Here is a 144,179-nt window from a genome sequence, read left to right on the forward strand (position 1 = left end):
GTGTGTATGTCTGCCGAGCTTGGCGCACACAGCTCCACCTAGTCGCTGCTGTGATTGGTCAGTCGCACAGGTGGCAACCCACACCACTCAGCTAGCGCGCAAAGTGTAGACTTGTGTGTGTGTTCGTGTATACCTATATTTGAGTATGTGTGTGTTTGTGTTGTATAAGCAAGCTAAACAGTTGTAACTGTTGCCTGCTGTGCGCAAGCCACCCTCGCCTGTTCGAAGCCATTTACATAACGGTATGCATGCATATATGTATGTATGTGTATTTGTTTGTATGGGTGTGTGTGAGGCAATGAAAATTCCTTTGCATCGCCGCGTGGCTCTGTATAAGAAGCCCACACAGCTTTTCACCACACTAGTGCTGCGCTCTTCTTCAACTTGCGCTAGAACGGGTGCTGTATAGCTGGTGTGGTGAATTTGGCGCTCATGCTTGGCTATCACGGCAGGCATGTGTGGCCAAAAAGGATACTGAGGCTAGTTCTTCGTGCGTAGTCCTGCTGTGTGGTGTAAACGGTCCAAGCGGAGCTCTCAACGTGTTAGTCAGTGTTCAGAAAAAAAGATTATATATAAAATTAAAAAAAAAAATTATTAATTAAATTAAAAATAGTTGAAGAAAGTGTTGCATAATAATCGACAATAAGTGTTTAATTAAATTATAAGCGAAAAAAATATCAAAAAAAAGCTTAGCAGCGAGGTCCTCGAAAATTTTCACTTTCACAGCTCGCTTTCATTATATACCATTATATATTACATACGTATATATATACATACATGCACACAAGAAAGTTTATTGGAATACTGCTGGCTTCCAATGTGCGCTGCTGACTTTCCAGCGCACTTTTTTTTAGTCATATGCAGTTATTTCGCTGCAGCAACGCAGTCTGCGTGCGAGTGGGAGCGCTACACATACATCAGTTGTATGTATGTATGTATATAAGTCATCAGAATCCAATAATTTCTAACCCACGCTAGTACAACCTTGCACCCACTCGTTCAACTATCCCCTTCACTCGCTCGCATTCGCATCACACTCACTCTCCTCGTCGCTTGCAATCAGCGCGCAACTAGCTCAAATCTCAGCTTTGCAACACTGTCTCTACATGCTAGGCGAATACCTAGTCAAATATGTATTTGATAAGCTGCCGCGATCTTCCACGTCCACTGCCTTGGCAATTGCTGCAGCTAACAATTGCAACGCTCGCAGTCTTCCGTTAGAGCTCCAAACGTTTTGCTCGCGCAGCTAAACGCTCGGTTCGCGAGATGTCGCCACGGCTGCTGAGCAACTTTTAAGTTCCTTAACACTTTTATAGAAATTTTTAGTTCATTTATTTTTTGCGTTTAAGTTTTCATAACTTCTTCGTGTGGTATTGTGCTGAGAGGAAAATGTTCGGTTCGAAAGAAATTTAATTTTAATAATCCGCAAATAATTTTCGCAGCGAAATCCGTTAGAAACTCCGACGCCAAAGCAACTTATCAGTAATTGTATCGATGTACCTTGTTTGTGATAAATTTTAAGTGTATTTTTTTGTCTAACATAAAATATTCAATCCTTGTGGCATATAACTCTGCAGATGCACATGAGACTGCCGGAACTATATGACGGAATGGATTAAATAGAACTGAAGTGTGAGTATTAAAAACAAAATATAAGAATAAAATTAAAAATAAGAAATTAAAATAACAGACTCATAAAGGTCAAAGCTTTTGGAGACTACATTGTCATTAATTGTGACATGTGCCTTGATCTTGGGCTATTAATTGAGATCGTAACTGTTTTAGGGTCGCAATTGATCAGCTGAGGGACCTTTGCTTTTTCTTCATTAAATGCAGAATAAATTTATATAACGGGGTAGTTTTTATAGCGTTAGATATGTACTTGTGCCGACGGAATGTAATGTTCACTTGGATTGAAAATAATTTAATGTTTTATTAGATTTATCTCTTAGAAAAATAATTCAGCAAAATTTTATTTAATCTTCACGAAAATCTATAATTTAAATTTTGATTTCGACTTCTAAGGTTTTGCGTTAAAAAGACGTCTTCTATTATAATTTTTATTCACTTGCAACATGTTGCTACAGAGTATACTAGCTTTTTCACCTAAAGTTGTTTGTATCACACAAAACAATCGAGACAGATATATAGATATATATACATATATATATATATACTTATATATATATATATAAAAGTGAGAACGAGTTCGAAGATAGACGTATTCGGACCACAGCCATGCCCACAAAACGCCATTAACCGAAAACTTAACATACAAAGTGCGATAACTAAGTACTAAATTTAGATATAAAACTGTAATTTGGCACAGAGGATCGCAGTAGCAAGGAATTCTTGTGGGCTGAGAATTAAAAAAATGGGCCCAGCCCTGCCCTCTAAGAAGTTTACTGTACACATCTCCTAACCACTAAACCACTCTAAGCCACTTCAGGTAGAATATCCAAATTCGTTGATGACAAATCCCTTAAGTACTCAACCTACACTGTAAAAATAGATGAATTTAGGTGATAACTCGCACACTCCCCATATAACAGCTCCGTTAAAAATACTAAAAGCGCGATAAATCAATAAATAAATACTTCAAAGGCATTCAACTTTACAGCTGGGATGATACAAGAGATCTCTATTGGAGCCGCGGTGAAAAATGGACGAGGTTGGAAAACCCTCCACATTTCGGTAAAAGCCATATTTTGAACCTACTTGACCGATATTGACCATATATATAATGTTATCTTGACATTCCTAAGTACCAGTGCGCAAACAAGCAAATTAGACTACAATCACGCTTACTTCCCATATAACCCAATTTTAAGATCCATCTGTTTCATTCACTTTCCATTACAGAAATTAAGCACCTATAAATACATATATCGGGAGAAAACTTTGCTCGAATAACACGTTGAAAGTAGACCAACTTATGACCAAAAAATGTCCAAAAAACTATTCAAGTCCCCAGATATCGAATATATGGATCAAAGTTCTTATAGCGAAATTTTTATCGAAAATATCGATTAATCTGTGATATATATATATTATAGATTCTTTTCTAATAATAGTAAGCCTGTATATCAAATCGATTAGTATTCCTGTCTTGACAAAATTTCTTTGAGAAATCAAATAACGGGAGATCCTTTTCAATATCCTTCATATGTCAAATAAAAGCAACAGTAATCCACATACACGAAAACCAGCTCGGTCAAACATCTGGAAATAATGTAGGCGCTAATTTTTTAGTTAGTTCCATCTCTATATTCAAAGAGTCTTCCAACAGGTACTAAGTTGCGCCATAGTGACATTAATTAGGTAGGATAAATTTCCATAGAAGGCATTGCATTTTAAAATGAAACTGAAGCTTGCTCTAAAGAGCTTAAAATCACCGCTTTCTCAGATCTTCCAAGCCGAAGTAAATTTTTACTCTAAATTAAATTGAAGGCTTTTGTAGTAGAAGTTAGACCCAGGAGTCTACAAAAATTTCATTTAGCCTAAAAAATTCCTACGTCCTCCTTGTTAATATACATACATTAAATTAAAGGCGTCGTGATATTTGACAGACCCAGGAGGCTAGATAACACTACAAATCAACAAATCTAAAGGAAAAGGAAGAGGTCTCAGGGATATTTGAGCTGTGCTGATTAGGAATTTGAGTTGAACAATTTTTCATCACTTACAGCTATTTTCATCATTTTAGTAAATGGTGGTGGTTTGACCCCTACACCCATTGACTACAACATAAAAAATACTACGTTTTAGGAAATTTTTACTATCATTTTCATGTTCAGCAAATAAAAATGGCAAGAAATAGGCTCTAGCATCACGGTGGCAAAATGACGGTAAGGCAACGCCCACGAAAAGCACAAAATGTCCAATACAGTGTTTGAAAATGGCGCTTTGAACGATATTGACCCCGCCGTAACATATCAATCCTTTTTCAACCAAAATCTTTTCCTGAAACTACTACTTAAAATTGAGAGATGGAGACTGGATACAGTATCAACAAATAGTCGTATAAAGCTACAGATAATGGCTATATCTATCCATTGATATTTTATTTTTGATTGTGCCATAAGCGTTTTTTTTCGATAGTCTGGCTGATTTTCAGATAAAAATTTCGCTTTTATATTTGTATTTTTTCTTCTTAGGTAAATACCTTCCTTAATCTCGGTTGATGGGTTTTCTAGAAGATATTCAGATTTTATCTTTAGTTTCTCTTCCGAAAAGAAAATTTAGAAATTTTTCGAAAAATAAGAAATATCTTTAAGCATTAGGTATAGTTAGGAGATCGATCCTAAAAAGGATCTTAGTTGGACAGCTTAGAGTGCCAATCCTCTTAAAAATTTGATTATAAAATCCCTTAAAAATCGACAAAACACTTTGAGCTTGCCACAAATTTCTTGAAATGGCTGATATCTTCTGAAACGCCGAAGGTAAGATTATAGAGATGTTTCAGTGTCTAGATGTTTCCACCTCACTCTCCTCTTTACAACGTTGACAACTAGCGCTCGTCAAGATTTTAAACCTTACCGTATGAATGTCTATTGTCCAGTCAAAGCTCCCAATCCGATGTGAGAGGGGCAAGGGTGCCTCCGCTGTGAATCTATAGACGTTAGGCGGCAAAAAAAAAACTTGTGGTTCTGGTTTATAAGAGAACTTTGAAATCTACATTACATAACTATCCTCCATTCTCATACATACATTTTCATGACTAATTTTAACGCTATAAAATGTAATCATGTATAGAGAAAATTTATTTATTAAATGATCGCAAACAAATGTTTAGCTCCAAAAAGTATGCTTTATGAATCGTTTAAACATTCCTATGAAATATAAATATTTTTATACTCTCGCAACAAAGTTGCTAAGGAGAGTATTATAGTTTTGTTCACATAACGGTTGTTTGTAAGTCCTAAAACTAAAAGAGTCTGATATAGGGTTATATATACCAAAGTGATCAGGGTGACGAGTAGAGTTGAAATCCGGATGTCTGTCTGTCCGTCCGTCTGTCCGTCCGTCCGTGCAAGCTGTAACTTGAGTAAAAATTGAGATATCATGATGAAACTTGATACACGTATTCCTTGGTTCCATAAGAAGGTTAAGTTCGAAGATGGGCAAAATCGGCCTACTGCCACGCCCACAAAATGGCGGAAACCGAAAACCTATAAAGTGTCATAACTAAGCCATAAATAAAGATATTAAAGTGAAATTTGACACAAAGGATCGCATTAGGGAGGGGCATATTTGGACGTAATGTTTTTGGAAAAGTGGGCGTGGCCCCGCCCCCTACTAAGTTTTTTGTATATATCTCGGAAACTACTATAGCTATGTCAACCAAACTCTACAGAGTCGTTTCCTTCAGGTATTTCCATATACAGTTCAAAAATGGAAGAAATCGGATAATAACCACGCCCACCTCCAATACAAAGGTTATGTTGAAAATCACTAAAAGTGCGTTAACCGACTAACAAAAAACGTCAGAAACACTAAATTTTACGGAAGAAGTGGCAGAAGGAAGCTGCACCCAGGCTTTTTCTAAAAATTGAAAATGGGCGTGGCCTCGCCCACTTATGGACCAAAAACCATATCTCGGGAACTACTAGACCGATTTCAATGAAATTCGGTATGTGACATTTTCTTAACACCTTGATGACATGTACAAAATATGGGTGAAATCGGTTAAGAATCACGCCTTTTTTCAATATAACGCTATTTTGAATTCCATCTGATGCCTTCTCTGTATAATACGAGTATATACATTAGGAACGAATGATGATAGCGGAATAAAACTTTACACAAATACGGTATTTGAAAAATATGTAAATGACGGATAATGAAATCTCGATTATCACTTTATCGTGCGAGAGTATAAAATGTTCGGTGACACCCGAACTTAGCCCTTCCTTACTTGTTGATTATATAATAAGTGTTTTTTTTTTTTGCGATAGTCTGGTTGATTTTCAGATAAAAATTTCGCTTTTATATTTGTATTTTTTCTTCTTAGGTAAATACCTTCCTTAATCTCAGTTGGGTTTTCTAGAAGATATTAAGATTTTATCTTTAGTTTCTCTTCCGAAAAGAAAATTTAGAAATTTTTCGAAAAATAAGAAATATCTTTAAGCATTAGGTATAGTTAGGAGATCGATCCTAAAAATGATCTTAGTTAGACAGCTCAGAGTGCCAATCCTCTTAAAAATTTGACAAATTTGTTGAAATGGCTGATATCTTCTGTAACGCCGAAGGTAAGATTATAGAGATGTTTCAGTGTCTAGATGTTTCCATCTCACTCTCCTCTATACAACGTTGACAACTAGCGCTCGTCAAGATTTTAAACCTTACCGTATGAATGTCTATTGTCCAGTAAAAACTCCCAATCCGATGTGAGAGGGGCAAGGGTGCCTCCGCTGTGAATCTATAGACGTTAGGCGGCAAAAAAAAACTTGTGGTTCTGGTTTATAAGAGAACTTTGAAATCTACATTACATAACTATCCTCCATTCTCATACATACATTTTCATGACTAATTTTAACGCTATAAAATGTAATCATGTATAGAGAAAATTTATTTATTAAATGATCGCAAACAAATGTTCAGCTCCAAAAAGTATGCTTTATGAATCGTTTAAACATTCTTATGAAATATCAATATTTTTTAATAGCATTTTTGTACAGTAAAAATTTCTTTTGTAATATATTTGGCTTTCTCACCAATATTTCGCTCCTAAAACTATGCAGCAATGCACAATTTTGCACAACTCATCATTTTTTCGGTGCGCAAAGAGAAATTTATTAAAATAATCCGCTTATGAAACATAAGAGACGAGCGTAAGTAGTTAGAGGGGAGGGAGCGAAGCAAATAAATTGCACAGAACAAACTTTACCATTTGCTTATCAGCAAATGAACACGCTTCAGTGAAATGCGAAATTCATTCCGATTATTTTTCTCTCTGATTTCTTTGTAGAAATGGAAAATGACCCCAAAACGGCAACTGATGTTATTACTGCTGTCTCTGCTGCTGGTACAAAAACAAATAGCCCGACAACACACAAGCTGAGCAACAACAACAGCAAGCCAACACACAACTACCAATGGAATGAAATTATGAATTTCCACAAATGTAATAAAATCCAATAATAAAATATATACACACATAGTATATTTATAGCTACACATGTGTGGGTGCGTGCCGATGTGTGCCAAAAACGAATTGTGCTCGTAAACAGCGAATTAAAGTGAAAACTGGGCGTAGAAACGCGTTGCAAACGAAAAGTGTAGCATAACTTTAGGCGCATAAATGAATTGCCGTGAAATTAACGCGCGCAGCAGATAAGCGTATTAGTGTGTGTAAAGGTGATGAAAAAATAAGTGTGGTAACGGTGAACGCGCAGTATTGCTTAGCGGTGAATGTGAGAAGTACGGGCGGAGGCTGTGGACCACCCATGAAGCGGTAATCAACTTTCCGTGAAATATACCGGCGACCAACCACGAGTGTGCAAAAACAATAAGTTAGCATTACAAATAACAACAACACCGAAAGTAAGCAGTCAAAGTTAAAACAACAACAACAACACCAGCAACATGAAGGGCTTAGCAGCATTTAAGGAGAAAGCAACGGGCGCTTTCAGTGGGTAAGTTGGCTACTGCAGAATATGTTCTACAGAAAATAGCAACAAAAGCAACAACATGAAAAGAACATTCACACAAAGTTCGAAATTTAATTTAACGGACCACTGACTGGACAGATTCGGCAGACCACGGTCATATTGTTGGGTGGTTGGAATATGACTGAACGGCAATCAAATTGTATTCTTGTTGTTGTTGCCGTTGTAGTCAAATCAGTGGCGGCACTTGAGCTGGCGGAAAATGAAATCATTTGTTACGGTTTATTACTGCATCGAATTCCAGCCATATTTCATTTTCTTTGTGGGCCCCCTGAAAGACTTTAAAGCTTGATAGCGGGAGAGAGACTCGAAATAGAGCGGTAACTTTTAAAACAAGCGTGATAATGATAATTTTAATTTGTTATGGTGAGCTTCATAGTCCATAAAGTAAATAAGATTTTGCAATCTTCAAAAATGTTACGATAAATTCATAGAATATGTGCAAAAAGAGGTATAAAGAAAAATTTTCGACAAATTTTTTTCGTAAAATGTGAAAAAGATTTTTACCGAAAAATTCAACAACTAGTTTGCTTGAAATGTTCAGGAATGATGGCTACAAAGTCATTAAAAACTTTGTAAATGGTTTAAGGGAGTATTCTTTGTCAAGAACTCAAATGTTCGAAAGGCAGTGAAGGTCGTGAAGTCGTCGAAATTTGCCTCAACTTGTCCATTTACCTCTGTTTATGATGATAACATCGAAAAAGTTGGAGAAAAAGTGCTTGAAGATCATCGTGTTGGCATCAAAAAGATAGCAAAAGAACTCAACATCTCTTATGGATAGACTCAATAAGTTTTGGTTAATGTACCTACTGCTAGACTCTGAATCTTTTGCAAAAACGATGTGGAATTGTCGAAACTGGAAAAATCAAATTTCCGGCTCTTGAAGTGGTACTAAACCTGCCACCTATAGACCTCTTCACTGAAAATTGCGCAGTAAAATCGGCGGGACGACAATTGGGGGAATTTACATGTAGGATCTTCGGGCATAGCTCAATGGGTAATGGAGGTTGGACATGACCCCACTTTTCAACTGGGAAAGAAGGTTCAAAGTAAGCACAAGAAAAGATGGTTGTATTTCAAGCTGCGGTTTTTGCTATTGCGAAAGTCGCGGAGCTGGCCTCTAATGCACCTGCAGACAATTCCATCAAGCAGCAATCAAAGCAGTAACCTCGTATCGCATATCGGCCAGAAGTGTTTTTTAGGCAGGGCAGCAGTGGAAAGTGTTGCCAGAAGTAAGCAACTTGACTTTTACTGGATGCCAGGCCACAAAGGCATCGAGGGTAATGAAATAGTGGACGAGATTGCCAAGAATGGTGTACGGCTAACATCCGAAAACGTCATCAACATTGGGAAACCCATGCATTGTCTATACGACGATCTCGACAGAAGCATGGTAAAGAAAATCAAAATCCTTTTGACGCTCGATTGAAGAGACTGTAGGAAAATGATCGGAACATTAACTGGTCGCTGTCTGGTGGCGGCACACGTCCGGGACTAGGGCTGACAGATGGAAAAGACTGCAGGAAATGTCAAAGCAGGATACCAGGGAAGCAATGGAGCATCTTTTGAACACTTGTCCCGCATTGGCAAACCTACGATTTAAGCATCTGGGGTCCCCACTGTCCAGGATACACTGGAGGAGGTATCGATAGTGAGGCTGCAGGTCTGGCCAAGCGCAGGCATCGAATGTCCGGGTACTTGCGTGGATTATTGCCCACCAGTTTAACCTAACTCTATGTGTATACGAGCTCCCTGAAATTTCGGTCATCCTCCATAATCAATCCGGTACAGGAAAAATGCACATCGCATCAAAAGGTCTAAGGATTAGGACTGTACTTTGTTTGATATGTATAGCTTATTATTTTCAATTGATTTTTCATCTCCTTAAGAAGCTGCCCATTTTTTTGGAACCTCGGATATCGGACCAGTATGGTACACTGGCGTCATACGACTAAACGTTTGTAGAAAATGTTTTTTATTTGTGAAGGGTATTGGAGCTTAATTTTTTTTCGTGTTTTTGTCTTAAATATGTTATTCTACAACATTTTGATAATTTTTACAATGACAAAAAATTGAAGCCTTTTTCATGTGATTTCTTAAATTTTTTTTAGAAGAAGGAAAGATTCGACCATAAGTCGTACAAATAAACTGAAATTTTCAATTTCCTGAGAGCTTTTTATCTTCGGAAACACTGTGTCCAAGAAGACTTATATAGAAAGATATTAGGTAATATTAGATAATAGACTCCAATACAAATACTTTCTTAAATTGTTGAAATTTAATGTTGAAAGTATTTGTATTGCGAAATTGGCTTCAATTTAACCTAGATAATTCAATAGTGCCTCAGTTAGCATTTAATTGGCAAATTTTTTTGCAATCTCTCTTCATTCAACTTTGAAATACTGTCTAAAACTAAATTGAGTATATTAGAACGCTATATTTAACTGGATCAAATACCTAATATTCCCTGGCTAATTGACTAGGTCCTCGGATCACACTAAGCATGATGGATAAAATACTTTCCCCTTCAGCATCATTTGTTATCCGATATAGATCAGCCCGAAATATAGTGGTTGTTTAAGACGATCTCAAATGCTGGATTAAAGAAATTTCAGATTCAAAAACCATGTCATCTAAACTTACACTAAATATCAAATGCCTCAAACAAGTATTTTCAAACTAAACAAATATTTAGATGCTTAGAAAACTCTTAAAGGTCCTGTCCACCTGTCACGACAACAAAGGTTTGAACTCTACGAACAACTATGTAAGGCAGATCTTTTAGTGAAGAAAAGAGGGTCCATTAAATGCATAAGAAAACTAAAAATGCGTGTGTGTCTGTGTCGCCGGAAAGTTGTAAAATTATTGACATACCAATAACAACTCAAACCCAGCTGATAACTCAGAGAAGTCAACGAAGGACAAGCCGATGACACAAGCAAAAATTGAGAGTGGTTTGCGTCACAAACAGAAAACTGAAGAAAAAAGTGAGAAGAAAAGAAAAGAATCGTGTATTGTGAACGTAGAAATTCCAAGCGTATGACATTGAACGCGCTGGCATGCCGAGTATGACACGCGGTGCGCACCATTCAGTAAAATATAGATGGGTGCGTCGCCAGGAGGCGTTGACGTCTCGCACTTGTGGAGCCGGAATTCCGGACACGTTCCATGCACGTGCAACCAGGATGAAGCCGAGAAGAAAGTGCACGCGCTCAACGGAAATTTTTATGAAGTGCGAGCTTTATGAGCTCTCAACTCCATTTGCTAGGTAACAGAAGCTGTGTAGGTGTTATGGGTATGTGATTTCGGCAAATGGCGTGGGATGCAGTAGGAATGCCATGTAATTTAGAGTAGCGAGCGATATTTTTAGCTCATTCAGGAGTGATTGAGTAATTTGAGATGTCATTTAGGACATATGAAGGATTACATTAAATTTATTGAATGAGTTTTATCATTGAAGCGGTGTTTCTGCAGTATATGGAGAGTAGTGCATATGTTGAAAATAAGACAAGAAAGTTGTACGTTTGTTTATTGTCTTAGTAGTGCTTTATGTGCTCTATGATTCATAATATGCAACTTATTATAGTATAATAATAAGGACTATTCATATACGTAAGCTTTGCATGTCAAAAAGAAACTAGTTTAGCTATCGATTCAAAATCAGAATTCAAGCCAACCAAGTATAATCTTCATTGAAAGAACGACAGCAGAAGAAGTACTGATTCCGATTAACTGATTAATGGCGATATTTTGGTATTTGGTAACCCCTGTAGCTTTCTGACTAGAGCTTCAGCAATATTCATAAATTTCGATCTTGGTTTAGTCATATCTTCTTTGACTTGGTTGGCGGTTTAACGGCTTGCATTTCATTTTTACATGCTTTGGGCTTTTGTTGCAGAATAATAGGCATATTTCACATTAGGGCTGTTAGTACTAGAATTTATCCCACCATTGTTTGAGTCTTAGCCAAGATTTTAGCCCATGATCACTCAGCCTTACAGGGTTTGTCCGGAAAGTAATAAGACTGAGTCGATTTCCAAGCAGTGAAGGCGTCACGGAAGGCATTCTCTGGAATAGCCTTGAGAGCCGAGGTACATGCTGTTTGGATCCCCTTTGTCGTCTCAATAAACTCGGCCTTTTCAGGCAAGGAAACCAAAAAGGGCCGGATTGGGGCATATCTGGGCTGTAGGGTGGCTTCTTCTGAGTCTCTTGAGGACTTCCACGTAAAACTTAGCGTTGACGGGTTGTGCAGGAGGAACAAATTCATGGTGGACGATGGATGGCAAAAAAGACAATGACATCGTTTTAACTGGATTTGCTCATGCTTCCCTTTTTTGTGTGAGGAGACGCCGGCGTGTGCCACTCGGAAGATTGCCTCTTTGTCTCTGGCTCACACTCAAAGATCCATGACTCTGTCTCATGTCATGCCTCCGTCGCAGATTTACCGAGTTTCACACAGAATTTAATCGCGTACATCTGCCCTAACGAACGCTGCATTTACGGCTTGCACCACTCTTAGAAACACGTCGCGCGAAAATTTTTGTCCTGACTCTCCAGATGCTCGGAGGCATCTGACCAGCCGCTTGTTCGTTAGCTAAGAACGCCCCCTTACGTTCTACTCTAGGCCAGAATAGGCTTCAGGGGATGTGGTTTACAAAAGTACGAAATTCTTGTAGAATTCTTCGTAGGAAAAAGTTACCACTGGAATCGCAGATTTTGAAAGTCTTGCTTACTGCTTATATGAGCCGATTTAACTCTTGAATGTTGTCTCTTCTATATATAACCTTTGGACTTATAGAAAACTATGTTTATGCAGAAAGTTAATCATAGTTTGCGGAATTATTCCCTTTTCCTTCATCCATCTGAAATATGTACCTTCGAGAATTATTTATAACTTCACTTTAATTATTAAACTTCGAGCTAAATGGCGTAATTGCGGCCGTTAACATTACTAAGCGCTGTAAATTAGTATTGAAATGAATAAAAGTGTGCTGAAAGCAGGAAAAGTAGAAGGTATGGGGTATCGCCACATCCACTCCTCCAGCCACTTGATGGCAAACAAAGAAAATGTAATTGAAAAGCGTGCAAAGCGTGAAAATTTTATTCAGATCAAATACAGAGAAGGCGAAAGTTAGTTAGAAGCGAGCGTTTCTACAACGCCACGCTGACAGCCGCCACTTAAGGAGGTCGGATGCCTCAAGAAGACGCGCACAAGTGTCTGTCAAACAAGGCCATTGTTCCAGCACAGCGCTGCTTGGCAGAGAATATCATAGCATAGCACAACAAAATGGATATACCCAATGCGTGAAGACTTTTCCGCGCACAGGAATACTTATTACATTTGTGCTGAGCGTGTGTGAGTGGGCGCGTCTGCGAGAAGTGCGTTGGCTCGCGCGCCTAAAAGCGCACAACAAATCGACATGCACTGAATGCGAAATTTGAATTGGAAGAAGAAAGAGTATATATATATACATATATACATAGAAATCGCATCACAATAAACCGCTATTCGATTCATTTAAATGTTTTTGATATGTCGCTTTGTTGTTTTTGTTGTTGACACTTGCTTTCCATTTCACTTTCATTTACTTGGCTTAGTCTCTGACTTCAAACCCACACACACTACACTCGCGTCTTGGTGACGCACAAAGTGTTTTCCGTTTTCTTCCGCACTCATTCGCTGTTCTCTTCTTCTGCTTCCTCATCTCTTTGTCATCGTTTTAATTTTTGTTGTACTTTTACAAGTGCCTTGCTGGCAACGTATTGGCAATTGATAGCCGCAGAAATTTTACGCCAAGCTTTATGTCATATTCATCGCCACCCAGCGTACCCCACTTGCCCCGCGCCCACTCCACTTGTTGGCATTGTAATTGAAATTGCTTTGCTCATGCACAATGCCACTACACAACACTTTCATCTTAATGGTTTCTTAATGTGCGTCTTTATATTCATATCCATGGCATGGCGCATTGTGTCTCCAACACGACTGTAGTCAGCGTTGGCAGTAGGCCTAGTTGGAGGAGGCCACAGTGTCTGATATGTGTTATAGGGTTTGCATACATATACACAACAAAACGTTTGCCAATAAATATTTGATATCGGCCTTTGATTAGTCACTAAGGCTCTTTTTTTTAAGGTTTTTGCTTAATTTTTATAGTGAAATCAAAAATTCAGAGCTTGTATGGCAGCTATACTATATAGTGATCCGATCTAAACAATTCTTACAGATATTGTAGTGTTGTCTTGTAAAATAATCTATATAAAATTTTGTGCAGACACCTCGTCAAATAAAAAAGTTTCTCATACAAGGACTTGTTTCCGATCTCTCAGTTTATATGACAGCTATATGCTATTCTCATCCGATATCGACCATTTTCACAAATGAGCAGCTTCTTAATGAGGAAATAAGGTGTGCAAATTTTCAGATCGATATCTCAAAAACTGAGGTACTAGTTCTCATATAGATATAAGCCTCTCTCAGTATTAGGTCGTTCACCAAGTAACTTCGTTATTTTAGAGTGAATTAAACAAGATTTTTCATTGTATAAACCAATTTATGAACTATTATATTATTTTTTTTATCTAATACCTTTTGCCATCTTTCGTATAAGATTTTGATTCCATGCTCCTAAAACCATGATCCATGCGGGTAAAAAATTTATCCATCTGGTTTTCGACGTTTGAGGTGAAGGTTCTTCCATCAAAAAAAAAAAAAAAATACAAAGCCCGGAATAAGTCATAGTCTGAAGGTCTGGAGAATATGGTGCGTGTGGTAGCAAATTCCATTCAAGCTTTTCGCGTGTCATCAAACTTGTATGAGCTTTCGCATTATCCATGTGGAACCCTACATCTTTTCTATTGATTAATTTTGGCCTCTTCTGTTGAGCACATCGCTCAATTTGTTTAGATGACCACAATATACTTCTGAATTAATTGTAGTATTGTCAGGGAAAAGCTCAAAATAAACGATCCCTTTGAAAACCCACCAAACAGACAATACTACTGTGGGCAAAAAATAGTAAGACTTTTAAACTTCAATTTCGCGTGAAAACCCATTCATCGAAATATTTTTTTCAAGGTTGGTTGTCACATCAAAATAATCACTAGTGCTTAGTATACGCTGGTTTTCTGAAGTACACAAAGTGCGTTCGACAATATTTGCGATGAGTGAAATTATTCAACAAAGAAGTTCCATTAAATTTTGTGTGCGGAATCAAATTTCTGTTGCCGAAACGTTCAGAATATTAAATTACAAATTTTTTAAAGCGGGTCGAGAACGCGTTGACGACGAACCACCTCCAGGACGGCCATCAACATCAACTGATGATCAGTACGTCAATAAAATAGTCAATAAAATAAAGAAATTGGTGATTGAGAATCGACGATTAAAAGAGGTATTACTGGCATTGTTGGAATATCGAAAGGTTCAGTGAAAACCATTTGAAAGATCATTTGGGCCTAAGAAAAGTAAAATCACGATTGGTTCCGAAATCACTCAATTTTTTCGAAAACAGCGTTGCGTTAACGTCTGTGAAACAATACTTTTCGACTATCAGGATGTCATGAAATGTATTATTACTGGCGATGTGTCTTGGATCTATGCTTACGATCCGGGAACAGACAATCAATCGGCCGAATATCGTGGGAAAGGTGAGCCGAGGCCGAAAAATATATGCCAAAGGAGATCAAAAGTCAAGGTTCGAAATTAATCCACGACGCTTCATGTGCTTGTCGGGCGGGGTTAGACAAATTTAATCTTTCAGTAATCTCTTGAGTTGTTATTCGACGTTTCGCATCGAGCAACAATTTTTTTTTATTCACATCGGTTTCAAGAGTCCTTCCAGGATGTACAGCAACCTAAAGATCGAAATTGCGGGAACGAAATTTTGCAAACCTATTTAGGCGTTGGTGTTTGGTCGACACATCTTCTACGTATATAACATAATTTTCGCCTTGTTTAAACTATTAGTTTATCTTTTTCGATAGTAGAACAGTGAATATGCCAAAAATGCTAATTTTGAGCTTCCATCTTCGACCAAGCACCAAACAAAAATTATCACAAAATATTTAAGACATTTTTTACAAACATATATTCCAGTGTTGAAGTGGAAGTTGGCTGCGAAACAGTTCAATAAGATCAGCTGTCGTCAGCAAATGAAATTACTTAGTCAACGACCGAATATTTAACTATGTAAATTTCCTTAAGTCAAGTTTTTGCTACGAAATTCAAACAGTGGAATATTCGCTGCCGCATCACTCACCAAAAGCTCGATATAACTAAATTGTAATATAAGAGTATATGGTTTATAGATATCGAAACAAAACAAAAAAAAACTCCACAGAAACTCCACAACAATCCAAACCCAGTCTGCTTGATGCAGCAGCAGCCAGCGCCACAAATCCAGTCACGTCACTGCCGCCACAGACAAACCCTCGCTGCAAGCGCTAAAAACTCCAAAATACTGTGGCGCCACTACTTTTAATCTATTGGACGCCTAAAAGTCTGCAAAATTTTTACTGTAACGACAAGGATATCAGCGCCATAATAAACCAAGCAGAATATGCGCGCATAACACGACAATCAAGCAGAGATATTTAGCGGAGATACAAAATAAAATTGGCGTCAGACTAACTGGCTGACATTAAAGGGCAACTAAATCATCACACACGCACACATAGACATAAAAATATACATTATATCTATAGTGATTGAGAAAAAGCGAATAAGAAGAGAAATATACATATATTTATAACTATTTTGTGCGTCTGGGTGTGTGTGTTAGGGAAAAGAAATGTATTGCTGTCAAGACTTGGCAAACGAACTACTTCGAAATACGAAAACAAGGACATTAACAAGCTAGCTGGCGAGAGAGTCACCAATTGTCTGTGTGAGTGTGAGTGCGTGTGCCAGAAAAAATGGCAAATATTTGAATTATGAGACAACTGGCATATATTTGCAAGGGGACAAACGGATAAAGAAGGAAATAAGAAAGCATCAGCAGAGTTCGGGCGACCAGTGGCTTGTAAGTGGGTTGATTAGTGGCTAAAGCACGACATTGCTGGTCATTTGTGTGTTTATGTGTGTGTTTGTGTATTTCTAACTTTTACTGCGGCTTGACAGTGAAATGTGTGCCAATATTACTCTTCATATTCCACTGATGTGGCGAAGAGCTGTACTGGACTGAATAACTTGCATAGTTTAAGGCGCTGAGAGTATAAAAAAGGAAAATATTTGAAAAAAAAAGAAAATCTTTTCTTTTTGTTTTTTTTTTGATTTTTTTGTTTTGTTGCAACTAAGCACATTCTTCCAGGCAATTAGTAAGGCCTGTTTATTTGTCAAGCCGCTGAAGAATCTAAGCAAGGTATGCAATTTGTTGTTTTTTACACATTTTTGCTGTGAAAAATCTCGACCCTAGCAACTCAGCTTGGCTGCTGCGCTGCAGTGGGGCAGCAGTTTATACCTTTAACGCATAAATACCCAAATAATTGGCGGTAAGTCGTTGGAAAAGTACAAAAGCCAATTGAAGCACTTCAAATGGCGGCGAAAACAAGATTATTTGCGTTGTTGTTATGGCAACGATCTTTTGTGTTGTTAATTGATTTTGCCAGCGTTGGCTTTGAACTGAGAGAGCAGTGTATAAACAGGAGTATACTTATGTATATAGGCAAGAAAAAAGAAATTAGGATTATTTTCTTTTCTACCGAAAAGTGAGTCAAAAAGCTGCATAAGGCTTTTGATCGAAGCTTTTAGGAAAACGCTCTGAAAATTTCAGGCCGAAATCAGCAGGAAACATTTTTTTCTTAATTTCTTAAAATCGTCCTTTTTTAGGCTGTAACACAAGGTAAGGCACTTAAAGACAAAAAGAAAGAAAAATTGAGAGCAGTAAAAGCATTACCCTCTGTTGGTCAAAAACTTTGGAGTACGTGGTTGTTGACTTAGCTAAGCAATGACAAGTACTTTCCATACATTTTGGCACTAGTTTTTCAAAACTGCATATCTTCAAAATATTTTAAATAGTAAAAATGAAAGGAATATTCAGTAATAACAACTTCTTTTCAGCTATCTTTGTACCGCAGACTTCCTTTTCATCACTTTAATCCACTTTTTTTGTTTTCTCCATTTCGAAAAGTTTTACTTTTGCTTTTTAATTGCTGCCGAATATATGTATATCACTATTTTTGGTTCATTGGATACACTTATTTAAAGAGATCGAGCGACAGTTATCTTCAAGAACTATATACTGGATTTATGTAGGTCTATAGGTAGTTTCTAAGGAAGTTTTTGGTATCTTTCTTCCTAATGTGGGACCTTATGCATTATATAGGTAGTTTCTAAAGAAACTATTGATATCCTTCTCCCCAATGTGTTCAAATATTTTCGGAAAAGGTTTAACAGAAACGCATCCCACCTTAACCCCACAATACAACGCGAAGACACAAAAAAGGTTTACAATTGCAAACAACAAAACCATGAAAACAAAAACAGCAACAACAACAATCGGCGTAACTATTGATACGCACTTAATAAAATTGAATTTTATTTCAATTGGACACGTATGACTCAGCTTTCGCCGCAAAATACATACAAACGAGCGAGCTAAGAGTAGAAAAACAACAACGCCACCCTTGCGGCAAACGACCCCAGCAAACTAGAGTTTGTATCATTGCAACAAATTCACACTCTCGCACTTATTTGCCGGTTGTTGGCTGCTGTCAGCTCCTCTGGGAGTTCGGTTTGCTTTGCCTTCGCGTTGAAGCGACGTTGTGGCAAGTTGTTGCTGTTGTTGTCCTTTGTTGGGGTGGCAACACTCGTATTTACCGCTGATTGCCGGTATCACACATTTCAACGGTAAATCCTAGTGCCGCCGTGCGGTGTGCCTTCGTGTGGCATGTGGTATAAGTATGGGAGTGAGTTTGTGTGTCTGTGTGTGTTTGTCATGCTTTTTCTATGCACGCCTTCGCATTTCTCAGATTTTATTGCTCAATTATGTTGAAAGCTTCCAATCAACAGGTATTTTTGTGGCTTCACGGTGCATGCCATGACCACTTGGCCATTAAGATGTAATTTATATGACCCCCGGGAATGGTCAGCATTTGTTGTCATGCGAATGTCATAATCAAGGTATCTTATAAATTTCAAAAAACAAAAAAATCAGGAAAGACACTGTGCAATAAATATTATTGCATTTCACTGATTTTTATCTTTAATAAAAATTGTTTGAAGAGGCGAACTGTGCTTAGGTGATGCAGAGCCCACATTTTTATAAAAATATATAAATAAATGAATTTATAAGCAAATAACTAAATCTCACTCACCCCATCATTTAATGTACTCTCTTCTCTCTTCCAGCATCAAACCGAATATTGAAAAATTTGAGATCTCCAAAAACTATCATGGCGGCTATGGCGGTTACGAGGAAATGGAGGACGGCGATAAGATCGGCGACGGTCCAGGCGGCGGCATACCATATGATGATGATAGACCCGATTCGCCAGCCTCTTTCGAGGAGATCGAACGCCCGCCATTACGTAAAATCGACAAGTACTGCAAAGCCGAGTGTCCTTGCTTGCCGGCGCGTTACACGATTGCCGTGATGGCTTGTGTGGGCTTTATGATATCGTTTGGCATGCGTTGCAATATGTCGGCGGCAAAGCTGAAAGGAGAACAAAATCATGTGAGTGTTTTGAAGAAGTGACGAGAAAAATATTTTTATAAAAAAAAGTATTTTATGTGTTAAAAATTACATAAAATATAAAATATACTATTTTGTATGAAATATTTCTTAAATATTATATAAAAAAAGAACATTATTTTGTAAAAAGGATATTTCGGTTATTTGGACTGTTTTCGAGTACTCCAAATCATTATTTAGTAAGCAGTGGGAGGAAATCCTCTTAGCTATATCTTCCATGCGGTTGCTGATTTGGCAACTGGCGGGCGCCTTTTATACTTCGCTTTCTGGTAACTTTACGCCATTGGCAGAGGGAGATTGCTAATGAGTTACCTTCCGGCAGGTATAAAACGCTAGAGATAGAGATTGCCTGAAAAAAAACTTAACTTGGAGGAAAAAGGTGAAAAAAGCGGGCTAGAAAAACAACCCAAATGTAGATGGGAGAAGTGGCTGCTGTCACCGGCGGGAACAGTAAGTCTACTTCCACTGCTACTGTCAAACTTGCTTTATAACTCAGAGGTTCAATGAAGACTCGGTCCCCGAAACCGTTAACAGGAACGAAAAGAAAACCTTGCTACGCTCTCCGGGGAATATCAAAGATGTTTTTTGGGTTATAAGGACTACGGCCAACAATGAGGGTTTGAAGCCAAAAGTTACTTACAAAGCGCCGGTCATAAAGGCCATAAAGGACTTAACTGAAGTCCAACCGAACGAGGGAGATCGAGGTAATGTTGGCTTGGGCTAAAGGACAAATGGAGAAAGGCCGAGTATATTACGCACCGCGACCGCAATTCCCGCTGAAGCATCCAAAATTCGTGAAATGTATAGAGAAAAAAATTTCGACCAAAAGGCAGCTTTTCGCTCAAAGCGTAACAGAGTGGCCGACTAAACGGCCGGTGCGAAATGACGAAGCTGTGAAGCTAAATGTCACGGTTGAACCAGGATATACCCTCAACCTCCAGAGTGGCAATAAAGACCAGCGAGATAGCCTAGAAGTACTTAAACGTGGCGCTCATTGACCGCCGCAGCCTCCTAAAACCGATTGCAAGTAGTGAACCTGAAGATGCTAGATGCGCTATTCGCGAAAATGAACAGAGATGAACTTTTGATGGTGCGGCTTGGCTGATTGGAGTCAAAATTCTTAAAATTTGTCCTCACCGCTATGGGCAAAGGAAGTAAAATGCATTCTGGGAGGTGGTCGTCCTGAAAATAGTCGACAGAGCAGTAGAAAATTCATAATTAGACTTAAGCGGTTACATGGGCTTACGGGTTTCAAAAAATCGAAATTTCTTATGGTCTTATTAAACTATACAATACCTCTAGAATATTATCTTAAATTTTAGAGTTGATCCGAGTAATAGTTTCGGAGATACAGTCTTGAGAACTTGTGCACTAGAGGCTAGCTAGGCTGAGTGGGCCGTATTTAAACGCGTTCTTCTCGAAACTGTGTTTTTGATGTCGGTTGATAAGATTAACACAGGTCTTTGACTTTCAATTCTTAAATGCAACAAAATATTATATTAAGGCTATTTTTTACCCATAAAACCCCTTAATTCGAACCCTAAAAATTTTAAAGTTAAAAAAGAAAAAAAAGCACATAAATTTTGAAATTTCTATTCGTAGAATGAGGAGTAAAATTACAATTAAAATACACGAGCATAAATTTGTGCATAAGCATTAGGGTGACACACTTTTCAAATCCTAGAAATATACGAACGTATATATACAGACGGACGGACGGACGAACAGACAGACAGACGGACATGGCTAAAGCGACGCAGCTCAACATACTGATCATTTATATATATACTTTATAGGGTCTCCGACACTGGATTAATAAAAAATACATCTGAGGCAGTTTCATTTTCCTACTAGAAACCGTGAAGTAGAAATTTGAATCATTAACGGTTCAAAAGTTATGGTACTTTTAATGAAAACAAATTTTTTAGGTGTTATTTATATGGGAAGCTTTGAATGCACTTCGATATCTCTTAAAATTAAGCTAAAAATTGGGCCTTGGGATATTTTTTCTCTGTACAAAGGCTCCTTTTAAACCATACATTCGAGATTCGGATTTTTTTATGGCGCACCCTAATATGCGTATTAAATATAATATATCGCAAATATATGATGCCAAATATCTGCTACAATTAATGATATGACTATTCACTGCAAGGCAGCTGAAATTTAACTAATTTGCGAGAGCATAAATATGTACGACTGGCGAGTGAAATATCTGTCAATTAATTTTTCACATTTGCGAAAAATGCCGAAGGCCAAAGTCACGTTTCAAATTTCGTTGTGTTGGCTTTCAATACATACACACATGTATCTAGATATAAATATGTATGTGCATATATTTGTATCAGTCTTCACTTGCCACTGCCAACTTAAAATTTCTTACGCCAGCAACTGCCTCTCGTCGCCCATTTCACGAGCGTAAGCTCATAATTCACAACTCCTATTTTTATTTTTCGTTTGTTGTACTCGCTCTGCATTCTCCTCTCCGCGCATTTAAATATTCTTTTATTTATAACATGCTTGGTATGTTTTGTAAATGTTTTAGAGATTTCCCTTTTCAATGGTTATGGGCATAATTCCATCACGCTCGTTAATAATGCCTTCAGGGCGCTTTGGCGAGCAAGTATTCGGGCTTTCGACTGTTGGCGCCAACTTTTGCGTCAACAACAGGATGTTTTCTGCGCTTATTTTCCGTTACCCCCTACCGAACAACCCTGTCTCTGCTCAAATGGGTATCTCGGCTTTGTGGCTTTTGTTGCTATGCACTTAGCTATCGAGATTCCGCATCATTTGTTGCAAAATAGCAAAATATGCATTGTGGTTATATTACTACACAAAAGTGCATGTGTGTGTGTATGAATTTTCCATTTCAATGCGGCGCACTTGAATGCTTTTTGTGCAACTGCAACAATTGTTGTTGCGAGTCCCATTATTGCAGCTGCTAATGGATGCATTTATATTTGGTCGATGCAGGGTTGCCGGTGAGCACGAGTGGTATAACGTGATTGAGAAGAGGTTTAAAAATGGGTAGTGAAAAGTGGTAGAGATGTAGGTTCTTTGAAAGAATTGAGTAAGGTTTTTATGTAACGTCAACTTCTTGAAGAGGCAGTCTCAAATCTGCTTCCTCTCTTCTACTCATTGAAGAGATGTACTTAAATATCTGGTGCGCTTCGAATATCCTACTTTTTGGAGTTATACGTCGTTACAGGGTTTCAAAAGACATGATCCCGGTAAATATGTATTTAGAAACCTCACCTCTAGTCTAGTCTTAACCAATCGTGTACTCTTTATTAAAAAAATCAACTATTGTGAACACATTTAAAAATATCCTTTCACTTTACCAATGAAATCTCTAAGTTTGGTGAATCAGAGGAAACCTTATGAGCTTATCGAGCCTAAAAGTCACTTGAAATATCCTTCGGAAACCATCGGTAAATCCTTTATGAAAAGCTCAGCACTATATTTCTCCAGTCTGTATTTTTTAATTTGATCTACGGTGATAACTTGACCTAACTTCTGGTTTGCAAATTTGATGGGATTACCTTCGTTCTAGAAGACCGAAAATCATGAAAACCTGAATGAAAGCCTTAATCAACCTTTTGTTATATATTGGCGTGGAATTCCTCGCCGTGAATCGCACGTTTTATAGACCCTCTAACCTTTAAACAGCTACAGTTTCAGCTTCGGGGTCTCTGATCCGAGGCAGCTATTTCCTTTTCATTGGAGACATTTATTACGCAACGTATAAGCCTGGGGACAGATGGTTCGTCTTCTGACTTCTGCTCGCCTTCAAGTGGATTTTCTTTGGCTACCCAGAGGCTACTTGGTCTAAGACGGGAAGTCATTAACTGCCTGAGCCATATGTAAGAGAAAATTTTTTTGTCCCCTCTCCCAAGTGGCATTCAAAGAACTTTCCGCACTTGCCTTCTAGAAGTGTTTCGGTTGACATAAGAACAGTAAGGCATATATCGCTTATTTAGGCTTCAGTACAAGACCCTATGTCGCTTATTATCGGGAAAATGTGTTTAGTAAAAACTCTTTTAGTTGTCTGCTCAAGAAAAAAAATGGTAAAAACAAAGTTAATTGTAAAACCTAACCTCTTATCTTCTTTGTAATGATTCAGCGCCGAAATTTTAAGGGCAAGACAGTAATCGTAAATTTCTTCTATATTCCAGAGGGTTCAGAAAACAGAAAACAAGAAGCATATTTTCCAAGTTGATTAAGCGTTTTTTGATATAATTTGCACTGATATCGGAAACCAAAGTCTATAGTAATTTTTTTCCATTTCCATGTCTTTTCTTTTTAGTGACTAGAAGGTGGAAATTTTTACTTAAAAGTTGAGTTAAGACTTATTACATATATGTTTGATATGTCCGGGTCTATTATGGATAAGTAGGAACTTAACCAGCTACAGTATCCAGTACGAGGCTGCAGAAGGTTCACTCTCGATTGATCAGAGTGCTGACTTTTTGAGCTCCTATGGACCGTAGAGGTCCTCTGTTGGCCACTCTAGTCTAATGGCGGCGCAGTGCGCGTACTAGGTGCAAATTGCACAGCCGTAGAGGCTAAGGCCACAGTAGTGCGTTGGCAGCATGGGGCCACGTAATTCGTTGTCCACTCCCTGTCTGTCTTAAGGCTTGAGCAGGTCTTCAGATGGCTCCCATTGCACGTATTACAACTAACCGAGGTGGAGTTTGAATGAAGTCTTTTGGAGCAGACGCAGCAGAGAATTCCTTCGGGCCCCAGTTGGACTCACTGCTAGCAAGAGTCAGGAGGATACCGAGCAACACTGCTGCAAGGCATTACTCCAGTGATGAAAATCTTATACTAAAACTTACCGATCTAAACGGGGCTAGATCTCCGAGAGCCCTTGGCCGGATAAAAAAAAATAGAAACAGCTGTTGTGGGAATCGCAGACCCTCTTTGGATCGTCTATACTGGCCAATACAGCACTTTTTCGAAAACCTAACGGAAAATTTTCGGGGTTGAAATCAACGAATGAGAATTTTTTCGAAGAGATTCAAAGTTTCTAAATTTAGGGTTTTTCTTAGATTATCTTTCATCTACCATTGTGCATATACTTAGGTATTTTCATACATATTTACGTAATTTCTTACTAAAACCCACAATATATTAGTACTAAAATAAATAACACCCTGCAAATAAATATTCCTTTCATTTCTTTTCAGACAAAATTCATGAATTGGAGCGTCGCTGTGGAGAGTCATGTGGATTCATCATTCTTTTGGGGCTATTTGGTCACACAAATACCGGGTGGTTTCATAGCATCGAGATTTCCGGCTAATAAAATCTTCGGCTTATCAATTGTATGTTCGGCAACATTGCATTTGTTGGTGCCAGTGGTGATGGCCGTGTGTCATGGTTATGTATTGATAGGTGTACGTGTAACGCAAGGTCTGTTTGAGGTGAGTGGGAGTTAGCAAAAAAAAAAAAAAAAAAACGAACATTCAAATCGGGCTGTGTTTATGAAAGCAAATTCGAGAGACAGTTATAATCGTATAAAACACATACAAACATATGTATACAGAAAGCAATATTTGTCACACAAGTATCAACGAAGTAACGGGAAATGAAATGTGGCATTTTGTACGAAATTCGATTTGCGCTAAGCAGATCAAAGCCACTTGAATTCTACTGAATTTCACTGAATTTGCGAATTTGCCTGCGCACAGCTCATCAGGCGCATGATTTGCAGGCATTCAAAATAAGATTGAATCAAATAAAAGTATAGCAATTGTATATTTATTTAAGTTTACATATGTATATGTGTATGTGTGTGTAACTAACTACACACACGCTCGCATTTAAGCTCTCTTTTCATAATATTAATATGAATGTTTTGTTGGCTGGCGCAATGAAAACATGATGTAATCTGCTTTTAGGCGCTGAGGGTTGCTACTGCCAAATCCTTTCGCCATCTTTTGATGAGCAAATCGTTATTTTCTGCCTTTTATTGCGTTTTATTTATTTTTTCTACGAAGCTACGGCAAAAAGAATCCCGCATTTCCTGTTTCCTGCGATTTATTTCTGCAAACTATAGTAGAAGTTAACAAAAACAACAATAATAGAATATTAAAAATATGCTATACTTATTTCTATGAGTCCTTGGTGACAATGCAACTTTTTTGCTTATAAATTCTGAAAATTTCTATTTCTACCCAACCTTTTTTGCATTTCCTTTGTCCACTTTTGCCCCATACAGGGTGTCACCTATCCGGCTTGTCATGGTATCTGGCGATTTTGGGCGCCACCCATGGAGCGTTCACGTCTGGCCACATTAGCATTCAGCGGCTCGTATGCGGGCGTTGTGGTGGGTCTGCCATTGTCCGGTTTGCTCGCCGACGCGATTGGCTATCAGGCGCCCTTCTATGCTTACGGCATGTTCGGCATAACATGGTAAGCAGTACAAGATACCGAATACTTTAAATATATTGTATACAATAATTCAATAATTTCCTTAGGTACCTCTTTTGGTTGTGGCTCTGCTTTGAGAATCCCCGCAAACATCCTGCCATCAGCATACCGGAATTGAAGTACATCGAGAAATCGCTGGGCGAGACCTCTATGCAGCCCTCAATGCCGTCGTTGAGCACCACACCGTGGCGTGAGATGGTGCGCTCGATGCCCGTCTATGCCATTATTGTGGCGAACTTCTGTCGTTCGTGGAACTTTTATCTGCTCGTGCTCTTCCAGTCGTCCTTCCTCAAGCATAAGTTCGGTTTTAAGGTGGAGGAGGCCGGTTTCATCGGTTCGCTGCCACATTTGATTATGACCACGATTGTGCCATTCGGTGGCATGTTGGCCGATCATCTGCGTAAGAATGGCATTATGTCGACCACGAATGTACGAAAACTGTTCAATTGTGGCGGTTTCGGCATGGAGGGTCTGTTCTTTCTCTTCGTCGCGCACTCGGATACGGCGGTGAGTATGATTAGACGCGGTTTTATACAATTCTAGTATGACGAATTAAATACGTGCCATTAAATTCTTGTGCTTTAGACCGGCGCCATGTTTGCTCTGACTTGCGGTGTTGCCTTCAGTGGGTTCGCCATTTCCGGCTATAATGTAAATCATCTGGATATTGCTCCGCGTTATGCCAGTATTTTGATGGGTCTCTCGAACGGTATTGGTACCTTGGCTGGTATAATTGTGCCCTACGTGTTGGATGGCTTGATCCGTCGACATGTAAGTAGCGAAGTTTTGAAGAAAAAATATTCTCCGAGAATGAAAAAAAGTGAAGAAAAAAATTGGTGATAAGACAAATAGCATGTCATCTTTATCCAAGTACTTAGCGAGCGATCTCTCTTGACCCAAACTTACATTCCATTGGTAGGTAAGATTAAGAGGTCGGTCCTGAGAGAGATCTCACTTGGTACTTTAATACTTCTATATACAAGATCATAAGTCCCTTGCAAACCGACAAAGTCTGTCACAAATTTGTTAGGTCGCTAATGCCTATTTCGGCTATGTCTTCTGGTTCACCGACGATAAGACTACCGATATAGGTTTACCAAGATCCATGGCAGTTGGATCATCCGCTGCAGTTGCGGCGCTATAATGCCATCACTGCCCGTGAACTTTAAATGTTTGAACGAGTTTGGCGTCTAGGTGAGGTGGCGCTCATCCAGAATGTCCAGGAAGACTTTATAGCACAAATGGAGGTCTCCTTGTGGCCCTTCTTCAGCCGAGTAATTGAAGGGAAAGTGAGAGTATTCAGGTGTAGCATCAACGACTCCTCACTGCTCAGGGACCATCCAATATCAGCTTTCTATGCACACCTCAATGGAGTACGTTTTTCGCCAGAATGTGCCTAAGCCCTGAGGACTCATCGCAAGCATCTACACTTTCGCAGAAGGCTTTCCACGAGGTTCTCTTGGGTTTCTTCAATTCGAATTTGTGAATATCTAGTCCTGCTTTATACAACGTTTTCACTGAAAATATCTTTTCTTGGATATCAAAAACATGTCTTAAAGAATTTTTATCACTTGAAGTGGGCTCGAAAGTAGTATAAATGTTCGGCTCAGTTATCTGTTTCCTCTGTATTAACTTAATAGGAGTGTTATTTTTATTATTATATTTAAAATTTGATTAACTTCCAAATTTATAATCAAAAACGAATTTTATTTTTAAATCCTTGTCTTTCCGCTTTAGCCCTACGACTGTTGGACCACCGTCTTCACACTTGCCGCATGCGTTCATTTAATCGGCTGCACCTTCTACGGCATCTTCGCTTCCGGCGAACTGCAACCCTGGGCCGAGCCACCGCACGAAGAGAAACAGGTGTGGGCGCCACCAATGGGCGCCATTGCTGAAGATCCCAGCCAAGGCGGTTACACCAAGGAGACATCCTTTGTAAGTTTGAAAGCGAACGCTTTATGGAGTTATGATTTCATTGCAGCAGAATTGTGTAAACACAAATTGACATGCAATCGTGGCATTATAAATAGAAGATATTATATAAAATGCATTTACGAATCATAATTTTTATTATGTTATAAAATTGAGGGGAAGGGATAGAGAGCGACAGGAGGGTACAAAGTGCTTTTTGTCACAAAAAAAGCTTCATTAAAGCTCACTCATACCTTTTCCTCATACGAAATTGCTTTTTAATGCATTGCAATTATATTTATTTTCAACTCTTCTAACAAAAATTGCTTTTTCACAGGGCGTCACACCGCAATACACCGAACAGAGTCAAATGCAACAACCGAATGCCATCAATTATGGTGCGACCGGTCACGTGGCCAATAATCCCTTCGCCGCCATGTCGGGTGGCACTATACCCGAGGAGAGCGTTATGCCCGAGCAGACAGCTGATGCCAGCGCATATGGCGCTTATGATTACTCACAACAACAACAACAAATGCCAAGTTATGATCCACAATACCCACAACATTTGTCATACCCACAACAAGCACAGCAACCAAATTACCAACAACCCTATCAAACACAGTAGGCTGAGCGGGCGCGGTTGGCAAGTAAAAATAAAAATTAGTTAAAAATTGAGCAAAATTCAAAATGCAAAAATATTCGAAATTCAGAATGCAAAAATATTCGAAATTCAAAAAGTAAAAATATTCGAAATTCAGAAAGCAAAAATATTCGAAATTCAAAAAGCAACAAATATTATCACAAACTGAAACAATGAAAAGTGGCTAATATAGGAAATACTCTAAGGAATAGCGCAAATATCCCACAAATATCTTCGAAAATCAAAAAATAGCTTTCAATTTGTTTTTGTTGTACATGCTGCATGTAGTATGTACATATGTATGTTTGTAACTATTTCTGGATTTAGTTCAAAACACTTACAAATTACTGGAACCAAAGTACGAATCAAAGCAAAAATTATATATAAAATGCCATACAGCTATAATTATTACAACAACAAGCAGCACAATAATTAAAGTATTAACTATAACAACTACAAAAGTGCTAACAATAAGTATGCTTATATGAAATTTGAGTTTATTGATAGATAAAGGGTCATCAACGCATGCAAATTTAAAAAAAATATTTATTAAAAATAAATTAAAATATTATTAAAATTTTTTTTTTAATGCACCGAATGAACTTAGGCACGAAACTCAAGTAATTAATTTATTAAAAAACAATACGAAATCTTAAAAAGAATTTACAAATTATATGCACCTATTTTTTTATTTTTTTTTGTTACCAAATTTCAGTTTTTCAAAAAATTTATATTTATAAATTATTTTTATAAAAAAATAATATTATTATTATAAAAACAATTACTAAATTTTTTTATTTTCTATACATTTTATTTTTTTCCGTTGATTTATTTTATTTTTAATCGAAAAAACACAGTTATACTTGAATGAAATATAAATTATTTTAATAAGAAATATTTGTTTTTTAAATCGAAAAAATACAGTTATACATAAACAAAATAAATTTGTATAACTTTTTTTTTGCTTAAAGTATTTTAGGTTTTTTTTATTAAAAAAATATTTTTGTATAAAAAATAATATTAAAAAAATATATTTTATATTTAACATAATTTTTACTAAAATAAAATTGTTTCATATTAAAAAAGCCAAGATTTATGAGTAATACATATGTTTATTTACAAAATTTTTTTTTGGTCAGAATTTAAAATTTTTTAATGTTATTTTTTTTTTTTAAACACAAAAACAAAATATTGATGTTTTCTATATTTTTTATAAAAAATAATATTAAAATATTTTTTATTTTTATTTTTAAATTTTATTGATAAAGAAACAATAAAATTGATTGTTTTGAATAGTTTTTTGTCCTAATTTTTTTATCGAAAATATACAGTTGTATTTCAAAAGGAAAATTAATTTTAATAATTATTTTTTTAGTTGCTTTTTTTATTAAAAACTTTATTTTTTATTATTTTATTTATTGCAAAAATACATTTCCATTTCCAAAAAAAAAATTTGTTTCAATTATTTTGCGTTTCATTACTATTTCGGTACACTGTATCACTCTTACAAACAAAATATTATTTGAAACCAAATTAAATGCAACACTGAACCGAATACTCAACAGCACAATGAACTAAAAATAAATATATCTTCTGTATATAATATATACCGTTATAATTTTAACTTATTAAACGAAAGTGAACTATATTGATGTTTTCTATTATTACCGTTAATGATATTCTCATTGTAGACAAATACAACAAATACGCAAGAAATGTATAGAAATTATAAAAAAACTTACAAATTTGAAAAAATGTAAGTTAGAAATGTTAAATGAAAGCTAAACTGTTATTGTTATGATATAAATTCATATATTTAACTTGTTATATTAATGGTAAATAAAGCGTAGACAAATATTTATGTAAATGCAAGTATAGTGTAAAATATTGTAAAAATAAATTACATTTTAAAATTAATTTTTTAAATGTGTGTATTTTAAGTGTTAACATAGTTTTAGATTTTACTTATATTTGTATATGCATGTATGTAAAAAAACGTTTCTAGTGTTGATAGATTCAATTTTTTTATTTTTATTTAAATTAAATGGTTTTTATAATGAATAAATATTTTTTATTGTGAAGAAAATATTATTTATAAAAAGAATTACTAATGAACATAAAAGTAATTTTATAAAATATTTTTTATAGTTTTTTTGAACATAAAAATTAATTTTAAAACTGTAAAATATATTTTCAAATATTTATTTACTACATAAAATATTTTTAAAATTATTTTTATAATCATTAGTAATATTTTTATTGTTAATTTTTTTTTTAATTATTATTTTTAATTTAAAATTTATGTATATTTTTATTAAGAACATTTTTTATTTTAACTAACATTTGTAAAAAACTTTTTTCTAGTGTTCATAAACTACTTTTTGTTATCAAAAATTATATTTTTTATTTAACATAATTTTTAATAAAACAAATGGTTTAATACTATCAAACAAAATTTTGTGATGGTCAGAATTTGAAATTTAAATGTAGAATAAAATTTAATTAAACTTTTTTAAATACTCAATCAAATTTTTTTTCATTTCAAAAATATTGTTTTATTAAAATGTAAATTAACAAAAACTAACTACTTTGTTATTTATATTATGTATGCTCTATATTTATCATAGTTTTTACTAAACCAAACATTAAAATGTTAATAAAAAATATTTTAAAAGCATTTAATTTTTCAGGGTTTGCTAGAAATAGTTAATTTTGATAAATTTATGTTTATAAATATAAATATATACATATATATATATTTTTTTTTTCCTGTTATTTTAGTTAAAAGTAAATCCAAGATTTTATTCAAAATTTTTTGTTTTTTTGAAATGGTTTTTAAACTTTGAACCTAATTTGTTTCCAAAATCGGCAATTACATCCTCTAAATATGCAAACAGTTGCTCAGAAACATAAATTTTTCGATAGTAAATGTTGCCAGACACATGTTGACAGCATGCACAGCTCTGAAACATTTATAATTTTAGTAATCAGTGCCTAAAAACTACACGGCTTTCTAATAAATAGTCACAAAATTTGACACTATCGCAAACAAATGTTGCGCAGCAAATGTTGCGAAACAAAAGTTGCAGAATTATATTCAAAGTTGACGGAGAGTCGAAAACATTTTCATAGAGTGTTGAAAAACAGATTTTTCTACCACACTAACCGCCATACTACTTTCTATACAATTTCATGTTGTAAAGTATTTCAGTTCAAACGTAGCTGGCAACAATGTTGCGCAACAGTTGGATAAGCTTAACACGTTGAAATTTAAAGTTTCAGATAGCGCAATGTGCTATTTTCATAGAAATTAAAACCTGTTTGGAATGATAATGTCTTTCAAGTTCAAATTAAAGCTGCTTTAGGTATGTTCTTAAACATAAGAGACTGGCAATAATGTTGCAGCACATAATATAGGCGCTGTAATTTCTAGTTTTGGAAATACAGTGAAAATCCTCATAACCGGAGACGCATCGTCGTTTTTTTGTCTGGCTAAGGGAGCTATCCATATTTTGGGGCGTGGCATAAACGTGCAACTTGGCAATATATTTCTATTGAACTAATAAATGTGCGCCAATGTCAGCCAGGAGTGAATCAATGCCAATTATCTCATTAGTTTCCGTTGAATCACCGCGTACCAGACGGCAGCAGCACAAGACAGTTGGTTTGCTCTCAATATTTACCTATTGTTCTCAAAAAAAATTATTTCAAAACACCAGAAATTAATAATCATTTAGAAGAGCGGGAACAATAAATTCTATACAATTTCCTTGACAAATTTTATGAAATCTTTCAAATATTTCCAAAATAATGTCCAGTCATTGAAACATATTTATGCCCGGTTATAGCAATTGCTTTTGTATGAAAGTAATAATGAAAACGTTGTGTTCATGAAGTTTGTCCAGCTATGAGAGATGCTTAGTTATGGTAGATGTCCGGCTATGAGGAATGTACGTAATGGGAAATTTCACTATGTAAACATTATGACTTATATTATAACAAATTTTGTAGATTTTTTTTTTGTTCTATTTAAATATTTTTTTCCCTTTTTTAAAAAATATTTTTTTTGTTTTTTTTTCGTTTTTTTTTTTTTTTTTTATTTTTTCCTCTTTAAAATAATATTTTTTCTATTTCTTTTTTTAATACCATTTCTTCCTATATTCTTTTTATATTAAATAAATTTTTCTTGTGGTAAAATATCTCTACGTATAGCTACTATTGCAAATACATAATAAATAAACAAAAAAAAAAAACGAAACACAATTTTGTATGAAATGTGAACATTTTCAAACTAAAAGAGTCAATTCTTATTCAAGTAATTTGTACAGCGCAGAAAACTAAAAAATAAGTTACATATAACTATATATAAAACTAAACTACAAAATTAAGTCCATATAACTATATAAAAATTAACAAATTAATTATTATTAAATAATTAAGCTATATTAAACTTTCATGTAAATAAAAATATGTCTAGAAATAGTTAGTGCACTATAAACAAACATATTTGTGTGAAATTATATTCTGAGAGAAAAAAAATAGTAGCAAAATGTTTAGAAATCAGCGCAGAGCTTGCAACGAAGTAAAGCTTCACAGCTTGCTAAGCTTTCGCGGAGCTTTTAATGCACATAAATGCCCACACTGTTAGTAACTTAGCATAGTTTAGCAAGGACACTGCACATAATAAATATAGGCTCATATAATTAAGTAATTTATTAATTTAAAAACAAATAATTATTTAGAAAAAATGCGTTCGTATGTATATACGAAAATTATAGCATGATAGAGTAATATTTAGTATATTATATGTTATTAAGAAAGCTTAATAAACTGCTTGTGAAAGCGACAATAATTCCACAATAGCTATAATCAAAATATATTATTAAAATATATTATTAAAAAATAATAATAATTAGCATAGTTTGAAAATAAAAAATTGTATTAAATTTGAAAGCGGAAATATTCAAGAATTTATTATGATAATAATATGTGTATTGTATATAAATGGATATTTAGCATAACAGTTTATTATATGTACCGTTTTTTCTGCTTCTTAGCAAATTTGTTTTACTTACAAATTCTCGTCGGGACATGTGTAATGCAACATTAGCTTAATGTAGATAAACTTCAATAGAAAATATTGTAAAAAAACTGAAGTAGAAAAACATAATTAAAACTAAATTAAGTTTAAATTAAGCAAAACAAGTAAACAGACAGCAACCTAATTGAGTCAATTAATAAATTAACAAACTTAATATGTAAAAATAACGAACAAAAAATTGCTAATTCACTCAATTAGGCAGCTGTCTGCAAAATACATAACTAATTTAGTGAAAATGTCATTGGATGAGTGTATAAAAATGAGCGTAAAAGTGGTGGCGTGGAGAGCGATGCTCGCTGTAGACAAGCGTTTCAATTTGGGAGGCACTCACTCTCAAGGCTGTGTTGACAATAAATACGAGTAGTTTGTTAGTTTGATGGTGTGGTAGGTAACTAGTGTGGTAGATAAGTGTGTGAACGAGTAAAAATAAGTAGTGTTAGTGTGTGAGAGACTTATAAATATATATAATTATGGTTTATTAGTGAAATTAATTGTAATTAATTATTATGTAAACAGTTATACTTTCAATTAATAAATTGTAATGGAAATGTAATGATTTTAAATAAAATAAATGTTGAAGTTGTATTATTTGTTAACAAAAAAGTATTAAAAATGTATAACAATTGAAATTAAAAGATATAAAAAATAATTATATGCAGTTAAATGTGTAAATATGTACGGAGTCAGTAAGAAATGATCATTAAATGCTTTTGTGAATACTTTTAAGTACAGAACTACTGTAAATAAAAATACATACGCACATAAACTTATGAAAAAATCCACATTAAGTGTTTTATGACATAATTGAGTTGAAAATTTACACAATTTAAAATAAAAAAAATATACTGCAATAAAAATATATATGTTTAAAAATTTTTTAAAATATATATTTCAGTTCTTCAAGGTAATAAATTTGATTTAAGCAGCAAAATTTCAACTGAAAAATTATACATAAAACTGAAAATTTATTTTTTAAAAAATATTATAATTTGCATTTTAGTTTTTCAAAGAATTAGTATGAATATCTTAAAAAACTCTATAAAACTTTTTTAAACTAAAAATTTATTGTTGAAAAAATATTATAATTCATATACATATTAGTTTTATTTTTCAAAAATTATAAAAATTTCCATAATTTTTTTTTTAACTAAAAACTTATTTTGTTTAAATACTATAATTCTTATATAGAATTTCTCGAAAGAAGAAATTTAAATATCATAAAAATTCTATAAGTTTTTTTAAACTAAAAATTTATTTTTTAAAAAATGCTATAAACTGTAATATTATGAAGATCTCCATAATTTTTTTTTAATAAAAATTAATTTTTTTTTAAATACTATAATTCTTATATAGTATTATTCGAAGGAAAAAACTTAAATATGATAAAAATTCTTTAATATTTTTTTTACTAAAAATTTATTTTTTAAAAAATATTATAATTTATAGCATTATGTAGCTATATTTTTCAAATATTATTAACATTTCCGTTTTTTTTAACTAAAAGTATATTTTTTTTAATATTATTATTTTTATATTAGTTATATTTTTCGAAAAAAAGCTATATATGATAAAAAGTTATAAAAAACTTTATTACTTTTAAACTAAAAATATATATATTTTTTTTAATATTATAATTCTTATATTAGTTATATTTTTCGAAGAAAGAACATTTAAATATTATAAAGAATCATAAAGTTTTGTAGTAAATCTAAATTTATTATTTAAAAAGTTAAGTTTTATAATTATATTTTTTGAAGGAAATATGTATATATTATGCAAATATCCACAATTTTTGTCTATATAACAAAAAATGTAATTTAAAAATAATGAAAATTAATTTATTTAAAAAAAAAATAAAAAGTTTTTCTTTTTAAATATTCAAAAACTTATTTTTTCAAAATATTTTATAATTAATTTATTGTAAATATTTATGCAGCAAGTGCATCAGTCGCACGGCATTACAAATATAGTATTAACAGCACGTTTCCGAATCTTTATTTGTGCACTATAAAATATAAATGAAAAATTGTAAGTGAAATATAAAAATATAGCACAAAAATTAATTGTTAATATTATGAAGTAATTAAATTAATTATTTAAAATTTACTGTAAAAACTATACACCACCACACAGGCTTCCTGCAATAATAGTTAGTAAAAACGAGAATTGAAATGCTTAAATGTTTCGAAAAATTATAAGAAAATGTAAAATATTTAAAAAATATACAAAAAATATACGGCATGAGTAGGAATATTATAAGATGTGCTATGATTAACACACATAAATTAAATATACATAAATGAAGAGCAACAAGCTAGAAGTGCGGCTACAAAAAGCAGAACTTCAAGAAGGCGATGAAATATTTAAAAAAATTATTTAAAAATATATATTAGTTTGTTAAAACCCTCAATAAATTTTTACACCAGTGGGCTAAAACGTCAGGAAACAAAATCTCTTTGTGAAATAAAAATTATTTTTTAAGCGCCTACAAATATGCAGCGGCCGAAAATGTAACGAAGTTATAAAATAATTTCAATTATTGCAATAAGCCAAACATTTTCTCATTTGAAAGCCTAAAAATATACCTTTGTACAATTTTTTACAATTCGCTCCTAAAAGTAGGCAACATATGGCTGAAAACTTCAATTACTTTTCTTCAGTGGCGTTACATGGCACTTAGCAGCCCTAATACCTTCTCAAAATATATTTTTTATTCCTACAGACAACATATGCTTATCAAAATGTATGGAAAATAATATTCTGCATATAAAAACCTTACTAATATTTAATTTCCAACAAATACAAAGCAAAAATATCAGAAACCTCTAAAACCTTCATCAATTAGCAGGCCTTTAAAATCGCATATTGCATATGAATTCAAATCAACATTTATAAACAAACTACTTAAGTATGTATGTACATATGTATGTAACTGTTTACCACTTGCCATGTGCGTTTTATTGTGCAATAAAAGTGTATTTTGTCACTATGCTAATCAAGCTAAATTTATTCTATGCACCTTTGGGCACCTTTGAATATGTATGCTTGTATATATTGGCGTGTGTCACTAATTAAATTTATTGTTGTTGTTTTTTCTACTCATTACGACGCAATTATATGTGTTCAAGTTATGTGCTCGTAGTTAAATGTATATTTCTGCAATTAGTAAGTAGCCAAATTTGAAGAAAAAATTATACTTTTTTGCAACTAAACTATTTATATGTACTATATATGTGTGCGTGTATATATGTTACTCACATTATAATTTAATAAAAATTTAAAGAAGGCAAATAAGCGGCTCATTACTTAAAATCATGCATATATACTTTGAATGTATGCGAATTCCCTTTCCGGCAAGTACCCGCCCATTTAAGTCAGAGCAAATCAAAGAAAAACAAGTGGAAACCCCCAAAAGAACATCAATACTAGCATATAGCATAGAAAGGTGTTGAGATATATTAATAAAATCTTAACTATACAAATTTATATATAAAAAACTGAAATTAGCGAAAATTGAAAAAATATTATCTAAATATATTGCCACTTTTACAAAGTGATCGAAGCTGTTTAAGTAAAAAAAAATCTTGAAAGCTAACCACATATTTATACGCTTTTCTAGTGCTTTAAATATTATTAATACGAAGACATATTTTAATCTTAATATTATTTTTAAATTTTTTACACGAATTTTCCTATTTAAATTATGATAAAAAATAATACACAAGCATAAGCATATTTTCACATTTAAGAAATATATGTGACGAAAACTGAAGTATAGTTTCAGGCATATCTGAGCATATAGTGGAGAAATATTCTGCTTTCAAAACTATGAGCCTATCCTCCACCTGCCTTTATTTTAATTTTTTTGTCCTACATTTTTGTGAGTTCAAAATCTTACACTTCACTTGAACATAGAAAAACTGTATAGCACACTTTTAGGCACAACTTTTCTCTAGTTATACTCAATTAAGAGAAGCACACTTTTAGGCATAACATGCCCCATTTTCTAGCAGACTTTTTGGTTCCTCACACTCTTTTTTTTGTTAATTTTGATCTCTTCTTCCCTTTCAGACATACTGAACAATGCTTAATGCAAAATAAGCACCATAACTAAATTAAATTGATACATTCCACCTACTTTAAGCGTACAACACAAAATTTAATTTCTTCAAAAACATATGCACTCAAATTGCAAACAAGCAAGCACAGTTTTAGGCGCCAAGCAATGCACAACGTATTTGTATTTGAATTTCACAAACAAATTAACTAATTTGAATGCCGATTGAATGTAAAATATTATTATTATTAGCACTCATATATGTAAATATCTATTTTACTAATATAACAAGCACAAAAATTTTTTAGGCATATATTTAGGCGCACATTTTGCACAAACGGCACAAAATACTATTTAGAAGCACAAAGCACAGTTTTAGGCGCCTATGCACATGTATTAACCGCTACTAATGTTAAATTTCAAAGCACCAAAATATTTGACGTATACCTTTAGGCGCACATTTTCCACAAACAGCACGAAATAATATTTTGCAGCACGAAGCACAGTTTTAGGCGCCAAACTAACACCTAAGCACTTGTATTAAACGCTACTAATATTGAAATTCAAAGCACAAAAATTTTTGAGGTATACCTTTAGGCGCATTAACGGCACAAAATAATATTTAGCAGCACAAAGCACAGATTTAGGCGCCATATGCACATTAAGTACATGTATTAAACGCTACTAATATTGAACTTATATTCTAACTTGCTTTCACTAACAATTCTGACCTTTTGTTCTAACTTACTTTCACTTTGCACATAGCACATTGCACTAGCCGTTTCTGTAAGAATTTAAGCTATACAAATAAGTACTTTATTTAATTAAAGCTTTATTTTAATTTTTTTATCGTTTTTCTTCTCTGACTAAGTAATTTTTTATACCTCTCCGTTTTTCGATGCATAGTTTTAGGTGCTTTCATTTTCTCCTACATTTTTTTCCAGCACATTTTCTATTTTGAGGCACATTCGTTTTATCCTGCACTTAGTATGACTAATTTTTGTGAAAAATAAATTATTTCGGAGACCTCAAGCACCATGCACATATTATTTCAAGCACACTTTTAGGCGCATAATAACTCAAATAGCAAATGCACTTCTAGAAATTAATATATGAGCGCTCTTAAAGACTATGGCACCACACATTGCACAACATGCACATAAAAAATCAATGCACTCGCGCACTTTCTTGTTTTCACGTATACCCATGGCTGTATGCATAGTGAAGCAAAGGACAAAGCACTGCTGATTGCATCAAATGGATTTAACATAAGCAAAGTTTAAATAATACTTAAGAAACTGATTCAGCTCCCAAACAGCTTACAATGCTTCAACATAAGAGACATTGGACACCTGGAGAGGAAAAAATCGGACTTTTTACCAAATCGAATGAGTTGCTGGCTAAGGCTTAATTTGATTATCACTCGGGCGTACAATGGGCCTAATGATGGCTTGAGTATGATGGCCTATGGTCTCATGAACCTTCCTTTTTAGCCAACAACAAATTCGACTGAAAATTCATTGGGTTTCCTTTTTACCAAAATCGCTGCTTTGCGCTTTGCTTGACTATGTGCTTGGCCTAATGCACAGTGTATTACTCTAAAAGTACTCAAATCATAATTGTTTGAATTTCAATTATTGTAAATTATATTTTTTTCCTAGTTAAACGAATTTAATTGGAAAAAAATTTTATTTAATTTAAGTTAAAATTTTATATTTTTTTTATTAGGCAGCAGTTGATCTCATTGTAAAAGTGGTTATTTGGAACGACTTAATAAAATAATTATAAATCAGAAGAACATCAATTTATTAAACTTAACAAAATTAAAAAAAGTATTTATAAAAAATATTCAAAAGATATTTAAAAAAATTAAATTAAACTTAAAAAATTAAGCCTACAAAATTAATTTTTGTAAAATAAAAGCTCTGTAACAAATAATCGACTGAACACTCTAATTAATTATAGAATAATGTTAAATGAAATGTATTAGCTAAAATTAAAACCAAAAAAATTAATATGCAGCTTAAAAATTATAAATTATTTGAACTTAAAAAATATCATATATATACCAACAAAATATATAAAAAAAAAATAAATTTGATTTATAACATCTTAAGACATATATGAAAGAAAGAAATTACGAAAAGCTTAACCAGAAAATTAACCAAATAATTAACTTAAAGTTCACTAAGCACATCAAAATTATGCAATAATAACAACATAACTGAAACATATAAGCTAACTGTAAACACAAATCACATGGTATACTGGTTTGCAGCTAAATTAAAATATAGAAATCTCAGCGAGTTCTCGAAAACATTATTGAATGTGTATTTTATGTGTATTTTCTTGCTCCCAGCCACACACGAACAAAATATTTATAGTTATTAATTTCAATTGCTAATATTATAAAAGTACATAATACTTGCATATAATCAGCAAAAGCGTAAGAAACCTTAATATATATATAAATATAATACATACATATATATAATTGACTTGAAAGCACAAAGCAAAATCCAAAAAATAATTAAATTGAAGTAAAATATTAAAGTAATTGCAGTCTGTAAAAACAATAGATCATCATTGTAAATGCATATGAAAGTTCCAATAGCAGTGAATAATGTATTTCCAACAAATGTATGCATTACTTATATAGTCTACAACTCACATACAAAGAAGTATATATAAAAAAGTAATAAACTATGAAATTAAAAGAATAAAGAGAAATGTTTGAAAGGAAAACAAAAATATAATGGATCTTTTTAATTTTTGGGGGGAACAGAAAATGTATTTTATATTTTGTGGGATTTTACAACTAAAAACTAATGCCATGGTCACACTCAAACAAAAAAATCCTTAATTAATATAATTCATATAAATTTTCCAAGAAAATTTCAAGAAATTTCGAACTTATTCCCATTTAAAGGAGGGTGCTTAGTAATGTACAAATGCATAAAAATAATAAATAAATTAAATAAATAAATTGGCAAAAATTTTTTTTTTCATCTTGAAACTCTAACCCCTCCCTTAAGTCGAAGCTAATCAAAGAAAAATATGTGGAAATCCCCAAAAGGACATTCTTGTTAGCATATAGAAAAAAAGGTGTTGAGAAATATTAATAAAATCGTAACTATATAAATTTATAGATAAATCTGAAAAAGTTAAGTAAATTTCGAATTTTCTTTTCATCTTTATTCATCTCTAGAATATTGTTAAGTTGATACGAGTAATTGTTTTGGAGATACAGCCTTGAAAAAATGGCGCTCGATATCAGATTTAACAGGTCAATTGAAAAGTCCCCCCCACCATAGTAAAACACATTTTTTTGTCAAAATTTGTTTTTCGTATTCAACATAGTGCCTTTCACTGAGCGACTTCCAATGTGTCCATACCATTTTTGTAGTACGATTTGCGCTTTGCTTCCGAATTGGCCACAGTTTCGACGGTCACTATCTCATTCGACGAAAATTTCATCCCAGCAAGCATTCTTTTGAGTTCTATGAACAGGCGATAGTCGCTGAGGGCCAGATCTGTAGAATACGGTGGATGCGAAAGTAATTCGAAGCCCAAATCATGGAATTTGCCATCATTTCACTTGTGACACGAAGCATTATCTTGATGAAACAGCACTTTCTTTTTTTCTTTAAATGCGGCAATTTTGTGGTGACTTCGTTCTTCAAACGGTCTAATAGCGCTATGTAATAATCGAGCGCTATTTTTAGTATTTACAGTAACTTTAAATATTCAGCTCGGCCGAAAAAATGGAATTAAATGGCAATGCCAATGATGTTGCAAGATCCTTATGTGATCTATCGTTAGATTGAGACAACTATAGCAATTAGTGGGACTAGCATACATTCAATATTACGTGAACATTTGAACATTTGAAAAATTATTTACGTTGACTCTCCGCACAATTTGTCAATCGCGCGAAAAAAGGCTCGTGTCAATGGTTCAAGAGAATTGTTAAAATGTTTATGACATCGTGGTAGTTGATTGATTGTCGAATGGCTTATTTTTATTCACGTACGTCAAATAATTAATTATGTAAGAGTTCAATGTTTTTTGACATCTGAAGTGGCGATTGATTCGTTTAGAACGCATGTTTAGGAGTCACCTTAATCAGGCTGGCAAAAGTGCTTCGAGAGTTGGCTCAAGCGCATGCAAAGTGTTTAGATCTTAATGGAGCATATTTTGAACCAGAAAAATTTTCAATTGCAATAAATTTGTTTTTATTCTATGAAACCAAAATATAAAACTTAATCTTCGCAAAGATCCATACCAGCTACACATTTATGCTATGAAAGAATATATTATTTTATTAAGAGGAAAACGGAAAATATAGTAGGGTATTATTTTCGAAAAAAATATTAATAATTACTTATTTTAAATATATTAAAACAAAAATTTAGCTTTTCGAATTTTATTGTTATATTACATATCAAATATACAGCACTTTCTATATAACACTAAGAGAGAACACTTTGTACAAACATTTCAAGCTAAAATATAATAACCATAAAAAAACCAATAAAAATCTTTTATAAAAACAAACAAAAATGTTTTATAAAAAATAAAAAAATGTAATAAAATTTTTTTAATTTTTTTAAAACCAAAAAAAAATTTTTATAAAATTTTTTATAAAATAATTTTTTTTTCTTTAATAAAATAATTTTTATAAAAATTTTTTTTCTTTAGTTTTTTATAAAAAAAATATTTTATAAACAATTTTTATAAAATAAAAAAAGTTTTTATGAAATTTTTTTTGTTTTCATAAAAAATTTTTAAAATATTTTTTTTTTGTTTTTATAAAAGATTTTAATGGCCCTATATATAGAAAATTATTGTTAGGTAAGTAAATGGCTTTTTATATAACAAATTTTTAAATATAAACTAGTCTAAATAATATTATTATAAATTACTAAAAAATATTTAAAATAAAACGTGCTTTAATTTGATCATGGAAATATGTTTTAGTATTTCTCAAAATCTTTTCTAAAATATAAAAAAAATTATAAACAAATGTGTGGTATTTTAATTTGTTTATAAACATTTCTGAAAATTTAAATTTCAAACTAATTTTGATGCTAAATAAAAAAAATAATGATTGTTTTTCCTTCAAAACAATACTTTATGCAAAATGAGAAAAAAATTTCAAAAATAATTTTTAGCAATTTTTTTCACTATTTTTTATTTTGTTACTTTAAAAATATTGATTTTCGTTACAAATTCAAAACCAAAACACTTTTTATATTTCATTTCCACCCTAATTCATATATACATAATTCCATTTCTACACTCTTAAACCTTTAAAATTAAAACTGTTTGAAATTTACAATATTTAACATAAATACATTAACTGGTACACAGTGAGAAAATACCCAATTCTATAACTAAAATCACAAGTACGCACTACTTTTATACAAGGAAGTTATAAATTCTAACTAAATGATTTATCATATTTTATATATACATATGTATGATTTTAGGTAGTTGGGATTATCTGCGCACGCCTTGATACTCGCCATTGTTTGCGGAGCGTCCTTTTCCCGGAAAGCCACGCGCATAGGGTGGTTTGGCATTTGTGGTCACGTAGTAATTTCCTCGAGCTCTGCAAAAGTATTGGAAATATAGAATCATCTGTGGTGACTGCGTAAACCTTATAGCATATTATTTCACTGGTTGCACTAACTGAATCATACTGAAAAGCAGATGGGGGTTTTGAGTTGAGACTCAAGGTTTTACTGACACGAAACGGAATGACTATCTTGGTATTGACATCGGCAGGAAGTTATGTTAGATAGATGAACCGAAAGGGGGTTGCTTTATGCAAAGCTAGGCTATTAATGTCGTATGATATTGATAGGGAACTTTCTGTACTGTGATTTCGGGGTAAAAGTATCCCATCTGCAAAGCGAATAGGGTGGAAATAAGAACTTGAGATTGCTTGTTTTTATAATAGAGTAATTCCGTCAAATATTATAAGAACGAGTAAAAATGGTTTAAAAACTTATATTCAAAATTTACTTCGAAGATCTCTCAAGTAAGTGTAAAACTCGAGACTTCGAGAGGCTGTAAACTATTCACGGATCACTCGATCGAATTTGGAGGATATACTTTACCTGGTGCGACCATCTACTTATTGCTTGGAGACATATTTAGAAAACATGAAGAGACAGACATTTTCAAAGACTATTAACAAAGTTGGTGTGAGTTCAAATAGAATTAAGGAAGCAATGTTAAGGGAAACCTTTCACAAAATCTGACGAAAAACTTCGTTCCACCTCAAACTCGACATATTACACTGTACAGCTTTCCAAAAACTTTTCCCTTCTGATTTTTTCTCAGCTTGCAATTTAAAATGCTCACAACCATTCTTCTTATTTGTGTCTACTTTTTACTTACTCATGCGAGACATGTTCGCCCATCAGCACATAATCCGAATCCTTGGGCTCACACCAACCTATCAGATAGGTGAAGAGATTCGGACAAGGACCCGCATAGAAACCACGCGTCGAGGTTATGGATTCGATGAAGTACGGTGTCACCTTCGTATGATCGCAGGCTAAGGTTTCTGCACAAAATCAAAAAACAAATCGACAAATAAATAATAATAAGCTCCAAACAAGAAAAAAGCACTGAAACCTACGAAAGAGCGTCGCTGAACCCACACACGCCGGCTGACGCGTGCCGCCGTTCACATAAAAGTCCGCATGACCACTCGAATGCCACTGACCCAAAATGCCGGCGCCAGTATGCAGCACATCGACAAAATGCGCATCGCTCGAGTCCAAGTCGCGTGAGTTGTTCGTGCCCGCGTAAAAGAAAATGGTCGGATCCAAGGCGGTAATGCGACCCAACTTACCTTCGTTCGGCTTCAGATAGTTCGCAATGAGTCCGGCAATATGTGCGCCCACGCTATAACCGATAAAGTGTAGATCATCAGGCCGCACACCACGCGGATGACGCGCCAAATACTTGACCAACTGTGAGATGCACAAGCTGCCAAAACGTGGCGCCCATTCCATTTGGCTGAGACACGGCTCCTTCACCGCTTCGGCATAATCTACAATAATGATATTGTAATCGCCGACGGTAAAGTAGGCCTCGCGCAGATCCGGACTGGGACTATTATTGCGTCCGCCGCCAAAGCCATGTATGATGATTTTGGTGGGATGCCGCGGATTGAAGTGCGTGTAGTAGAGCGCATTGTCGTCCAGCACATCGATGAATTCGGGATTCTGCTGTGTGCGTCGTGTGTAGAGGTAGAATTGTATCTTCGGATGTGGGCAACGATATGGCTTCTCCAGGCACGAATCGGTCACGTACACTTGATTCGTGTCGTTCTTACGTTGTGCGACTGCAAAGATGAAGCCAAACGGGTTTAATGCTTTGTACTCGTATGTGGTTAGTATGAAATCGATGATGATGATGATGATGTGTGTGTGTGTTTTGTGAAAATATGAGTTATTATTTGAGAAAATTGCACACTTTTCCGTTATCTGAACACTTTCACATGTTACGCAAATAAATGGAAAACCTTTTTATCTTCAAATCGTAAAAAAATATGTTTTCTTTGTGATAATTTGTGCGTGTATTGAATTACATTTGTTGCATTTGCAAATCATAACAATTAATTGCGTGTCTTCATAAGCCGTTAACTCGTTTGATTCGTGTGGCGCCAAATTCCCAAACAACAATTTATGCAGTTACTTTTGTTATTGTTGCCGTTGCCTTGAAGAAAATTTGGCGGAAGTAGTGGATTCACACTTGCCAAACGGCATTGCAACGAGACGATAATGCATGCAACATGCCACTCGCAGCATGCCACAGCAAATTAATGCGAGTCAAGTGTTAGTGCTGTAAGCTTTGTCATTGTTAAACCGGTTACTTTTGACCGAAATTTACCGTTGTTTATTCAGTTCAATATGCGGAAGCGCTGCCTTCGTTTATTCGAAAGTGGAATTGCGCTGGCACAAGTTTAATATTTACGATTTTTTTGCTTGATTGCAAAAATTTAGCTTAACTTTTTTGAATAGAGGTGTGTTTCTTGGCTATTCGTTTTTAGAAAATACATGCACCATTTTAGAGCCTTAAACATAGAGAAATGCTCATTCTTAAATAATGTATAGAATGTCGAGAGTTTTATAGCTTAGGATAAGGCGGTTAAATAAAGAGAGAGGTTTGTTCTTTACAGCTGACTTTAACGAATAGAAAGAGCTTGAATGTTTTCGTAGTAGGAAGCACACCCAGCGAGAAACTTCGATTTTTTTGTTTGGATTTTGATATCTCAAATAATTTTTGAGGAGTTGCAACTTGAAAAAGAGTAGCCGTTCATTTTAGTCAGCTTCATTATTTTATTTTGAAACGCCTTTTTCTGAAAACTGCATTTTTCAAGTTTGCTGAGTGATTACTCATCAGACATATGATCAGATAACTGAAAATTTTTCAAGAATATTCTGTATATAAAATGACCTGCCAAGTTTTTGATTTGGTTAAACAGCAAAATACATCAAAAACATAATTTGAATTTAATAATCTTCCACGTTTTTTTAAAACATTTTGTCAATTTTTGGTTATTTTTCGACCGTAAGCCATTGTACACCCCCAGAGGTGATCTGGCGACTGATGCATATTAAAATTATGGAGGAAACACTTTTCCACCCTGATAAATGACAGAGAAAGCATAACACCTGGAGATGGAGAACCCAATATACCCAGATATTGTGTCAATTCCACAGCTCAAAAGCTACAGAGCAACCTGTTGGTGGGGAGTTATACTTTTGAAAGTTATTGTTACCTCAAATCTGTTTCATTTTAAGCCAATTTCATATCTCTATATAAGATAAGATAGATAATGGCAAAAAGGTACTTTAAACTCTAACAATTTGGTTCAATACTATTTTCTACCAAGGATTCAAGGATGAATCCGAACGCAAGATTTTTGGAAGATATAGCAAATCTTTTCTTGCGTGAACATCACTTCATTTAAAAGACAATTTAATAAGACTTAGACTATAAGTCAGCACCTAAGCCATTAAAAAAAACTTACTTACGAGGATCAGTAATGGTTTTTTTTAATAATTAAAGATTTCAGGAACCCTGAAATACTTGGAGTTTATCTGAATACGTTTTTTCTGCAAGTTTTGTTATATTTTTATATTTATATTCTCGACTTAATCATGGATGCCATCGGAATTTGACAAGTAGAAAAGTAGTATGTGACAAGATCAACTTTACGATAACGGCATTCTAAGGTCAAAACCATGAGCAGTCTAAATTTAGTGAATGTCTGTCGGCTCATAAGTGCCCATTGTTTCAAAAAAGTAGTGTAGGGCCTTGGCATCAACCGCATTGACTTCATAGGCACTACATTTTATCAAACCAATTTCCATAAAAATATTACAAGTGTCAGTGCTGAGAAGCGCTAATGTAAATCGTAATACAAACAACACCAACAACATATAGTAACAAATTACATCATCATCTTCACCTCATTGTGCCTCAAACAACATATTAATCACCGACATCTAACTTTTTTTTTGCGCAGGTCGAGCAACTTGAACTCTGCGCAGGTTATCTAATCACATAGAAATGCAACGCTTCCTTAAACAAAAAGTTGACAAATAGCAAAAAAGTAAAAATAAATGAACTAATGAAAATGCAATTCACAGTCCAACGAGCAACACAGTCATCGCCATTGGTGAAGTTGACAGTGACCAACGGCCCGCATACATACATATGTACATATGCTGCATCTATGAGGCTTATATAAGAATACCAAAAACAAAAAGTCATAAAAAAAGCCATTAAACAAAGCAACGCTACAATAAATGCAAACTGAAGCTCATGGCAACACTAGCGAACAACAACAACGTGATGAGCGTGCTTAATGGGCAATTGAAAAGTAATGACAACAACATGCATGCTCATACAGGTAAATAAATATTTATGTACATAGATATGTATGCATAACTGTATGTATGTTTGTATGGGTGTATTACATGCGGACAGCCGAAAAATTGCCATAGACAACTCACTAAGCCAAACTGGCGGTCACCATTAAATAGTTATCCGCCACCTACAGTCACCAACGGTAGCAATGTGTTGCATTTGAGAGTTGCACCGTGGGCTATTTGCATAAATTGGTTAAGTGGAATGAATGTAAGGTTAGGTTTGGTTTGATGGCTTGTCCAAAGACATTAAATGGACTACGAAATGCAGTCCTTTATGAAGCCAAAAAAATAGTACTCCAGTAATTCGAACTTATTAGTCAGTAAAATACCTTGGGGTCGATAAAAATCATTTAATTTCTATTCCTAGCAATTCGGTAGAATATGTGGTGGGACAATCAAGAAGAAAGTGCTGAGATGTTTTCACCTCGTCTTCTTCCATACAGCTTCTGCAGTTTGCGGTCTAGTAAGATTTCAACCTTATGGCCTGAACGCCGAAGGAGCAATGGCCTGTTAGGACCCCCAGAACTAAGGAGAGGCTAGCCTTATTGAAGGAAAGAACTGACTTGATCTCTGCGCTAATTGACACATGGTAGCGTGGCACTATCCAAGTTGCCGCGAAGCCCAGCTTTTAAGCACCAACCCGTTCCCATTCTATTGAGAGCGGAGCTAGGGTAGTTTTTCTGACTGATTAATCAGTTTACAGTTGTCTGTGATTCCGCCACGGCCTGGAACCCATATGAGTCTTAAAAAAAAATGACCCAGCTCTGGACGCACTTTTAGATTCTCTAGCAATTTTCTCGACCAAACGCCTTCCGGCGACATCTATGGGCAATAAGTGCCTTAGTTATAGTGGACCTTAGAGAACTACACTCCTGATGAACGCTGCTCGTTGAACGCTCTCCACCTCCTTGTGTAGTCTTTTCTAGGGCCCAAACATCCCATACATCATAATGAGCTTGACTATGGGGTCGTAGAGAAAGAATACTACTTGCGGTGATTAATCAATTGCCAATGGATGCTCTGCAACTGTGCAGGGCAACTGATGCCTTTTTGGTAGAGTGAGTCGATTAAAGGTAGGCCACATATTTTGCAAAGGAGGCGACAACATGACCTATTCAGCGTAGCCGCTGTCTCTTAATTAGCTGAATTATGTCAATTACTATGTGTGTCTTGTACAGCTCATCGTTTCATCGAATGCTCTTGAAAACTCGTAATATCGACTCATCATATGTTGTCATCGTCACTTGGAAGTGGCTAGAAACGACTCTTTTATATATGGCTCAAGGAGCTCACGACTTCCGGTCTTAGACCAAGTATCCTCTGGGTAGCCAAAAACATCAGTTTGAAGGCGAGCTAAAGTGAGAAGGCGAAACATACCCTCCCCAGCGTTGTGCGCTGGGTTAGGGACCTGCCACGTGAAAAATACTACCAATGAAAAGAAAGAAACAGCCTCCGATAAGTGACCTCTTTCTTAACGACTAAGCATCTAACACAATTTACAAATTTTAAAACTTTTTTGCAATCTCGCCCCACTGTCCATCACCCGGCGAGACGTTGAAATTCCACGTGAGTGAGCAGCAAAAATTAGCACAGCAGCCAAAAGCGGCTGCAATTGCACGCACACACACACAAAAACAAACGCAAAAGCACAAAATACTGGCAACAACAATATTTCGTGTCTCATACAGTTACCAACTAACGGCTTTCGTGGTTACTGCCGCTCCGCAATGCTTCCACCTACCAATGGTGCTGTTGTTGTTGGTATTACAACGTTGCGTTTCGCTCGTAACTGGCATTTCTGCTCGGCTACACTCTGCGGTAACGATGCGATGTTGCAAGAAGCCGGCTGATCCGACGCGGCGCACGCGAATGAAACGTTTGTTGGCTCATTTTGCGCTGCAACTCTTGTGTTTTTTTTTCTATATTTTGTATTACGTTTTATTATACCCTGAACAGGGTATATTAAGTTTGTCACGAAGTTTGTAACACCCATAAGGAATCGTCGGAGACCCTATAAAGTATATATATAAATGATTAGTATGTCGAGCTGAGTCGACTTAGCCATGTCCGTCTGTCTGTCCGTCTGTCCGTCTGTCTGTCTGTATATATACGAACTAGTCCCTCAGTTTTTAAGATATCGTTTTGAAATTGTGTAAACGTCATTTTCTCTTCAAGAAGCTGCTCATTTATCGGAACGGCCGATATCAGACCACTATAACATATAGCTGCCATACAAACTGAACGATCGGAATCAAGTTCTTGTATAGACAACTTTCACATTTGACAAGATATATTCACGAAATTTGGTATATGTTATTTTTTAAGGCAACAATGTAATCTCCAGAAAACTTGTTTAGAACGGATTACTATAGCATATACATACATAGCTTCCATACAAACTGAACATATAGTTACTATAACAAATGCAACTGTAAAGGGTATATTAGATTCGGTACAGCCGAAGTTAACGTTTTTTCTTGTTTTTGTTTTGATTATGTTGTTTGGCTTTTGGTTTGCTATACTCGAATTGTTGGTGTTGCAGTTGAAGTAACCGGTACCTGCTGGCGTCTTCAACAGTTCAATGCATTTATGTTTGTATGTATGCATGTAGTTTGTGTGTGTGTGTGGTGACAGCTTGAGTGGCATTTGTAGGTGTGTAAGTGTATGCTACTGTTGTTACATATGCGCAGTGCACAAATTGTCTGATTTTCTTATAAAATATTTTTGTGGGGTTTTTACACATATATTGTGTGTATATGTATTTGCATGCAAATATGTGTGTGTGATTTATTTGCATCCAACGAAAGTCAATGCTGTTGTCGTAAGTTTTTTTTTTATTTTTTCAGCCGCTGTCAGGTTTTGCTTGTCTCCTTTGTTTTTGTTTTTGTTTTTATTCACTACTATTTACTTTTGCCAATTTCATTACCATTTCTTTCGCATTTTTTCGCTCATTTACTTTTACAACACTTTTTATTGCACTCGCATTTGCTTTGAAACCAAAAGTGCATATATTAAGCACCATATATGTACATTTGTATATATAAATATACATATCTACATGTGTGCACAATTTAAGCCTTCATGTAGGTATGTAAGCGATCTTGTCTTCCGAGCGCATTTTCGGTTTTTGGTAAATCACTAATGTTGAAATGTAACATAACAGTTACATAACAGTAATAGTGACCCACAGATTTAGTTCAGCGTTGCAATTTGGCAACTAGGAATTCGTTGTTATTTCATAGTTGGCATTTCCTGGTAGGAGAAATAAACATATAAGCGGCATACCTCGTGTGAAATTCAATATACCATTGTTTTTCATATTTCGATAGTTTATATCATTAAAAAAAGGGAGATCCCATAATCTACACCAACTACCGTGATATAAGCCTCCTCAACATTACAAACAGGGTCTATGGAGCGCACTATGTGAAAGACTGATTCCTACCGTCAACAAACTGATTTGACCTTATCTGTATGGTTTTAGACCTCGAAAATCTACAATCGACTAGCCAAATCTTGGAAAAGACCTGCGAAAGGAAGATCGGCACACATCACCTCTTCGTCGATTTTAAAGTCGCCTTCAACAGTATGAAAGGAACTACCTGGTTGCCTCTATGTCTTAACTTGGTATCCCCGTCATCACACTGTTCACTATTGACACTCACAACTTCGAAGTCGTAGATAAATTCTTACATACTTAAATAAATTTAACAATAATTAATATATGTATTTATAGCACCCTTCACAAGTAAAAAAGTTTCCATACAAGAGCTTGACTTTGAGCCGCCAGTTTGTGTGACAGCTATTTACATGCCATAGTGGTCCGATCTGTTCAATTTGTTCAGAGATTTTAGCGTTGCTACTCACAGCAGCATCTTCTTTGCTCATATGCCTTCGGTAGAATCGCTGAAGAAGAGGATCAGTGAGCTTTTTCACGAATGGATCGAAGCTCCATGGAAGGTTGGAGAAGAAGTCTGCTGTCGGGAGCTCTCTATCAACTCTTGCTTTAGACTGCCAGAGGACTGTAGCGTATTTCAAGCAGAAGTGTCAGCTATCAAGGCAGCAGCAGATGTAATTTTCCAAAGTGCGGTATCCTTGAGCCGCTGACAGTGATTTCAAAGCTACTCAAAAAGAACATGACCTAACAATGTTATTGTTAATGTGCTTCTTCTATATTAAACTTGACTGGGTACTTGGCCATAGCGGAATCGTCGGAAACCGTAAAGCAAAGCTTCCAAAAAATGGCACCCAGACGCAAAATCCATGAAGATGAGAACGAATAGGAGTTCCCGTGTCTTTATGCATTTGGCGGCTGGAACTATGGCCTCAGCAATGGTCAGTAACCAGCTCTTGTAGAGTTGCGAAAGCCCTCTGGCTCAAACTGGAAAGAAAAAGGCTCATGTCGCAGTAACGTTAGAACACTGTGCAACGCGGAGAGGATAATAATTTCGACGCAATCTTTCAAAGTTGAAATGAGGAAGGTGAGTTGGAAACATCTAAGCACTTTCTTTTCCACTGCCCAGCTGACGCCAGACTAAGATTGAAGCATCGCTGTTGTCAAACTTTTTTCGAACCCGCCGAATTGCCTCGAGTTGATATTAGCTGCCTCAATAAATTTGTGGCAATCTCTAGGCGTTATACCGATATGCGACGCCCTTTTTAATACATCCGTAGGAGTTCTGGGTATTTACGTAACCTAACTGGAAATTAACCTCGTCTGAAGATATTTCGTCAAAGGTTCTCCACATAAGAACTTGATTTAGATCGTTCAGTTTGTATGGCAGCTAAATGCTATAGTGGCCTGATCGGCGGCTCCGACAAATGAGCAGCTTCTTGGAGAGAAGTGGACGTAAGCTAAATTTCAGATCGATATCTCAAAAACCGATGCACTGGTTTGCGTATATACAGACAGACAGATGTGGCTTACTCAGCTTAGCTCGACATGCTGTTCATTTATATATATTTTATTCATTTATTTATATGTATGTATTTTAAATTCCTTATGAGTGTTACAAACTTCGTGCCAAAGTTAATATAGAATGTTCTAGGTATGAAGAACTATACGCTCGCTTTGGGATAAAGTTTGGCACTTCAATAGTGAACCCTACAAGTTTTTGAACCACTTTGACTGAACTTTGGCGGATTAAAATCTGACTGTGCTGGTGATAGCAAGGGCAGAGAGAGCCTGCATTTACATAGTAGAGGCATTAGGCAGAAAGCTGCTTGGTTCAGAGCGCAGAGAGACAAAGGCGGTTTGTATTTGCAAAGGATAGATCAGGCAGAAAGTCTGCTTTGTTCGGCCAATAGTTTTTTCAGAATTCAGGGCGCATCTGTTTTGCACTGAAGCTTATAACTTCTAGCTCATTTCTTCTTTGAGGCGCCTCCTGGAGAGTTTTGTTTGCGGCGGTCTCCAAAACTCAGCGCTGTTGGTTGTAAAATTAATTTTTTTATAAATTTACATTGATTGTTTAAACTTTTTTAAGAAAGATATTTCATGTAACACACAACTCTTACATACATAGATTTATTAAAAACAGCCACGTTGTGCAATAGATAAAGATGCAACTTTGTCATCTCTGACTGCCCAACCGACCATAAAATTGCCTATGCGCTTAAAATGCGGGAAAATGCACACACACACACAGACATGTGCATTTCTATTTCATTAAATATTGCGCAATTCGTTGAAATTGCAACAATTTCCATGTTGCGATTTTCAAAAAACCACTCTTGCAACATTTTTCAACTGACAGACGTAATACATACAAACGCACAAATTATGAACTGTTATGTCACGACGATATGTCACATGTGTATGTCTGTCTGTTCGCATGTTTGTACCTACTAATTGCATTTGTTAACTCCATGTCTCACTCGATTGCAGTTCGATTATGACAAAGTACCTCAAGCGTACATTGATTTCCTTCTTGCTTGTAAGGCTGGACTGTAAGGCTAAAAAGTCGATGAAGTGAAAAGAAAAACAACTAAAAAAAAGTTAGCTCATAAACGCAACTTGCAGGAAATTTGATGTGAAATACTTGCAATTACTCGAGGCTTATTAATATGAAATCAATTGTGACTCGCTTGAAAAAGATTGTATGTAATTATTTATGTAACGAGTTAGGCGATTGTTATTATTAGCTGACCGAGTTTTTAAGTTTCCTGCGCACATTTTTGTTGTCATAATTGCATGTTGCAAGAAGTGCTTTTTTGTAGTTATTAATTCAAGTTGCAAGAAGCGCTTTAAGAAACGTTTTCATTGGGTTTTATTTGGAATTTATTAGTAGGAAAACTCGCTCAAGCAGTTGAGCGCAAATTGGCTGAGCAAACCATTTTTCGATATACATATATTCATAAGTAAGGAAGTACTGAGTGTAGATGTAGCCGAACATTTTATACTTTCGTGAATTAAAGAGATATATGATAGTCGAAAAAGTCTTTTCGTATTTTGTCAACAGTTGCCGTTGCAGTCGTATATCTCCAAAGCTACCAATCACATTGTGTCAAACCATATAGTGTTGGAAAGGTGAGATCTTAAGCATCATTTAACCAAAAAAAATTATGCAAAAATTAGTAAAAATAATGAAGAAATTCGCTATGTTTTGAACTATTGGTATAAAAAAGGTAAGAATGCTACGCAAGCCACGAATGAAATTTTAAATGGTTCACTCGCTTCCGTTCTGGAAATTTCGATATGAAAGATGCACCTCGCTCTAGTCGACCTATCGTTGAAAAAGTCTATGAAATTATAGAAAAGATTGACCAGGACCGTCACATGAGCAGCCATGACAACGCTAAGAAATTTAACATTCATCATTAAGCGGTTTCAACCATTTAAAATAAGCTGTCTACAAAAAGGAGCTTGATGTTTGGGTACCACATGAAATGTCTGTGAAAAATTTAATGGACCGAATTAACATCTGCGACTCTTTGCTGAAATGAGATGAGATCGAACCATTTCTGAAGCGAATGGTAACAGGAGACGAAAAATGGATCAAATACGACAATAATGTGCGAAAAAGATCATGGTCCAAGCATGGCGAGGTTCAACAAATGGCCCCAAAGCCAAATTTTTTTATTAGTCGAATTTTTTTTCTAGGTCGGTATGACTGTCAGTGACATTTGTGCCAAATGTCCCATCAAATGATTGGCTTTCTGAAGTACATAAAGAGCATTCGGCGATTTCGGCGAATTATTCAACAAAAAAGTTCAATTAAATTTTGTGAACGGAATCAAATTTCTGGTGCCAAAATGTTCAAAATGTTGGAAAAGGCCTTAAACGAGAATTGTTTGTCGCGAGCAAGTATTTTCAGTTGGTACAAATTACTCAAAGAGAGTCGAGAACGCGTTGACGATGAACCACGTCCAGAACGGCCATCAACTGATGATCAAAATGACGAAAAACAAAAGAAATGAAGCATAAGAATCGATGATTAAAAGTCAGAGATCTTACTGGCATATTGGAATATCGGAGGGATTAGTGAAAACCATTTTCGGCCTAAAAAAAGTGAAAACACGACTGGTTCCAAAATCACTCAATTTAAAAGAAAAAAACCAGCGTCATCGATTGCATTTGAGATCAGTAGTACATAGTCTTACAATTTCTTGCTCATACTAGTATGTAACTATTTCTGGAAAAGAAAACAGAAATTTCATTAAACTTTTAAATTGAGGAACTGTTCCGTTAATTGCCTTCCTTCATAAAATAATTTAAGCGGATGTTACAAGTAGCGTGATTTTTTCGTATTTCCACAACACATTCATAAATATTTATGTGAGTTTACGCCCACTAAAACCAGCTAAAGCTAAGCCAACCGATAAAAAAAATATTTTGTAACAACAAAACACAGTTTTCACAATTTTTTCTATGCAATCAACACACATTTATGCAGGCATGCATTTGTTGGGCATACAAAGCCGCGTTCAAGCGCTTGCTAACCACAACAATTTTATTAAAAAATTCATTTGGTACAACGAGTACAAGCGATTAGTGCAAGTGAAGGCATATTTCGGATATTTGGTTCAATAAACCAAAGCAACCGGACACGCGCTATGCTTGGAGTTATTAATATGCCTCGCAAGTGTTGGTTCGATTTCTACGCTTCAGTTGGTGATAAAATGCGGAAAATCGAAAAAGAGAACAACAACAAAATGTAAAAAAAAAAATGCAAAAAAAATTTAAAGTAAACGGTAATGATTAGGCGAAGTTATTTTTTTTAACCCTCTGATGCACGTAAAAAATTTACTCCCTTTAATATCATCATTTTCTGGCATGGAGACTGGCCGATTATTGAATTTTAATAGACTGCAATCTTCTAGTGGAAATGTAATATTTCAAAGCAACTAAAAAAAAAATGTTTAACCAATTAATAATCATGGCAACCCTATTGCAACTTTTGTCACTGTGTGAGAACATCCGTTGAAAACGCGCAGAATTGTGGAAGAACAATTCATGGACCTCACATGATGATTACAATACAATACAATTTAAAGCCATAAACGCAATGAATACCATCGATCAAACCACCGTATTCACCAGATTTGCCTCCCTGTGATTTTTTCTTGTTCCTCAAACCGAAATTTCCGTTCCGTGGAACCGGTTTTCAGTCAATCGAAGAGATAAAACATTCCCTGAAGGAGCTGAAGGCTGAATATTTAGTTTGAACTGAATGTAGACTCTGAATGAGATTTCTACTAATGAAAAGACAGTTCATTCTACAAATGTCACCAGCCATGAGTTGATTGCGTACGCAACTGGAAGTGGCTTCGGCTACAAGGTCCGAACAGAGACTTAATTCTGGTACCACGGGGAGCAGTAAACCCTTAGAGTTTGTTCCAAACTGCTCATTACCGTTGGATCTTTGGGGATATACATATGTACGTGGTTCCTGGGGCAAACTCAAAAGCGGACGGAACTAACCTTGTGTCAGTTGAATGTGGAGTAGCATTGTGGCCAAGTGTCGGATTTAAAGTACGGCAGAGATTTTGGAAGGGCCTCAAACCCGACCAAGGTGGAATTTATTGTCCATTCTACTTCACCAATTAGTAGCAAATAATGCTTTCACTAATGAAAGCTTTGTTTTGAACCGCCGATCTCTTGAGCACCATGGGGTTAGGCCGTCAACGGTAGGTACGCACGTTAAACTCAACCGATGTTGGCGTCAGTCCCTTCGTGCGTCTGTCTGTATATACACGAAAAAGCCTCTCAGTTTTTGAGATATCGATCTGAAATTTTACACACATCGCTTTTTCCACAGCGGTTTATTGGCCGTTCCGATATCGAACCATTATAGGATATGACTGCCATTCAAACTGACTGATCAAAATCTAGATAAGAGATCATTTTATACCCTTTATGCTATAAGAAATGCTGTTGTGAAGGGTATTTAAGCTCGATGCCGTCGAAACATAACATTTACTTTTAAAATGTAATAACATGAACGAACCAGCTTAAATTGGGCGGCAACACCAATTTTATTAATTTCAACAATTTAAGAACTTAATTTGTTTTCGAATAAGCCATTATTTACCAGTTTTTCGGCGAATTATTAAAACAAAAATACAACAAAGATCAAAAAAGTCAAAGTAAAGGAATTTATTCGCTGCCTTGAACCTCTCCAAAAATAATTGTGTAGTTATTTATTGTTGTCAAACTAAATACAGCGTTTATGTAATTAAAAAAAAAGTACAAAAACTGTATAAATTATGAAAAGTTCTTGAACTCGAGCAATTTGTACAGAAAATATTGCGCAAGAGTTCAACGACAATTAAAAGTGAACGTGCGCCTGTAACAAGCCATCAGAAAAAAGTGAGTTTTCAAAGCAGAGTTGGAAGCACAATTATCAATCAAATATGCGCATACCAAGTTATGTACATATGTTTAAGTATATATGTATTTATTTTTATTTATGCTTTGTTGGTAATTTAATTGTAGTGTGCATTCATGGTATACCAGCATAATAGCCCCTGTGTGTTAGATCCACCTTGACACTCATTTACACCAAATAAAGTTAGTAAAACAGAAAAGTGAAAAAAAAATATATAAATAGCAGACAAATTAATTGAACCATAATACAACTCTGGTTACAAGCGCACACGGTCGTCCTAAGCAAGCTGGCGAATGTTGTAGGAAAAACAAAAATAAATTGTAAGGCACATAGGTGCTTTTATACATATGTATGTATATAATAGGGTTCATGCCAAGTGAATGAATGACTACAAAATATATTTTAATTAGTCGCTTCAGTGTTGACAAGGTGCGTTACGCATGCGCATTTCACGAATTTGGCGACTAAGGCTATGCGTATAGTGGAGTGAACAGCGAAAGTGTGCAAGACTAATAAGCAGATAAAGTCGACAATAATATTTTAGATAAGCGAATTATAAGGAAAACTTTTATTGTAGTTCGGAAAATTTTTTTACAAAATATAAAAAAATCGCACGTAAAATATATGGGAAAAGTAAAATTATTGGGGCATCTAAAATAAAGAGCTTGTTTACTTGGGATCCTTAATTATGACAAAAACTGAAATTTCATGTAACGTTACAAAAAAAATCAACTTGAGGAAATATTAAACACGCTAATTTATATGTATAACCCTGGGATGCATTTTGGTAATAAATATTGAATATTTTTCTATGCAAATTGACAATACAATTATGTCAAATATTTTTCCAAGTTTCACTTAGATTAGACTAGAACCAAATTTGAGGAATGCGCTGCGACCTATGGTCTATTATGCTCTTTCCTGTTATTACAACAGCTCGTTTAACCTAGACAATACCCTTGTATGGATGACCTGCCATGTAATTGCCTGAAACTGCAAAGCCGATAAGCTAATCAAAAGCGAGTCGGTTTTCCGATATCTTCTTGTGTTCTTGCGTCAGGCCTGAAGTTATTATTGTAGTGGCAGAAAATCTGCAGATTTGATAGTCCTTGGCCTGATAAAAATCCGGGTCCGTTCCGGTTACGTAGACCCGTCTATCGTGGGAATGGAGTCATCTTGTCACTTTCTCCGCCATTTCTCGGCTTTTGTCAGACTAAGATTAATTAGATACACCTTTGGAGTACCCAGCGATATGGTTGGGACTGATATTAATCACCTTAAAAATTTGTTGAAAACTCACAACGTTTCGTCGATAGGGTTTGTCCGGAAAGTTAGAGGACTGAGTCGATAAAAAAAAATTTATTGAAGCAATAGTTACAATTCTTTAAAAACTTTAAAAATAGGCTCTTTCTGTATCGTTGCAGCGCTGCCAGAGCGATTTCCTTATTGTTTGTGTTTGTCGAAGTCGCAGGTCTCCCAGCTCGGTCTTCATCAGCGACCTCTTCTCCCGACCCTCCAAAAAAGCCTGGTGCCACCGAAACACACCACTTCTTTCTAAAGAAACTTCTGGGTATGCCTGCTTGATTATATCAAACGTCTCTGTGGCAGATTTACCGAGTTTCGTTAGCTAGGAATGTCCTTTACCGAATCCAGTCGGTGCGCGTACGCTCCAAAGTACCGTCGCAGCTGAAGAAATTCAGTCCCATTACTTTCCAGACAAACCCTGTAAGAGGATCTTATCCACTTTTATGAGTTTATGGGTAACACAAAGGACAAATACCTATCCAAGTGAGGTTGATTGTTGTATCAACCCTACGACCTAACCTATCAGAACTGAGTTAAACAAAAGTGCTTTAGTGAAGCTTCTGAGTTATTGATTGTAATATGTTCTCTCACCGGATTTAATTGCCCAAAAGCCTAACTCTTTCTTGAAATTGCCGATAATACAGGAGTATGTGCTCAAATGTCTTTGCTTTTTAGTCAAGGAAATGACCCAGATCCGTGGCATCCTAATTTGTAAAGATGACACCGCAGTTTGCAGCGACCCGTATAAAATTCTACATACAAGCTACCGTAATTTGTTTCTTTGAACTCGTTTTTTAAACCTTTTTGTTCCGAACACTCCCCGAAATCGCCCCAAGGTCGAAACCCAGATACTTGTTGAAAATGGCGTTTGCTACTAGCCCTTTCCTCTTTCCGTAACTCCACTCGTAGAGTGCTGCCAATAGTGAAGAACGATTCCAGTTCTATGCTACTGGTTGCCGCAGTTTCATTTGGATTGCAAGCAACCCAAGATTGGCATTCGACCTCAGCAGAAAAACACTAAGACCGCATTCTCTCCATAGATAATATATTAGCAGGTTTGGAAGCTTTTGGCTAGGGCAAGAAGTAAAAATTCCTATTTGTGGGCTTTCCAATCGAGTCAAATACAAGACCATCTCTAACACTACAGTATAAAGGCTTCGTCTAAAGCCAAAATTATTCCAATATGCTTGTATCGGTTAAACAAGGCAGTTAGTTGAACCGTTTATTAAATTTTGTATGTCACGTAAATTTTGTATTATAATTTGGCTGACCTTGCGATAATTTGGAATATTAGATATGTAAGTATTTCAACGATTTCTGTGGAATGAAGACACAAACTTTTCAATATGCAACTCTATACATATCCCCGTCCTTCATAACTATACAAAAAACAAAAAAGAAAAAAACAATAACAAAAATTAAAAAAATAATAAAAACAATAACAAAAAGAAAAAACAAAAATCAAGCAAAAAAGCTAAAGCAATAATAAAAAATCGAAGAGTCCAAATAAAAAAAAAACATACGTACGAATTATGAGTGCAAAAGTTTAAAAAAAAAGTAGCAAGAGACACTATTGATCGGGAACACCAAAACATAAATAAAGCTGCTTACATTTGTAAATACAAATAAAAAAAAACCGCTAATTTTTCGTTTCGTTTCTTTTGTTTGCCATTTGCATCTCTTTTTGCTTTGCCTACTAACACATTTTGTCGAATGCATTACCACGAAATTCCGTCTCGCGCTATATTCACTGAAGCTTCATAAACGGTCTGTCAATCGGTCAATCCGCGTGTTAGTCCGCTTGTCATTGTTAAGTTGTGCCCTTTTATAGGCTTGCGTTAAAATTTTTATAGTTTTTACTTTACATTTTTATTTGTTTTCTAATTTCGTCTGCGCACAAATTCGCATGTTTTGTTATTATCTGAAATTCCATCGTTTGTCGTCACAAACGCACAATGTAAAAATTCGTTTAGTCATTGCTGAGCTGATTGGTTTGGTTTGCTTTGCGGACTCTCTGCGCTTCGTTCGCCGGAAAGTTTTCAATTGGTGGCTTATGCAGCCTGCTTTTGGTAAACCCAATTAATAAATATATTCAGTAGCAATGTGTTTATTGATTATTAAGCTGTTGTGCGGAATGTGTTGCCAAAACATGGTGTTTCAAGGATTTCTAGAAAATGCCGTGCAAAGTGAAGTGCAAAGTGCCTGACAAAACATGATTCATGTTTATGATTATAGTTTTTGAGCACAAGATAACTTAATTTTAATAACTTTTTAATTGGAAACAATGTTCTATAAAGAAATATCTGTCCACTTATTTCTGGAAACCGCATCTATGATAACACCAGTAAAAATGTAATATAAAACGATTATGAGAAAATACATAAAATGAATGGATGTGTCTACCAAAACTGTTCGAAAACTGATACTTTTTATATCATAGTAAGAGCTCTTTAGCAAAATTAAAAACAGCGTTTGGCGCAATCAATTAGCAGTCCAATCTTTATCACTTCCTGATGGCATATAGCACAGACTCTGGTTTTCAATGCTAAATCTTTAGATCAGCATTTAAAGTAAAATATAATACATTCGGTTTAATATTATTTAAACTTATGGTAAGCTTGAGATGTCGGTCGAATGGTCGAGAAGATTGAGGGATCTGACCCTGATAAACACAGATACATAGCTTTAGTTATGTTTTCAGAACCTTATGACTTATACAACATAAAACTTCTACCTCTTGATTCACTTTAGAGGTTATTCATTTTAGAGGTTATTTTTCCACAAGTTTGTACCATTCAAAAATCAAAAGATAGCACCCAAACATCTTATGATAAGTTTTTAAATAAAAAATAATCTGGGTTGGATTAAGCAAACGAGAAACCTTAAAGGGCCCGAAAAAGGCGATTTTGAGGAATTAATATAAAAAACTAGTGTACCAAATGTATCGCTGGGATTCCTGCCTTCTCCGTGGATTACTATAAACTACTATAAGATATTGTTCGTACAATGACTTACCATAAAAAAGAATCCAATAAAAAAATTTGACATTTCGGCCTGTCGATATTGTTCGTTTTGAGAAAAAATTTTCGAGGATTACTCTCGGTCCTGTGTTGATAAACGCCAATGACAAAATTGGTTTGCGAAATTTCATACAGCCACTTTCGATCCTGAAAATGCACCACTTCCTGGAATGTCTCTTGAAGTTGATATGACAACAACAACTCGAAATATTTTGTCCACGAAGGAACGAAATTCGCATCATTGCCGCGTTAACGACGGTGTTTTGCTTATGAAACTCAAAGAAGTGATCTAGTTTTGAAGTGCAATGTTACTGATGATGAAAATTGGGTTGTTTACGATAATGAAAAGGGTAAGAGATCATGGTCTAACAAGAATGAACCATCTCAAGCCACTTCAAAGACCGATAGTCACCAAGAAAACGGTAATTTGTACGTTTGGTGTGATTTCAAGGAGATCGTTTCTTTGAGCTTTTGCTCGAAAATATCACGATTAACTCTGAAGTGTATTGAGATCAGCTGAACAAATTGAGTAATATACTCAAAAAGAAGATGCCAGAATTAATCAATAGAAAAGATGTAATCTTCCACCAGGATAATGCAAGACCTCATACAAGTTTGATGATCAGGCAAAAGCTTTTGCTGCTTGAGTGTGGCTACCACACTCACCATATTCTTCAACTTGGCTCCTTCGGACTATTACTACAAAATTTTTTAGATGGGCGAACTTTCACCTCAAATAAGGACGTCAAAAACACTAGGATCATTTTCTTGCCTGCATGGGTCAACAATTTTATAAACGTGGGTTCAATTTCTCGTCCAAAAGATGACAAAGGGTATTTAATCAAAATGTAGCATATATAATTTCATAAAATGTTTAAAATACATTAAGAAACGAAATTACTTAGTAAACAACTTAATAGTTGAAAAACTTGAAAAATAGCGTCGACTTTTAATTTATTTATATTTTTAGCATGACTTGGAAAGAATTAAAAATTTAGTTAAGGAAAATAAAATTTACTCCATTCACAAGCAACATACTTATGTACATATGTATATATAAAACCTAACAATTTTCAAAACTACAGTTCAAACTTCAAAGCTCAGAATAAACAGCCAACTATGTAAAGTCTAACATTTCAAGGTTACGTTACGTTAACACGTAAAAATGTATTCTTTCGATTCTTTCGTTTAAGGAAGTCATTAAAGATATAATAAAACTAAAAAATATGGCAACTCGTGCAAATAAATGGGCTAAATGAGAAGTTTATTGCAGTTTTAAGTGAGCCATTTGCTTTATATGAACACTAAATGAGTTAATTGCAAAACTATTTTTCTTTTTTTTTACTTATTATGTACTTCAAAGTGCATATGTATGTATGAATTCCGGTGTGTTTGAGCAATAATTTTAGTGGTGCTACTTTCAATTTGTTGCACAATCAATGAAACAGTGGTACATACATACATATGTGCGAATTTGACCAAAATTTTAGCAGAAATGTGAGGAATTGTATACAAGTATGTAGGTACACATTAGGGTGTGTAAAAAAATTTTTTGCTAGATACTCTTAAAATTTGGTTGTTAGACAGCTCTAAGAAAGTATCTCGAAGTATGAGAAGAAAAATTCATATACTACAACACTAACTGGTTTGCAATTTTAAATGATAAACATTAGGGTGGGTAAAAAAAATGTTTTTTGCTGAAATTTGTTAATAGACACCTCTAAGAAAGAATACCATGCGATAAAAACATTCCTCTCTTTTGACCCACCCTAGTACATTTATTTCTTTATATGCAAATACGCACAATGTATGTAAGTGGGTTCCTATTTTTAGAGCCATAAAGAGTGACATTGCAGTTTGTGGAAATATAGGCATACAAATATATTTATATATGTTAATATATAAGCAAGTGTGTTCCATTATTAATGGGAATTTGTATGCACTGTTGGTATTGACACATACACTCATGCACATAAGTACGCTGACATAGTTTGCTTGAACTTTTGGGCAGGTGCTAAAAAGAAAGTTGAAATCGATGTTTTTCCCCGTTCGCTTTTACATTGTTTTCGCATTTCGGCACATTACATGCAGCCGAGAAAGGAAAAAAAAATGAAATGTGCCCAATTAACAGATGACTCAACCTGAGTAAGGGCAGTGCGATGCAAAAATAACCTGAAATTATTTAAAACGAAAGCGATTTAAGCAAATTAAGCACTAAATCATGAACTATAGACAATAGTGGTCAATTTAATTTGACAACAAAAATAAAGATGATATTATTAAGAGATGAAAAAAGAAGCGCGCTTTCTTTACACTGAGAAAAGAGAGGGCGAAATTCAAGAGCAAGGCGAAAATGTACTCGAAAAGTTCATGCCAAGGTAGTATGAAGGCGAGTAGCGGCTTAGCAGTAGATTAGTAGTCCTTAGGCTCTGCTGGATTATAAAGTTATGATCAGAGAATGTCTTGGAAAAGTGGAATATTCTTCTTTTTGATGTTGACAAAAAAAAAATATATTTATATTTTAGAAAAGACAATCGAGATCAACACAAAAACTTCTCTCTCCTAAAAATCAAAAAAAAATTTCAAAATTTTTTAATTCAAAAATTTTCAAAGAAACTTGAACATGTTAACACCAAAGATCACCCAAATTGACATAACATCGTGTTGGTTTTATCACCGTGACTATACAAATCGAATACATAAGTACCGTACCTCCCTACACTTCATAACATAAGCTTCGGCATTTGAATGCTCAAATCTCAGAGCCAATAAACCAGCAAACTGTTAATCGGTCATTTAAGGCAAACATTTGTTGTTAATTGAAATGTTAAACAGCGCTACAACAAAATTGAACACATTATGGGTGTATTAACAACAACAAATAAATTGCGAAGAGTATGAAAACAAAGTTGAAAGGAGGAAAAAAGAAAGGGCAAACATAAATATTACATAGCCATGAAAGTAAAAGTTTTTTGGCGCAGACGCGATTGAAGATGTTGAAGAAAGATACGGCGCGAAGTGACGCGATAACGGGGAATAAGGTTACCAGGCGAAACAAAAAACATAAAATGATTAACTAATAGATATAAGGTGAACTGTTAATCATAAACAATTTTACGAAAAAAAAGAAATTGGAAAAAAACTATGCAATGTGAAAAAACAGAGAAATTAATTTTTTTTCAAAATCAAAAAAATTTTTTATTTTTTTATTTTTTACATTGTTATAAAAAAATTAAAAAAATTAAACCAAAAAAAAAATATTTTCGCTCTTTTTTAATATTAAAAAAAATTATGCAATGTCAATAAGACATTTTTTAAAAAAGCTTTTTTTAAAACTAAAAATTAAGCAATGTGAAAAATATAAAAAAAATAAAAAAAATTTTTTTAAAAAAAATTTTAATCAATCATTTTTTATTTTAAAAAAAAAAAAAAAATTACTTTTTCAAACAAGTTTTAATTTTTGAATAATAATGTGAAAAATATAAAAAAATATATTTAATGTAAAATAAATATAAAAATATTAATTTTTTTCAACATTTTTTTAAATATTTTTCACATTATTATACAAAAGTTATAAATTTGTTTGAAAAAGCTATTTTCGTTTTTTTTTTATATTAAATTAAAACTTTGATTAAAAGATTTTGTCAAAAAAAGATTATTGTCTTTTTTTACGGTTATTTTACATTAATTTTCTTTTAAATTGTTTTCTTTATTTTTTTATATTTTTTACATTATTATACAAAAATTAAAAATTTTTTAGAAAAAAGTTATTTTCGTTTTTTTATATAAAAAAAATTATGCATGTGAAAAATATTAAAACAAATTAAGAATAACTTTTTTTATTTTTTCGTTTTTTTTTATATTTCAAAAAATTATACAAGTTAAAAATATTAAACATTAAAAAAAAATATTTTTAGAATTAAAAATTAAAAAAAAAATTCAACTTAAAAATTATTTACCGTTTTTATGGCCATTTTTAGCTTTAAAAATAATTTGTTTCAAAAGGAAATTTATTTTTTCTAATATTTTAAATTATTTATTATTTTCTCTATTTTTAAAAGTAAAAATTAAAAAAAAACTTAACTTAAAAAATTATTTTCCGTTTTTTATGGCCATTTTTAGCTTTCAAATTAATTTGTTCCAAAAGTAAATTAATATTTTTTTTAATATTTTATGTAATTTATTTCTTTTTCTATTTTTTAAATTAAAAATTTTGTTTAAAAAAATTATTTTCTTTTTTTTTTTAATATTAATAGTATAATTTTTTTTTTCAAAAAAATTTTAAAATTGTTTACATTTCATAATTTTATTCAAAAAAGTTTTAATTAAAAAAAAACTGTTTCAAAAAGAAAAAATTTGATTTTTTTTAATAAATAAAAAAACAAAAATAATTTTCTTCAAAAAAAAATTTCAATTTTTTTAATTTTTTTATTTTAATCGCGGCATAAGAGAAGAAGCTTCGGAATTACTTATATACCAACATTTTTTTCGTCAAAAGTCGTTCAGAATAACAGAAAAGTGTGCTTTTCGTCAGAATTCTATTTGAAATTGATGCCAAATGTAATTATATACTATACACACATATAGTATATAAATGGTGCGTGTGCGTGTAATTGCGATTTTATGTGCTAACTATAATTAGCTAATACTAACCGGCGTAGTCCGCATGACAGCTGAGTAGCAGAATAATGTGTAGCAATAATGTGGCAACAATGTTGGTGTTGTATTTGCGGCAAATCAACCACATTTTATATAAATTCGAGGTTTTATGGCGTTGATTCTCACAAATATCGTTGTGTGTTAGCATGGAAATTGTTGCTATGATTTATTTTTTTTTTTCTTAATACTAGTAATTGGTTTGTCAGATGGCCCACTTAGAATTAATATTTTTTTATTTTAAATTATTCGTCTCGATTTGAAGGTAGCGAGAAGTGTTGTCAGCTCTTTAATTTCAGTATGCACCTTTACACTATAAATAATTGGTTTCTGTTTTAATAGTTCGAAGAGTTAGAGAAAGAACAGCTGCAAGTAATAAAGATTCTGCAACAATCAAATCAACTATTTTAATTTGATAATAAAAACCAAGCTCAATCAATGTAAGCAATTCTCTATCAGAACCATGCTGTATTATGAGATTTTTAAACCGGGAGAAAGAATAATTGAAAACGCTACGGGCCAATAAGTCATCAAACTGAAGCAAATGATTGGGGAAAAATCAGTAATTTGCAACTAGACATGAGGCAATAATTTCCCTTAATAACAACTCGGCCTTTGTTACAAGGAAGAATGAAACCTTTTTGGAAAAAAGCAAGTAGGAAATTTGGCTTTACAGGTTTTATAGCCCAGACCTTCTTACTATCATTTGTTCAGGTCAATGCGGAGCGAGCTCACTAGAATAGGCAAACAAAAATTGGCGTAAATAATTTCTGTCTGTCAAGAGGTAATAGTTCCTTGGCGTTTGTTATCACGATTCACTTCATTTTGGTTTTGAAATCCGGAAATCCGTAATGTAGTCTTCTTAGATGAGGCGTTTAGAGCTTAATGACTTCGTCAAGAAACAAAATTGTCGCTATAGTAGTATGATGCCATCATGGGCCGTTACTATAGTATCTATATTATTTTTTCTGGAAGTATATTAAAACAAAGGTTTACGCCAATCAACCAGCAGCGCTCCAAAAGCACGAAGACAACATTCAGCGCTCTATAGCCCAAACGTTACACCGGGTCTTCGAAAACTGGCGTAAATGGGTGAAGATATGCTTACGGAGCAGTGTTAGCCATTGGGCCGACAGTTTGTTCAAATCGTAAATGGGGTAAAATAAGTTGTGTAACAAAAAACAGAAACAGAACTCATTTTGACCAAATTTGAGTGTTTTATTTCATTATAATATCACGTCGAGCTTATTAGTAGACGTTTTATTATTGCCTTTTATTGTATATTTTTTTATATTTAAATATTTTTCTCTATGTTAATAATCCAATTTATTTTTTTTATTTCACAGTTTTCTTTACTTCATTTAATCCAATTATATGGATATATCTTATCACCGTTATCACACAAAGTATTTCACTTTCGACTTCGTGGAGTTGTAAATACGTAATCCACATTTAAATACCGTTAAGTAACTGCAATAGCACTGTAACCACTGATAAGAGACAAACAACACGCTTAGCCGACGCAACGTGAGTTTTGGTTTAGTAGTCCATCACTTTTTGCCGCTCGACGCGCCTTTGCCATGCCAATGACTTTTATGGCCCACGGAATGGGGTTAATTAAAACGAGCACACGGCGGCGCGGTGACAGCCAGATTAAGGCAATTCGACGTAATATAGTTGATTTCCATTCACAATCAGCCAAACACAAGTATATATATATATAAACTGATACATATACTATATATATGTGTATATATATTTCTTATTTATAAGTATGTATTTGTTTGCAAGTTATTTAAGTTTACAACATAGCGGCCGTTTGCCTTAACTTGGCCGTGTTACACTTTTTCAACATTTCTATTTGTGCATGACAACTACAACTTCAACTGCAACTACAACTAAAACAACAAGCGCATGAGCATAGCACACTTAAACACAAAAATTTATAAAAACAATTATGTAACAGAAGGCAACGCGCTACTTTATCACTGTTAATAGTTCCCGGCGCTTAAACTTGAATTGTGTATGTCTGTCTGTCACTTGGTGGGTCAAGGTACGCTTATCGCGACGCTTTGTTTAGGGCACTCTAGCATAACAGTTATCACGATGCGGCACACATACAGGGAAATACGCATGAAAAAAAATGTTTATATACATGTTTGCGCATTAGGGTGGGTCGATTTGCAGGGAGAAAAAAAACGGAACAATTTTGTATGTGGGAAATGTTCTACGGTTTATTTTGAGCAACTTTGTCAAAAAGACTATGTGTCTAAAACCATTTTCAAGCCAGCGATTTTTAGGCGAAACTTTTTGAGGTTTAAAAAAATTTATTCATCAGTTTTTGACACATCTGAATGAAATTGAATACGTAGGCGTATTTCGATTTTCTATTGAATATTTGTCGAAACCGGCCAGATCGGACAACTATATCACACATCTCCCATACAACCGATTATCCAAGGTTTTAAACTTCGCCTAAAAATCGCTTGTTCGAAACCGCGTTGAGAGCCACAATCTCTCAAACAAAGTTGGTCAGAATGGTTCATAAAAAAGTTCTCACATAGTGATTTCATAGAAACAAAAATTATAGAAAAAAATCGACCCGCTCTAATGTAGGTTTGTAGGCGTTTAAGATCCATAATACCTTAAACAAAGTTGGTCAGAATGATCCGTAGAATATTTTTCGGATAACAATTTTATATAAAAAAATTTATAGAAAAAATCGATCCGCTCTAATGTACATATGTTTTTAGGCGTTTGAGACCCATAGTCTCTTAGACAAAGTTATTCAGAACGATCCACACAACATTTCTCACATAGCGATTTTAAAGAAAAAAAATTTATAGAAAAAAAAATCGACCTACACTAATGCACATATGCTTGTAGGCGTTATGTGGCTACGCGCATGCGTCTGGTTTACAACTTTTACGACTTTACACACACGCATATTTGTTTGCCGCACTCGCTTGCCTTGATGGCCACCAACCGCGATGCTGTAATATAATTTTTTGGTCATTGGTCTCTAACAATTCCGGCTTAAGTGGGCAATTTGACAGCTGGTACAACGAGTAGCCCAGAGGCTTACAGCCACTTTACCGGAGCGACGCTTCGAAAACAAAATATTTATTATTAAAATAGTTTTAAGTGTGATATTTTTGCGTTTATTATTTTTATTATATTTTATTTTTATTATTTTTAATTTATATTTATAATATTTTTACATTTTATTTTTTTATATTTCTATTATTTCTATATTTAATTTTATCATCATTTCTTGTAATATTTATTTTGCTCTTGTTTTAGTTAGTAATTTCACCTTCACCGCACTGCGGATGTGCACGTCATTTGCACTTTTCTTTTACTTTTACTTTCGCATTCACGTTTTGCCTTCGCCGCCGCGTTCACTCTCGCTTATTTTGCTTGCTGTGCCGCCGTTTCGCCTGTTCGGTGTGCGCGTTTTTGTGGCCGTCGCGTTTGCGCACTCAAAACTGTCTGTTTGCTGTCGGCCAACTTTTGCTTTCGTTTGCCTTTGCCGCCACAGCGCCGCGCTCAGCTTTGGATTGTAAGTTTTTCAATTTGGCGAAAAGTTTTCGGTTTGCATGAGATTTTCTTACGCGATGCTTTTTGCCACCGCTCAGCGCATTTTGAGCTTACAAATGTGAATTACTGAATTGCGAGCTGTGAGCTTGGCACATGCTCAAGGGGTTGTCTCGAGTGGCGCCCATCGCATGCAATGCATGGTGTGCGTGCAAATAGTAGCAAAAAACGAAAAACTTAAGCGACGAACTTGATTTTGGGGAGTGCGCGCGTACTTGAGCGGTAAAAACCTTATGAGTGTTAATGAAGTTGATAATATGTTTGTTTGGCTAATAATACTTGACGAATAAAAAATAATTATATTGGCATGATATGGCTTAATAAAGTGAGCTTAGTGATAGGAGCGAGATAATTTGGAAAAAATATATATATTTTTAAATATCATACATATCGTCAGCTAAAATGCAAAACAATGTATCATCAAAAAAAAAATTAAAATCGTTGTCAGTTATAATAACCAATGTATAACCATTTTATAACGAAAATATGAGTGATGATAATCAAAATACAACCATTTTATAACAAAAACTTAAATTTTGTTTCAATATTAGTGGTTGCTATTTTATCGTTTTTCTTCGCCTGTAAACTTCTGCGAAGTGATGTTACGTTATTTTGCATTTTAGGTGACGATACTCAATATGGGTAGTCGAAAAAGTCTTTTCTTATTTCAAACCAAAATCAAACTTATTTAGCAATAAAAATCATTACACTGCATATTTTCTCCATAATTTTTTATTAAAAAAATTTCAGTTTGAATTGTTTACAGCTGGTTTGGATATATTCAGTTCCACATCGATAATCGGACCCTTGGCGAATGGCGCGAACGCTTCAGTTTGCAAAAAGTAGGAGCCAGATGCACTAAAAAAAGTTCAATGAGCATTTCTAAACGTTTATTTAAAAATTTAAATTAATTAAATTAATATTTTAATATTTAGTTTATATTTTATAACATTTTTAAATTTAATTTTAGTATGAATTATTATTTTTTTTAAACTCATTTTAATTTGTTATAAATTATTTTATTCTATAATTATTTTTTTATTTATTTTTTTCAATTATTATAATTTTGAATTTAACTTTTTATTTATTGTTACACTTAATTTAATTTAATAAAATGTCTTCTTTCTTTTATATCGTCAATAAACAATGTATCATTAAAAAACTCGAAATTGAGTTTTTTTTGCTTACGATGCGCTACATCATATTAAATATATGTAGAATAAAATGTTCAGCTTCCGCTGTCAGATATAACCAATATCTAACCCTTTTATAAGCAGTGTATAACCATTTTATAACCAATACATAACCACTTTCTAACCAAAACTCAAATTATGTTTCAATGTGAATGGTTTCTATTTTATAGCTTTCCTTCTTCTATAAACTTATGGAAAGTGATGTTACGATATTTTGCATTGTAGGTGACGATATTAAGTCAAATATCGTTTTATTTTAAAACTCCTAGCCTTTCTGAAGGTAATTTCATAAAAACTCCCGTTCCTATTCTCAAACAAATGGGACATGGCTGTTCACAAGCTTCTTTTGAAACACTAGTGTAATTATTCGCAATATACGGAAATAGGTAATAATCCCTTGGTGCCAGGTTCGGACTATAATGTGGATGCATAAAATTCTCCCAACCAAGCGCTGGGAGCTTCTGGTGAGTCACTGTCGAGATGAGTGTTCTGCCGTTGTCTTTTTGGAACAGAATTCCTATTTAATCGATATTTTTGACAATTGGACAATTGATGCATATTTGACATAAAAACTACGGGAGCAGAGTGGCCGAAACTAAAATTGCGCATGATTGACTACTACAGTATCGGAATCATAAAAAGTATTCACATCAACTATTGTCGAAGAAAAGCTATAAAGTATGGCCTATTTTCTTTTTACTGGTGCCCATATGCATGCTCGAAGAATACTCAGTCAGGCAATCCAAAAACGGTCTGAGAAGTATTTTTACTTGGAAATCTTTTCATTATATCGACAATCGCACTTATGTCACTTATGTATATAACGTAAGATACGGACTACTTAAATCAACTAATGGAAAAAGCATGGATTATTTTTGTCCTTATACGATAAGAAATTTTTCATCTTAAAGATGTTGGATGATGAATCGTGGATTTACGCGTATGAGCCCGAAAGTAAACAGCAGTCGAGTGCATGTGAGACTAGTTTTAATTAGTTTCGAGTAATTGATTTGACTTTAATATAAAGCAATTAATTTCTTTTTACTTCATTTAAATTTCTTACGAAATCGTATATTGTTTGAAATGAATTTATTTAGAATGATTATGATTAATTCAGTTAATTTTGGATTACTTGAAGTGTGTTATGTTCACTGTACTCACTTTTTAGACACGAAATAGCCCATTTGAGTGTGTGGCATGTCGGCATATTCGCGACACTGCTGCATGACGAATTTCAGCCACTCACCACACTGATAAGACCAGAAACCGCGATTACTAGCAATCGATTCGGCATAGTAAAGCGGTGCACGAAAGTGATTGCAATTACGTAAACCTTTAAGAGTTTACAAAATAACTTTAAGAAAACATATGAATTAGAACCACGTGACTTACGGCCATCCTGCACAATATTACAACCAGGCTGAAAGAACTTATCTAAATTTGGATAGAAATCGGCATGACCACTGCGATCCAAAGTCGAATAGAAGAACGGATCTGTGTGTATGACATCGACAAACTCGGCATCGGAGGCATCGAGCTTCTCGCTGCGATTATAAGTAACGAAGGCGGGACCAGCGGGATCCAAACCTACAGAGAAATGTAATCGAGGATGGAAGACGTGGTTTGGAAAGTGTTTAGTTTTATTTGCAACACACCTGTTATGCGCCGCAAAGGTTGCTTCACACTATTCGCCGACAAGCCGGCGATCTGAGCGCCCAAACTGAAGCCAATCAAATGTATATCTTTATCCATATAAATGCCATGCTCAATTAAATTATCCGTTAGTTGCGCTAAACAGCGTGCCACGACACGTGCATTGCTTACCGCCCACGGGTAGTAGCAGGGAAATGCCGCCAGCCTGCTGTAGTCCACTGAGATCACATGTACCGGCTGGGTGCGCAAAAGCACGGAACGCGATTCGAGATTCGGTGAAGTATACCGGTTACCGTTAAAGCCGTGTATGAGAATTTTCAAAGGCCAGCGGGGTTCGAAATCGGCCTTTATGAGTTGAAGTGGATCTAAGAGCTGCGGTTCACTTGAGGCGCTGTGGATTTTTTTATATTTTATTTCATTCACGCACACTTTAGTTTCATGCACTCACTTTTTGTAGAGCCAAAATTGTATATGCTCACTGGGACACTCATCGCGCACATAAATACAGTTGAAGGGAAAGGTAGCACGGATCTTGGCGGCAGACGGTAGAACTTTAGCGGCGTTAAGGGGTAAAAATTGAAAATACCAAAAATATACATACATATATAACAAGTCAATTGAAAAGTATCCGGCCTGACATGTAGATTGCACTACTAGAATTAAATCCATATGAGTTTTAGTTAGCCCTAACCTTCAAAAGGCGCGTGTGTAAATTTGACAGCTTTCGGATCATTAGTTTATGAAATATGTCATTTTGAGTGAAACAACTTTTGTTATTGTGGAAAAATTCATAAAAAAGAATTTCGTGTGTTGAAAAAGTATTGTTTTTTGAAGCGAAAAATACAGCTGACGCAAAAACTTTGCTTGATGATGAGTTTCTGAACACTGTCACTGAAAATCAACCATTCAGGATTGGTATGCTCAGTATGAACGTGGTGAAATCAGCAGCGAAGCCGGTAAACGCAGTGGAAGCCCAAAAGAGGTTGTTTCCGAAGAAAACATCAAAAAAGTCCAGAAAATAATTTTGAATGACTGTGAAATAAAGTTTTTCGAGACATCAGGTGCTCTAAAGATATCACCTGAACATGTACATCATATAATTCAAGAATATTTGGGTATGAGCCAGCTCTGTGCGAAGTGGGGGTCGCGCGAGCTCACTTTTGACCAAAAACAACGGCGAGTTGATGATTTGGAGCAGTGTTTGGAGATGTTCAAGCGTAATAAACCCGAGTTTTTGAGTCGATACATGGCTACTCCATTTCATTCCGAAGTCCAATCGACAGTCATCCGAGTGTACTGCACACGATGAACACGTACCAAAGCGTGGAAAAATGCCACAGGCGGCTTGCAAGGGAATGGCGCGTGGAATATTTTTTATTGGCTACCATCAACTGTGGCTATTACATAGCGTTATTGGACAGCACTTGAAGAAAAAGAAAGCGCGGTTTCACCAAAACAATGCATTGTGTTACAAGTCAGTGAAAACGGTGGTAAAAATTCATGAATTGGGTTTCGAATTGCTTTCGCATCCACTGTATTTTCTAGATCTGACCCCTAGCGACTATAAACTGTTCTCAAATCTCACACGAATGATCGCTGGAAAGAAATTTTCGGCGACCGAAGAGGGGATCTCCGAAACTGAGGCTTATTTTGCACAAAAAAGTGTTTTAATGGTAGGCCGGGAACTTTTCAATTGACTTGTTATATATACCACATATGTGTACTATATATTTCAAACAAATATTACTCACTTATAGCCGCGATAATTACGCACAGACAACTAATTTCACACCTCATATTTTAATTTTTAATTGATAAATGACACACGCCGGCAGTAGAACCGTTAACTTTATACACATTAATATGCTAATCGTACCCTCATAATTACTCGTAATTAAATTCATATGCGAAACATCATTGAAACACATATTGAAAGGCCGTTATCAACACCCAGCTAAAGCCCAGGGTCAATTTCGATTAAATTCACATAATGAGTAAGACTTTACATTTTTTATTGTTTAAATAGCTAATTGTTATAAATATTTACACAAGTGCGGACGCCTTAAACTAAAGTATGTGGAATTATTTTAGGCAAAAACAATTATTTACTCGTTAAATTGACTTCCTTTTGTAACCACACGGAAATCTTTTGTACTTAAATATTTGTCACATTCAACTAAAATCGGGCGGTACGTCCACATCCATGCCATATTCGGCGCCGTAGCGTAGAAAGCGACACATCAGCAGCTGATCGCAAGCCTCTTCGTTCAGCATATCGAGATCGTAATTCGCGCGCCAATTCGGCTGCTGTTCTGGCGGTTTATCTTTCATACGGCCGAGCGCGAAAGGTGTAGAGTTCGAGGTCTTGAGAAAGTATATGCCTGTTAGGCTACAAATATATTGTGTTTTATGGTTCTTTAATTTCTTCATAGATGTTTGCTGATTTTTTACCTTTCATCAATATGATAGCCCATCCTGGCATCATTCGATTCCACGCCGCATATATTTAGCACGAAATAAAGCCAATTCGTACAACGGCTGCTCCAGAATTCTTGTTTCGGATTGATGGATTCGGCGTAGAAACGTGGTGCGCGTTCGTGATTACAGCTACCGGGTTCTTGAAACAGAGAGACATAAAAATTGTACGATTAAGGTAAACACTTGGAACGAATTGGAGCCGACGAGGTCGGAAGACAGTGTCTGGTCTGTTTCGGAAGGTTTTTGTCGGACCCACTTTATCAAAACATAACGGAAGTTTGGAAAACTGTTTAAATTAAAGATATCTAAACCTGATAGACTAAATTTCGGAGAACATTTCTTATAATAACATAAATTCCGATACCTTTTATTTGGTAAGAGTAATCGAAACATATGAACCATGGTAAAATGCAACTCTGATATCTAGCTTCAGAGACAAATGTAGTCTCGAAATTCTTGTACATGCTTTTAACTTAGCGAAAGCATTGGTATGGGCCTCAACCATGGTAAAACACAACTCTTATATGAAGCTTCAGTTGAGATTTTTAATGTATGTAGATACCAATGTAGCCTCAGAAGTTTGATCGGTTAATGCATTTCTGAGTCACAAGAGAGGAAATCAACGAAAACCGAAAAACGAAAAGAGCTTAACGAGCTTATATACCACTTTAAAATATCGAAATCCTTAATAAGTCTCCATATTCTTTGATTCCCTCAACTGCCTGTAAATTCCACTTCGCACTTATTTCAATACATACCAGCCTCCACCTCACAACCGGGCTGTATATAACCGAAATTCGGATAGAAGTCCACATGACCCATCGGATGCATCATACCACGCCCTAGCACATCAGTATGTATGACGTCCACAAAATCCGCATCATCTTTACTCAACTTGCGTTCGTTGCCAGCGGTGATGAACAGCGGCTTTGCGGGATCCAATCCTAGAAAAAAGCTGCCAACTAAAGTTTAAATGCGCCACAACAACAATACGCCGCTCACCAGTTATGCGTTGCAATTTTTTCGTCACATAATTTGCCGTTTGACCAGCCACTTGTGCGCCCAGACTAAAACCAATCACGTGCAAGTCCTCATTTTGCACGATACCCTGATCGACCAGATTGTTGATCAATTGCGCCAGACAACGCGCAGCCAACGGTAGATTTTGCACAGCCGAGGTGTAGCAAGGTTCGCGCACGAGCGGACCATAATCGGGTGAGATGACATAAACGTCCTCATGCTGCAGCAGCACTGGGCGTATAAAGGTGTTCGGCGCAAAGTCACGATGTCCTGTATAGCCGTGTATGAGTATTTTGACAGGTCGACGCACGGGAAAATCGCCTTTTTGTAGACTGAGCGGATTTAGTTGCACCGGTGTATTGGCTGTTGCGCTAGAAAATATGACGGAGATCACTTTTTTGAAATTAAAAGTCACTTTTCACTCACTTTGTGTACAACCAGAAGGTGACATTCTCGTTGGGACATTCACTTTGCGCGACAAAACATTTAGGATCGAAGAGACCCTGTATCGGGTTGGCGCACAACGAATTCTGACAAACTAAAAAAAAATCACATTTCTTATGAATTACTAAATAATTTCACACAGCTGATTTCACATTACTTTGCAATATAATAACCGTTAGAACGGCGTTCAAGGCGCGCATTTTTCAACGTAGAACGTGTGCCAACAAGGAACGCGGTAGTTTTAGAAATGCCACACAAAATGCAGCGTTTGGCGTGTTTATAGCGCGACACACGATTTTCACATTTATTTTTATATAATTTGGAGCGACGACATTTATTATCACATTTGTATGTAGCTGTAAAAATGCGCAATCAACCCACTGAGCTTACAAATTATGTTTGTTAATTTTGTTTTTGTTGTTATTTTTTTGTTTTAACAAACTTTTAACACTTTCTATTACAAGTCCATGCCTTTTTGTTTTCATTTAAATAATTTTAATAAACCACCCACATGCCATTGGTACCCCCAATGGTGAAATTTAAGTGGCTCAAGTTCAATTTGATTTCGCCATGGCTGTCAACATGTCGTTGGTATGCGGGCTTAGCGGTTTCTTTTACCTATATTTTTGCATTGAGGACAGTGTGTGAAGGTGTCTCTTTGTGAAGGTATCAACTATTTTCATTACATTTGTTCAATTCACAACCTGTCGTAAAGCATCGTAAAATCGAAAAATTATAAATTTTTACACTTATTTTTTTATAATTTTACGATTTTACGATGCTTTACGACAGGTTGTGAATTGCTCAATTATTTTATAATTATTTATATATGAGCTTTGAAAGCAGAAAAAATTGCAGTGAAATTTGGAACACTTGTATTTTTAGTAATTAAAAACAGGGTCGGGTAGACAGTGTATTGCAATATTCAGAGATTTAAGGAGTTATATACACTTACAAGTCAGAAAAAATGTGTTTTGTCGTGAATTGTTTTCTTAGGAGCGGTATTTTATTTAATAAATGATAAAAATGTACATTTACAGAATTTAATGTGCTTAAAAATCCATGAATTATTATGAAAAATGTTGAATACACTTGATCTCGTAGTCTAGCTCTAGGAAAAAAGAAAGAAAAACTGTCCTGCGGTGAGAAAGATTTTTCGGGCTTAAATTGTCTCAACACCAACAAACCCGTCGCAGGACCACGTCTCAAACTCTCCGCACCATGGGGAGTTTTCTGACTTCTGTTGCAACTATCCAACGAACGTGTAATACAAATACAAATACACTACTGGTGCAGGAGTGTAGCGAACGGCTGAATAGCCTAGCGAAACGTAACCAAGTGAAGCTTATCTGGGCGCCCGGTCACAAAAGTATAGCGGATTGAACTGGTTGATGAGCTGGCCCGCTTCGCAGCATCCACTAACATGGTAAGACCTGCACCATTCAACCAACAACAACCTCAGCAGGTTTAAATATGTAAACAACCTCCCTAACAAATTCAGACTATTTGTCGCATTATACACGGGCCACTGCAAGCTGAAAAAGCACTTAAACCTAGCTTCTTAAATTGCCAGTTCTGTGCATGGAGCCTGAAACACCAGAACACCTGCTAATTGACAACATAACAGTCTGTAGATACAGGTTAATGGCCTTTGGATCCATGTTTTCAAATAGGGATCACTATCAAGCAGTTTATTGGACTTTATCAATATGCTGGAGCTAGGTATGTAAGTCTTTGTGACTTTGGAGAGAGCACAATAGACCTAAGGTCGCCGTGCATTCCACGTTCATCTATCTAATTTAACCTAAATTACCTGTCCAATATATTAAAAAGTAGATCGATCCAGCCGTTTTGGAGAATTTTTTTGCACCGACTTTAAGCATTCCGAGAAAAATGCATTTCATTTGTAAGAAAATTGCAGTAAAATATTTTTTTTATATTATTTAGCTTATATCTCCAAAACTATTTGACGTATCAACGTTAAATCATAGGATAATGTGTAGTAAGTGTGTACTTTCAATATACCAAAGAAATATCGTTTTTTTTTTAACTTCATAATTGGATACAATCGTCTAGCCGAGCACAATTATTGTTTTGCGTTTATCTGCAGATATAGTTCCTAGGAGTTTTTTATATGCATATTCTTCCTAAAAATATCTTTAAAAAATGTATGTAAAAATATGAAAGTATTATAAACAATAAAAAAAATGTATAAAATCATATAACTCTAATCATGTTTCCTCTTATGGATCAACCAACATTTGCAGTCCCTGTCTTCAAAATGGTACATATAAATATGATCATATTTGTCTGTTATGCATGTAGAGCGCTTCAAAAATTTTCATAAAATCATACATACAAATATGATTACAGGCCCATTTCTTCTATGGATAGAAATATCAACATATTGCACAATTTTCTGTTTAAGAATGTTTAAATTTTACATTTTGAATACAAAGTATTTAATATATATGTATGTATATAAGTATAAATATATTGCTTCAGAAATAATAATATGCATAAATATGTATATACTCATATGCATATTAATTGATAAATCGTATAATTTCATATCATAATATATACTTGTATGTCTAGCACTTACCTTACTATTTTACGACGGTATCTGCTAAAAGGCAATTTTCTTTCTGTTGAGGCGTGTATATATGCATGTATGTATAAACACATGTTTATAAAAATGCATATTTGTATGTGCAAACTGAAGATAATTTTGGACTCGAGCAGCGGCCATTTCGTTGAAAATTCTACTCGAGCAGCTTGCATTTGCGTGCGCACATTGCCGAGCACTTCTTAAATAAACGAACACTTGCACTAAACCTTTGTATATTTAAGCACTTGCACTTACACTCACTTTTCCCTATAATAATTGGCACAAACTATTAACAGTTGACTTGCATATTTGCCTGAGCGATTTTTTACATTGCACTTGGCATATTTCCTTCGCCTTTTTTCACTTCATCACTTTACCATTTCACATTTTATTACATAAACACTGAGGCTACATCGCCTTCTTTTTGCAAAAAACACACAACTTTTAAGGCAGCACCATATTAAACTACCAATTTTATGCACTTTCTTACACTTTTTTCACTGCATACTCTACAACTATCGGAGCACTAAATAATTATGGAATATTCACAAACTATATTTTTCTCATCTGCAATTTTCTTTTGTGGCCGGCAAACTACGGAAATTGCTAGAAGGCATTTCCTTTTCCCCTCAACGGTATGGGAATTCATATAATTTGCACACAGAACACTTATGCCCAAACCACTTACACACAAAACACTTTTACACAATGTTTTTAGCACATTTTACTCTCTGATACACCACTTTCACTCGCGCGCAACAATTAAGTCATTTACCACATTTTTTATTTAGTAAAAACTAGTTTTTTTGCGAATTACACAAATTCATTAACGAAAAAGGCACGCGCTCTCAAAAACTGACATTTATTTCAAGCATCAACATACATACAAACAAAGTGCCGTTAGATTGCAAACAACTTTACAAAGAGAGGGCGCCGTCCGGCTTACCCAAATCGTTTACGTGTAAACTATATGAAGAAAAACCAACTTTATTAATTGTTTAGCGCGCCATCTAACTGTGAAAACTGCTATGCTTGAAACAATTGCATGCTTGATGACAGCCCAAAAGCAGCTGTTTTTGCTATCAGCTGCATTTGTTTATTTTTATTTTTAGCAAAATGACAATTTTGTTATCAAAATAAATACACAATTATATATAGTGATAAGAAGTTATTACCAACCACACACATGTCTTCAGTATCAGTTAACACTAGAAGTGATGTCAGCCAAATTGCAACACATACAGAATCTGCGACAGATCTTCCAACGTTCGGTGGAAGCTGTGCGGCCGGCGCAATTGCTTAGTGAGGCCAACCAATATGCCTTGCGGCCACAGGTGAGCGCAGATGGACGCCGCTTGAGCATACAAATACAGGGTAAAACTTTGGATATAACACGTAAACATTGTCATGTTGTTGGTTTTGGTAAAGCTGTGCTTGGCATGGCAGTACAATTGGAAAAATCGCTCGAGAAACGACTGGTCAGTGGCGTGCTGAGCATACCGCAGGGAACAAGCGAACGATTTCGTGATGTGCCCGAAATGCAGTTGTCAGCAGGTACGGTTATAGACGTTATCGAAGGCGCACCAAACAATCAGCCCGATGAGCAGGCCTTGGAGGCTGCCAAGCGCATAAAAGAGCTTGCTGCGCATATGACAGAAAACGATATACTCTTTGTGTTGATATCTGGTGGTGGTTCGGCATTGCTACCATTGCCGCGACCGCCACTAACGCTGGGCGAGAAGATGCAACTGGTGCGGCGCCTAGCCAACTGTGGGGCCAGCATTGATGAGATGAATGTTGTGCGTATTGCCTTGTCCGACATCAAGGGTGGACGCTTGGCGGCGGCTGCACGCAAAGCTTTTGCAGTTATTTCGTTTGTTATCAGCGACGTCGTTGGCGATCCGGTCGATATAATAGCAAGTGGTCCAACGTGTGCTGTGATATCAAAGCGTTCTACAGCAAAAGAAGTGTTGGAAAAGTATGCATTATTTGCTGATTTGCCTGAGCACATACGTGAATTAGTGGAAGTGTCGGAGGCAAAAGAACCATTGACACCAACGCTCAACAACTCGGTTTACGTGGTGGGCGACAATCGCGTTGCTACTGCGCAAGCTGTACAGGAGGCGCTCAAATGTGGCTACAATCCATTTATAGCCAGCACAACGATTGAGGGTGAAGTACAGCAGCTGGTTACCAAATATAAAGACTTCTTGCAAAGCATTTGCGATTTTCGCAAAGGTAAATTAACTGAAAACGATTTGAAAAGCCGTTTTCCATTCGATTCACGCATCTTCCAGCATTTTTTAAAAACACTGCTCATGTGTGAGCGCACGCAGAAGCCACTGCTATTGATCTTGGCTGGTGAACCGACCGTCAAGGTAAGTAGCAGTATGCGTATAACACTTTGCAGTGCATAAACCTTCTACCATTTTTACTTAAGGTCACCGGTGCCGGTTTGGGTGGCCGCAACCAGGAGTTGGCTCTACGCATGGCAATCACTTCATATGAGAATGCTGACTTTAATAACGTTATTTTTCTCTCTGCCGGCACAGATGGCATTGATGGTCCAACGTCGGCGGCTGGCGCTATCGGCTGTAATTTAGTGATAAGCGATTTTTTGGCGAACAACGCTAATACTCTGAACGATGTGGAGTCTTTCTTGCAGCAGAGTGATTCGTACAACTTTTATAAAAACCTGAAAGCTGGTGAATATCATGTGGTTACTGGCCACACCGGCACCAACGTGATGGATCTCCAACTGTTGCTTGTCGTTTAGCCTTATTGTAAAGGTAGACGAGTTTTGTTGAAAGGAAACTAAGATAATGTGTCGTAAAGTAAAGTGATGTCAAGAAATTTGTGTTTGTTTTGTTTTTGTTGTGCTTTATTTTTTATTAGTTTCAACTTTGTACACCCGTTCTAAAGGAAAAATGACCTGAAGGGCTTATTTTCCTCGATAGATAGTTGGCTTCAGGAGCACACCCCCAAAATTTTCTGATTATGCCATTCCTTCAGAGCTAGTCTGAGGAAACTTGATATTTCCGGACCTTGTGTCCATAAATATGTTAATACTTGAGGCATTCCTCTGCAGACTGCAGGGTTTTTTTTTGGAGATGCTTGGAATTTCATCTTTTAGCAGTCAGGTCAGAACAAAAAAACAACAACAAAGAAACTCCGTGATTCTCCATATACTATATGAAGCTCATACGAAAGAGGAGCTTTTTTTTGAGTTTCTAAACCTTTTCTCCAATTGACCTCAATCGGTCAGTAGCAGTAACCCGGAAATTTTAATTTAAGCAATGGCGGGTATACATTCAGATCCGACCGAAACAGATTGATGGAGACGGCTATCAGTTTCTTTATTAAACGAAGTTTATCACTTGTATTTGTTAACCAAAATGACTGTCCAATCGAGCAGCATTCAAACCTCTGAACTACTTCAGTAATGTTTTCTTCCGCTATAACAACAACAACAACAAAAGAAAAAAAGTGAAGTCCGTGAATGATTCTCGATATACTTTATGAAGCTCATACGAAAGAGGAGCTTTTGTTTGAGTTTCTAAACCTTTTCTCCAATTGACCTCAATCGGTCAGTAACAGTAACCCAGAAATCTTAATTTAAGCAATGGCGGGTATACATTCAGATCCGAAAATGCTTATTCAGCTTGAGCTTGTCCAACAGGCAGTGAAGGACATACAGCAGCCGTAGCCGAGAGCGTACACGAAGACTGTGTGTCCAACTGGCAGTGAAGGACATACAGCTCGGCGCCGCTCCTAGCAACTCGCACTAATGACTTGTCGCTCGACCTTCCCAAATGATTCCTCTGGGCTCTTACGAAGAACCGACGGTTTCGAGCCAAATATTGTTCAGCGTTGAGACCCATTTCGGGCTAAATCGGCATGTAAATAGCCAAATTGTCGATTTGGTACGAAGAGCAACCGGAAGAGATTCAAGAGCTGCCATTTCATCCGGGGAAAAACGGCTTAGTGAGGTTCATACAAGTATTTCGGTCCGGCGTAACCGTCAATGGCGACCGTTATCGCGCCATGATAGTCGACTATTTCAAGCCTGAAATTGAAGCTCGTGGATCTTGATGACATTTGGTTTCAACAAGACGGCGCCACTTCCCACGCATCGTCTCAATCAATGATTATTATTGAGATAACACTTCGGTGAGCAGATAATTTCACGTTTTGGGCCGGTCAATTGGCCACCAAGATCGTGTGATATCATGCGGACAATCCCGCTTCGATTCAGTCCTTGGAGCAAAACATCACGTGTGTCATTCGCCATTTACCAGTCGAAATGATCGAACGAAAATTGAACTCATCGTATGGACCACCTGAGACGTAGTCGAACGTTTGAAAGAGTGAACTCAAAAAATATATGCGAATGGACTTTCATTAAACATTTAAAAATTTGTTCTGTGCTTTTCTTTAAAAAATTAGGAAACCTCGAAATGGATCACCCTTTACATGAGCCTATAGTTTTGTTTATTGTCTGTTTCGCTGATTGTTGCCTGTCTGCTTGTCCATTTTTTATGAATTCAGATAAAATTTTAATTAGCACACAACAACCTTGAGTCATCATAAATTTCTTAGTAGCATACCCACATAAATACATACATACGTACACGCATACATGCATATGTGTATGTGTTTCAAATCGGCTGCGTGTTAATTTTCTTGCACTTATTTTAATTCCGTTTTTATTGAAATTCCTCAATTACTCGCTTTACTAATTTATGCCTTTGCATTAAAAATATTTGAAAATTTCTATGTATATATGCGTGTGTGTGTATAGCTGCCACACATTCGCATAAGTGAAATTCCTCAAATGACAATTAGTGTCAAATATGGCAAATGATTGCGCCGGCGTTGAATCATCGGCGCTTCACTGGAAAAATGGCATGGAAATATGTTTGAAATGGACACACACACACACAACATGCAAATATATATATGTAAATATATATACATGAGTATCCACATAACAAAGCAGTATCATATCAGCGCTTATATTTATGTGTGTGTATGTCTACTTATGTGTATGTGTGTATGTTTATCGCTGCGCTGTTCAATTTGTTTGTCCTCCATTGAATCGAGACCGCAGTGTGAACCTTCTTCTCGCATGCAAATAAGTGACAAATCAACTAAAGCAAAGTTCAATTGAATTTGTTCAAATATGAATATACATAAAATACATATGTATGTATGTACATATGTGTGTAATAAATAAATAAATATAGTAAAACGATAGTAAGGGAACCAAGCATATGGTCACCTAAAATGTAAAACAACGTATCATCAAAAAAAAAAAAAAAATCGAAAATAGCTGTCAAATGTTATAACCAATATATAACCGAAATTCAAATTGTATAATAACCAAAATATAACCATTTTATAAATTAAATCAAATTTTGTTTCGATATGACTGTATGATAACCGATATATAACCATTTTATAACCCAAACTCAAATTTCTTTCAATATGAATCTACGATAACCCAAATATAACCATTTATAACCCAAACTCAAATTTTGTTTCAATATGAGTGTGTGATAACCAATATATAACCAATTTATAACCAAAACTCAAATTTTGTTTCAATATGAGTGGTTTCTATTATAACGGTTTTTACTTCGCCAGTAAACTTATGAAAAGTGATGTTACGTTATTTTGATTTTTAGGTGACGATATTTACATTTATGGAACACACACTTGGTAATAAGAATATCAGAGGGCGCCTTTGGGGGTTAAATTACCTCTAGATATGATTTCTTATTACCAAAGGAATTTCTAGGAAGGATCCCCTACTGGATTCTACTGAAACCTGGCTTAAAATATTCTTAAGACCATTTTCTCAAGTTCTGGTTAGCAACAATCTGAAAGTTCTGGTTAACTTAACCAATACTCCTTCTTTCGGCAAAGAACTTTTTTTTAACCAGAACTGAACTGACAGTTGACTGATAAACAGAAATAGGAAATAGAAAAAACTGCACTTAATACTTTATATAGGCTATAGGTATCCGAATCGTGTCGGAAAAGGCTCCAAGATAAAGTCGAGATTTCGGAAAAAGCTAAGAAAATTTAAAATTTTCAAGTATCTGAGAAATTCTTAACTGCAACTAGATCTAGCTTATCTGCAGCACTAAAAGTCAAGTTCTGTTTTATTCGCTCAAGTTGTTGATAACTTTCTTGAATCTTCTTTAAGCGCCGTTATGGCTACTTTCTCTCCAGTCTATTTAAATGTATTTGTCCGCCTTAAAGTTCTTGTCAGACTTTCAAGGACTCTTTTGATTTCTGAAGCGAATGGTAACATGAGACGAAAAGTGGATCAAATATGACAATAATGTGCGAAAAAGATCATGATCCAAGCGTGGTGAAGCTCAACAAATGGTCGCAAAGCCCGGATTGACGCCTCGAAAGGTTATGCTGAGTGTTTGGTGGGATTGGAAAGGAATCATCAACTAAGAGCAGCCCCAGTCTGGTTGAACGATTGATTCTACATTTTACTGTCCACAACTGAGGAGATTGAAGCAAGCAATCGAAAGAAAACGGCCAGAACTGATCAACAGAAAGGGCTACGTCTTCCATCAGGACAACGCTAGACCACACACATCTTTGATGACTCGGCAAGAACTGGGAGAGCTTGGCTGGGCAGTTTTGATGCATCAACCATATAGCCCTGACCTTGCACTACCATTTGTTTTGGTCAATGCAGAATTCCCTTAATGGCGTAAAATTGGCTTCAAGAGAAGCATGTGTGTGTACTTGTCGCAGTTTTTCGCCGAGAAACCAGAAAAGTTTTACACTGATGGAATAATGTCTCTAGCGGTAACATGGCAAAAAGAGGTCGACCCAAATGGTACATCATTTGGTTTGAAATACGAAAAGACTTTTTCGACAAACCAATATTTTACTCTGGAAGTTCAGGCTTATTGTCCCCCAGTCCTTATTAAATTGACTTGAACTCTTTAAGGTTCACATCGGATTTTCAAGAACTCTTCTCTTTTCTTTATATAATATTTTTTCTCAAAGTTCTCAATAACATTATTTCAAGTTGTTTTTTCCCAAGTCTTCACTAGATTTCAATCTTCTTCCTGAAGTCAGCATCACGCTTGGTTCTCTCAAATTATACTTAGAAAATCTTCCTGCTGTCTCCTACTGGTTTATATCCGATATTTCCTTCTTGAATTCCATGACAGTCTTGGTTTCGCGTCAGATTAGTTCTCAAACAATTTTTTTAAATTGGTTTCTCGAAGTCTTTATACGTTTCATTTGCTTCTCGAGTCTTGAATTAGGCTTGTTTTCATTAAGTCGTCCTTAGTTTTCTTTGTACTTTTTGAAATCTAAATTAGGTTTAGTTCCATCAACTGCCTGTTAAATATCTGTAATCTACGGGACTAAAGTAGGCTTGCTGTGTTGGTTTATAGCTTCTTTAGATTATACGGAAACCTGGGGTTCTATTGTCTAACTCTCTCTTTTCCTTCTAGTAACTTCTTTCCTTTTGGGTTTTTTGTCTAACTCTCCCTCTCTCTCTCTCTCTCTCTCTCTCTCTCTCTCTCTCTCTCTGTCTTCATGACTTCATTACCAATGTTTTTTTTTTACTTTTTGATTTATAGTTCCAGATTTTGTTTTCAGTTCTAAGAAGTTTTAAGTTTTAGAATGAGACTCCTTTTACCTATTATTCAAAAGCCTTTAGTATTTTAACGCTTTCTCGGTTTCTTGAAAATGAGAAGTGTTGGTGTTGTTGTTGTAGCGGCAGAACAGTTCTTGACCGAATAAAAAATCTGGGTCCGTCCCGCCTCCTTAGACTCAACTGTAGTGGAAACGGCTGGACTGTCGTGGGAACAAGTATTGTCGATTCTAATGCCTAATAAGGTACCCATACTATTTGTAGCGGTCAATATCTGAACTGATGTAATCGAGAACTCCAATAAACAAGACAGACTTCGCCTTCAAGACAATCGTGACTACGACACGGAACAGTTTCGGGTTAAATCCGGTAATAGAATTTCACAATTGCGGCATATTTTATCTAACAACAACTAAAACTATATATTTTCAAAGGATCTAACGGGTTTCGATGGTTAAAAAAAAATAATCAAAATTATCTTGACCAATAAAAGCTCTATTGCTTAAGTCATTAGGTTTAAAAATAAAGCATACTTGTTACTAAATGAGACTTACCAGATCTTTTTTTCGATTAAGGGTTGAGGATCCTCTACGAGCCCTGGAAATATTTTTTATATCTAGATGGCTCAAAACAAGTTGGTGGATATCACAGAGATCTGAAAAGAAAAATAAGAACGTAGTTATATCATACATATTTCAGATGGATTTGGATCTTACTGGAAAAATAATGGAAGAAAAGGTGAAAGAAGTAGTCTCTAACTTATAATAAAACCTATAAAGAACTAATTGAAGAAAGGTCTTAAGGAACTCTCATGTTCTATATAATTCAAAATACTATCTCTAGTGGATTTTTCTTGCTGCTGGCAGCATTTGCGGTCCAAAAATCGTCCGCAACCCTCAGAGAATCGTTCTAGACACGCCAATGCTTGCACATACCATACATAATGAAATAAAGTTATCACTTGTATTATTAATATTATTGTTGTTTTTGTTTTACATTAGCAAAATTGAGCACAAAGTGTCTGCCTGACACTGAAGCAAGTCCACATAGCCGGCCGCCGAGTCGTAGACGAGCACCGGATCAAACAGTCGAACACGTTGTCGCATTGTGGCTGCTAGCAACAACAACAACAACAACCGAAACATGTGGACTGTTGCTATACGACTCTATTGCGATTGCACGCATTTGGTAGTTGCCATATTCTGCGAGCGCCCACTTGATTAGCGCACATTCCTAAGAACATGCTTATATATGGTACACTCTACACCCATTTATATGTGTGTGTATGTGGCCGCCTGGCGCTTGTTCGTTTATTTATTATTATCTGCAATTTATTTCTTTGGTTTTACTGCATTTGGTTGTTGTTGTCACATGTTATTGCCACATAATTTATTAGTTGCATTAATTGATGCCACATTAATGAGTTTGAGCTTGAGCGCCGGGCGCTGGTTGAAGCGCCTATTAGTATGCAGGCATATTTACATACACATGGACTTAGACATAGATATCTAGGTTCGAAGCTCAGTGATCTGTTTCGAAGCATTATTTGTTACTTTAATTGGTGGCACACTTTTTTCTCGATTCCACTTGTTTCGGTTGCTGCAAATCTTCACTTGATTTCAATTATTTTCAGCTGTTTCTGGTTAGAAGAGGAGTTTCTTGGTTCACAACTCATGTTATTACAGTCGTAGATTTACTGTAGATCCAACTTAATCAAGTACAAAATTTGTTGGTGGTAAGAACTTCAGATTCCTAATGAATCGCAGCATGGGTTGCTCAAAAAGAGGCGGATCTAAGTATCAAAACTAAAATAATTGCGCAACTCCTCGATCTTCGGAAGTCCAAATAGTAATTTTCAAGCGTCCTCAACATCGCATATAAGATTCTGTCAAGCGTACTGTGTGAAAAATTAAAATCCAGCATCAACACACAGATGGGACCTTATCAATGTGGGTTTAGGCCTGGAAAATCAACAACCGACCAGATATTCACCGTGAAAGAAAGAGCGACACACACCACCTCTTCCTCAATTTCAAAGCTGCTTTGGACAGCACGAAAAAGAGCTGCCTTTATGCCGCGATGCCTGAATTTGGTATTCACGCAAAACTAATACGGTTGTGAAAACTAAAGTTGAGCAATACCAAAAGCTCCGCCAGGATCGGTAAGGACCCCTCCGAGCCGTTCGATACCAAACGAGGTTTCAGACAAGGCGACTACATATCGTGCGACTTCTTCAATCTACTCCTGAAGTTGGAGCTACAGAGCTGAATATAGAAAGTACAACCTTCCATAATAGTATACAGCTGCTGTCGTACGCCGAAGATATTCATATCATTGGCCTCAACAACTGCGCCGTTAGTTCTGCTTTCTCCGGACTGGGTAAGGAAGTGAAGCAAATGGGTCTGGTAGCGAACGAGGGCAAGACGAAATATCTCCTGTCATTAAACAAACCGTCATCGCACTCGCGACTTGGCTCCCACGTCACTGCTGACAATCATAACTCCGAAGTCGGAGATGATTTCGCCTATCTTGGAACCAGAATTAACACCAACAACAAAATTCGGAACCAACTTGAGAAATATTAATCGAAATAGTCGAAAATTTAAAGCTGCCTAGACACCATCTGGCAGTACGAATATGAATAATTCTATAGTTCCTCTAACTGTGCGTGTCTAGACAGTGTGTCCACGACATCTAACGGCCGAAAATACTTTGGAAAGCTCCCGAAAAAGAGTAATAAGCTCAAATTTTCTAATTTAGCTCTAAAGTCTTTGAGTAGAAGTTCAGAAAGGTTTGGTTCCATATTTTACTTTCGCTTCAAAAAGGTTCTCGAAGTCAAAAGGACTGTAAAAATAATTACAGATCTCCTTTGGTTGTGAAGTGATTTTAGATACCCAGTGATTCCAGAAAAGTCTGCCCAAAAAAGCCGAAAACTCCCAGAGTACTAGAGTAAATGTAATATTGCAGTTAATGGAAGTCTATGATAATAATACGAAAGTGTAACAGCGAATGATTTCAGATGAAACGTGAGTTTCCGCTTCAAGGCACAGTCAAAGGTTTTTTTGGGGTTATCTAACTATTTGTTGGCGTAATACACAATATTCAATCGTCATCATCTGGTTCATGGAATAACCTGGTTTCGGTCTTGGCCGCGTCGGAAAGCCTTCGCCAGTTCTATCCGCATTGCAAGCGACGGCGGCAGTTGGGAATTTAAAGTTTCGTCAGGTCTGCATCCCCTTGGTTCTTCCATCTTAGTTTTAGTCGTCCTCTTTTCCGTCGGTCACTAAAAGACACCGTAATTTGCGAGCTGGAGTGTTTTCTTCCATTCTGGCAAGACAGCATAGTAGCTGTACTTTTATGCATTGCGATAAGTCGACATCGCCAAAGTGCTGTTTCAGCTTATTACATGATCGAAGCCGGTAGTCTAGCTGAGGCGTCCACAACGCTGTTCTTGGTAAGAATTTTCCTCTTTAACGTTCCTGAGGAATCCTCATCCCTGTTCGTCATCGTCCATGTTTCCACTCCATATAGCAAGACGAACATTATGAATGACTTATAGAGCGTTAGTTTGGTTTTTCGAGAGAGGGCTCTACATTTTAAGGCTAAGGACATGATACACCTGTAACAATGGAAATTTTTCGATCTAAAAGCTTTCCCTGCCTTAAAAAGACCCATAAATTCAGGTATAAAAAACAAAAAAAAATCAGAAGTTTTTTTTTCTTATAGTTCCTCATCGCAGCTCTTATCTAGCTAGCAAATTTTACACGCTTCTGCTAATTAAATTTTTATCACTTCCTCCACTAGCATCCAGGAAGTGCTAAAAAATCGCATAAAACGCAGCGCTGCCATTGAAACCATAAATAAATATTTCATAATTATCAAGTAAAATTGCGTATTTGTCGCTCATAAAAGACAATTATGGCACAAAGCGCACGAGCGCGCAGAACGCGTGGGCACGAAACGCCCACACATGATCATACACACACACACGCAACGAAAGCATTTCCGTTTCCGCACTTTCTACGCATGCGCGCGCAGCAGCAACACGAACATGGCCAGCCGAGTGCAAGCAGCGCATGACGTCGCACAGCAGCAATGTCGCGATGGTGTAATAAAATTCAAATGCTGAATATATTAGCACAAGCGCTTATTATTTTTTCAATTTATTTTATTTTTATTATGATTTTATGGCATTCCGCCCGCCTCCGTGTGAAATGTCTGTCGCTAATTGCTCATGTTGCTGCTTGCTGTTCTTGATGGATTTTCATGTTGCTCGTGTGCCACTTGCCTTTTTATTGCCCTGCTTATGCTCTTCACAGCTTGTGCTACGCGCTAGCCGCTAGTCGCTGCTCGCCGATCTGGCTGCCTGTGGTCAGAGTCTAAATTTAAATTATTATGAGTCTTGGAATTGTGTGTTGGTCCAATTGCTGGCGCGTCAATTTGTCTGCAGTAAACGCGCCGCACATGGCACATGGCATAGTTGTAGGCGTATGGGCGGCGCAAGCGTGTTACGACCCCGGCAACAGCCACCGACAGCCACTGTAATAATTTATGTGCGTTTATGTGGTGGTGGTTGTGAGTATGTGGCATAATCATAAATATATTGGAGACTAGTCTGCAACTAGTTTAATAATAATCAGTTAAAATATCACTTCCTTAGACTTTCTTTCTTTCGTAAATACAGAAATCGTTAGACTTTATGTTCAATATAACTTAGTGATATAGTCTGCGCTGCGATATCGGTCGATCCATAAAACGGTATACTAAGTAAATTGAGCTACCTCTATAAAATTTTATTGTATGAAAAGCGACAAGTTGGTGCAGCAGACTGAAAGGAGTTCGAAAAGAGTCAAAAAGTGTTCTATTTCATAATCAAGGATCGGAACTACGTCTACGTTCAGCACGCTGTAGAAAAAATATACCAGCCGTAGCTGAAAGTGTACACAAAGACCGTGGAGAGTCGATACGGCGCCGTACACAGCAACTCGGACTGAGGTGTGGAAAGTGTTTGGCGCATTTTACATCGAAATCTTAAATTTAAAGTGCACAAAATACAGCTTGTGCAAAAACTGAAGCCATTCGGCCTTGTCAAGCGTCATCGTATCGCTCTCTGGGCGCCTGAAAAGTTTTAAGAAGATCCGACGTTTTCGAGCCAAATTTTGTTCAGCAATGAAGTCCATTCCTGGCTCAATGGGTATGTAAACAAGCAAAATTGCCGCATTTGGGACGAAGAGCAATCTGAAGAGATTCAAGAGCTGCCATTTCATCCAGAAAAATCAACAGTTTGGTGTGGTTTGTGGGCCGGTGGAATCATCGTTCCATATTTCTTCAAAAATGATGCCGTTGAGAACATAATCGTCAATGGCGACCGTTATCGCGCCATGACAACCGACTATTTCATGCCTGAAATTGAAGCTCGTGATCTCGGCGACATTTGGTTTGAACAAGACGGCGCCACTTTCCACACATCGCATCAATCAATGGATTTGTTGAGAGAACACTTCGGTGAGCAGATAATTACACGTTTTAGGGCCGGTCGATTGGCCACCCAGAACGTGTGATAACACAGCGTTAGACTTCCTACTTTGGAGATATGTAATGTCTAAAGTCTATGCGGATAATCCCGCTTCGATTCAGGCCTTGGAGCAAAACATCATCATGCGTGTCATTCGCCAGTTACCAGTCGAAATGCTCGAACGAGTCATCGAAAATTGGACTCAACGGATGGACCATCTGAGACGTAGCCGCGGCCAACATTTGAAAGAGATAAACTTCAAAAAATAAATGCCAAAGAAAGTTCTTTCGAATGATAATAAACATTTTCCATTAAATTTGAAGTTTCTGTGTTTTTTCTTTCAAAAAAAAGTAGGAAACCTCGTAATGGATCATGCTTTAGTTTCATTATAGAAATATATTAAAAATTAGATTACAAGAACGAGAGACATAAGGTCTACAAATAAATATTCAGGAAACCGAAAAATATTCAGGCAGTATGGAAAATCAAAATCGCTGGAACAGTTCTGCAGCCAAAAGGGAGACTTTTTACAGACTTTTTCCGCCGAAAAACATATTTTGAATGAGTTTGATTCTCGAAAGGTGAATCTAAGGCATAATTAAAGCGATACAAGAACACTGAGTCTATTTTAAATGATAATTTAGTATTTTTTCAAAACTTTTGCAACTATAACAACAATAATAAAGTCATAATTCGTCATATTAAATATATATGTATGTATGCATATGAATGAATAAACCCACAAAGTTCAGTCTTCGAACTCATTAACCGCAAACGGTCTGATTAATTTTTTTTAATACAAGAGTCCGAACTACATAAATACATTATATACAAGCACTTGCAGCAATACATATAAACAGAGTAGAAACTTTAAAGTCGTCTTTATGTCTGGCCGAGCAATGCCCGAATTAAAAGTATATGTGAGATCACATATACAAGTACATACATAGTATGTATATCACATACATTACAAGCCAATGATGCCAAAAATATGTGTGTGCCTTTGTATGTGTGAATATAGCTCCTTGCGAATTAAGCACACAAGCTGCTTGCCTCATTCATGCCACCGATGCCACATAACCTCAACCGAGTACATCTGTTGGGTTTTTTCTTTGCTCTGCTTCATTTTTCCTCCACTAATTACGCATTTTTTTCGAACATTGTTTCAAATAGCCACACTCGAGTACGCGCATCGACGCGCAAATGAACAAGTCAATTAATTTAAAGCTTGTGTACTTGGCGCAGAGTGCCACGCATCGATACCAACACCAACATGACACTTCATTAGACAGCGACACTGCGACGCGGCGTTCAGAGTTTCACGACAAACGCAATATGTGTGTTGCAATATGTTCTATGTGTGTGTGTGTGCGTGTGATTTTGTGTCAGGCAGCCATTTGGGCATTCAAGCAGTTCACCAGTCAACCAACCATTCATGCAGACCAACCGGCAGCAGGCAAGCTGTGCGCACTTCGAGTGCCACGAACGCTTTTAATTAATAAATCAACGCGACATTTGCACTCTTCAATACATACACAAATGCGCCTGCTCATATTCACACATACATACGCACATTGAAACACAGGTCATTGATAAGCTTGAAGATCTATTTGGTAGGGTTTAGAAAAGTCTTAATCGCTGAGGGAATTCGAAAGCATGATTTGCAATTTTGCTTGTTGTTTTTGTGAAAACTCTAACTATTATTTATTTCGAGCAAGTGAGAAAAGTTCTCTTGATTGCCAGAAACGCTTCTTTTACATATGGCTCAAGCGGCTCACAATTTCCGGTCTTATACCAAGTATCCTCTGGGTAGCCAAAGAACATTCGTTTGAAGGGGAGCTTAAATGAAACATCCCATCCCCGGGGTTGTAGGATGGATTTGGGATAAGTGGCCACTCTTTTGATGACGACCCCTGCAAATGAGTTACGGATTATGATTTGAGGTGCATGCCTGGAATATCCAGTCCTTTCATTGGGAAAAGGCCGCTGCCCAACTGGTTGATGTCCTCGTTAGAGTAAAGGCTGACATTACCGTCGTCCAAGAAATGCAATGGATGGGACAAGGACTGAGGCGAGTAAGTTCTTGTGGTTTTTACTACAGTGGCCATATAAAGGAGCGCAAATTAAGTGTGGGGTTCGGGGTGAGAGAAAGACACCATCGTCGGGTACTGTCATTCACCGCGGTGAATGTCTAGTCACAATCCGCATCAAAGCGAAGTTCGCTGATTTGCGTCCACGCCCCGTCGAAGAGAAGGACGATGTGACTAAAGATGAATTTTTGGAGCGCACCTAAGAGAACTGCCCCTACGATGTCAAAATAGTGCTTGGCGACTTTAACGCCAGGGTGGGCAAAGAAGGTATCTTTGGCACAGGTAAATTCAGACTCAACGATGAAACATCCATTGAGGCTGATCGACTTGGCCGGTGTCCGAAATATGGTTATCTGTAGTACTAGATTCCAGCATAGAAAAATTCACCTGGCTGTCTCCCGATCGAAAAGCTACCAACCAGATTAATCATGTAGTGAATAACGAAAGACTGGTCTACAGTGTTTTAGACGTGCGTAAGCTCCGAGGTCCACTTGACTCGCACCACTAATTCTTGGTCCTGTTGTACAGCTGCAAACGAAATCATTGGTACGATGAGGAGTGGCGTGTCGCAGCGGAGAGAAAACAGACTGCCTACCTCTCAACGTTACAGTCGACCACAACGCGTGCGGGATGGGATAGATACCGAGAGTGAAGAGGGGAGCGAGATGAATTGTTGACAAAAAAAGAAAGAGGCCAGATTTCGTGAGTATGAAAAGCTTGACCAGCTTGGTAATGCTCGAGATATCTACGAAAAATTGTGGCAACTAACAGAAGGTTTGAAGACCGGATCATACTCTTGTAGAACCGCCAGAGGTAATCTAGTAACCGATGCCCAGAGCATACTAAAATTATGGAGGGAACACTTCACCTGCTTGCTGACTGCTAGTGCAATCATAACACCAGGAAACGTCGAATCTATCGATGACGATGGAGCAGACGTTCCATTGCTTGACCATGAAGAAGTTCGAATAGCAATTACCCGCCTGCAGAACAACAAAGCGGTAGGAGCCGATGGATTACCGGCCGAACTATTCAAACACGGCGGCGAAGAACTGATAAGGGGCATACATCAGCTGCTTTGCAGAATACGGTCGGACGAAAGCATGCTCGACGATTGGAATTTAAGTGTGCTCTGCCCAATCCATAAAAAGGGAGACCCCACAATCTGCGCCAACTACCGTGGGATAAGCCTCCTCTACATCGCATATAAGGTTTTAGCGAGCGTATTGTGTGAAAGATTAAAGTCCTCCGTCAACAAACTGATTGCTCCGTCAGGATCGGGAAGGTCCTCTGCGAGCCGATCGACATCACAAAACATCATATGACTATGTTAAACTAATTTTAAAAGGTATAACGGGACGAAACTGTGGTAATCTTTCTTTTAAAATCAGATTTATAATTTTTTTGCAGACAAATTCGATAAGCTGGAGATTCTATAACTTTTTAGTTATTTTTGTAAAGCTGACTAATTATTATGACTACAGTTTCGAGAAATAAAATACAATGGTTGCTATGATAATGTTGACAGAAGTTCTACGAATCGTAATGAAGCCTCTTTACATATCGTGATGACTTATTTACTATGTATGTATATATGAATATAGCTATTTTACTAACATATTCAATTATAATTTCCAGGAAAACCCTTTTGGTTGATAAATGTCACAGCCACTTGACAGAGCTCAGGCCGCCAACAAGATATAGAATTCATGCATTCATATTTATGTAAATTATCTTTGAAAGCCATGAACTAATTGAATTTCAAAGAAATATTATACAAAAATATTTATGTATATACATACATACATATGTACATATGTCTGTATTTCTCTCCTCCCATAACAGTAATAATAAGCATAATTTAGACGAGCTAATTTGCAAGTGCAAGAATGCTGTGTTTATAGTGGGAATTTGCCACTCGATCAAGTGTCAGATGTACACAAATATATGTATATATGAATATAAATATATGTATATACATATACGTATATACATATGTAGTTTATAATATAAATATATTACATATTAGTATATGAAAAATTATTGTTATTGTTGTAACTATTGCCATTTGTACACACATTATCGTGGCAGTACATATGTCTATCGCATAACAACAATAAATCATAATAAATATAACTAATTATTACTTGCGAAAAACACATAACAACAACAACAATAGCAACAATATTTAATTTTGCATACCCACACACACACACACACACAAAGAATGCACAATCAAACAGTAGCAACAATGCATGTGGATGGAGCAATTACAAAAAATAAAAGAAAAAACCAACAACAATAGTAGCTGTGTGGTGCTAATAAGAACGTTGTTGTTGTTGTTATTTTTCTAGTGCTACTGTTTGTTGTGGGCAATGGAAAATAACGCCAGGCGGCAGCTTTGAAAGCCAGCTGAAAAACAGTAAACAAATCGCAGCAACAAACACAAACAAATACAACAACAACAAAACACATGTCACACACTTTACACGTTGCTTACAAGTGTAACAAAGAAATAACAACAACAACAATAAATAATTAAACACATTATACTTTGAAATTAAATATAAATTATTAAGAGTATATGTAAAAAGACAACAACAACAATTTGTTGCAGGTATTGTTTACAAGCGCAAAAGTGTACAACGATTTAGCAGTTTCCAACTAATTGTTGTTTTTATTGCTATTATTGCTGTTGTCGTCGTTTCGTTGTTACTATTTTTGTACATTGTATTGTGCTAGCACACATATTGTTGTTGTTGTTGCAAATTTATTTATAGAATTTCTAGCCCACAGCTGTCGCATTGTTGTTTTTTACAACATTCATTTGCACATTCGCTTATGATAACTTATACACTCTGGTGTATGTGTGTTTGTATGTTTTTGTATATTTACAACAAATGTAAGCTAAGCTAAATTTGTTTTTGTTGTTGCATTATCGTTTACTTTATATTCGTTTATTGTAATTTTCAATTAATTTAACTAAATTTTTAATACTTACTAGTTCTTTGAAGAATGTATGGCGATAGTAATTGTTAAGGGGCCTACTGGAACTTTATCCGTTTCAAATAAATATCTCATATAGCTTTTGAGTTATAGCCTTCTAAAGTTTAGCCACTCAGTTCAATCTGCTCTATTAAATTATATTTAAACACATTTAAAAAAAAAAAAAATTAAAAAACTCAAAAAAATTAAACAAAAAGACGCTATTTTTTCAAATTAATTTAATTAATTGATTAAATAATTTTTTTTTAATTAAATTAAAATTAGTGAAACATAAAAATTTTTAATTAATTTTTTTCTATTTTATTTAAAAAAATGGGAAAAAATAAATTAATTAAAAAATTAATTAACTAATTAATTGAAAAATAATTACGTAATTAATTTTAATTTAATTTAATAAAAATGATTTAATTAATTACGTTATTTTATTTTTACTTAATAGAGATTAATTAATTATTTATGTAGATTATTAATTAATATTTTCAAATTAAATTAAAATGTACGTAATTACTTTTTTTTAAGAAAAATAAATTAAAATTAAAAAAATTTTACTTTATTTTTTTATTTTATTGAAAAATATGAAACAAAATGAATTCATTAAAAAATTACTTAATTAATTAATTAAAAAATAATTACGTAATTTAATTTTAATTTAATTTAATAAAAATTAATTAATTACGTACATTATTAATTAATTATTTTAATTTAATTTAATAAAGATTAATTAATTAATTACGTACATTGTTAATTAATATTTTTAAATTAAATTAAAATATACGTAATTACTTTTTTTTTAGGAAAATAAATTAAAATTAAAAAAAATTTACTTTATTTTTTTAATTTATTTAAAAATATGAAACAAAATGAATTCATTAAAAAATTACTTAATTAATTAATTAAAAAATAATTACGTAATTTAATTTTAATTTAATTTAATGAAAATTAATTAATTAATTACGTACATTATTAATTAATTATTTTAATTTAATTTAATAAAAATTAATTAATTTTTTATTTTTTTAATTTTTTTTTCATTTAATTGAAATTAAAAAAGTAATTTAATTTCAAATTAATTAATATTAATGAAATGAAAGAAATTAAATAAATAATTAAATACTTTTATTTAATTGTTTTTCATTAAATTAAAATTAATTAATTTGAATTGAAATTACTTTTAAGTTAAATAAATTAACTTTTAAAAAGAGGTTCATTAAATCAAAAAAAAATTAAATTACTAAAAAAAATATTTTTTTGCGGATTTGATTTTTTTATTTATTTATTAATTAGACTTTTATATTAGTGTTTTATTTTTTTTTATTTAATTTAATTTATGATTATTTTTATTTTTAGTTTAAATAATATTTTTAATGGTTTCTTATTTTTTTTCATTAAACTTTTGTTTGGATTTTTTAGTTTTTTTAATTTATGGTTTTTTATTTTATTTAATGTTTTTAATGGTTTGTTTTTATTTATTTTTTGTGTCTATTTCTAATTAATAGACGTTTCATTAGGTAAAAAGTAAGTATTTGAAAATAAACAAAAAAATTATTTCCTAAGTTTTTTAAATAAATTTTTATCAATAAACCTTTTTTAATTTTTGTAAATTTATTTAAGTTACGAGAAATTTTTGTAAAATATAAAGCATTTACAAATTTAAGTAGTCTCTTGATTATAACTGCAAATTTTTATATGAAAATTTAAAATAAAATTAATTATTTGATAAAAATTTGAGTTATCTACATATATACAAACAACTATTTTTTCATAAAAATTTGCTTCATAAGAGTTATATATAAATTAAATTTAGAATATAACTATTTTTAGAACAGATTTTCGCTCAACTTCCCGCTACAAGTTCATTAACAAATTCGAGTTTAATCAACACGCTTTGCAACATCGAAGCAAAATGTGCGCATATTTATATAAATATTAATTTTTCTATGATAAAAAGCAAATTACATGATTTCCTACAACAAAGCAACAACTAAAGCAAAAGTGAAAAATCTCCGCTGCTAACAAGTGTATAGAAGTGTAACACAAAGCGATTTACGAGAAACGACAAAGAAAAAATCGCATGAATTATAAAAAAAACCTAATTCGTGATAATTTTGCGCGATAGCAGACATGCAAGCGCTAAAAGTCATTCACGCCAGCATGCGATGAGTGCCAGCTTATACGCACACATACACAGAATTCCATAGAATTCAGTGCCATTCAAATGTTACTCATACGCTCAGGCGTACTCATTTCATGTGGGAGCTAAGGCAACATCGTGTTTTCCCTTTGATTGTTGTACTTTGTTGTGGTATGCTGTTTTAAAAATAGCTACAAAAGTTAATTATACGATTATTTAATAATTAAGCGTTACTATTTGCATACAAGTAATAAAAAGTGCCTTGTTGTAGTTTGTAGTGGGGAAAAATTATTATTATTTCGTAAAGAGCATAGAAATAAAAATAAATTTTTGCATGACTTACGGTCTTAATTAATATCATTTAAATGCCGGAAATAGCTGAAACTGACAACTGTCTCATGACTCATCAAGCGTTTTCTGTTATCTATGCTATAAAAATTTGTGGTTTTATAAAGAAATTTACGATATACGATATTTGTTATTTTTAAGCAAAAACAGTTTAAACCAATGAACATTTTCAGATATGCTTGATATTCGTAAAACAATTGAACTTAGAAAAAAATTCACTTCATTTGAAAATTGGCTAATTTTCATATAAAAGAAGTAATTTTAATTCACCACAATTTGATATGGTGAATTTTATTTGCTTATTGCCTACATTTAGGAGTATGAAGTTTGAGCTGTCAATTGATTACAAATTATGTTGACTTTTAAAGTATGTTAGGTTAGGTTATACTGGCCAGCTGTCAGGCCATACATAGACCAACTGGTTCTTACAAAAAATAAATAAAATTTAAAATGAAAATTAAAAATTTTTATAATTAAAAATAAAAAATTAAATTAATTGAGAAATTACACAAAATATAGATATAAATCTAACACATAAAATGCCATATATGTATATATGTAACTAGTCCAAGGTCCCAATAAAACTCATATAAGTTAATAAAAAAAAAGAATTCAAAAAGAAAAAAACAAAATACGAAGTAACGAAAACTATACCACAAACCACAACAAAGGAAATATCAATTTCAATACTGTTAATGATATTACAACACTTGGCGTTTGCGAAGTAACAAGTCACGATAATAAGCAAACTGCAGATAATGTTTTTTTTGCAAATTATTAAATATCAATTTTATTATTTAAATTTAGAAAAAAATTAGATTCATTAATCTTAATTACCGCAAAAAAATTAAGCAAACTGAAAATATTTTTTTTTGTTCCAAAATTATTTTCAAAATTCAAATTTATAATTTAAGTTTTAAAATAATATTGATAAAAAGTAATACTAAAAAAATATTTTTTTTTCATAATAATATTTCTGAAAAATTTTGTTGTTTTCCAACAAAAAATTTGGCAACTCTTATGCTAAGTGACGCGTTGTGCTGCTAATAAAATTTTCAACGCACAGCTGGTAACTCTGTAAAATTAATATAATTTCACGTAAAATTATGGTTGCTTTAACTAAGTGTATTTTTTAAGAAAAAGCATTTTAAATAAAAAAAATTGGATATCCTTTTGAAATATTTTAAAAGTACCGAACGACCTAATGCCACAAAAATCGAGTTTTGAGCTCAAATAACTCGACACTCATGCTTGATTAAATATATACATATGTATGATATTAAAAAATTATATTAGGGTGGGTGCAAAAAAGATTTGAATATTTTAATGCAGAAAAACTGGAAAACTGTATATTTAAGAATATTCCCGTTACAATTAAGAGCCCATACTTGGAGAGAAGACTTTCTTAGAGATATCTAAGAACCTTAAAATAATAATTTCTTTTTGATTCACCCTATTATATTTACATGCATTTTTCATTTCATCACGTCCAAAGTTAGCATACCAATCCTTAATGGTTAATCTTCCTGGGGAAGTGTCCGAAAACACAGTCCGAACAAAGACCAAACTTTACAAGTCCCTCATCATTCCTGTTCTGCTATATATTGCGGAGACATGACCAATGACATCGTCTGATGAGCCGGCCTTAGAAGTGTTCAGAAGAAAGGTTCTGCGGAAGATTTATGGTTCTTTGCGTATTGGCAACGATGAAAACCGCAGTCAATGAAATATTGAGCTGTGAGAGATATACGATGACATTGACACACTTCAGCGAATTAAGAGACAGTGGCTGCGCTGGCTAAAATAAGTTGTTCAGATGGAAAAGAACACTCCAGCTTTGAAGGGTTTCGATTTAGTACTCGGCACTGGGAACACTCCGTTGGAGAGACCTCCACTCCGTTGGAGAGAGCAGACGGAGAAGGACCTGGCTGCACTAGGTATCTCGAATTATCGCCAAATAGCGAAAGAAGAAATGACTGGCGCGCTGTTGTTAACTAGGCTATAACGCGTAACCGGTGTTCACGCCAGTAAAGTAAAAGAAGTGTCCGGAAATTCGTCGTCCAGCCAAGTTTTTGCTATATTTTTTCTTCTTCAAAAGGCAATATTTTATCCACATGCGAAATTACTTTTTATCAATTTTTTTCACAATAAGAAAAGTTGCTTCACTCAAAAAGCTAGAATTCGCAATTTAATGGTTCGACAGGTGTCATATGCACGCGACTTTCAAAGGTTAGGCCTAACTAAAAATCATATGGATTTAATTTTAGTACCGCCCTCTATGTACGTTTCAGATCGGTGACGTTTGACTTTTGGTCTGTTATGTCAGACTACTATACTATAGATTTCTCATTTGTGAACTGCTTTTAAACCTCGCCTCTTCAATAAATTTGTATGGACCGATAGTTCAATATTATCTCATAAAACTTACCCGTAATCTCCAGCATATTGACTTGTTCTTTCCGAATAACTGTTTTGTAATCTTAAGCCAGCAAGAGATACATCTTTAGGATCTGAGCATAATTCCGAAAATTTGATGAAATCTCTCTTCGTGCATTAACAGAACACCAAATATCGGTTTCTATAAAGACAGCGTAGTATGCCATGGATGTCTTGACATTTATGAGCCCTTATGTTCGAGTAGAAATAGCATATTGCTCTCGCTCACTCTAGATATCTTGAGGCCTTCTGTATATGTATGTTCAGAACATAACCTCTTCTGTGTACTCAAGCATTCCCTAGGAGGTACTTGTCGAGGCATTAGTCAGAAGGTGAACACTTTTTATTAAAGCCAAACTTTTAATATATCGGCTACGTCTTGCTCTAGCAACTCAAAGGAAAAGCTGGAAGCTTCCGAAGGTTTTAAGATCAGCATTTTGTATTCTACAAGTGCAAAATATTTATACCATTCGACCGCAAGCCAAGCGTAAGTTTGATTCGAGTGACTTTATATTTGAAGTGCGACAATTTCGCTCAGTGTATTCAGGGCAAATGATTTAAATAAAATCGTCAATAAAATAGCGCTGAACTTGTTGCTGCTGTCTGCGGCAGCCGTCAACGGCACCACCGCCGATATTGCGTCGACGCTGCCAACGCCGTTGGTTCACTCGCATGTTCAGTTGCTGTCTACCTTTTCTGCGCTTGCTATGCGTTGAAGCCTGTTGCTCACAGCGGCAGCTGCTGCCAATGCGCTGTTGATGTTGCTGTTGTCGCCTGGTTTGTTGCTCTGACTCGCATCAACAACAACAACGGCATTTGCGTTTACAACAGCAACGCGGCGACTTTGCTGTCGTGGTTAAACAAATGAGCTTCGGCGCTGCGTTGCGGCTGTCGTCGTTGTCGTCGTTGACGGTGTTGGCATCGCCTCGCAGCTGAAACCAAATACCAAACAGCGCTGAACGGCAATTGACGGCTGGCGTTGCGCTGGTCGTTGCGAACTGGGGCTGGACCAAGTTTAGTAGCAAAACAAAGCACGAAGTGTATGAGACTGCGACGCTCGAGCTCGAGTCAAGTTTAAAACGTATGCGGTTGCAGCTGAAAGCGAACGAAAAAAACCAATAAGATAAAAAACAATAAATAGCAACAAATACTAAAATAAAATACATAGTAAATATTTGTATTGTAGCAAAAAAAAAAAGAAATTACAACAACAAAAAGTGTTCGGTCTAAGGCGAAAAAGTGAGTGCGTGCGCGTAGTAGCGTTTTGATCTGGCCAAACGTAGCGCCCGATCAAATCACTGTAGCGTAGCGTAACGTAACCAACGACCAATCGATCGATCGATACGAGACGGACACGAAAGGCCGGACACACGGAGCCTTGGCTAGCTGCGAAGAAAGTACGGCCGAATAGTTGACGACGCGCGACAAGCGAGTTTAAAATTATGAACGCGGAAGATTTCGGTGGAAATTGAAAGAAATTGAAGAAAAGTTGATATATATGTATGTATTTGAGTACATATATACAAAAATTGTATATATAAATCAGCATGTATACAAATATTTGTATATAAAAGTGGTAAAAAAAATTAAGTTAAAATTAAAAATAAAAAATAATATAATTCAACTTCAAAATCAGTTAATTATTAAAAAAAAATTTCAAAAAAATCAAAAAAAAATAAATAAAATTTCAAAAAAATCAAAAATATAAACCGTGAAGTTTTATGATCTTATAGGGAGTGTTGGAAGTTTTATTTAAAAAACAAAAGTTTTTGTAAAATTTTATTTCTTTAGAAATTGCGCATCCATTCCCACTTTTTTAACAAATTTTTCTAACCAAAAAGTGTGCGAAAAAATTATTTTAATCAACAAAAAAAATCTAAAAAATAAAAAAATTGAAATTAGATCACCGAAAAGTGAAAAAAATGTATGCAAAACTGCTCTCGCTTCGGCAGCTAAAATGCGCCACTAAAGCATAATACAATAATTAAATTAAGGCATTAATTAAAAAAAGTTGTTTTTCCGCTTTGTTTATTTGCTTGGCAAAGCCAGTCGATCGTGCGCAAGTGTCATGCATGTAATACAACACACACACATATGTATGTGTGCGTGTGTGTATGTGTAAAAATGGCTGTCAGTGTTTGTGTGTGCCGTTGAACGGACAAGGCAAACCAACTTCAGCAACTTGTAGCCAAAGCCTGAAGCATTTCGGACAAAGCAGCAAAGAAATACGACAAAGCACACACACACACACATACACACACAAGCGCACACGTTGTAGAGTCTTCAAAAACGCCAAAAATTCCAAACAAAAATGTATCTAAGAAATCCACTAATGTTTTGTGTTGAACATTGAAGTTATTGAAATGCTAATAACAGCCGCGTCGCGCAAATTAAAACGCTACGAGCAGCAGCAGCAACAACAACAACACCAGTGCTTAAAACACATATTATAAACAAGAACAACAATAATAATCAATAGCAATAAATATCTTGAATATCTTCAACTTGTTTGTATATATGTTTTCTATAATTTTTTTTTTTTGCTTTGCTTTGTTGTCGTTTTTACAGTGTCGCCATATTTTGTTATTGTTTTTAGTGCGTCACAATTTTTTTTGAGTTTTTTATACAATAATTTTTAAACTCTTGCAAGATGTTGCTACAGAGTATTATAGTTTTGTTCAACTAACGGTTGTAGGGTGAAAATTTTGAAAAAGTAGGCGTAGCCCCGCCCTTTATTAGGTTTAGGGTACATATCTCCTAGACCACTACAGCTACAAGAACCAAATTCGCCTAACGTAAAGACTATAAAAACTCCTCTCGACAGTGTGAAAATGGATGAAATCGGTTAATAACCCCGCCCACTCCCCATATAACGGTACTGTTCAAAACCACTTAAAACGCGATAAATCAATAACTAATTACGTCAGAAACATTAAATTTTACCCCCGAGATGTCATGAGAGAGCTTTGTAGGAGCTGGGGAAGTTTTTAACGATAGGCGTGGCACCGCCCATTTTTAGGAAACAACATATCTCGAGATCCGTCCGGTTGGGTTTCACCAAATTTGGTACATGACATTCTTTTGACATTCCCATTTCACAGTCCAAAAATGGGCGTAATCGGACTGCAACCACGCCTTCTTCCCATATAACATATAACTTTCACTGTCGGAAAACGACGAAGAAGAATTTAATTAAAGCTATGGCCAAAAATTATCCAAATCGAAAAAAAAACAGCTCGAGCCCTTAAGTAACGAATATTTAGACCCCAGTTCCTATAGTTGACTTTTTACCGCAAATATCGGTCAATGTGAGAGACATATAATTGAAATTCAGTTAATAATCTCTTCCTGACAATAGTATGTCTGTGTCAAAAATGTGTTGAATATTGGAATGTTGAATTAGCTCCCATATTCTTAACAGGTGACTTTATACCGCAAATATCGGTCAAATGTGAGTAATCTCTATGAAAGTATGAGTTGTTCAGTCGCACCCGAACTTAGCGCTTCCTTACTTGTTCTTGAAAAAATTGTATCTGCTTTGTGTCAGTGTGACGATCGCGTCAACTACGCAACGGAATGTGAATTTGAGAGCGATTGCAGTGCTAAGGGGTAACTTGTGGACCGGTTAGAGCGATCTAAAAAGCCGGAAAACCATTTGTTGTTACTCGATCATAATTTTTCAGTCTGAGTAAATCTTAATAGACATATTTACCGAATAATAGAAACCAAGAGGTTATAAGAAAGTTCATACGCAAGTATTTTCGAACAAAAATATTACGATGAATACATATAGAGAACTGGCGAACCGGAATGTTTTTATATAGATATTTTTGGAGAATGTAGTAATGCCTGAGATCGTAATCTATGCCACATTTCGTGAAGAAACCTTGTTAGGGAAAAAAGTTTTCCATATAAATACTTGATGCCGATCGTTTAGCTTATATTAAAGCTATATGCTATAGTTTACCGATCGGAAAAATGTCTTTGGAGATTGTGACAATACTTTGGATAATTGTCTATGCCAAATTTCGTGAAGTTACAGCGTCAAATGAAATAGTTTTTCTTACAAGGGAACTGATTCGGATCGATCAGTGGGGGTTCCGACAAATGGGCTACTTCTTGCAAAATTTCAGGTCGATGTCTGGAACACTGATTCTTAATCGAAGCTTTCACCGTAGCTCGACCTAGGGCTGGAGAGGAAGTTTGCTTTTTTAGGTATAATCTAACAAAGAATTGGATTTATGAAAAGTATCTATACTATCATTTTTTTGAACATAACCTTAAACATCAAGTTGCTTCTTTAGAATAGTCTCTGGTCCTTAAATTTACACTGGATCTCATACGGTTGATAGTCGAGAGGGCAATAAGAAGTGTTAATCAGGTGCCGGCTGGTTTAGAACGGGCCTACATAGGCAAGCTAGGCAATTTTGGGGTGGCATTTTGGCTAATTTTCTTTACAAATTTATACCCAAAATAGTAAATTGTATTTGGCCGACTCTGTGAGTAGGTGAATACTAACTGGTTTATCCAGGCTCAGATCTCGACATAAAAATTTCTACGTTAACGAAAAGGTTTGTTATGGTTTGGGTGTACGCTTGGCCTGTAATACTGACTTTGAGCAAACAAAACACTGTCAAAGGCAGTATCATCAGTGGGTCCTTTAAAGGTGATTTGGAACTACTAGAACTTTTTTCGTCGTACAAATAATTTTTAAACAGTTTTGGCGACAACATTACTTAATTTTAGGGCCTCAGGCGTTCCTTAGTTGCTAAGAAATTAAACTTTATCTAAAAGCAAGACCTTGTCTAAGTTAATATTCGCAAGTTTCTTGTTGCCCAGTGCAAAGTTAGTGCAACCGATCTTTAAATAGCAAAGAAGTACTCGCATCTAACTACAATGTATGTCAATAGGAATGCAGTTCTTCTTCTTCTTCGACGAACACTATTTTCCTGTTTCTGTTTTGTTTTTTCTTCTTCTTTTTTTTTTGCATTTTCTTTCGTATCTCCTACGGCCTTGAACAACTTTTGCGCTCTGATTTGGAGTAAAAATTTTCCATCGCCTAAAAAACAACAAAAACTAAAAACAAGAAAAAAAGCAAAAACAAAAAAAAGAAGAAACACCAAACAAAAACAAAAGCAAAAACAAGAAGAAAAAACAAAAACAAAAGCAAAAAATTACAACAACAAAAAATACAAAATCTCAAACACAGAATTATGTGATTGCCGGTTTTGCATGAACAACTTAGCAACAGCGTAGCACAACACAAATAGCAACAACAACAACAACAACAACAGCAGCAACAAGCGCAACCAGGTGCTTATTAAAATTATTGCGTGCCTTGGAATGTTCCACGCACTGCACACTACTGCAGCTGCCGCACGTTCACCTCTAACTGCCGCTGCGCAAAATTCAGCTTAAAAAAACCAGCAACAACAACTTATTGCTGGCGATCAGCAGATCTTTGCTCAATACTCTCGAACGCCGCTCGTCGTGTCCGTCGTTTATTAGAAAATTCCGATGAACGAGTTTTCGATTTTTACCACAACCAAATGCTGTTGCACCTCAGCAAGCAAGTGGCGTTGCCGTCTTGTTGTTGTTGATGCTTGCCATGTTGTTGTTGCTGTTATTGCTGCTGTGTTTTTTTATTTTTGTTTTTGCTGTTGGTGCAACGGCTGGCTATTGCTGTCAGCATTTTTCCAAGTTTGTTGCAACACACCGCCGCCGCTGACAATGTCGCCACACGACTGGGTGCTCCCTGCTCTTTGCCACAAGCCAAGCACCGGCCGCTATGCACACACACACACACACACACGTTTTTTTCGCTGTTGCTTTGCTGACGTCGATGATTGAGGATCGGAAAAACAAGTGCAATATTTTAATTACGAGCATAACTTGTTGCAATAACAACAACAACAACAACAACAACAACGGCATTAGCAGCGCGAGCAAAAGCGCTGTGGCAACTAGCGGCTGGGGAATGTCGTCACTTGCGCGCAGAGCGCCGTGTTGAAAAGGCAAAGATTCAATAACAACAATAAAAATAAAAACAAAAAAAAGAATTAAATTACTTTTTTTTAGTGCAAAATAAACCCGATGTTGTTATTGTGTAAAATATTTTGTGAAATTATATATTATTTATTTTCCACCCTCATAAAGTGGGGTTTGACGTCCTGATTTGAAAACATGTACAAAGACCGGCTGTGGTAGCTCAAGCCATTTAAGTCTTTAGCGAGTCATCAAACTTTTATGACCTTTTCTATGGATAAATTCTGGCCTCTCCTGTTTAAGTGCATCACTCAATTGGTCCAGCTGATCACAATACACTTCAGAATTAATTGTGGTATTGTCGGGCAAAAGCAAACGATCTCTTTGAAATCACACCAAACATACAAACACAACAATTTTTGGTGACAATTGGTCTTCAAGTGGTTTGAGGTGGTTCATCCTTTTTAGACCAAGATCTCTTGCGCTTTACATTCTTATAAAGAAACCACTTTTCGTTGCCACTAACGCTTCAAAAATGGATAATTTTCTTGAAGTTTGGTAAGACAATCACAGTCGTTAATGCGTAGAAGCAAATTTCGTTCTGGACAAACATGAGAAACTCATATGTCAAGCTTCGAAATTAATCCCTGTTTCATGTGCTTGGAAACATTCGGGTTAGACAAATTGAATATTTCAACAATCTCTCGAATTTGTGTTCGACGATTTGCATCGATCAACTATTTTATTTTATTCACATCGACCTCAAGAGACCTTCCAAAAGGTGGTACATCCTCAACATCGAGTTTGACGGAACGAAATCAAACGAAATTACTTAGTGAACGACACAATATGTATGTACTCGCTTATAGTGCAGATATGAATGCGGTTCTTGAACGGTGTCAAGGACTATCGGATAAATGATATGTGTATGTTATAGTACCTTTTTTATTATCTGATTTCTTATCTACAGAAATGATTATGTTTCTTATTTAAAATTAAAAACTCAGCTTCCTAAAATCGATTTGAAGCCTTGTGTAAGCTCAATTATAAGTCTCGGCTAGATAAATTAAATGTCAAACACTCGAGCAGCTCTGCATAAAGGCTTACAATGATCTTGTTGATGTAGATATTTGTAAGTGGGTTTCCGAAATATTGACTGTTACGTCACAGTTCGAAGGGTCAGAAAGGACCATCGGTGGTTAGCAATAGGCGAACATGAGCTAAGATGAAGTTGGATCAACATGATTTAGTAGTTTTGGATCGATCTTTCATACATACCGTCAGTCCTGGACGACATGAACGATTCATACTGTACCTCTTTCGGGACCACGCCCAATATGTATTATAATACCATGCTGAACTTGCGTAATAGTACAACTACGTACTAAATCCTAACTCCGACTGGAACTACGGGGCCGCCGTTAAGAATTTATTCGCAGGACCAAGCTCAGCCGAGATTGGCTCCTTTCTCAACTACTCTTCTCTACTTCTTCTATTTTCGCCTGATTTAGGAGTGTTTAGGGTGAATTGTGTTAAGATACCTATTATATACACCAAATTTAACTCTTCCTCACTTTTATGGGATAAAACTTAACGGCATACATTTATGGCATCTTCAACGTTTGTAGCTTCCTGCATTCCTCAGAAGTATGTATACTATGGCTTCTATACCTACATATACTGATCTAATATTAATCGAAAATACATTATATAAAAAATTTATTCTGAAGTTTTGAAGCATTTACACTATTGCTGTGGAAATGTGCACGCCTTTCGCGTGTTTCAATATAGTCTGGCAACGCTGTGCTCATAATCATTTAATGCAAAACAGCATTTATACTAAATACAAGCTTATACAATATATATTAATATATTTTTGTATTACTTAGTTTCTTTAAAAAAGACCTGCAATCACTTTACTTAGTTACAGTTGTTGATAAATAATTGTGAGACGCTTTGGCTGCCGTCTTCGAGAGTATAGTATAAACAAACTAAGTGTAAAAGTGGAAGAATTATAAGCGTATGTAAGTGTAGTTTAAGTTGTAAATAAGAGAGCGCACTCGGCAACTAAGCTGAATAGCAAAAGTAAAAAATACTTAAAACGAAAAAAAATTACAGTGATAAGAGGCACAAAATGAAACAATGAAGCCAGCAAGGCAATTTCAACAATAGCTTGCAATTAAAACATATATAAATTACCAAAACTAAAAGCAAGCATGGTCGTGTTCGATTCGTCACTTCTCTATACATTGAATTTGTGCTCAGCGCTCTCGTTAACAAGCAACAACGAATATCACCACTTAAGCTTAATACAATATGGTTGATATGTGGATGCCTCATTAGAGTGGTAGCTAGTTGGTATTGCTTTTGGATCTTTTAGTGATCATTGAAATTATACCAGTCGCTTCTTAGATGCGCCACACTGCAATGATCACCGAATTTATAGCAGTCGTTTCCTAGACTCGCCAAGGTTTGATTAATCATAGAGAGTTTCAATTTCGGTTTGACGAGTACGAAAATTCTACTTCAAGACTACGAAACTCTGATATAATTTCATATACAATATTTGAGCTTAATGATGGATTATTATTTAGATCTTTTGATTAGGTGTTTTATCATCGAAACGATTTCAATAAATCTTCGAAGAATGATACAAAAACTCTGTACTGGCAGTAGGCTTCCAGTCGTTGATAAACAGCTTGTCGAACTATTGTCTAAATCTTTTCGTTTCTAGCTCATTTTCAAGCATTTCACTGCGATCGCGCTTGTGATATCATAGACAAAGAAGAAGCAAAAAAAAGTTAAAGGAGTTAATAACAAAACCCGATTTTTATTTTCTGTAGTATATTATAAGCCCGCTCGCATATGTGAGCTTTGCGCTCAGTACAACTCTGTGAAAAATTAAATAAAAAATATGCCTAAAATACGCTTTATGACGAAATTGATACGAAAGTAGGTGAAAAGTGACGTGAAAGGTTTGAGATTGCAGCGCTGTTTTGTAGAGCGTCTTATTGATTTATTTCTTTAATTCTGCTGAACTCAAAAGCGCGCGTACGCGCTTAAGTAATTATTTAGCTCGCGATCTCAAAGACGCGCTCCCACTTTGCTTATAACAACAAAAAGACGAAAGCCGTTGGTTTTCAAGTGTTGATTAGCATTCGCTTGCAGACGAATAAGCGCAAGATTTTAATTAGTTGTCGTCTGCTAGCGCTGCGAGCCGCAACAGACGAGGGAAGAGCGCGCGCGCGCGAAAAGAGCGATAAAAATACGAAGAAAGTAAGAGCAAAAATAAAAATTAACAAGTTCAAGCAAAAAGAGCTGAGCAGCAAGCGGAGTGTACAGCAGCAAGTGAGATGAGTATGTGTCGCCGCATGTTAAACGTACAAATTAGTAACAAATTATATTTTTGAAATGCAATAAGCTTAAGCGCGTTGACTTACACAAGCGTGTCGCGTGCGTTTATCGTTTAATTGCAGAAAATTTAGGTTAAGCGTACGTGTGTATAAGTGTGTGTGTATTTTATAAGACTGGCTTCTACTTCTTATTAACGCTTGAGCGCTGTGCTGTACGCTTTGAAACTGTTATAGTCTGCGGTTTGGCAAAAAGGTCTCAAGATCGCGCGCGCCTCTTACCCCGCTTCGCATATACGCGCAGCGCTGTGTCTCGTAAGGTGCGGCGCCTCAAAGCGCATATCATTTTCAGTTATTTTGCGGTTTTTCGCACACTCACACATGTACGCGCGTATTGCGCACGGTAGATTTTTCGTTTGAGCGCGCTGGCTATCAAAGGGCAATACAAGCGCGCGCGCACATATACTACCACGCAGCGCTTAGCTGCGCGCACACCAATCGACATCTGGCGTCACTTGTCTGACACGAACGCAACGCTACAGCGACTAAGCTTAAAATGTTTTATATCGTGCAGCGCACGAAGTCTACGCAGTTAGGCGCTTACGCATACCACTTTAGCGCAAATAGCGCATCATTCGGCCATAGCAGGCGTTCGTCGAAATTCTACATTAAGTTTATAGCGCTAAAACGCTCGGTTGCGCGTTCGTGCTGTCGTTCGCTGACTGGCGCGCGATCTTTGTTCCAACTGTCAGCGCTGTGTACGAAGCGCCACTAAGCGCCGCTCTATAGCTATACAACGCACTAGCTCACTAGTTATCAAACTTTAGCCGCGCCTAGCCTACTCGTCCATATACACAGAATATATAGATATTGCGCGGCGTTCAAACGATCTCGTCGAAGCGGTGTGATAGTTCAATTGCGATTTCAAATGTTTCGTGTTGTTTTATCGTGTAACGGCAAATAAATAAGTTATAGCGAGGAATACAAGCAAAAGTTTTGATGGTGTTTTATATAGAAAAAGTGCGCTTATTAAATTAATTTAATTTAAATAATTAAAATTTTTGGAATCTTTGTGCAACATTTTGTATTTACATTTTTTTGATATTAAATATTTATTTTTTCACCTCCCCTTCACATTACATTGCCTTCTGCCTTTACTTGCTCGATAAAGCGATACTACGCATATTGTTGTTATTGTTGTTGCTCTCGATCATTAGTTTGGCGCGTGTTGTGCACTTACAGTATATTTATTTGTAATTAATATGCACTCATTGGTCAATAGTTTGCTAATTAAGGAAATACTACATTTTCTAACGCCCATTGGAGTCGCACTTGCATTTCTCTCTTCTTCTTCTTACTTTTTTTTTGAAGTATGACATTTTCTTGTAGAAAATATTGACATGTTAGGAAAGTGAATTTTACCAAAATTTAGAAAAACAGAGAAAGAAATATACAAAATACTCGTAAAAAGGAAACTCGCTTGATTATTATGCATGCAACAACAAATTACATAAATGCCAACGTAATTGTATGGAATTTATGCGAAATATTTGAAATGTGTGAAGTGCCACAAAAATATTTGATAACAAATTACAGAAGAAAAAAATTAAAATAGTAATAAATATATAAAAAAAAGAAATAAAAAAAAAATAAAAAAATAAATAAGATATTTTTAAAATAAAGGAATAAATAATTTTAACAAAAACAATTAAAATACACTGAACAAAAATTATAAAAAAAATGGAAAAAATTATACGAAATAATATACCTATTTTAACAATTTTTTTTTAAATAATTTTATCTTAATTTTCGCAAAAAAACTCCAAAAAAAGTTTAAAACTACAATGAAAAAATGTTGAATTTTTTTTTGCTTTTCCCAAAATGTAATGAAATTAAAAAAATTTAAAAGTAAGAAATATAAGAGGACGAAATAATAGTAAAAAAAATAAAATACATTGAAAAAATGTATTAAAAAATGAAAATTTATAAGATCGAAACAATTCAGCAAATTTTTAAAAATATTTTTTGAAAACAGTTTTTCCTTATTTTTATAAAAAAAGCGCAAAAAGTGTAAAAGTACATTGAAAATTCTTAATAAAATTCAATTAACGTTTTAATTTGACTTGCTTATCCCTAAAAAAAAGTAAACTGAAAAAAATTTTATTAAAATTAAAAATATTTAAAAATAACAGAAATGAAACATAGTAGAAAAAAATAAAAAAAAACAAAATATATTGAATAAATTTCATAAGATAAAAACAATTTCAAAAAAAAATTGTATTATCTTTTTTTAATCATAAGTGCTTACTTTTCATAAAAAACACAAAAAAAAGTTTAAAAATACACTCAAAAATTTTAATAAAACTAAAATTACTTTTTAATTTAGCTTGGTATTCCAAAAAAAAAACTAAAAAACTACATTAAAAAAATTTTATAACATAAAAAAATACAATAAAATTAAAAACAATTAATAAAATAAAAAATAATTAATACAATTTAGAAAAAATTTCATAATTTTTGGTTTTTTAATTTTAGCTTACTTTTCCCAAAAAAGAAATATTTGTGCAAAACAAATTTTAAAAAAGTGAAAAAAGTCGAAAAAATAATTTTTCCTATCACTTTTCCAGGATTTTAACCTCCACGATATCCCAAATAAAGTTTAACTAAAAAATTTTGTGATTTTTAATTTTTTGTGCTCACCTGTTTATATGAAAAATACAAATTTTTCAGTGTTAAAATAATTATTATCAACGAAATGATTTGTGCGCTGCTAAATATGTAATAATGGATGTGATTTTCATTATATCCTATATATGGAAATTATTGTCACTACAGCCGAAGGAATTGTGGATTTTAACTAATTTGCAAGTGGTGAGTTTTAACAATAAAATACTGACGAAAGTGAGTTTGATATTTTAAGTAAAAAGAAAGTGTAAGGGAGGAAGGAAAAATGTAGATTTTTTTAAACCATTTGAAGGTGGAACATAAAGTAATAGTAACTATTATCACCTCCATACAAATAGGTTTATGACTTGACTAAATTTGCTCAAAAAGTATATATACCTGTATGGTTTATAGCTTTTGACTTCACTCCCAACAAGTTCGGGAAGCAAAGAACGCAGATCCCCTATCCAGTATGCACTATCTCTATCTCTATCTATATCTATATCTATATCTATATCTATATCTATATCTATATCTATATCTATATCTATATATATATCTATATCTATATCTATATCTATATCTATATCTATATCTATATCTATATCTATATCTATATCTATCTAAATCTCCATCGCCATCTCCATCTAAATCTATCCCAATCTCTTTCACTATTTCGTTCTCTGTATCTATCTTCATCTCTATATCTATCACATTCAATACCTTTGTCTCTACCTCTCCGTCAATATCTTATTCAATCATATTTCTATTTACATTCTTATCTCTGCCAACCACTTTCCCTCTCAATCTTAAAAAAATAAATCGAATTGGCAGCGATACTCAATTATTCAAACTATCTGCCTTTCACTATTTTTCCAGCTTTACACAAGATCCATATTCGTGTAGGTTTTACCGACCAATCTTCAACCAATTCTTTCTGTCTCAGACTTCATAAGTTTTAAGCTCAAATAATGTCCTCTGTTTACAATTTTTCTAAGATTTCATTAGCATTAAGCCAATAATATTATATTCTCTCACTACAAACGCTCAAAATAAGTCATTTGCCGCTAATGCGGATTAAAGGTGTAATTACTTTTAAATACTTGCAACATTTTGTTCATTCATTCATTTAATGCGACAACCAATTTTCACCTCCAACACCTCGCACTGCAATTACTTTAAAACAATTAATTTTATAATTGTCAACCATTTTATGCATTTCACACGGCAACAAATACAACAAATATATGCGAAAGTATAGTAAATAGCAAAAATCATTATGGGTGCCGCGGTTGCCTATGGTTTATTGGATTGAAAAAAGCACATTCGAACTAAAAAGCAAATGGAAAAATTAATGTAATCCCCATTGCGGTTGAATATTTATGAGGGACCCGCTTCAGATCTGTGCATCTAGTACACAACACAGAGGTGCTGACACTACAGTGTATCGTGATTTTATGATAATTCGCGAAGGCAACAAGTTTGGCATGCGCTGTGCATGCGATTAAACGTGCGCGACTTAAGGCTATGTGCATAGTGGAGCGATGAAGTGCGATAAGGTAAAGAAGGTAGCAAGTGGGATTTTGTAGAGTTTTCTAGGGTTTTGGAATGGTGAATGAGTTTATGTATTGTTTTAGAAAGTTTTCGCGACTGAGGTTGACTATATTAGACAAAGTCCGACTTTTTGCTGAGAAAAAGTTTTGCTGGTATAGTATAAGTATTGGCGGACTTCATTTTTTTTTAGAGACTGAATTTTCACATTTCGGTTTATATTTTGGGTACTGCCAAAAGACTAGAGAAAAAGTGATTAAAAGGATTTCAAATTATCTCTTAAAATGCTGACAATGACTAATTTTGAAGGCGTCAAAACATAACTGACTGGTATTTAGTAAAATGCTTTCACCCTAGTTGGCCTTATCTCGTTAAAAAGTCCTTCGAAAGCATACCGAACACAAATGTCAAACTCAAGTATCTACTTTGAGAGCTGGTTTGACAGCTGTCCCTCCAAGAAATCATTATATATCAACATAGCTGTCTTAACAGTAGTCCCTCCAGGAAATTTTATACTTTGATAGTTAATTTGACAGCTGTCCCTCTAAGAAAGGAAGTTATATATTTTGGCAGCCATCTACCTAGGGAATTCTACTGGTAGCTGAACAGCTATAACCCTAAAAAGTTATATGTTTTGACAGCTGGCTTAAGAACGACACCTCTAAGAAATGTCACATCATGACATTTGATTTGACAGCAATACGTCTATGATCAACTATCTCCCTAGGGAATTCCACTGATAGCTGAACAGCTATAACCCTGAGAAGTTATACATATACTTTGACAGCTGACGTGATAATCACATCTCTATGAATTGCCTGTCGGTTTGACAGCTATCCCTCCAGGAAATTGTATACTTTCACACCTATCCCGTTGGGAAATTTTATACTTTGACAGCTGCTTTAGGAATTTTAATATCGATAAAAGTCCAGCAACATAACTTGCCATATCTTTCCTCAATATTTCACTATGCACTTAGCCTTAAGCACTCACTCTTTCTCTCTGTTATTATAAGCATTTGTTTTACTTGCTGCGCGCGCTCACCTGCTTTTCGCCCCACCACCATATTGGCAATGTAATAAATTTATAAATTTATTTCACTATTAATCTAATTGAATAATTATTTTTTTATTGCCTTTGAATTAAACACGAAGCGCAAACGCCGTGGCGCACAAAGACTTGAGCGCGGGGGGGCGGGGACAGGTGTGGCTAAGCTGGAATTTCTGATGACATTTACGACTGCACAGCGCGCTAGTTCATTAAGCGCCAAGTGCTATTAGCTTTTAATGTTGGAGCAATAAGCTTTAGCATGGCTTACTACAGCCCAGCGGCGGCTTGGTGGTGGTCCCCGGGCGCATTAAACTAGGAATGCCATAAATTGATTTGACATTACAAATATTTACATTGTATAATTAATATCGTGCAACAACAACAATGCACAGTGTGCATTTATGTAAGCGCATTAAGTTTAGTTTATTTGTGTTTTTGTTTTTATAAATTATTTAATTATCGACAATTAATGCTGATAACTGTATAATTTGCTCAATATTTTTCCATTGCAGTGTTAAATTGTGTGTGAATACCCTTTGCGGTGGTTGGCTGTAGTCGAAGTGCAGTAGAGCAGCAGCAGCAGCAGAAAATTTACAACAACAACAGCAACAAATAGTATAAAATATATGCTTATTATTAATTATAAATATCACTACACGAATAAACAAGCGTATGCAAGTGTAGTCCAAACATACATACAAACATATGTAGTATGTCAGGCTGTGTGCGCGTGTGTTAGTGATAAATGAATGGAGCAATAAATTTAAAAGTTCAATTGATTTCACATTCAGCAACAACGGCGGTTGTCACCATTTAGCCACGCTGTCAAGCTGTCAACATTGCCAAGTGCCTGAATGTTTTCATACATATATGTACATATGTATGTTTGTTTGTACATATGTATGTGTATAGTGTTTGTGTAATTGCGCGCGAAGTGTCAAAGTGCCACTGACAGGGGTCATTGTTGGGTGACTCAGCAGTAAATTAAGCAAATTCACAAGAAAAAGTTTGGAACATACATATATGAATATTTTTGAAAATTCAAAAAAAAATTTAGGTATAGTTATTTGAAAAAAAAATTAATTTTTTGAAAAATTCCTTACGATAAAAATAACATAAAGAATTAAGAGAAAAAAACATTTAAAAAATAAAGTTATCTCAAACAAAAATAAAAAAAATTTCAAAATAAAAAAATTTCGAAAAAAATAGTTTTGAAAAAAACATATTTTCGAAAAAAAATACTTTAAAATAAATTATTTACCAAACAAAAGTATTAAAAATAATTCAAAAAAGATAATTTTCCAAAAAACAAAGTTTCGAAAACGACATTAAAAAAATATTTTCGAAAAATTTAACTTTTCCAACAAAATTCACTTAAAAGTTCACTTAAAAATTACTTTAAAAGTGATTTTTTATCAAAACAAATTTTCAAAAAAAAATTACTTCCAAATAAAGTCACTATAAAAATTACTTTAATAATTATTATATATGAATTATTATATATAAATTATTATATATAAATATTTAATAAATATTTTAATAATTGTTTGCCAAAAAAAAAAAAAATTTTGAAAAAAAAACAAATTTCGAAAAAGTTATTATCTTCTCATCAAAAAATTTCGACTAAAAGTGTTTACGAAAAAAATTATTTAAAGAAATATTTTCGAAAAAAATTTTCACGCTAAAAATTACTTTAATAATTATTTGCCAAGAAAAAATTTTGAAACAAAAAAATTTCGAAAAAGTTATTATCTTCTCATCGAAAAATTTCCACAAAAAGTGTTTACTAAAAAAATTGCTTAAAAAATATTTACAAAAACCAAAAATATTTTTGATACAAAAAAATTTCGAAAAAGTTAATAATATAGTATTTTCAACAAAAATTTGCGAAAAAGTGATTACGACAATAATTAATAAAAAAAAATTATTTCTCCCAAAAAAAATTTTCGAAAAAAGGTGCTTATGACAAAAATTGCTTAAAAAATATTTACAAAAACAAAAAGAAATATTTTTGATACAAAAAAATTTCGAAAAAGTTAATAATATACATACATATGTATTTTCATCAAAAATTTTCGAAAAAAGTGTTTACGAAAAAAATTTAAGAAAAAAATATTTACAAAAAGTTTTTTGAAAATACAATATTGTGAAAAAAAATTTTCAAAAAAAAGTTTTTACGAAAAAATTTATTATAAAAATATTAATAAAAAAATATTTATAAGAGAAAAATTTTCGAAAAAGATTTCGAATAAAATTTTCCATCACAAATTTCGCCGTCAAGCGCGTCAAGTGTAAATTGGTACCCGTTTTTAATTATCTGGCACCAAATTAGCTAGTGAAAGCAAATAAGTCATATTTGTGTATTGAATTTGTGCGAAATTCTGAAAATGAAGTGTCTGCTAAATGCGCAAATCGATAACACAATCAGCATCTTATTGCTAATGTTGTTAATTGCGTTAAATTCGCGTTGTGTCGATTCGAGCTGAATTGTGCTAAATAATTGTGATGTCCCCAACAGTTATAGATTAACACATTCAATTGTTGTTTTTGTAATTTAAAAGCAAGCATTTAACGAATTTACAACGCAAACTACGAGATTACCAAATATTTTGGATACTTTTTATATGCTTAAGTGGAAGTAGCAAGAATTCGAAGAGGAGCTTAAAGATTTAAGGTGAGTGGCCACACTATTTTTTATAAATATTACGTTTGTAGTTAAAGATTTTTAAGACTTTTATTATTTTATGCTTTGGAAAATAGTTGAGGCATATCGTCACCTAAAAAGCAAAATTGCGTAACTTTAGTTTTCATAAGTTTATAGACGAAGGAAAAACGACATAATTGAGACCATCATATTGAAAAACAATTTAGTTTTGGTTATATATTGGTTATTCATATTGAAACAAAATTTGAATTTTGGTTATGAATGGTTATATATTGGTTATTATAAATGGTTATATATTGGTTATGTATACCTCATAGCGAAATCTTAAAATTCTACGCATATATGTAGGTATGATGTAGTGAATCGAAAGCAACAAAAGACTCAATTTCGAATTTTTTGATAATACCTTATTTTGCATTTTAGGTGACGATATGTCAAGACTACAGCATCCTAAGAAACTTAGAAATTCTTGGTGATGTAAAAGGAAAATGACAACTAGTAGCGGATCCATTTTTTCTAGGGGTTTTTCTTTACAACATATTTATAGCGTTGATGTTACTTCGTAAATTTTTCTGAATTTGAAATAAAATGTCCGATTTTAGACAGGTTTTGAGTATCTAAAAACAGGATTCGCCACTGATGGCAAACTTGCTGTCTTTGTATTAAGTCTTAATCTCACGGTCGTTTTCTCGGATAATTTTTTGGAAAGACATACAAAAAGACACCGAAAATAACATAGTTAGCACATCTGGAAATTTCTATAGAGACAGTTCCATTTCATCTCATATATCTCAAACAGATAGCGTCTATCTTTATATCTATGCACTGGTAAACTCCACAAGAGTGCTTACCAAACTTTCAAACCACAACACCAAAAATATCAACCACCTTTTTTCACGAAACCTTCAACTATTTTTTACTAAACGGAACTCTTTAGAGACACACTTGCCACCTGTGCCACTAGGCCAACGAACTTGGTGACGAGGTTAAATGCCAAAAATTTTGTATTGAATAAATTTTCACTCTTATTAACAAATTCGGTGCCAGCTAGTCGTAATTTTTCCATTTATTAAAAATTAAATAATGGAAAAAATTGCGACAAATGTGTTTGACACGCGACAAAATTCAAGAAAAAACCAGAATTGACAAATAAATTAACATAAATTAATTCACACCAAAATGTAGAGAAATAAGCATAACATATACGAAATCTAAATATGGTTTAAGGTGTGAATGTATATGCATAGAAATAGATCACAAACTTTGTGGTGTGGTGAGGAAAATTTAGGCAAGCGACAGAGCTGAGACAAATTAACATTTATAGTTATGTTTATATGAATGTAAGTAAATTGAGATAAATGTATATAAATATTAATAGGTTTATCTAAACATACACATGCACATACACCTGCTTAAAGTAACTAGTTTGTTACTGGTTACTAAAATATAGAAAGACAAAGAGCAAAAGTGGAACTAGTCACTTAGTTTTTGAGTTACCGATCTGAAACTCTTCACACATTGTTTTACCCCAAAGAAGCGGCTCATTTGTTGGAATCAGCGATATTGAACTGCTATAGCGTATAGCTGCCATACAAACTGAACAATCAAAATCATGTTCTTGTATGGAAAACTTTTGTATTTGATGAGATATCTGCACGAAATTTGGCATGGGATATTTTCTAAGACAACGCTATAATATTCAAATCTATTTCTCTGATCGGTTCACTATCGCATATAGCTGCCATACAAACTGAACGATCAAAATCATGTCCTCATATGGAAAACTTTTGTATTTGATGAGATATCTTCACGAAATTTGTTATAGTTCATTACCCGAAGCAATGTTATAATACATGAACATATCATTCAGATCGGACTAAAATAGCATATAGCTGCCATGCAAACCGGCTGATCGAAGTCAAGTTCTTGTATGGAAAACTTTTTTACTTGCCACGATATTTTCACAAAATTTGCTATGGATTATTTCTCAAACCAACGCAACAATCTCCGCACAAATTGTTCACATCGGACCACTATATTATATAGCTGCCATACAAACTGACCTATCAATATGAATTTCTTGGATGAAATTTGACACAAAGCATTATGTGCACCACCATTGAATATAGCTGCCATACAAACTACCTTAAATACACCTAAAACGTTTCTTATTTTGGTCATATATCTACATTTCATATCACTGTGTTGATATCGTCAAGTTGTAGTTATTAGTGGTTTTATACCACAATTTCTACCCAGAAGCAAGCATCGTCACCATTAAATTTTTTCGAGTGTTCCAACTGGGCATGCTTTTTTATACCACAATTATGTCTACCAATTATTAAGTACATATGTGAACTTCCATATTAGTATATGAGTAAATTATTGCTACATATGTAGACGATATCTCCATAGTACTCTTAAAACCAGAAGATATGCTACTTTCGACTAACTAAGCGTTTGGGTCGAATTGATTAACATATTTCGCTATTAATTATGAGCAGAAGTTTTATCATACTTGTATGTGTTTGTGTATGTCTCACCATACGAGGTGTGAAATTGTTAGCTAAAAGAGATAAAATATACAACGCTTGTCGCTTGTATGAGTAAACATCATGTTGACTTTAGATGTAGTCGATGCATATATGAATAAATATATACACATATGTACTGTTAGTTATGTGTGTATACTAAATATGAAGGTCTACTACTTTCAGTTAAAATTTTGAAAAAAAAAAACCTTTTTTGAACGTGCTTATAAATACTATTATACTACACTTATGCATGTATATGTATATGCCCATATAGTGATAAGTAAATACTTGTATATTTTATATGTATAAATACGATGTTAGCGCAGAAAATAACAGTAAAACGAAATTAAAGAGCATTTAAGATATATATTTTGACTTATTAGCATATTCTTCTCATTGAATTTTTGATGTCTTAAAAATAGATTACTCATACGTCATGTCGCACAAATGCTAAAAAATTTTATTTTAGCTTAGTTCTCCCATAAGCTCACACATACCATATGCACAAGGTGATTATGGAAGTGCTGTTTTGTTTGGAGTAATTATAAGCAACAACAACAAAAACGATAAAACAATCCTTGGTGCATTTCACTAAGTTTTCCATATAAGGACTAGTTTTTGATCGATCAGTTTATATGACAGCTACATGCTATAGTACACCGATTTGAATAATTTGTTCGGTGATTGTTCCGTTGTCTTAGACAATAATCTCTGCCAAATTTCATGAATATAACTTGTCATTTAAAAAAGTTTTCCATACATGAACTTAATTTTGATGATTCAGTTTGTATGGCAGCTATATGTTATAGTAGTCTAAAACTGGCGGTTTCGACAAATGAGCAGGTGCTTGAGGAGAAAAAAACCTGTGCGAAATTTTAGATCGATTGCGTTTATATAGATAGCCAAAACGACTTGGTTAAATCGACCCAGCTCCTCACGCTGATCATTGATATATACCTGCTCTAAAAAAGAGTCTGGGCAACATCAGAAGACCAACACTCTGCATTCCTCTTCGTCTGAAAAGTTTAGAAAGATTTAACTTTTTACATGCTTAATTGGTTTCCTTACTTTCTTTTAATCGACAACTGGTTCGGACTGGAGAATTCGCCGTCTTAAGTGTTAACTTTTTTACTCAATCCGAGTGAGGGTTTATATACTCGTATTGAAGCGGGACTCAACTAAGCTAACTTCAGAGTAATGGACTCAGATCCCAGCGATCATTTTGTGTCACCCTGTAAGTTCAGTACCAGACACAACTCACTAGAGACATCTACATTATTCCCAACAGACTCTTGACATCCCTGTATTTTTCTCAATGAAAGGCGATTTTCATTGTAACCTTTTATACATGAAACTCAAAAAATTTATTTATGAGGACTTTGAATTTCTAACTATCATTGCATAACTCTAACGGGATGCGATGGTTGTAACTTCCATTTAAAGAACCTCTTCGAATCCAGTAGTCTAGAATACTTCTTGTGGGTTACTGCTAGAGTCGCTGGGGGCTCGATGGTAGTTCATATTACTTTTTAAATGGGTCAAGGGATACAGAAAATAAAGGTTAGCAGTGGATCCCCTTCGAGCTATCTTCTCTCCTATGCTGTCTTCGGAACGCCTTGAAGACATAGCCTAGTTCTTTAGACGTCCAGCTCTCGCTAAGTTTCTGGTGGCGAAATAGAAAATATGTTCAAATTTGAACCGGACTGACAAAGAACTTTTCACGTGTTTTGATACAAATCTTTATTATCACCTTCAAAACAAGCTCCTGAGCCAGCATGTTAATGATTAATCGAATATTCCATAGACTTGTATAAGGCTCGGCTGGTATGGCCTCCAGTGAATCCAGTGCCTTCAGCGATTTCCGGTTTTTTTGGTTCCGATTAATTTTTGGAACGCTGTTCGCTAGATTGTTGGAACTTTACGTTTCGTCACCAGTTTGTTGAATATAGAGCTCGGCCCTCAGCTACTCGCATGCTTTTTACTCACTCTCTCTCGAAAAACTGCCGGATGGTTGTTAGTCTAGTTACAGCTCACAACCTACCGACATCACATACGAGACCGATAGACAGTAGTAATGATATATGCGAAAAATGCTGCCAAGCAGACACGAAAGAAACACTGGATATCTTCCAGCATTAGTTAGAACTTATATATATAAAAGCTACGCAGTTCAAGGGACTAGATATAGTATCAAAATTGGATATCCAGTTGATCTCTGGTTTCAAGACCACTATCTTTCAGTGAACTTTTGAACCAAGTGAGTTCTCCTAGAAACTCAAAAGTGAACACCATTGCAATGGAAAACATGCAACACTGACACTGAAAGGCCAAAAGCAACAACACAAGCAACATTCGTGATCAGCATAACTGGATTACCGCTGATTTAACATCCAGCATATTTAGTCTTGTTGTTGTTGTTGTTGTTGTTGTTATTGACGATGATCTTATCGCTGTTGCCGTTGCTGCTACCGGCTATCCAACGTCATTCTGCTATCTTTGGCTTTGATTTTGAATTTTTTCGCATACTCGTACATACATATACAACGACACACACACGCTAACACCTGTTGGCACATACACATACATAGATACATATACTTGTTTATAAAATGCTGATGACCAGTAGCAGTCGCAGCTGAAAATTATTGCGCATCTCGTTATCGCACCTGTTGATCGAGTAGATAAATAGTTGCTTGTTTAACTAGTTGTTGCTGCTGTTGTTATCTGATATCTGCTGTTGTTGCTTGTTGTTGATGTTGATTTCTTTCTTTTTTGGAATTTTTTTTAGCGATTTTTTTTTGGTATTATCTTTAGCGATTTTTGGTGTATTTCTGGTATTTATTTGTTGTTGTTTTGTTGTTTTTATTTCAGTAGCTATGTTGTTGTTGCCATTATTTGAGTTTTCGTTACCTTTCTATTTTTTTAAATACTGGCAAAGGGGAGTCTTACATTTCTTAATATGTTTATTATAGACTGCTGTGATTAGTTCAGATTTTATGAGAACTGTGGAACCAAGGGTTTCGGAAAACGTAGAACATCTCATATTTAGCTCTTAAAATGAAATTAACCGGATGTATAGTCCATAAAAGTCCACTAGTTTTTAGTCTCAAGCAATATCTCGGGTATCGACTTTAAGACTTTACTTAAACTTCAGACCTTGAATACCTGCTTTTAGTATCGGTGTTTCAACCTTATCTTCTTCCATACAGTTTTTGCAGACGACGTCTGGTAAGATTCTCAGCCTTGCAGCATGGACGTCAATGGGGCAATGGCCTGTTAAAAGCCCAACAACTAGGGAGAGGCCAGCCTTACTGAGATCTCTGTGAATGGATCTTGGATCAAAAGGCTTTCAGCACTGGCCAATATCTTAGAGAATACATATATATGTATAATTAAGCGAATATATATATTACATCCTCTTAGTACATATTATTTTCAGGCATTAATTCAGATAGCCCTTCATCTCCATAAAGTTTGGGATCAAACTAAATGAAAATACAAATTTTCTGTATACTGGGTGCATTGCTATGGCACCAGCTTCCATTGACAGCATTAAAATACACCATAGTCATCGCATTTTATACTATTAAAAGCTTACCATTTGATGCCATTAATTGTCGCTACCGAATTCACTTCCTAGCGCTTGATTCGCAGTAGCGTTTTGGCATTAAGAAAATCAAACTCGCTTTTGAGCCAAGTATTTATGCTAAACATGCATACACATACACACACATTAAACATATATAGACATACATATGTATATATATATGCATAAATAATGTTGTTGTTGTTCATTATATGCACTTGTTCGTCCATGCAACACGCTTACGGGCATTTGTGGCACCTGTGTTGCCACCACAGCGCTGATCTGCCAAGGCAACCACTTTTAATTCCTGTTTGCTGGTGTCAGTAAACGTGCTTGTGTGTGCGTCAAGTGTTAAATATTACATGCATATATATCCTTTTTTATTTACTGGTTCGCTCTAGCTGTTGCTGGTATTAATGTGGTATTATTTTCATTTTTGCTGTTGCTTTTTTGCCGCAGCGCTTTTTGGACATTTTTTGCGCCTTGCGCTTTAATCCAACGCCTTAAATGGTGTGTACTTTTAATTAATCCAGTTTAATTGCATTAATTAAATTAATGTAGTTGAAAGTATTATTGCAGTGACAGAAGTGGTTCGAATAGTTTTGCTTTAATTTATGCGGAATTTCAATAAATGAATTGGAATTTTTTCCTTTTTTAACACAACTAAGGTAAATCGACTCAATTTAGTTTTTTTAGTCACATCTTAGTCAATTTAATTTGTTTTGACTTATACGGAATTAAGATGGTTAATTGAAACAAAATCGTTTTTCGAGACAATTAAGATAAATCGATTTAATATCGAATCAATATCATTAAAAGCTACTATAATGATATCTTAGTAATTTTATTGTCTTTTGATTTATATGAAATGAAGATAAATAATTTAAATTAAATTATTTTTTGAGGCAATTAAGACAAATTGACTCAATTATTTAGTTTAATTCAAATATTATTAAATTTAGTTTATGATATTTCTTGTTGGATATTTATTTTACCTTAAATAAAAAGGTTATTGATTATATATTTAATTTAGTTTGACAATTAAGATAAAGTGACGCAGTTTATTCATTTGCTTTTTTGTTTGATTGTAAATTCGTGTTTTGTAAACAAAATATTAACTCATTTAGTAAAAAACACATACAATTTAATTCGACAATTAAGCTAAATTGAGACAATTTAGTTGTTTTGATTTATTTGGACATAAAATAGTGAACCGAAATGAAATTCATTTCCCAGACAATTAAAATAAATTGACTCAATTACTTAATATAATTGAAATAATATTAAATCTAGTTAGTCCTATTTTTATTTGGATATTTATTTAATCTTAAATAAAATTTGACAATTAAGATAAAATGACGCAATTTAATCATTTATTTTTTTGTTTAATTGAATATTCAACTAACCTTAAATAAAAAAAATTTACTCATTTAGTATAAAACGCATATAATTAAATTACATAATTTTGCTAAATTGACTCAATTAAATTGTTTCCTTTTTTATCAGATCTTTTGGTTAATTTTATTTGATATGATTTCCACCCAATTAATGCATTAAGCTGAAATTAATTTTTTAAACATTTAAGATAAATTGACTCAATTACTGTGACTAACCTCGAAAAGAAATACGCAATATACTCGTTCATTATTTTTTTGCTTCTTAGATATATACTTAACCTTATAAATTAACTCGTCAATTAAGCTAAAGTGACTCAATTTCATAATTTTCTACATAATTTTAGTCATTTTAATTTTTTCTCTAATTGACTATATTTATATTCAATTAAAAGATTTTTTGTCAATAATTTCAAAAAGAATAAAGATTAATTTTATTTAATTAATAAATATTTTTTTATTTTGCTTTATTAACTTTTGTTGTTCATTAAATTTTTTTCCATTAAATTAAGTGTGAAATAAAATGATTAAATTGATAAAATATTAATTTAGTATAAAATGCATATAATTTAATTGGAGTGAATTTATTTTAATGGCATCGAACTAAATAAAGTTAAGTCAAATCATAATATAAAAACAAACTAAATTGACTTGATTCGAATGCCAAATGATAACATTAGCTTTAGTTTAATTACATTAAAATAAATATATAATTCAATAAAATATATTTGAAGCCAAAGTAGACTAAATCAATGTCGCTTAATCGACTAAATTTTAAAAAATCCAGTAATTAAATTCAATTAACAGAAGTTGTATGATGATAATGTATACTTGGTCGCAACTGAATCAATTTATTTTAATCGACTAAACTTAGAGACTTAAATTCATGAGGTTTCTCTGAATTGAATCAGTATTTCATGCTGACTTAATTGACATTAAATTGAACTATATTGCATTGCATTTAGTTTTATTGATATTATTTAATTAGAGAGGGGCTAAATTGTGTCGATTTAAATATTAAATTCTGGCGGACTAACTAAGAATTAACTTAAACTTCTTTTTTCCCCAAAAAGGTGCTTATTTGTCGGAACCGCCGTTATCTGACTACATTAGCATATAGCTGTTTAACTGTCATACTAACTGAACAATTTGAACCAACTTCTTGTATGGCAAGTTTTTTTATTTGCCGAGACATCTTCATGAAATTGGACATGCATTATTACCCAAAACAACTGTATAATGTTTGAAAAAAATTGTGCAGATCGGTTGACTATAGCACATAGCTGTCATACAAACTGAGCGATCAAATTCAAGTCTCCATATGAAAAGATGCTTTATTTTAGAAGATATCATGACGAAATTTGGCATGGACTATTGCCCAAGGCAACGATATAATCTCCGTAGAAAGTGTTCAAATCGGATCACCATAGCATATAGCTATCATACAAACTGAACTATCGAATTCAAGTCTCCTTAGGAAAAGCGTCATCGCGAATTAAAATCAAGTTCTTGTAAGGATAACTTGAAACTGAAAAGCGAGCATATTACAGCTTACATGCAGCCGAAGTAAATGTTTTTTTTTTGTTTTCATTTTAAGTTTTTTTCATATATATATTTTTTAAACTATTGTTTGTATTAATATTATTACTATTAACGTTTAATTTGTTGTTTATTTTATCGTTTTCACAATTTTTAATTTATATTTTTTTGTATATTTTTTTGATTTTTCTTTAATCTTCACTGTTTATTTTATAATTTTTGCTTGTTGCTTTAATCAAAACCTGCTATCACAAATCAGAAACCTGTTGGCGTGTGCTTGGCACTCTTTTGCGCATGCGTTGCTACCGTTCGCTTAGCTCAGCTGACTTTGCAGCTGTTAAGCTGCTGATGTGATTTCTTGTTCCTTTGCCGCTGGCGAGATTTGAACTTTGAAGGCTGCCTACGAAATACGTATGCAAATATGCGCATAAATATATATACTTATATACATATGTGTATGTATGTATGTATATACACCGCTATTTTTGTTCTTTTTAAGTGAATTCGTTTTCATAGTATGCAAACATCTGTATATATATTTTTTATCTGCAGGTTCGTATGCTAAAATTTTGCATATTTTAAATGCTTTTAACACTTAGTTTATTGAAAAGGCAAATTTTTAGTATTTTTAGTGCAAAAGTACACAAAAAGCAGATTGACAAGTTGTATAAGCTGTTTAGTGGCTTAATGCTGCTGTGATTATGAGTGGATAAAACTTCTTAAGTATTTTTTTGAAATTTCCTATAAGTGATGTTTAATGAGGAATCGTAAACTTTTTGTTATCAACTCGCCTTTTTGAGGAATTTTAGTGATGTTCAGTTATGAAGACATATTTTACAGAAGAGAAGAAACTGAGAAAGACCTAAATATTGAAAATTGACAACTCATAAAATAAAAAAAAATAAGTTGAAGTTTGTTTAGAAATACGAAAAGACATTTTCGACTACCCAATATTTCCAGCCATTACTAACACAAACTAGTAATGCGTAATAAATCAATTCAACTGCTTTGTGCATAATAATACTGACTTTTTACAGCCTTGAGCTGCTGCAAGGTGAGCACAAGTGACATAAATCATTTACATATTCATATTAAGTTCAAAGCTAAATGCATTTCCTTAGCTGCTTGTTGTTGCTTCCTTGAAATGCAATACTTTCTTTTCAAATATTATGAATGACAAGATATTGTTTATGCAACAACAAGCCACACACGTTGGCATATGTTTGTCTGTGTGTTTGTATCTAACCTAAAATCTCGTAATCGAAACGCCAATCGGTTGGATTTTCCTCTTAACGCTGCAATTAATCAGTTTGAACCGGTCAAAATGCGAGCAGTGAGCAACAAACGCTAAAAAATCAGTACTACTAGAGCTGTTTGAGAAATCAGTGGTTTTTGGAAAATTATTTTTATACACTGAACAGGGCATAATACGTTTGCAACGCAGCTTGTAACACCCAGAAGGAAACGTAAGATACCCCATAAAATATATACATAAATGATCAGCATGACGGGTTGAGTAGATTTAGCGATATGTGAACAAGTCCCTGAGTTTATGAGATTTCGATTTGAAAATTTGGACACATTTTTTGCTCCTCAAAAAGCTGCTTATTTGTCGTAACCGCCGATATCGGACCACAACAGCACATAGCTGCTATACATATAGATACAAGATCGGAATCAAAACAACTTTCGTGACAGGCTCGGCTGAAGGACACTTACGGTACTTGTGTGCAAATATTGAAGAATTTATGTTTGGACTACCAATTTATGAAACAATTGCTATTAGTTTCCCCAACGCGACGATCAACATAAAAATAGCTGTTTGGTCTTATACCACTTCAGTGATACTGCTAGCTCTGAAGAACACTTGAAAGATCTGAAGCGCGCTATCATTGATTTATCAAGCGGTACTCGCGCTTACGAATGAATGAGAACAATTTCCGCAAAAAAAAAAAAATGATTTTTCCCACACTTTTATGAATATATTTTTACTATCAGACACATGGGCTGTTTTGGGTTTGGTTTGGTTTTTTCAGTTTAAGCAAGAATCCTCGAGTTACATTTGAGGAAGTCACTCTGAGACATTCGGTGTATGAGTAGAGTGAAGAATGTCTGACCGAAGATCATACAAAAATACAGTATATTGACCGCATTGGACTAAGAGCAGGCGCCTGAAATTTCTGATACAGCGTTAAAACGTTGAATAGGAAATAATGCAGAACCGTCACTCACGACAAGTCTACTAAAACATCTGTTACTGTCTGTAGGCAACTTTGGAACATGCAGCACTTAAACTCTGTTTCAAAATGGGAATCCGAATCGGATTTCTAAAATAAAAATATTTGGTCTCCCGAATGAGAAATTTAGGTCCTATATTATGTAATTTCTAATTATTCTCTGATGCCTGGATCTTAAATAAAGTTTTATGAGATGTTAAGATAAGTGTTAGTATGCCGTTAGTTAAAAAGACGTAGAATTAATAATAATAGGAAAGGTGAAGTGCCTACAAGACTTTTTAATACTTAATAAGAAAACAGGTGAAGTCCCTACGAGACTTTCGCCCTCTGACCAATTAAAGATAAAACATGCAGAGAACGTTGACAAAGAGCAATATCGGATTTTTATCATACCAACGGCTGTCAACCCAGCACTGTTCTCGAAATTACCGCAAATATTCTGCCACTACAACAATAACAACAACATCTAGCAACTAGCGGCTGGCTATCTAAAAGCGTTGGATCAAAAACCTTAAAGTCTCGAAGAAAGCTTGTGGTTTGACTAAGAAGCTATCTCTCACATAAAGAAGACAGCCGTAAATCTGTCCCTGATAAATTTTAAGGTTAAGTACATGAAGAGAATAGTATCAATATAAAATATATTAGTAGATATAGATGCATTGTTGATTATTCTACACGTAGCACAGGGGAATATGTGGATTGGGAGGCGTCGCTGTCAAAGAGGCACACTGAGCTTTCTCACGGATGGGTTAAAGCTAGGAGGGAAGGTTGGATGGGCAGTTTTCTGTATGCAGTTCTGCATTAAGCTTGTGCAAAGCCGATGAGCTTGCAAATGGAGGCACTCTGACACGCTCACATCGAAATAGGAACAAGTTGGACTCCTATTATCATCAGGCGTTCTAGCACTGAACCAATGGATCTCGCATGCGCTTAGCAGGCTTTCACTGCTGACACGGTTTTGCTACTGTAGAACGCAGGAGATATAATCGTAGAGTTCTTACTTGACATTGTCTAATATTGATTAATGCGGTATGGATAAAAATCTTGTCGGAAGCAAATTGTTAAAGTTGTATAAAGGAAAATGACGTGAAAACATTCAGGCACTTTCTGCTCTATTGTGGAGTCTATGCAACACTGAAGTACAAACTGCTCTTTCAATCTTACCTTCGGCGAGTCAAGAGGCATAGCCGAAACTAACATTAGCCGCCTTAGCAACCGCAGATGCCAATTTGTGATAGAGTCAAAGCACGTTGTCGGTTTTGTGAAGATCTTATGAACAATTATATACGAGTTTTAGATGTCAGGCCGGCGTTCTAGGCTGTTCAAGTCAGATCCCTTTCAGGATCGATCGTTTAATCTAACCTCGCCTGATTGTTTCACAAGAGTATTGAGTTAAGTTATTATAGTTGGCATTACAACTAAAGATTTAAGTACTCTATAAACAAATATTTGGGAAAATAATGAGTCCGAGATCTTAAGCATGATTTTATGTGATTTTGAAGAGGTATTAAGCGATATTCAAAAACCAAAGGGAAGAACTGTTAATATTTTTCGAGAGGCTTTTTCTATTATTTATCTTTTTAATAGCCTTTTTGCGCAGATCACATGCGAGTCTTATCAAGCTGTCAAATATTCGACCTAATATTTTGGCCACCTAGATATCACACCGTTAGACTTTTTCCTGTGGGAATGTGTAAAGTCTAAAATTTGTGCGGACAATTCCGTTTCGATTCAGGCCATGGAGCAGAACATCACGCGCATCACTTGCCACTGACCTGTCGAAAAGCTCGAACGAGTCATCGAAAATGGAACTCAACGGATGAGCCATCTGAGACGTAGCCGCGACCAACATTTGGAAGAGATAATCTTCAAAATATAAATATTAAAGAATGTTCTTTCGAATGATGATAAATATTCATCATTAAATTTGAAGTTTCTGTGCTTTTTATTTCTCCTGGTGACATATGCAGCAAATAGCTGATATCGTGAATACCCCGAATAAGTCAACATCCTTCAGAGCATTCACTCTATAAAAAATATTGTGTGTAAAACAAGAAATAGATAGTAAATAAAAACAAGCTGGCACATAATAATAGAACTAACGAGAACAAATGGAACAACCATAACAACAACAAAAGTGGATCTTCGAAGAGTAAGTAGTATGCCAACAAAAAAATCAGAAACTACATAGACAGATAGATAGTCATAGTGGCTGCTAAAACAAGCAAGCAACGGCCTAGGACACGCATACAAACACACAATACCCATATACATACATATCTACATGCGAGAGTGTGTGGGTTAGTGTGTATGGCAGATGGCAAATGGCAAATGGTGAGCAACTGTTCTGTGGTGTTGTAAAAGGGTGACGGCGCGTACCAAGCGAACGGCCGAAGTGCCAACCGCCGAGGCAAACCGCAGTGACAAAATGAAAAAGAGTTCAACTGACAACTGAGTGAGCAGACGTGAACACGCTTTTGAAATGCGGCTACACATTAGCCACCATACAACACACACACACATGTACACACATGCATGCGGTGTATTCATGTCATAAATAAATTAATAATTAAAAACAAGAAATTAAATTAAAAGCAACAACAGCAAGCGTGCTGAAGATCGAGGCGAAGCACACAAAAGCAGACGAGATTGAAACTGTAGCGCAGCCGAAGACAGCAAAGGCAGAGCAGCGCAGACAAAGCTCGAAACAAAAGCGTGGACAAAAACAAACGGCAATCGGCGCGAACAAAATATGCCAAGCGGCGAGGTGATGAAGCGACTAAGTGGCTGTGGTGTTGGTGGTTAAGAGATCCGGGTGTGTGAGTAAGAAACACCAACACCACCGCCACCGCCGCCACCGTTCCTACGACACACATGACATCGGCTGTCATTGGAGTTGTTGGTGTTGTGCGTTCGGGGTTCGGCGTTGCGTATGGTTGCGTTGTGTGCTGCGGCCGCTGCTGTGTTGTGGTTGCCGTTGTCATTGCACGCTACGCCGCTGATAAGGAAATATGATGCTGTCGAGCGACAACACGCTCATCTACATTCTACTTTGCTGCCGCGCTCCCCCCGAGCGCCGAGCTCCGTATCTAGGCTGCAATGTGTGCTGAGCTCAGCTGCGACTCGAAGTGTTCCGCATTTTGCGGTGACAAAGCGTCTTGCGCCGAACACTGCCGCTTTGTTGTGTTAGTCTGTTTGTCTGGTGTGGATGTTGTAAGCTTTTATTTTCTTTGTTGCTAACATAGATCGGCTACAAAGCTGTGGAATTGTTCCAGTTGAACTCATTAGCAGCAGTTGCAGTCGCCCTCCATAGGCGCTGTCAGGTCTCTGAAGACATTGCTGATATAGAAGGTCGTCTCGCAAATGCCATTTTCCACTCGGTGTACATTCTACACAAAATTATTTTTAAACCTAATAACTGTCTTTAAACGGATGACCGATGACTGGTCTGCAAACTATAATGTCGTTAAGAAGGCGATCTCTCAAAGTTTTATTCAAGCGAAAAGTAAATCATTATTTCTCAATTGAGAAGAATGAAAACCAGTGAGCTTGTAGGGTTAAACAAACCAGAGCTTTCTATTTCGTATAAGCTATTGAAGTGGCAGGTTTCTGAAAATTATTTTCAGCCTTCGTTGAACCATTACTTATTATTTTTGTAAAAAGGGCAAGTACTGGGTTTCCTATAGAAAGTTAGAGTATCCATTTGAGTTCCAAAATGTCCGAAGAAATCGCTTCCCGTAGTCAGTTTTAGTCCTCAGGAGACATTGTTTATGGCTCATTACCCATTCGAAGGACAATCCAAACCAAAACGATCCTCTATTTGTCGCTTGCCGTCAAGCTATAAATTATATTTGTAAAGAGCTTGTTTTGTAAGAAGTAACGCCATCCAATACAATTATAAATTCCTGAAGTAGCCAGGTCCTTCTCCAGCTGGTCTTTCCAACGGAGTAGAGATCTTCCTCTTCCTCGGCTCGCCCCGGCTGGTATTGCGTCGAGTACTCTCAGATCTGGAGTGTCTTTTATACATTCGGATGACATAACTTAGCCAGCGTAGCCTCTGTCTCCTAATTGGCTGAAATATGTCAATATCGTCGTTTATCTCGTACAGCTCATCGTTCCATTGACTGTGGTATTCGCCTTTGCCATCTCGCAAATAATCATTACTCTTCCGTAGAACCTTTCTCCCGAAAACTCATATTGCCCACTCATCAGCTGTTGTCATCGTCTATCTCTCCGAACCATATATCAGAATGGGGATGATGAGAGACTTGTAGAGTTTGGTCTTTGTTCGTCGAGAGAGGCACCTGTTGGCAAGAGTTACTCTGCGTTGGATTTCGAGGCTGACATTGTTGTCATTGTGTCTTCAGTCCATAGTCTCGTATAATTACGACTGAAAGTGAAACTTGTGATATTCAGAAGTGATTGAGTTCCATAGTCAGTTTCAGGTCTCGGAAGGCCAAAAATCGTCTCATAAACTATATTATCCATTCGGAAAACAATCCAAATCTAATTTTTTCTGTTTCTCAGGTACGTTTAAGGTTAATATACATCAAACCCCAGATCCTCCAGAAAGAGAGAATGTTCGAAAAAATATTTGACGGATAGTTGTCATTCGAGACAACCAAACCAAAGTTTACTGATATAGTACGACTTTAGTATGGCTTTGATTAGCGCTTCCTAGTACTTAGAAGCTCTTTGTTGAGGAATATTGCAACCTTCTGGATTATCCTTCAGTTAAAGTATGCCTTGGGATATACCAGCCAGTAGCTGTGCTATGTTCTTATAAGATTTATTTTCAAAAAGTCAGATAATAGTGGTTCTGATCCAAGCTAAACAACTTTTTAGTTGCAACAAAAGTCGCAGTGTCTGCAGTTTTTCAAATAATGTGCATCCCTCTGAAGAGTGAACCAAACTAGACTGTGTTGGCTCGTATTTGGATACATACAATTGCGAACTTTTGGCTAAATGCGAGCCCACACAGTCTGGTTTGGTTCTTTCTTCAGAAGGATGCACTTTATTTCAATCAATTAGGACGCCACCGATCAATGCATGGCCAAGGGAAGAGTGGTATGTGCCAGAAAATTTCAATGTCACTAGAGGCTTTAATAACGCGACAGATATCAGTCAGATGGCAGCAGAAACGCATTACAAATGCGCGGGTAAAGCACCTGATTGAAATGACTGCACAGCCGTCCGTGAATATTAATCAACCGAGTGCACGCACCGCTGCAGTGTTAGGCCCAACCACAACAACAACAACAGCCGCCAATACATTGACTACTTGTCAGCCCAACATATGTACATTTTGGTAGCACATTTATTCACTTAGCCTGACAGCCGCCACTCGATTACTCGGGCTGTCAGTCACTTACTAACTCACCCGTCCGGAGCGTCGGTCCGTTGGCCAGTCAGTCAGTCACTCGGTAAGACAGTCGGTCAGTCAGTCAGCTATTGCACCCGTTCGTCATACAGGCACTTGAGCAAGCGCTGTTCCAGTCATTTAGGCGCTGCACAGCGCACAATCAGCACGAAACGTCATCGCGGCTGATTGTTGTGGAATGTCGCCAAACAGGTTGGAAATGTAGGTAGAAATACGAATTCAATAAAATTGCGATTTATTTTTAAATACAACAACAATAACAATGACAGCAGTAGCAACAGCAGTTGTTGCTAAGTATGTAAAGTAGCAATCGCTGTTGTTGTTATGGCAGTCATTTGCTGTACGCCTGCCACTCGCTTTGCGGTGCAACCGTGAATTGTTGCCAAGAAGAATTACAAAAATGCCGTGCATAAATTAATTTTAGCATTTCTTCCCCTTTCACCGGACATTTTCGGGTCTGTAGAAAGGAGGAATCTGAGCATGTAGAAGGACTTAGCTTAGTTTTGGCTCCAGTTCAATAATAAAATATAGAGAGAGTGTAGCTTCATTAAAAGCTATAGTCTTTAGAAATTGAACCTGTTGATGAGTTGGGCTTATATTTGAGATCGCCATATTTGAAGATGTGATCTTACTACATGGGCATCGAATATAGGTTAGTTCTACAAATACTAGTTTGAAATCCTGCAATATCACTAGATCCACCAGTCACAGAACCCGTTGTCAAGTTTACTGAGCATTTTGTTACAACTCAATGGACTATGGGTTCCATTGTCGGTCGTCATTAAAGGTATATAAGTGTGCTTCACAGGTTTTTAGCGGTGTTTCTGAAAAAAGAGGCCCTCATTTCCGAAAAAAGGACGACATTATCTCAATAGTGGTTTTACAGCTGATCTGTTGGCTCCCACTCCGATAGAGAGTCAGTGATACTAGCTTTAAGCTCACTAACCGTGCTTAAACTCGTTATCAATGCCATCGAGTCACTTTGTGGTAAGACTAGTATGGAGCAGACCATAGTGGAATCGGCGCAACTGAAAAGCTGAATCACTAACAGACGAATGTGAACGGGTTGATATTTATCTCTCCTCATATGTTCTAAGCATAGCTGGGTTTCGCGGGTACTTAGCCGGCGTTGATTTTTTTGAACCATGATGATAATGAGAGATCCGGAGAGCGCTTTGCTTACAGTAAGGCTCTCCCCTTTATGGTTTGAAGTGTTTCTACCGCACAAAGAATGAATAGCAAATGTGAAGGAGCGACTGCAGGCAACCGTAGGTAAAGTATGACGCATTTTGCGGAGTGATTTGAGTCTCGGACATCGTGTTGATCGCATTATATATCTTGGTTTGTTTGTGGCCTGTGTCACTTATGGAGTCGCTGCATGGTGGGAAGCAGCCACGACAGTCTTGGGATGCCAAAGACTTCTCTAAATACAGCGTTGTATGATGATTGCCATTTTGCCTGTATGTCGCACCGTCTCAACGGATGCTATGCAGGTTTTGTTAGGTGCACCCTCTCTTGACCTGGTTGTGATATAGCGTGCTGTTGCATTCAGTATAAGAAGGGGTTTGAGTGTGTCATTGCTGCGGAATGACTGGATTTCCGATGATGATGTGGAGAGGAGCAGGGAGCCGGCAGGATGACAAGGTCAGGTGTAGGTGGCAGGACCGTTGAGACAGTGGTCCTAACGATCGAGTGACTTATGAGTACATTTTCGGAAGTAAGGTTTGTTGAGGGTAAAGCAGTAAGTAAAAAGACTTCAGATTCTGTCTGAGTCTGGGTTTTCTGCTTACGGGGCATGGCCTCTGAATGTACTTTTGCCTCAGAGGCATCTATCTGATAGGTTTGTTTTGTGGGGCGAGGGTTTAGAGGACTGGGTGCAAGAAATTGCAGAATGTCCCATGTACTCGAACATTAGGGATCTTGTTGGTATGAGGATTAACTGGGCTGATAGACGTTTAGATGTGATCGCAACTAGTCGGAATGCCAAATAGTTAGGGTCGTTTGCGTGAGAATTGATTAGTCGGAGAAGCCGTTTAACTGAGAATTATGGTTAGCTTCTTATGTGAATGGTGTGTGCGTGTAATGTGCGTATGGGATCCAACTCCTGGTCACCAGTTCAGAGCAGTATTGAAGCTGGTAGTAGTTTCGGCTACGAGGTCTGACCGGAGACTTAAGTCTGGTACCGCGGGGAGCAGGAGATTTTGGAGTTCGCTTCAACCTGCTCATGCGGTTTGGCCCCTAGGAGAGTATCGTGGTGGTTGTGGTTAAAACCCGAATGGAGTGGAGTTGCATTGCAACCGGGTGCCGGTCCCAAAGTACGGCAGAGGTTTAAAATGGGCTGCGAACAATACCATGAAGGTTGGTGTGTCCATTCCGTGCTAAAAAAATGCACCGTCTCTAACCTCAAAAATGTTTTCCCCAATTATTAGACTTAAACGAAGTCAAACAAGAAAATTTTTATGTATAACAAGTACATGTATGTATATATGTATATATCATATTGACTTATCTACAACTTGCTATTGTATAATTAGTAAGCTATAAATAGCGCACTTGTTGTTGTTTTGTCCAAGATATTATGCAAAGCGCTCGTTACATTGTTTCGGAAACACAAATCATAATTTGCTTTTGTTATTGTAAGCGCGGCTAATATTTTCTTCACCTTCCTACATACAAAAGTACACACAGCGGCATACACATACACACATACACACACACACAGAGAGCAGTAGCAAAGCGATAATTATATTGCGCGCATTTTGTAACTGTAATGGATATGCAATTAATAAAAAAAGGGGAAAAAATGCTAAAAATAATTTTTAATGGCAAAACAAGTGTGACACAAAAACCGACGGGGCGTATAAAATGATATTCACAATTCACTTGACTTACACTTAATCTCGGATGCAAGCGCGCGCACATACACACACACACTTACACATGTGTACATGCAGTTGTTGTATGTAAATTAATAGTTGTAGGAAAAAACCTCGAAAGTTTTGAATTCCGATAAAAACGAGGCAACTGGACAAGTGTGCCACACAAACACATACATATGCATACAAATATATACATATGTGTGTGTATGCGAATAATGTTACTTTAATCCCCGCATTTGCTCGCATTTGATATAGGCTAGCTGCCAAGCGTTTCGTAGTGGCTCGATGTCTAAGCTCAGCTCAGAGAATGCGCTTTAAATAGCACACGCTCGCTGGTGTGTGCATGTATGTGTGCGCCGGTGTGGGTGTAATGCATTGCAGGCGACCGCAAAATGTTTTAATTATAGCTCACCTACTGTGCTATTTTTAAATTCTAGTTAAATTGAATTATTTGTCGGGCAAACTACGATTTCAAATGAACCCCTGGCATTGTTTTTGTTTACTTTGGATTATACGATATCATATATATGCATATATATGTATACTACTATGAGCAACAAATAGTGAGACTTTGTTCATAATTTTAAAATTCTTAATTTATTCTTCAACCTCAAAGTAACCCCCTTGACCTTAATACACTTATGCCAACGTTTTTTCCAATCCTCGAAAAAGTTGTTAAAATCAATATTCGGAACAGCCTTCAATGCGCGTCTTCTTCAATTGGCTGAAAACGGTATTCCCGAAGCGGTAGTTTGAGTTTACTGAAGCCAAAGGTTACACAGAGCTAAAACAGACGAATAAGGTGGTTGCGAAGGATGGAGTCATGTGTAGAAGTTCGCGCAAGTGAGGAAAGTTCTCAGAGCGCCATTCACTTGGCAGTGGCAAGAAATGATTCTTCCACATATGGCTCAAACAGCTCACGACTTCCGATCTTAGAACAAGTATCCTCTGCGTAGCCAAAGAACAGAGTCAAAGTGAGAAGGTGAACCATTCCTCTACAGAGTTGTGCGCTGGCTTTGGGACTCGGCACGTAAAAACCGCCCGCAATGAAAATCAATAAACAGCCTCAGATGAGAGACTCCCCTTTTGATGACGACCATGGCAAACGCATTAAAGATTCCGATTTAAGGACATGCACCTGGAATGTTCGGTCCCTTAATTGGGAAGACGCCGCTGTCCGGCTGGCTGATGTCCTCGTTAGAGTAAAGGCTGACATCACTGCCTTCCAAGAAGTGCGATGAATAAAACAAGGACTGAGGCGAGTAGGTCCTTGTGGCATTTACTACAGTGATCATACAAAGGAGCGTAAATTCGGTGTGGGATTCGTAGTGGGAGAGAGACTCCGGCGCAAAGTATTGGCATTCATCTCCGCCACGATGTCGAAATCGGATTTGGCGACTTTAACGCCAGGTTGGGCAGCCTCCACGATGAAACATCCCCAAAATATGAGATCCGGGTGTCTTAGTCTTGATCTGGCAGAGACGGGACATTCGAGGAGGAAGTGTTGAGATGATACTGTTCAATCTTACGATGTGAATTTCGATTGGATAATGTCAAGTTTGACTCAGTAATTATCTAAGATTCCATTATCTAAGCGCCACGCAAATGTCACACAAACAGTATCGGTCACAGTTGGTCTTCTCTAAGCAACACCTCCTAGAAAACTCACTCAAACGATAGTTATGAAAGGTTTCACTCCGTTCTTGGTCACATTACTGATTAGTTTCCCTAATACAATAAGCCTACAATTCGTAGGCTAAGGGAATCAGAACTTCAACCTTGATTTCCGCCTTACTTTTTGAATAAACTGCGCCCTACTTTTTCCTCTATACATATACCAGGTTTTGCAAGACTGAGGTTGAAACATTCCGTCAATATTACCTTCAACTAACTCGAACCATGAAGTCGATACCTTAACAAATTTGTGATAGGCTTAAAGCGCTTTTTCGATTTATGAAGGCCTTACGATCAAATGTATAGGAGCTTTAGATACCATAACGGACCACTAATCTAAGCTATCCTTCGGATTTCTAAAAATATGTAGTTCTTTTATTTGGAAAAAGAAGCTCCAACTCAAAACAGGCTTATTGCCAAAGATTTCAAGTTTTCGTGAGAGTTTGCTATGATCCTAGCCTAAGATAGGTAGGTAAGTAGGTAGAGTGGACATCTAGCGACGCACCAAGTTCATTAGGAGGCCCTTTGTGAAACCATCGTGTCTAAAATTCCTTCACTATATTACATGTCTGCTCCCTGCACCACCCAGTGCATTGGCATTAAGGATGTTCTAGCCTAAATATTTTCATAAAAACGTCTAGCTAAAGCTCGTGCTTCAGTGCTCCTAGAATATTATTAGAACTAGCATTGCTTTTTCAAATAAATATCCGCATATAAATCACATGTGGTTTTAAGAATTTACATATGTTTGTATGGATATGGCATGAACTATACATAAAGCTATGAGTGAGTGTTTGTGCACGAATATTTCGTCAGTGGCTTGTCACCTTCGCTTTGCCGCAACATTTTTTTGATCGATCGTTTCAATTTGTGCGGCTGGCAGGCATGATAAAGATATCCGCAACTAATTTTTGATGGGAAAAGACATTCGAAAAAAAAAAACTCAACTAAAACAAAAACAACAACTGAATTTCACATGCTCACATGCAAACGATCGTACATTTGAATAAAATTCGTTATTTTATGCATCAAAGTGACAGTTTTGATATTAAATGCTTTCCTTCCTGCTTTGAGATTGTAACACACCATTTTTTGTTATTGTTTTTAGTGTGTGATATTTGTTGTTGGCATTTTTTGAAAAGATTAGCTGAATTACTGGAATTGCTGAGCTGATAAAATGAAATGCCCCTTTAAGCGAGATAAAACTAAATAATACCATTTGGATTGGTATACGTAAAGACTGAAGTGAGGAACTTTCAGACTCTTACGTAATACCATTTTTTCTCAGTCTATATATTGCTATGGCAAGATCGGGTGAAAATGAGAAAAAATTTCACACTATTTCCAAGAATTGGAAGATTGTGTCAAAATAATAAGGAATACTACCCTACGCTTGGAATGCTGGAATTCCTTGAACGCCGACCTTAATGATGTCGGCTTTTTGCTCTCATGCCTTCGAGGAGAGAAAGTATTCGCCAGAGGAGAGAGGCAGTGAATTTTTTTACGCATGGATCAAAGCTTGCAGAGTGGGTTGGTGAAGGAATACACCGCAGAGAACTTTTCATCAGCTCGAGTTTTAGGCTTTCTGACTACTGCAGCGTTTTCCAAGAGAGAGTGGTCTGGAGCACAGCCTCCTTTAGTAATGACTATTCACTCCCATAGCAGGGCAGCGATATTAGACTTGATTTCTCTGACTAAGCGCTCAAGACTAGTGAAAGGCTTGGAATGAAAGACGATAGAGTCTATCTAGCATCGAGTTATGATTAGACTGGTTTGGCATTATAGGTAGGAAATGTACTACAGTCTCAAAATATGCAGAATAGAAACGGGTAGGAGCTTCATTGGTTTCTTGAGGTTCACTATTGGACTGTTGGGTCTTAGACCACCTCAACAAATGTTGATCAACTACAAGTAGCTGTGAAGTCCCAAGATCCTTCTGAACTGGCGCAAATCATAAGAGGCTTAGAGAACTCTTCGCTCTCAGCAATATACAACTTTCAATGGTTGTTGGAAATCTATCTGGACACTGTCCGACCGAGATTCATGCAGTAAGATTGAACATCCTACCGGATGCCAGATGCTTCAGCTATTTAGAAGAAAATGAGGTAGAATCATTTCAATATTTCCTCCTCGAATGTCCCGCTTTTGCCAGATCAAGACAAAACACCACAAATTTCATAATTTAAGACATCCATATGAAAATAGCGGAAATAGACATAAAACACCTAAGTAGATTAGTGTGGGTGTTTAGGGCGTTATTGCTGATAGCGAATATTGAACTACAGCAGTTTTTTTGATTGATTGCACTTGTACAAAGGACTGTACATTACAGTCTAAATGTGATTCAATATCGTGCTGAGAGATATGCCATATAACCTAACCTAAACCTTCGCTTTGGGTACTTGACAATAGTGGAAATTAGTAAAACTGCGTTGCTGATGAGCTTAAAAAGGTCACCCACTAATATCGGGTTGAGAACAACCTGTGTATCCTTTTGCGCTCCACAGCTGGACCTATGAACCTCACGTCAGCTTAGCAGCCGTTAATTAATGACCAGTTCTGGCGCGAATGCGAGATCCAATTGGACTAAAGGAGAGCGCAGAAGGTCCTGAACTGAACTCATGGCAAAATTACTTTTGGCGCAATTTTATGAGTTCTTACTGAACATTGTCCAAGAGACATTCATGCGGCAAGGCAAAAAATCTTGTTTTATGAAACTTGGCAACGTTGTATGGAAGAAGTACTGAAATTGATATATCCTGACAATTCTACTTTCTGCAAAACTAAAGATATCCGAACCTGATTTTAGCCAACTCAAGAAATTTGTGACAGGCTCAAAGTGCTTCACCGATTTGTGACAGTTTTTATGATGAATATGTATATAGGTGTTTAACGTTTCAGAACGGTTCGGCACTCTAAGCTCTCAAAGTGAAATCGTTGGTGACGTTTGTGAAAGATGTATGTTTATCCGAGTTCTACTGGACTGCCTTCTGAGAATGCGGTGATTTCTGGCTAGACCCTTTTGGACCTAGTGAAGTAAGCTCTTTTCCGCTGCTGTTGGTCGGTTGAGGACTCTGAAGTCTGCTTACGCATGAGTAAGTTACAGTTTCTCAAACCAGCTGGTCAATATGGAGTTCGTGGCATTTGAACTACTTCGGAAATACTTCAAGTGTAATTCTGACTGCATAGAACGTCTTCTAAAAATATTTTAGGGGGTTTGAAACATGCCGACTTACATAGTAACTGAGAGTTC

The 144,179-nt window shown here is 35.2% G+C and overlaps 5 protein-coding genes and 2 long non-coding RNA genes across 8 annotated transcripts; 4 read left to right on the top strand and 3 right to left on the bottom strand.

Moving 5' to 3' along the window:
• The first annotated feature begins 497 nt into the window (after positions 1 to 497).
• Positions 498 to 29,047, top strand: LOC126752987 (vesicular glutamate transporter 1). Of its 2 annotated transcripts, none has more exons than XM_050464078.1 (10): positions 498 to 545; positions 1,443 to 1,632; positions 6,971 to 7,637; positions 19,021 to 19,345; positions 24,553 to 24,789; positions 25,587 to 25,780; positions 25,846 to 26,305; positions 26,384 to 26,569; positions 27,536 to 27,736; positions 28,050 to 29,047. In XM_050464078.1, exons 3-10 carry the CDS (start codon positions 7,588 to 7,590, stop codon positions 28,338 to 28,340), a joined length of 1,944 nt encoding a protein of 647 aa, XP_050320035.1. In that variant the 5' UTR covers positions 498 to 545; positions 1,443 to 1,632; positions 6,971 to 7,587; the 3' UTR covers positions 28,341 to 29,047. The 2 variants fall into 2 exon arrangements, with proteins under 2 accessions (XP_050320035.1, XP_050320036.1); XM_050464079.1 differs by having other exon boundaries at positions 498 to 541.
• A 6,036-nt stretch (positions 29,048 to 35,083) lies between these two features.
• Positions 35,084 to 40,269, top strand: LOC126752312 (uncharacterized). The gene is made up of 2 exons (XR_007665983.1): positions 35,084 to 37,906; positions 37,939 to 40,269. It is a non-coding gene; the product is annotated as an uncharacterized LOC126752312 (long non-coding RNA).
• A 2,464-nt stretch (positions 40,270 to 42,733) lies between these two features.
• On the bottom strand, positions 42,734 to 69,725 carry LOC126753152 (phospholipase A1 member A). Its single transcript, XM_050464355.1, has 5 exons — positions 69,597 to 69,725; positions 66,278 to 66,646; positions 44,166 to 44,876; positions 43,922 to 44,090; positions 42,734 to 43,127 (listed from the first exon to the last, which is right to left on the bottom strand). Exons 2-5 carry the CDS (start codon positions 66,429 to 66,431, stop codon positions 43,016 to 43,018), a joined length of 1,146 nt encoding a protein of 381 aa, XP_050320312.1. The 5' UTR covers positions 66,432 to 66,646; positions 69,597 to 69,725; the 3' UTR covers positions 42,734 to 43,015.
• An 898-nt stretch (positions 69,726 to 70,623) lies between these two features.
• Positions 70,624 to 74,520, bottom strand: LOC126752852 (inactive pancreatic lipase-related protein 1). Its single transcript, XM_050463848.1, has 6 exons — positions 74,475 to 74,520; positions 73,172 to 73,274; positions 72,726 to 73,114; positions 72,463 to 72,657; positions 72,232 to 72,403; positions 70,624 to 70,735 (listed from the first exon to the last, which is right to left on the bottom strand). Exons 1-6 carry the CDS (start codon positions 74,518 to 74,520, stop codon positions 70,624 to 70,626), a joined length of 1,017 nt encoding a protein of 338 aa, XP_050319805.1.
• Positions 74,521 to 74,784: 264 nt separating this feature from the next.
• Positions 74,785 to 76,865, bottom strand: LOC126752853 (endothelial lipase). Its single transcript, XM_050463849.1, has 6 exons — positions 76,823 to 76,865; positions 76,648 to 76,759; positions 76,204 to 76,592; positions 75,960 to 76,145; positions 75,175 to 75,340; positions 74,785 to 75,112 (listed from the first exon to the last, which is right to left on the bottom strand). The coding sequence occupies exons 1-6, from the start codon at positions 76,863 to 76,865 to the stop codon at positions 74,896 to 74,898; spliced, it is 1,113 nt and encodes a 370-aa protein (XP_050319806.1). The 3' UTR covers positions 74,785 to 74,895.
• Positions 76,866 to 80,364: 3,499 nt separating this feature from the next.
• On the top strand, positions 80,365 to 82,129 carry LOC126753014 (glycerate kinase). The gene is made up of 2 exons (XM_050464105.1): positions 80,365 to 81,654; positions 81,717 to 82,129. Exons 1-2 carry the CDS (start codon positions 80,494 to 80,496, stop codon positions 82,050 to 82,052), a joined length of 1,497 nt encoding a protein of 498 aa, XP_050320062.1. The 5' UTR covers positions 80,365 to 80,493; the 3' UTR covers positions 82,053 to 82,129.
• A 21,325-nt stretch (positions 82,130 to 103,454) lies between these two features.
• Positions 103,455 to 118,044, top strand: LOC126752379 (uncharacterized). Its single transcript, XR_007665991.1, has 3 exons — positions 103,455 to 103,938; positions 114,401 to 114,644; positions 117,551 to 118,044. It is a non-coding gene; the product is annotated as an uncharacterized LOC126752379 (long non-coding RNA).
• The last annotated feature ends 26,135 nt before the right edge of the window (positions 118,045 to 144,179 follow it).

The sequence above is a fragment of the Bactrocera neohumeralis genome, chromosome 3 (assembly GCF_024586455.1).
Source record: "Bactrocera neohumeralis isolate Rockhampton chromosome 3, APGP_CSIRO_Bneo_wtdbg2-racon-allhic-juicebox.fasta_v2, whole genome shotgun sequence".
Classification (NCBI taxonomy): Eukaryota; Metazoa; Arthropoda; class Insecta; order Diptera; family Tephritidae; genus Bactrocera; species Bactrocera neohumeralis.

Bases quoted from the DNA above. Each gene is read 5' to 3' on its own strand.
- LOC126752987 (XM_050464078.1), top strand. From the start codon at position 7,588: ATGAAGGGCTTAGCAGCATTTAAGGAGAAAGCAACGGGCGCTTTCAGT. The intron at 25,781-25,845 runs GTAAGCAGTACA...TAATTTCCTTAG, and splicing joins GGCATGTTCGGCATAACATG to GTACCTCTTTTGGTTGTGGC. The intron at 26,306-26,383 runs GTGAGTATGATT...CTTGTGCTTTAG, and splicing joins TCGCGCACTCGGATACGGCG to ACCGGCGCCATGTTTGCTCT.
- LOC126753152 (XM_050464355.1), bottom strand. From the start codon at position 66,431: ATGCTAACACACAACGATATTTGTGAGAATCAACGCCATAAAACCTCG. The intron at 44,877-66,277 runs GTTAGTATTAGC...TCATCTTTGCAG, and splicing joins CTGTCATGCGGACTACGCCG to TCGCACAACGTAAGAACGAC. The intron at 43,128-43,921 runs GTAAGTAAAAAG...ATACTTTTGCAG, and splicing joins GGCGAACATGTCTCGCATGA to AGCTCGAGGAAATTACTACG.
- LOC126752852 (XM_050463848.1), bottom strand. From the start codon at position 74,520: ATGAGGTGTGAAATTAGTTGTCTGTGCGTAATTATCGCGGCTATAA. The intron at 72,404-72,462 runs GTAAGTCACGTG...AAACTCTTAAAG, and splicing joins TAATATTGTGCAGGATGGCC to GTTTACGTAATTGCAATCAC. The intron at 70,736-72,231 runs GTGAGTACAGTG...AACTTTTTTTAG, and splicing joins GGCTATTTCGTGTCTAAAAA to TGCATCTGGCTCCTACTTTT.
- LOC126752853 (XM_050463849.1), bottom strand. From the start codon at position 76,865: ATGCGCGCCTTGAACGCCGTTCTAACGGTTATTATATTGCAAA. The intron at 76,593-76,647 runs GTGAGTGAAAAG...CATATTTTCTAG, and splicing joins ACCTTCTGGTTGTACACAAA to CGCAACAGCCAATACACCGG. The intron at 75,113-75,174 runs GTAAAAAATCAG...ATATATTTGTAG, and splicing joins GGCTATCATATTGATGAAAG to CCTAACAGGCATATACTTTC.
- LOC126753014 (XM_050464105.1), top strand. From the start codon at position 80,494: ATGTCAGCCAAATTGCAACACATACAGAATCTGCGACAGATCTTCCAA. The intron at 81,655-81,716 runs GTAAGTAGCAGT...TTTTTACTTAAG, and splicing joins CTGGTGAACCGACCGTCAAG to GTCACCGGTGCCGGTTTGGG.